At 33.1% G+C, this 121,602-nt stretch overlaps 12 protein-coding genes across 34 annotated transcripts; 6 read left to right on the top strand and 6 right to left on the bottom strand.

Moving 5' to 3' along the window:
* Positions 1 to 3,581: 3,581 nt before the first annotated feature.
* LOC118031411 (VIN3-like protein 2) lies at positions 3,582 to 6,887 on the bottom strand. 2 transcript variants are annotated; one of them, XM_035035821.2, is made up of 4 exons: positions 6,626 to 6,887; positions 4,953 to 5,619; positions 4,335 to 4,753; positions 3,582 to 4,165 (listed from the first exon to the last, which is right to left on the bottom strand). In XM_035035821.2, exons 1-4 carry the CDS (start codon positions 6,672 to 6,674, stop codon positions 3,732 to 3,734), a joined length of 1,569 nt encoding a protein of 522 aa, XP_034891712.1. In that variant the 5' UTR covers positions 6,675 to 6,887; the 3' UTR covers positions 3,582 to 3,731. The 2 variants fall into 2 exon arrangements, with proteins under 2 accessions (XP_034891712.1, XP_034891711.1); XM_035035820.2 differs by having other exon boundaries at positions 6,617 to 6,886.
* A 5,321-nt stretch (positions 6,888 to 12,208) lies between these two features.
* On the top strand, positions 12,209 to 15,777 carry LOC118031410 (receptor protein-tyrosine kinase CEPR1). Its single transcript, XM_035035819.2, has 2 exons — positions 12,209 to 14,871; positions 15,144 to 15,777. Exons 1-2 carry the CDS (start codon positions 12,390 to 12,392, stop codon positions 15,536 to 15,538), a joined length of 2,877 nt encoding a protein of 958 aa, XP_034891710.1. The 5' UTR covers positions 12,209 to 12,389; the 3' UTR covers positions 15,539 to 15,777.
* A 27,623-nt stretch (positions 15,778 to 43,400) lies between these two features.
* Positions 43,401 to 45,562, top strand: LOC118031408 (tubulin alpha chain). Of its 2 annotated transcripts, XM_073412730.1 has the most exons (5): positions 43,401 to 43,623; positions 43,944 to 44,178; positions 44,287 to 44,657; positions 44,766 to 45,224; positions 45,313 to 45,562. In XM_073412730.1, the coding sequence occupies exons 1-5, from the start codon at positions 43,531 to 43,533 to the stop codon at positions 45,466 to 45,468; spliced, it is 1,314 nt and encodes a 437-aa protein (XP_073268831.1). In that variant the 5' UTR covers positions 43,401 to 43,530; the 3' UTR covers positions 45,469 to 45,562. The 2 variants fall into 2 exon arrangements, with proteins under 2 accessions (XP_073268831.1, XP_034891700.1); XM_035035809.1 differs by having other exon boundaries at positions 43,402 to 43,623; positions 44,766 to 45,562.
* Positions 45,563 to 46,747: 1,185 nt separating this feature from the next.
* Positions 46,748 to 49,266, bottom strand: LOC118031409 (xylulose kinase 2-like). Of its 20 annotated transcripts, none has more exons than XM_073412436.1 (7): positions 49,200 to 49,266; positions 48,966 to 49,038; positions 48,617 to 48,667; positions 47,603 to 48,338; positions 47,320 to 47,388; positions 47,158 to 47,222; positions 46,748 to 47,041 (listed from the first exon to the last, which is right to left on the bottom strand). In XM_073412436.1, exons 4-7 carry the CDS (start codon positions 47,793 to 47,795, stop codon positions 47,027 to 47,029), a joined length of 342 nt encoding a protein of 113 aa, XP_073268537.1. In that variant the 5' UTR covers positions 47,796 to 48,338; positions 48,617 to 48,667; positions 48,966 to 49,038; positions 49,200 to 49,266; the 3' UTR covers positions 46,748 to 47,026. The 20 variants fall into 20 exon arrangements, 15 of the variants coding, with proteins under 15 accessions (XP_073268537.1, XP_073268536.1, XP_073268533.1 ...); XM_073412435.1 differs by lacking the exon at positions 49,200 to 49,266 and adding an exon at positions 49,114 to 49,170; XM_073412432.1 differs by having other exon boundaries at positions 47,603 to 48,667.
* Positions 49,267 to 55,164: 5,898 nt separating this feature from the next.
* On the top strand, positions 55,165 to 67,115 carry LOC118031407 (amino acid permease 6). Its single transcript, XM_035035808.2, has 7 exons — positions 55,165 to 55,421; positions 55,532 to 55,765; positions 55,863 to 55,956; positions 56,149 to 56,363; positions 56,517 to 56,659; positions 66,163 to 66,390; positions 66,483 to 67,115. The coding sequence occupies exons 1-7, from the start codon at positions 55,310 to 55,312 to the stop codon at positions 66,906 to 66,908; spliced, it is 1,452 nt and encodes a 483-aa protein (XP_034891699.1). The 5' UTR covers positions 55,165 to 55,309; the 3' UTR covers positions 66,909 to 67,115.
* Positions 67,116 to 69,099: 1,984 nt separating this feature from the next.
* Positions 69,100 to 74,066, bottom strand: LOC118031406 (RNA-binding KH domain-containing protein RCF3). Its single transcript, XM_035035806.2, has 9 exons — positions 73,911 to 74,066; positions 72,724 to 73,461; positions 71,640 to 72,062; positions 71,274 to 71,525; positions 70,494 to 70,817; positions 70,208 to 70,287; positions 69,995 to 70,106; positions 69,534 to 69,690; positions 69,100 to 69,398 (listed from the first exon to the last, which is right to left on the bottom strand). Exons 2-8 carry the CDS (start codon positions 73,429 to 73,431, stop codon positions 69,547 to 69,549), a joined length of 2,043 nt encoding a protein of 680 aa, XP_034891697.1. The 5' UTR covers positions 73,432 to 73,461; positions 73,911 to 74,066; the 3' UTR covers positions 69,100 to 69,398; positions 69,534 to 69,546.
* A 6,223-nt stretch (positions 74,067 to 80,289) lies between these two features.
* Positions 80,290 to 82,337, top strand: LOC118031404 (probable inactive poly [ADP-ribose] polymerase SRO3). The gene is made up of 4 exons (XM_035035804.2): positions 80,290 to 81,321; positions 81,443 to 81,684; positions 81,764 to 81,882; positions 81,974 to 82,337. The coding sequence occupies exons 1-4, from the start codon at positions 80,390 to 80,392 to the stop codon at positions 82,073 to 82,075; spliced, it is 1,395 nt and encodes a 464-aa protein (XP_034891695.1). The 5' UTR covers positions 80,290 to 80,389; the 3' UTR covers positions 82,076 to 82,337.
* Positions 82,338 to 87,203: 4,866 nt separating this feature from the next.
* LOC118031405 (large ribosomal subunit protein cL38) lies at positions 87,204 to 87,866 on the bottom strand. The gene has a single exon (XM_035035805.2). The coding sequence runs from the start codon at positions 87,705 to 87,707 to the stop codon at positions 87,342 to 87,344; it is 366 nt and encodes a 121-aa protein (XP_034891696.1). The 5' UTR covers positions 87,708 to 87,866; the 3' UTR covers positions 87,204 to 87,341.
* A 4,722-nt stretch (positions 87,867 to 92,588) lies between these two features.
* On the top strand, positions 92,589 to 94,916 carry LOC118031402 (uncharacterized). Its single transcript, XM_035035803.2, has 2 exons — positions 92,589 to 93,602; positions 93,902 to 94,916. Exons 1-2 carry the CDS (start codon positions 92,971 to 92,973, stop codon positions 94,605 to 94,607), a joined length of 1,338 nt encoding a protein of 445 aa, XP_034891694.1. The 5' UTR covers positions 92,589 to 92,970; the 3' UTR covers positions 94,608 to 94,916.
* Positions 94,917 to 101,493: 6,577 nt separating this feature from the next.
* Positions 101,494 to 104,507, top strand: LOC118031401 (ergosterol biosynthetic protein 28). The gene is made up of 3 exons (XM_035035802.2): positions 101,494 to 101,694; positions 103,009 to 103,215; positions 104,127 to 104,507. Exons 1-3 carry the CDS (start codon positions 101,580 to 101,582, stop codon positions 104,192 to 104,194), a joined length of 390 nt encoding a protein of 129 aa, XP_034891693.1. The 5' UTR covers positions 101,494 to 101,579; the 3' UTR covers positions 104,195 to 104,507.
* Positions 104,508 to 105,512: 1,005 nt separating this feature from the next.
* LOC118031400 (uncharacterized) lies at positions 105,513 to 107,972 on the bottom strand. 2 transcript variants are annotated; one of them, XM_035035799.2, is made up of 2 exons: positions 107,596 to 107,972; positions 105,513 to 106,822 (listed from the first exon to the last, which is right to left on the bottom strand). In XM_035035799.2, the coding sequence occupies exon 2, from the start codon at positions 106,760 to 106,762 to the stop codon at positions 105,911 to 105,913; it is 852 nt and encodes a 283-aa protein (XP_034891690.1). In that variant the 5' UTR covers positions 106,763 to 106,822; positions 107,596 to 107,972; the 3' UTR covers positions 105,513 to 105,910. The 2 variants fall into 2 exon arrangements, with proteins under 2 accessions (XP_034891690.1, XP_034891691.1); XM_035035800.2 differs by having other exon boundaries at positions 105,513 to 106,771.
* Positions 107,973 to 117,437: 9,465 nt separating this feature from the next.
* On the bottom strand, positions 117,438 to 120,372 carry LOC118031399 (EPIDERMAL PATTERNING FACTOR-like protein 2). Its single transcript, XM_035035798.2, has 4 exons — positions 119,595 to 120,372; positions 119,350 to 119,512; positions 119,182 to 119,219; positions 117,438 to 119,084 (listed from the first exon to the last, which is right to left on the bottom strand). Exons 2-4 carry the CDS (start codon positions 119,456 to 119,458, stop codon positions 118,827 to 118,829), a joined length of 405 nt encoding a protein of 134 aa, XP_034891689.1. The 5' UTR covers positions 119,459 to 119,512; positions 119,595 to 120,372; the 3' UTR covers positions 117,438 to 118,826.
* Positions 120,373 to 121,602: the final 1,230 nt, after the last annotated feature.

Here is a 121,602-nt window from a genome sequence, read left to right as displayed (position 1 = left end):
TGGTCAAGAACACTAGCATGCGTAATCTAACGGCCACCATGACCCAGAAAAAAGCTACAGATCGACAAAATTTGCTCTTCCAAAGTTACGATTAGAATTTAGAGCATGAGGAACCACTATTCCTTTGTACCGCATGAACTATGCAATTCATCCTTTTGTGTATTTATTCCAATAATCTCCAAGCAACCGCTCTATCTTGGAAAAACAGACGATGGGACCATTCATGAAGGGCTTGATCTGCGACGGTAGCTGTTGTTGCACATCACTGGAGATTATTGCCAATTATTAGATGGAGTAAAGGGGAGTATTTTCGGTTTTTATTTTAAAAAATAACTAAACTAATTATTTTTTTAGATTTAAAACCAAACTAAACTAGAAATTAATTTAAACCGACTAATTTTGATATGGTTCAGCTTGGTTTATTTTGTTATAAAATAACAAAACTGATTTCTTTTTTTATTGGGTTTTTTTTATAAGGTTTTAGGTTGATGTGAAAAAAAAACTATTTCAATTGCCTAATTTTTTGTCTTTCTTGTCTTTTAAAGGGTTTTTTTGTGTGGGGTTTTAAAAACTTTTTAATTGATGTAAAATGTCTATTTCAAGTGCCCAATTTATTTTTTTGGGCTGTTTTTTTTTTTTTTTTTTTTTTTTTAAGAGGTGTTATTCACAATAATATAATAATACATATCAATTTATCACCCATGAACAAGACAACATATGATAGGTCAAGCCAATCGAGCAGGCACTTTGCAAAGAACTGGCCTGAAGTAATATCCTGGTATACAAGGTCTCCCAAACAAGCTCTTCTATTTTGAAAATAAATTAAATAATTGTAACGACTCAATTTTAATTTTAATTATAATTATTTTAATTTTAAATTTTTATTCAAGATTCTTTTGTATAATTGAATTAATTTTTTCAATTTCATTTTTTAATATTTGATTGGTTAAGAATTGAGTTTTATGATTTTTTCAAATAAAATATTTCTATTCTAATGATTCAGGTTATATTTTTTAAAAGTTAATGCGGGTTAATATTATTTTTTTTATTTTTTTTTATCCTTTTTTATTTGATATAATCTTTATGAATTTCTTTATTTAATTTTTTATTAGGTTATTTTGATCTCATAATATAAGTTATGTGTTTGACAAGTTAACTTTAGTTGGCTCGATCTTTAATATTTAAATTATAAGTTTGCTATGCTAACTCAGATTGATTCAGATGAGTTTTTTTATTTTTTTTATTTAATTTCATTTTTTTATATTTAATGAGATACATTATTTTTTTCCTTGTGCGAATTCTTCTTTCTTATTTAAATGTACTTGCGGCACTTTAACATTATTTCTTACAAAAAAAAAAAAATCCACCTTCTCGAGACGTAGCATGGATTAACCACTAGTTTTGAGTATATTTAAAATGTTTTAAAAAATTCATTAAACAGTTATAGTTTTTGTTGAGCCGAAGGGTTTTTTTTCCCCTAATGCAGATCCATTAAAATTGAGATTTAGCTTCAATTATCAGAAACAGTAAAAACTTAATTTCAATAATCATATCAATGAGTTTTCATTATTAAATACTTAATACAGCTTCAATTATCAGAAACAGTAAAAACTTAATTTCAATAATCATATCAATGAGTTTTCATTATTAAATACTTAATACACACACATCTTTGCAAGTGGAGTGATGAACAACCAAAGCATGGTCAGTCTATGTAGCCCTTAAACATACAAGAAAAACTTGAAGGGTCTGTGCACAACCACCTTATATTCCTAGAGCTCTAAATCACACCGTTGAGCACCACTTTATGCTGGAGTCTTTACAACTATCTAAAAGAAAAAGTATGCGAATCATCCCCTCGTATGAAAATGAAGAATTAGAATCAGAAACAATATTATTTGTTTCATAAATATAAGGGTCATCAAAGATTTTTTTACCTTAAAAAAGGACATAATAAGGGTTTCCATCGTGACCAAAGGAGAGGAGACAGGAACAAACCATAAGGCATTGTCTGAAATTAATATGATATTAGGTGGGATATCCACCAGGAGAGGCTCTTGTAAGAAAAAATCATATGAAAAGTAGGTTCTGGTTACCTCTCATACTCCAAACTTATGGCATGAACCAGTTGTGTTTACTTCAGAAGATGGAGAAGCAGAAGGGTAACTTTCCTCTTTGAGGATGCCTTAGTAATCAGCACAATCCTCTTCAATCGTCAAGTACATAGGTTTCTGGTGGATTATAGCAATGCAATAAACATTCTCTTCAAATATGTTATAAAACCATATGGGAATAGTCAACTCTAGATTGATCCTGATTAAAATCAAATTGAGATTCTAGAAATACCGCTAACTATAGGTATTTATTCCATGTGCAAGATTCTAAAGCAAACCTTCAAAGTCATTTGGCCTGCAATTTTATAACTGGTAGACCCCTTATAAATGGGATCAATGCCTACATTAGCACTGTATATTTAAGCAGGAAATTCTCCATTGAAAAGGGGGTAGCTGCTATTAAGAGAAATCAAATGGCATCAAGAAGATACACCTCCATTTGTCTGGAAGGACAAAAGATTATGTTAGTACAGGATTAGGAGAGTCATGTGAAATAAAGAAAGGAAAGATGTACAGAAATGGCAGAAAGTTGTAGAAGTTCACCTTTTAGGCAAATAAATTAGTACAATCACCAGTATAGAGTTTTTATCACCTTGAACAGTAAAGAGCCCTCACATATCTCCTGAAGATCTATGGTGATAACTCCACCTTCGTACCTTCTAGCACTATAGGCATCAACCATGAGTAAGTTGCACGCATGTTGAATACAAGTCATTTCTTTTAACCCATACGTCAAAAAAGAAAAGAAAAGGGGGGGACTTCAAGAAGAGAGGTAGAAGTTAATATATAAGAAAATAAATAAACTTTTAGAGGTAGACGATTGACTTTGAGTTCCTAATTTCCCCAAGCTTGAACTCAGGTTATCACCAAATTCTCATACACCTTGAAGATGAAGAAAAAAAATCCTTGGTTACATATATAAGGATGCTTTACTACAAGGCCATGCCATTCAAGCTTAAAAACCTGGGAGCTACTTGCCACAAGACGACGGACCAAGTCTTTAAAGACCAGTTAGAAAGGAATATAAAGGCATATATGAATGATATACTTGGTAAAATGCATGAGTTTTGAAAAGCATCTCCAAAATCTCTTAACAAGTTTACCCAGTTCTTTGCTAGAATCAAAAGAAGTTGAAAGTTAAAACCCGTTAAGTGTGATTTCGCCATCGTGGATAAAAGATAATCAGTAAACAGGGAGTACAGCCAAACCCCAAAAAGATTTAAGCCATTTTATATGCACAAGACCTAGACAATCAGTAAGTGCAAGTAACACGAAGGACTTGCTAGAAGGGTAACAGCCCTCGATAGATTCATCTCTTGTCTAGGACAATGTTGTCTACTGTTCTCTTTGCAAAACATTCACGGAAAGCATTTTCCTGAGTATTAATAATCTCACGTGGAAATTCTTCTACGCCAGAGGAGTTTTGTTTAGGAGAGCATGTCGAAGCATGCGCAGGCAACAAGCATATGCACGTTAGTCTTCTATTCAATATTAATTGAATCTAGTAACAAAATTAAGCAGCTGGTGCACATTCAGCTTGCTTGACAGACAAAATCCTAGATGACTTGGATGAAACTCTAAATTTTCCACCTGGCTAAGAGTTCATGTTTTCAGTATTTAATGCCACAGCTTAGTGCAAAACCCGTGCCAAGGAACTGGTTTTTTATCGCAGCAGATCTTGTCCATGAAGGTGTCAATGAGCTGCTCAGCTAAGCTTCCCGGGTCATCGATCAAAGCATCCACAAAAACGTTGACCACCCTTCTATCCTGCAGTGTTGCTTTCAGGCTAAACCAAGTAAGGAATTTTACTCTGAAATCTTCAGCTATGTGCCCCCTAAGCTCTAACCATTTGACAACTCTCACAGAATATTCATAAGCACTCTCATCTACTCGCTTTTTGCAATCTAAGCCTGATACTTCCTGCATCCCATTGGAATTGCAAGGAGTGGGAGGAGAAAATGATCCAAGGTTCATCCCTTCATTCTTGTTCTCGTTGATGCCCTTCCCTGCTTGTAGCCTTGGGGAAGATTCTTCAAATTGGATCTGACAACCTGAAAACAAATTTTAACAGCTTAAGTAAACGGCTGGCCTCTCATATGGAAATACCATCATTTCAAAAGTAAAGATTGGACCTATGATATCATTTTAGTGGCCACAGCATAATATCCATAGCTGTTCTCTTTAGAATGATTGGAACTTGAATTGTGAGAATGAACTTACATGTTAGCTCTTTCTGTTCCAAATAACCACGATAATTGTCCGCAAACATTGAATCAAAGGCTTCCACAGCAGAAGCACACGGTTTCGGAACCTCAGCACATGCTGGCTCTTTCTTTTCCACATAACCATGATAACTGCCACCGCACATTGAATCAAAAGCTTCCACTGTAGAAGCACACAATTTCTGAACCTCAGCACCACAGGAGAGTCTGTTAACAATTCCTCGTGCCATCTTAGAACACACCAGATCCAGAGGTCCCAATTCATTCTTCAGCAATTGCAAGGCAGTTTCCATGCTCTTCTGCATTTCCTTGTATTGCTCGGTTCCTGTGAGCATCCTGTAACCCAAAAGGACTCGTTGACACAATACATCAACTCTTCTGGCCTCTTTGGCAACCAACAATTGCTTTCTCCAGTTCCTGTAAACACCAAATATGCAATTGGGCGTCATCAGTAAATCTACCAGCTGAGCAACCCTTGCTGGATCTTGGACCAGTTCGAGATTTGGCTTGTTGTTTGCACATATGAAGAAGTGCAGTCTTTTTAATGCTAAACAATAATTAAACATCACGTGTGTCTAGGGGCAAAAAAGAATGGAAGATTAAAAACACCTCTTACCTCATCAGCTCATTAACTTGTCTGCAAGAAGCACAGTAGAAACTTCCTTCTAGCTTTGAATGACAACCAGTCTTCATAATTCCAGTCCTTTCATCCTTCAAAGCACAGATTAGATGGCAAGTAAGTCCGCATGATCTCTTACCAAGAGAATCAGAACCACAGGTTAACCATAGACTGGGATCCTTGTTATCGTCATAGTAATGACAGATACAGCAAGAACATCTCTTGCAAAAAGCATCACCAGGAGATAAAGTAGCTCCGCAAGCAGCATTTTCACATATTTGCATTTTGATGTATTCTTCACTGTTATTCTTTGTAGAAACAAAATTCAAGTCAATTGATAAGTGAGCTTGAGATTCTTTCTTCCGTGGTCTTTTAAATCCAGCTTGAGGATTGGCAGGAGAAACAGCCATAATATTGCCTATACTGCTCCTCTTGGACGTCTTTGAAACCAACTTTAGGAGGTGCTTTATCATTTGAAACTTGGTATATCCTGAGTATTTCCTTTCTTTACCCATCTCTGCACAAATAATCTCAAGAAGCTCCCTACGGGTGAATGAACTAAGAACCTCAGGGGCATCTTTTGACCATTGGGCAATCTCACGAACAAGTTCTCTTCTCTCTCCCAAACTTAGCTGACTGCATTTTGAAGGGTCAAGCACAAAGCCTGCGACACAATAACCAAATAAACAATGCATAGAAGACAGACTACCACCACCCCAAAGCATATATATGCTGATAAGGTCAATCATCCCTAGTGTTCTGCCGATTAGAGAAGGAAAGAAGGGGCAATAATAGCAATGATCCTTCACTATGAAATGCGACCAAGTAGCACAAAAGGACTAAAAACAACAAAAGCAAATGCAGAATTACAGTGCCCATGTTCAAGCAAGCAAGCCATTATACCATCATGTGCTGGGAAGCAGGGACGTGATCTTAACAAGGGCAAGCATCTTTTTTTAAAAAAAAAATAATAATTTCTGTTAGCTCAACACTCTCTCTAATTAAGGCAGCTCAGCATCTAAATCATGTACCAGTATTAATTCTACACACTAAACTGTACTAAACGAGCTCTTGAAAATTAAAACGAATAATTTTATATAGTAAAAGGAGGTTTAACACTGGCTATGAAATTTCTTACTGTCTAATACAGAATAAGACTGTTTGTTCAAGTCTGCAATTCCAGTCAACAAAATGTATTAACTAGCACACATAGAAGGGCTCATAAGCTCATTCCTATAGAAACGTGATTAAAATTTGATCAATCACCGCTTAGAACAACCAGAAACCACATAAAAGTTCGTGCAAATATCTGGTGTCTTAACAGCTTATCTCTAGATGATGACAATATTCCAGCAAAACTTACATGCATTATATATATACTGTACAGAGTCTAAAATAGTCAAGGGAAAATCCAGGAAATTTCAACAATTACCCAGTATACATTGTAAAGATTCATCATGAGAGACAAAAAAGAAAGAAAAAGGTACCGTGACAAAAGGAAAGAATGAGAGAAGCAAAACCCAGATGCCAGGAAGTATAAAATGACAGGCATTGTCGAAGAGAACCCAAAAGGGAAGATAAAGCAACCACCTTTGATTTTTTTTTAGTACGCATCCACCAGAAAGGAAAAAATAACAAGAAACAAAAATGTGAGAAATGACCTGACAAACCTCCTGGTGTCATCATGTTCAATGGCTTCTCCTCCGCTGGTTTTCTCATAAAATAGACGGAAAACAAGATAAATGCAGTAGTTAACTTGTACAGTTAACGAGAGTGAGAGTGAGTCAGGGAGAGAGGAATTGCCCAAAAACAATTTACTCGTTACAACTGCTACGTTTCTTCTCTCTCTCCTTGTAGCTCGGGTACATCTCTCCTCGTCGTTGTGATATAAACGAGGAGGGACTCAGGTAGGGTAGGGAGGAGAGACGTGACTGGTGTGGGGACACAGGCTTTGTTACGAGACTATTCTATTATGTGCTCAGCTCCATTTTGGCTTTAGGCTGCCGCGGCTCTTTCCATCAACACCGTACCTTTTTTTAATTATTTTTTTTATGATGGGATATGTTAGGAACCTATGATGCATAGGCGTGCATTATTTGAAATTAGATGTAATTAATTATTTTTAATGTTAGTGGTTTTGTTTTTAAAATATATTTTATTTAAAAATATATTAAAATAATATTTTTTATTTTTTTAAAATTTATTTTTTATATTAAAATATCTGAAAATATTTAAAATTTCAATTTAAAATAAATAAATAAATAATATATGTTTTAAAAAATATAAATACAAAACAAATAAATTCATTGTATCGGCAAAATTTCAAATTCTAAATTAATTTATAATGCAAGCGAGAATATCAACGTTATATGCATATGTTTTTTGGTATTATAAAATTTATTAATTAAGAAATAAAAAAAATTATATTTACATTTAATATAATAAATTCAAAAAAATATGAATTAATAAATTATAAAAAAAATTATTAACTTTAACTAAACACCAGAATAAAAGGTTAATTTTTTTGATAAAAAAATACATATATAAATATTTTATACGTACAAGCTATAAAAAATCTTAGTACTTAATAGTAATATATATGTAATAAACCATGGACAGCTCAAACGAGCTTTGACCATTAAAAAAAGAAGTCAAGCTTAGGCATCCTAGAAGGTTTGGTCATGGAGCTTGATCTTTTTTTTAAAAAAAACCAATTAAGCATATGACATTCTATTTGCTAATTGTTTTTAAAATTTGAATGGACAACAAATTGATATTAAAATTAATTTTTTTTATGATTAAAATATGAATTATAAATTTTAAAGATTAATTTAAGTTTAAAATATTTGTTTGAGCAATCAATGTGGACCAAAATATTAAATTTACCATTTTGTCCTTAAAAGAAACTCACACTCATCTTTATTTAACCACCGTGGATTAGCATTTTTAAATTGATTAAGGTTACTGTAATCTTCTTACAAGCTTTTTGCATAGTTAAAAAAGACTTGATTTTAGAGGTTTATTTGTAATTTTATATTGGTTTTTTAGCTATAATCATTTGATATTTAAAACAATTTGGTTTTTTAAATTAATATAAATAATAATTAAAAAAAGTTAATGATCCGCGTGTTTCACGTGTCATCACGTATCAATTTTAGACATATAAAATCAGCTGATTAGATTTGTGTGGCCAATTTTAGGCCCTTAATATAGTTTAATTTGTTTATGTTTAAGATGGGTACATCGCCACCAAGCTCACGGAAGAAATGGTTGTCAATTTATCAGAAAGGCAACGCCATTGGCCAATAGGAAAAAGGTATCGGCAAAAGCAAGCAAAAGAGGATTTGCCAAGTCAGATTAGAGCAATTCCCCAATAGCCCAATCAAACACCGAGTGCTCTGGACTTTTCTATACTCTGCAGTCTGCTCCACAAAAGATTCCCATTAACAGTAACATGGGCTGGGCTTACCACGCAGTTTGGGCTCTCCATCCTACGACCCATTAGCCTCTAAAGGGCACCACTTCCTTAATATGCACATGACAACTGGCATGCTATGCTGTGGGGCGGATATAAAAGTGTTTGGAAATGTATCTCAACCTCTATTTTTATTTTTTTTTAAAATAAATATTTTGTAAAAATAATATTTTTTATATATTTTAAATCATTTTGATGCGCTAATCTTAAAAATAAATTTTTTTAAAATATCATTATAAATTTTTAATACATTTTAAAATACAAAACATTTTAAAAAATAAAAATAATAACATTTTTAAACAGACCATAAAAAGAAATATTAGACCACGGGAGGGGTTGGGAGCTGATAATAAAAAAAGAATTTGAGTATTATGGATATATTATTAAAATATAACTTTAATATTTTTTTATATTATATTATTTAAGAATAGATAAATAACAAGTATCTCATAAAATTTGGAGAAGAATATAATCAACTGATCTTAAGAAGTAGCAAAATCATTAATTAAATAAGAATGTTAAAATCATTCATTTTGATTCTTTCATCTTGTTGTATATATGTGTGTGTACATATGTATGTATGTATGTATATTCTCTCAATCATTAAAAAAAGTACGAATTCATATCTATCAAGTATTTATAAATACTAGATACACGTGCAAAAGTATTTTCAAAATATATTCGAGTATCCAAAAGCGTTTTATTTTTTATTAATTTAGGATTGACAGAAGTATCCGATACGAATCGACAAAAATCAAGTGAAATATAGAACTGTATACAGACGCAATATGGATACATAAAAGTTTTTAAAATATCCACCTTTTAATATAAGAGAGCTTCCATTTAACGTGGTGGGAATCGAGCTAAGACATAGAAGAAAATTAATAGTATATTAAAAGAAACCCAACAAAGCATTGTCGCTTACTGTTCATCCTTCTTGCTTTTAACGTGGACGATAGTGTTTAAGTTTTTTTTTTTTTTTTCAGTAATCTAACTTTTTTCTTTGCTATTCCACTCTCCGAAGTCATGTTAGCACCGTTGTATATGTTGAAATTTATTTTTCTTTGCATTTTACTGTTCTTGCAAAGTGTTTGAAAATATTTTGGTGTTGAATTAAAAATTAATATTACAAAATAGAATTTTAGATTATAATTAAAAGCAAACTAAAAGAACAAGAATTAAAATTAGTAATAAAAAATGAAAGACTGTTTTCATTTTAATTGTTAAAAAACATGGAAAACTTTAGTTTAGTCCATGAAATTTTAATTTTAGCATATTTAATCTTTATTATTTAGAATTTTATGTTTGGTCATAAACTTTATTTTCTTTACACTTAATTCTAGATGTTGAGGAATGAAAGAAAATGAATCACTTAAAAAAAAAAACATAAGGGGTTTGACCGGCCATATTCTGGCCATGAAAAAAATATTATTGATTTTTCATTTAAAACATATTAGAAAAAATAGATTAAGAATTGTGACTTTTTTTTATTTGGTTTGATTTCTTATTTTTTAAAAGTGATTATAGGGTATTTTATGATTAAAATAGATTTATTGAGGTTTCTATAAAATTTTATAGGTATTATTTTTGTGAAAACAAGCAAAATTTTGGGTTTTTGAAGTTAAAAACTTGAATCTTAACTTTTAATAACATATTGTTTGCCCAAACAACATTTTATATATATAAAAAACTTTTGGGATATCTTCCACCATTTTATTTAAATAAAGTTAGGCTCGCGAGCTAGGTTTTCTAGCCCAACGTGCCTTGACATTGTATATATTTTTAGAGCTAGGCATGTAAACCCATCCTTCCAGCCAAAGCTTCTAATATCTTTTTAAATGACCTGTTTTTAATTTAAAATTAAATTCATTATAAATAAAACTATTAAAATAATATTTAAAAAATCATTCAACTGTGATATAGTTTTCAAATAAGATTACAGGTTTTATATGGTAATATTAATGATTATTTTGTAAATTATTATACCTGAATCTAATATGTAAAATGTTTTAAGAAGCTTGTGGATGATTATTCAATAACTATAAAATAAATATTTAGCTGTTTTTTATCATAATTTGTTTACATAATTTTCCTAGATTAATCATTCTTTTATTTTTTTTCTATAATCAAGTAAAAATCATCAAATCAAGATTATTTTTATTGAAACTTTTTTTTCATAGCATAACGAGTTGTTATTTAAAAAAACAATGTTTCTAATAAGAAAAGGTTTTTTTTTTTTTTTTTCATAATGAAAAATAAATACATGAATAAGAAAAGAGAGTTTTAATTGAAAAGATATATTTTTTTCTCGTTAATTCAAATCAATAAAATTTTTATTTTAATTGTCTTTTTTTTAAAAGAAAAAACATGTTAATGATTAAAAAAATACAATTTTTTTTAAAAATAAATAAATAAATAAGAAAAATAAAATTTTCCTAACAAAAAATATTTTTTTTATAAAATTCAAATCGTTAATTGTTTTATAAATATTTATTTTAATTGGCATAAAATTAGATTTGAAAACTACCTCCCAGCATCACTGAACTGGTAGGTGATTCCTACACTGAAATACAAGTGCATGTCTCCCTGCCACCATATATAAGCCAGGATGGTGCTTGTTTGCTGTTATTATGCTTTTGTCTAGCGCAAGGTGCCTAGTCGCTTTTGGAAATGTGAAGTAAATGGTGTTATATAAAAATTTAGATTTTTTCTTGGTTTAAAATTATTATATTTTAAAATCGTTTTAATTATACTATATCAAAAATTATTTTAATATATTTTTAAATAAAAATGTATTTTAAAAAGCAACTAACACTATAAAATCAAACGCTACCTTGCAGACACTATCTCAAAATATGCCAGAGGAGAAATCTATTCTCTTTCAATAGCAAATGCCATTATTCCTCCACCAAAGAGAGGCTGGGAGAATACTCCTGCAGTCTTCTGGTTTGATAGAAGACAAAGTTTTGGCAATCATGATCCTACGTGGACAACACGGATGCAATCACAGAGTGGCAGAGTGCATTGCTGTGATCTTTCTGTGGCTTTCTTTACTTAATTTAACACAATCACTTAAACAATTGTTTTGGAATATGGTCCCTGCACTTGTAATGCAAATTCCCCAACACGATAATATTATTCCCACCTGTCCATCCATGGAGTTTTTTAATCGTATCCCTCATCCACCAAGAATCTTGAGAGAGAGAGAAATAATAGCGATGGAAGAAAAAACTCAACATGTAATTTTATACACGCATGGCACAGGTCAACCAAGATTCAAAGGTCATGCCTTGCCAAAAACCTCATGATTTCAGTGGTCGTTTTTAATGCTTGTTCAGAAGAAAACAACAATACTCTACGGGATGATTAATTAATTTATCCCGCAGACCAGGATATTGTAAGAACTGACAGAAACAAATTAATTTACGAGGCTTGGACAATGCAGAGCTCCCTGTGCATCGCGCGTAGAGAAGGAGAGCTGATGGTATAGCAGCATGGACATGCATGGATTCTGCAGATGGTGCTTGGTGGTCAAGATCTAATTAAACTTAGGCTGGCCATCCAATAGAAAAGTTGATTGATCACATCAAGAGGTCCTGATCACAGCAAAATAAGTTGATTAAGATGAGATGCAGTTTATTCAGAAAAAAAAAAAAAAAAACTTGCAATGATAAAGGAGCTGCACTTATGTTATTCTCTACGTGAGTTGGTGGGGTATAAACGTAAAGCCTCTTTATGGAAAGATATGTATGAGCACCTCTCTCTTTCTCAGTGCTACCACAGGAACCTGCTTTTCATCATCAAGACTATAACTGCTGCACCCAATGATCCCCTCAATCATGTCTTTTATTTACTTCTTCGCTTCCTCATCTCCTTCTCTGCAACGACCGACTTAACCACCTCCTCCATCTCTCCCTAGCTCTTTCTCTCTCTCCCCGCCACCCCCCCAACTCGATCAAATGGCTTTTCAATCTATTATTCTCCTTTTTGTGACACTGATTTCTCTAACCTATCCTTTACAAACTATCAGCAATAACCCATATCAGTTCTTCAATCTCATGAAAGCTTCCTTGTCAGGAAATGTCCTGTCTGATTGGGATGTCAAGGGAGGGAAACCATACTGCAATTTCACAGGAGTCAGCTGCAACAGTCGAGGATATGTTGAGATGATTGACGTTACTGGGTGGTCAATTTCTGGCCGTTTTCCGTCTGGAATATGCTCTTACTTTCCAGACTTGCGTGTTCTTCGTCTAGGCCACAACAGTCTCCACGGTGACTTCCTTCACAGCATCGTCAACTGCTCTTTCTTGGAAGAGTTGGACTTGAGCTTTTTGTTTGCTACCGGAACATATCCAGATTTCTCACCATTGAAATCCTTACGGATACTTGACGTGTCATACAACCACTTCACGGGTGAGTTTCCCATGTCAGTAACAAATCTTTCCAATCTTGAGGTGCTCAACTTCAATGAAAACGATGGCCTCAACTTATGGCAACTGCCGGAGAATATTTCTAGGCTGACAAAGCTCAAACGCATGATCTTGACAACCTGCGTGCTGCATGGTCCAATCCCAGCATCAATCGGAAACATGACATCCCTTGTTGATCTTGAGTTAAGCGGGAATTTCCTTTCTGGTCATATCCCTGCAGAGCTTGGATTGTTGAAGAACTTGCAGCAACTTGAGCTCTACTATAATTACCACCTTTCCGGCAATATACCCGAGGAATTTGGAAACTTGACAGAGCTTGTAGATTTGGACATCTCAGTCAATAAATTAACAGGAAAGATTCCAGAATCTGTATGCCGCCTTCCCAGGCTTGAGGTCCTGCAGCTTTACAACAACAGTCTCACAGGAGAAATCCCCAGTGCTATCGCAAGTTCAACAACCTTGCGCATACTCTCAGTTTATGATAACTTTCTGACAGGAGAAGTGCCGCAGGACCTGGGGCACTTATCATCTATGATCGTCGTAGACTTGTCAGAGAACCGCCTATCAGGGCCATTACCATCAGATGTTTGCAGGGGAGGTAAACTGCTCTACTTTCTTGTCCTGGATAACATGTTTTCTGGAGAGTTACCTGATAGCTATGCAAAATGCAAGACTCTTCTAAGGTTTCGACTGAGTCATAACCATCTGGAGGGCTCAATACCTGAAGGTATTCTAGGCCTTCCTCGTGTTTCAATTATTGATTTGAGTTATAATAATTTTAGTGGTCCAATTTCAAATACAATTGGAACTGCGAGAAACTTGTCAGAACTGTTCGTACAAAGCAACAAGATTTCAGGTGTTATACCTTCTGAAATTTCTAGGGCTGTCAATCTGGTAAAGATTGATCTCAGCAGTAATCTCCTGTATGGCCCCATACCTTCTGAAATTGGCTATCTAAAGAAGCTAAATTTACTGATCTTGCAAGGCAACAAGCTGAATTCTTCCATCCCCAAGTCGCTATCTTTGTTAAGATCTCTCAATGTTCTTGATCTTTCCAACAACCTCTTGACTGGAAGTATCCCTGAAAGTCTGAGCGAGTTGTTACCAAACTCCATCAACTTTTCAAACAATCTTCTCTCTGGTCCAATACCTCTCTCACTGATTAAAGGGGGACTGGTGGAGAGTCTTTCAGGCAACCCAGGTCTCTGTGTTCCAGTCTATGTTGATTCATCAGATCAAAGTTTTCCCATGTGTTCACACACCTACAATCGAAAGAGGCTAAATTCTATCTGGGCAATCGGAATATCAGTAGCTATCCTAACTGTTGGAGCTCTCCTGTTTCTAAAACGACAATTCAGTAAAGACAGAGCTGTCAAGCAACACGATGAGACCACGGCTTCATCATTCTTCTCCTACGATGTAAAGAGCTTCCACCGAATAAGTTTCGATCAACGTGAGATCCTCGAAGCTATGGTTGATAAGAACATAGTGGGCCATGGAGGATCTGGGACTGTGTACAGAATTGAACTGAGCAGTGGAGAGGTTGTTGCAGTGAAGAGGCTGTGGAGTAGGAAATCGAAAGATTCTGCTTCAGAGGATCAATTGCTTCCGGATAAGGCGTTGAAAACCGAGGTAGGGACTCTAGGAAGTATAAGGCACAAGAACATAGTCAAGTTGTACTGTTATTACTCGAGTTCGGATTGCAACCTGTTGATTTACGAGTATATGCCAAATGGGAACCTTTGGGACGCCCTTCACAAAGGGTGGATCCATCTGAATTGGCCCACCCGTCATCAAATAGCAGTTGAAGTTGCTCAGGGCTTGGCATATCTCCATCATGATCTCTTGCCACCAATCATTCACAGAGACATCAAGTCAACCAACATCCTGCTTGATGCTAACTTCCGGCCCAAAGTTGCAGATTTTGGCATAGCCAAGGTTTTGCAAGCTAGAGGAGGGAAAGACTCCACCACCACTGTCATTGCAGGGACCTACGGTTACTTGGCCCCGGGTAATGCATCTCTTTGTTAGCTCAGTAAAATGATTACTACACTAATCTTATAGTTTCACCTGTCAATACTCGTGAGCTTTCAATTGCATTAATTAACTACTTTTATAGGTATTGCGTACAGACACTTGTATATCAGCATAGCCACTATATTACTTGCAGTCACGCTGTGATGAATCGTTTTCTTCTTCAAATAATCCATCTGTTTATTTAACTCAGTTTCCATTTATTAACCCGTCAACTGATTTTATTCGATTCAATTTCCCTCGTGACAGAATATGCGTACTCATCTAAAGCAACAACCAAGTGTGATGTCTACAGTTTCGGGGTGGTGTTGATGGAACTAATAACTGGGAAGAAGCCAGTGGAGGCAGATTATGGAGAGAGCAAGAATATTATACATCTGGTTGCAACAAAAGTGGACACCAAGGAGGGAGTGATGGAGGTGCTGGACAAGAGGTTATCAGGGTCTTTCAGAGATGAGTTGATTCAGGTTCTCCGGATCGCCATCCGATGCACCTACAAGACCCCAGCCCTTCGACCCACCATGAATGAAGTTGTCCAGTTGCTGATCGAGGCAGGCCAGAACAGAGTCGATTCTTGCAGGTCATCAAATAAGAGCAAAGAGGCATCAGACGTCACTAAAATAAAGGACCAGTTTGAAATATGATTGCGATAGGAGTATGGTGGGGTTGTAGGTTAAGAGCAATATAGCAACTATATACAGTAGCATTGTCTCTAAAAACTTTTGAGAGACTTGTCATAAAGAGTAACTTAATCTTCTTTTCGTTTAACTAAAGTAGCTTTCAGATTAATCTCTTTTATTTTTCTTCTTCTCCATTTTGTTTTACTGCTCTTGTAAGTTATATGAGGAATTTTATCAATACAACTGCTTTATAGTAACGCACAGCATCTATCTTTCATCGACCCACAAACGAAATCATTCTCTAGCTTTCAAGAATTTTGTTTTTTTCCTCTTTATCCTTTCACAAGAGTGATCCAAAGAAAAGAGACTCAAAAAAGAAGTCCCCAAGTGGCTGAGGGTGGAAGGTTCTTATCAGTCCCGATTCTGATTATAAAATCCAAGCCATGATCTATGTATGAAGGGTCCACTTCAGCTGCCATGCTATATATGCCCTCTAAAAAGATCAGTGGAGCGGATCGATTGATTGGTTAGAATCTGTCTCCATCTAACTCAGGGAAAGAAGGCAAAGCAAGAGACTTTCAATTTATCCTGTTTCTCCCTTTGCCGAGTGAGTTGATTGATTTATCACTTTGTTGCAGTGGATGTGTAGGGAGGGTGGAAAAATGGAACCAAGCTTGTTTCACCTTAGATAGTGAGCCAAGTACCTCCACCCATTAAAGGTATTCTGAGTGAGACACGGGATTCTTCCATTTTTCTTATGGCTGAGTATCATATCGTTATGATGCTCTGATAACTGGCTGTTTCTACAGGCAGCATTGAGGTGCAGATTGTTCTACTCGTTCACCGAAACAAAAACTGCTACGATCCCTCAATTCCACCATGAAAGCAGCAGGGATTGAACAAAGAGAGAGGGCGTTTTCTCTGGTTGATTCAGCAGGTGTTCCGGTTGAAAAACTGGCAACAGGGAACAAGCACGAGCACATGACAGTGTGCACAGCTACACGTGCGGGCATGTTTCTTCAGCAATCAGGAGTTGCTTGCGGGGTCCTTAAAAGAAGAAGAATATGATTCATGGAGACAAGCATTTCTTGCTTTTTATCGTGGTGGAGAGTCCACAAAAGAGAAGTGCTACAACACTTTTATTGAAGGAATAGTTCTGGGATGACATGACAGGGTATCAACTATCTGGACATGCTTGGCTGCTATCATCGGAAGCTTTATAATCCAGGACAGACATGTCCTTTACAGGTGCACGGAGCCAAACATCAATAATTGCAGATTATTCTTTACATTTTAGATCACAAAAGTCATAAGCCACTGTTCTCACTCTCTCCATATTGCCACCCATAAACATAACAAAGCAATGATGAGACGATTAATTTTCTCTGAATCACACACCCACTGACATTTAAGTAATTGAGAGTTGCGAAAAATTACCTGTTGATTCGTACCACTTGGACGCTAATGCTAATGTCACTCCAAGCCTGTAAAAATAATTCAGTAGTTAATCCAACTATTGTGTGCTTGGCATTAAAAAAACAAATGTGATGATAATCATTGCTGGGTCGAATAAACACATAACATGGAGTCCGAGCAAGGAGAGAAAACCGAGTTCATGGCACCCTCCCTTTCTATAATGAACATCTCCATGTGATGGAGTGGAAGTGGTGCACTCCGATTAAAGAACATTTTATTCCACCATTAAGACACGTCTGAAGTGCGGTAACTGGATTCCGATGCACCATCGATTATGCGATTCGGAGCAGTGAGTGTGCATTTCAGGGTTTAGGCCAACCTGGTTTGCTGGAATGGAGTTAGGGCTGCGTTGAGGCAATTTGCAAAACACGTGATGTGCTAAACAGAGAGTTGCAACTACACCCAGAAGTGGGCAACGGGACTCTTTTCCTGCTTAACTAAGTGGGGTCCTCACCTCAAAATAATAGCCTCTTTGAGGCCGTTGACCAACGGCACAAACTCTCTCCTTGATGCATCTATGCTTATGATAAAGAAATAAGTTTCTGCAGTCCTGTATTTTTATTGGATCTAATCCCGTCCTGTTTCTTTACACCTTCTTTGGAACCGATTTATAAATATATTGAGAAAAATTCAAATTCAATTCATTTTATTTTTTATATTACCTTCACCACCTTATCTCATTTCTTCAAAAACCTCTAAAAACAATTAAGTAGATGTGCATCTTGAAAAAGCTGGTTTTAACATTAAGTTTTTACTATTTAAAATTATAAATCATAAGGGTTGATATATTTATTTTTATATAATTTTAACAAAAAATTCTGAACATGTTGATATTGCTATCTCATTAAACAATATACTAAAATGAAACAGTAAAACACCGTAGAGATGGAAATTTTGTAAATTTTGCAATTTTTTTATTATGGTGGTGGCATGATTGGAATTATTTATTTATTTATTTTCAATTTTTTAATATAGCTGTGGAAATTTGTAATTTTTTTTGTGAAAAAATAAATTGTTTTGTTTTTTTTTCTTTACACTAGACATGTTTATCAATTTACACTTGGCATGGTTATCATTGTTTTTTTTATTATTATTATTTTATAGTTTAAAAAAAAACATTTTTTCTTTTTTGTTTCTTCAACTTTTTTAAAAATAATATATTATTTTTTATTCACAAATATTTATCACTCTCCATTTACAATCTCATGTCCATGGATCCTTATTATTATTATTATTTTTCCTATGTTAATGGAAGATACAACATGTAATCTATCTCTTTTTAGAATGGATCTGGTGCACGGAACTAGCTTGACAAGTCTAACAGTGTCTAATTTTTTTTTCTAATATTTTTAATTGATATTTTTAAAAAGAATATTTTTCAAATAACTTTTTTATTTTATATTTAAATTAATATTCATTCTCTCTATTTTATAGATTGTTTATTTAGTTTTTTTTTCAAATAATTATTTAACCTGCAATGGGGCTTCACGAATATTTACTAACCATGAATGAAATAGTTGATTTATTATAAGAAATTTTCTAGTCAAAAGATGCTATGAAAAACTACATATTCTTTTTTTTCAGAACCTGTAACGAACCACGAATGAAATAGCTAGTATCTATATTATATTATATGGTAACTTGAAAAGGCAAAACCCATATAGCACCCGTGCCCAAACAATCGCCCGCAGCGAACTCCTCGAACCAGCAGTCCCGCCGGAATTTGGTGGAACCGAACGAGTGCCTGTGATAGCCAAGGTTCCTGGTCTTTTCGGTCTCTATATACCGCCACAATCAGAGTGGTAGATCGCTATGGTCATTTCGTTGAATAATAGGGTTAAGCACATGCTTGAACTAAAACTTCACCGTGATCAAGGTGGCCTCATATCAGAATTAAATACAGCCAGCTGATGCACGGATTAATTAATGCTCAAATCTACGCATTAACGCACTTACTATATATATATATATATAGTCCTCAAAATCAACCACGCCCAACATCTCGTATTGCGTGTCGTATTGCGGGATTGAGATTTTGAAATCTTTATCGTCATTTCCTTCCCATCGCCTTGACTCTGAAGTTCAAGATTTGACCGAGGACTCCAGAATGCAACGACCAGCAACCCAAGTAGAGATGCAATCCCTCCATGCCCTCTCCGATGAGACACCGCCTTTCTTAAATGTCTCGGCGACGTAAACAGACTATTTTTATATTCCTGTATAGATAAAGGATGCAATGCTCAAAACTACATCCAGCTAATAATATTTATAAAAACAGGATTTAAATAACTAAAAAAAACAAAATCGTGTGTATATATAGGTTTTGCTTATTCAAAAAAATTATGGAATTGTTGATGTCAAAATAAACATAAGAATCGTGTTATTTATTATTCAGTTGGGAACAAACAATTAGTTTGTTAAAAAGTGGACATGTGGTATGCTATGATGAAGGAAAATTAAGGTCGTGATTTGCAATGGAAATGCTGTTAGCGGCGATGTTTCGAGAAGAGCTGAATTCTAGGAATGTTTAAGCTATTTGAAAATGTGTGTGAAATAGTATTTTTTTTAAAAAAAATTGATTTTTTAAAAATTTAATTTTTATATTTGGTTTTTAGATTATTTTGATGTACTGATAATAAAAATATTTTTTAAAAAAAATATATATTATTTTAATATATTTTAAAAAAAAAAACACTATAAAAAACAAACATTATCGCATTCACAAACATCCTATAAGTAGACTAGGAAGACATCATAAGCAATTCATCTAGCAGGTTGCATATCAAGTGTTTAGTCTTTGCCAAAGGGTTTGGAATTCTTTTGTTACCAAGTTATTTGTTTCTTTACATAAATTATATTAATGTAGCTTTTCATTATTATCCTGAAATAAAAGAATTGAAGAAAGTGGAGATAGCTATTTTTTTTTCCTTGTATAAATTTATATTAATACAACATTCGGTTACTATCTCTAAATAAAAAATATAAAGATAATAGAAATAAAGAAACCATATCTTTCTATACCTTTTGTTTTGAAAATACAAAATTATTTCTTGATAGATTACATTCAATTCATGGAGGAATCAATATAGCTAACTTTAAAAAGATTTTTAGAAAAGATAACCAATTAACAAGAAAATACATTGCCTAGTTTTCTTGTTAGTATAAAGATGATGTTGTTAATCTCTTTATAAAACTGGGATTATTTGATTCATCATTGATCAAGTTATCTTTCATTAGTTTTCTATACTGCCATCTAAGTCCATCAATAAATAGAAAAAAATAAAGATTTATTTTCATGAGCATTTTAATAAAATTAAATCATAGATAACATTGCTTGATTGGCTAGGATAATCTAAGACTTAAGGAGTCCATATAAAACTATGTCCATAATTTTAAGACTTGAAAAAAAAAAAAAACATTAATTTAGCCATAATAGAGCAAGAATACATTAAATTAATCATGAAAAGGATGGGGTGGGATATAAAAAAAATGATTTGTAAGGATCAAGTATATAAAATATAAATATCTACACCCTTAGAGATGGTGCTACTCAATATGAAAAGATATTGTGCAATTGAGCATAAAAGAACTCAGGTTGGGGACATATTTAGTTGGCTAATTCAAACTCCGATAAAGAGTTTAGAGGCAATTGATAGTGGTCAAGGGACTTAAAGAGAGAAAACCATTTAAGATTACTACATTAAGAAGGCCTAAAAAATTCTAACAAACGTATTGGTAAAGTAATAAAAGTTACTAGAATGGTTGATAAAAATACAAATGTAACAGCCCTAATTTTCAAAACAAAATACATTTTTAATTATGAAATTACTAGGAAAATATATATATATATATATATATATATATATATGCATCCCTTTTAGCATGCACGATAACCTTTTAATTAGAATTACTAAGTACTATACCATGATTTCCACTGAAATCTCATAAAAGTTTCGTTTATAATATAAAATCTGAAGCTATCGACTTAACATGTTTTGCTTCCACTGTTAAACACAATTCTTCAATCCAAACATCTTGGTTCATAATCCACGTCAACCATATTCCAATAATTCCAGCTCATTCATTAAAACATATAATCAGTTATATAATGCATTAATTATAAAATATAATAGTTTATATAAAATCCAGCATACATGAATAAAAAATGGATAAATATTAAGAGACAAAAAATCATATTTCTACAACAACAATTGAGAATTAATATTTGCATTCTTAATCAATATACATTAATGAACTTTTTATACCTAGTCTATGTTAACAAAAGTGATAAATAAGTCTACTCATGCCGTGTATGGAATGGCCTTGAAAAATACAATAAATAAACATAAACAACTGATATAATTTAACTAATAATATTACATCATATATTGTCTCATGCTGATAAGTTTTTTTATTCCACTTACTTATCATTCTTTTATCTTTTTATGTCAATTTCTAATATTTAAAATCATATTATCATTTTTTACCCATAACCCGGGTCAACTAATCTATATCAATATTAATTTCAAATTGATATTATTATCCATCATCTTGAGAGTGGCCAATCAAAGGTATGTCAATATCAATTTACCTGGTAGCATTAACTTTCATCCCATTGAATAGATAATTAAAGTTTCTAGTGCATATCAATGCCAATGAATCCATTGATATAGTTAGTCTTTTTATTTTTTAAAAATAACTAATCAGGTTTATTTTCATAAATTCCTTCCATGTTCATACTAATATCAATGAACTCATTAACATCGTTAGCCTCTTTATTTTTTAGGAACAACTAATCAAGTCAGTTTCCATATATTCCTTTCATGTTCATGCCGATATCAATGAACCATTGACATTATTAGCTTTTTTATTTTTTAGGAACAACTAATCAAGTTAGTTTCTATATATTTTTTTCATGTTCATGCCGATATCATGGAACTTATTGACATCATTAGTCTTTTTATTTTCTATGAACAATTAATCAAGTCAATCCTCATATATTCCTTCCATATTCATGCCGATGTCAATGAATTCATTGACATCATTAATCTTTCTAATTTTTTAGTAACAACTAATGAAGTTTAATTCCATTTCTTTCACCCTTTATCTTTTCATTTATCAATCATTATAAGCAAATTTATAAAAATTACAAAATTAATAGGCAGTTGCGCGATAATTTGTGTGAGCAGTGGGTTCATGTTGGCATGAACTTGGGCTTGGATGATGGATTGTTCAAGCCAAGCAAAAATGCAACTAACCTGGTACTAATAGGACTTGTAGTTGGCCATGGAAGTTATAACGATGTTGTAGGTGACAATTATAGCAAAGTAATGGGTGGTGATGGTGTTTACAAGCATGACTAGTTAGAGAACATGGCTAGAACATGGGGGGATGCTGGACAGACATGAGGCATAGCCAAAAGTGATTTTGAAACTACTGAGTTCATGGAACACAAAGGTAAACCAATGCCTATTAACTTGTTGAAAATTGAGACCAATATGTTTACGGGAAAATAGGGTAAAATTGCCTAAATACTCATTGAAAATGGTACGACAGATTTTCTTTGTAACTTCTATGTATATGCTCAATATATTGGCTGGAAAATAAGTTGTGTAACATGTGATATGTGCACTGCACACATAAAAGAGCTTGTGTAATTTTTTTTGTTGAGTTAATAAAAGGTTGAGAAATTTTCTGTAATTGTTGTGTTTGTTCCGTGCAATATGCTCTAGTTTTACTCCCTCACAACTTGTGAGAGCAGAAAAAACTTCTTAAATGTGAGATATTTTTTTTTATTCACGTGGGATATCTAGGTTAGTTTGCGCGTATCTTGATTAATCTTCATAAATTCAGGAGTTAATGACCAGATAAGTTTCTATTAATATCAATATTAACAATCACAAAACTCAAACTTAAAATTACAGGGTTAATAAATCTGTTAATTAAATTTTTATCAATAAACCATCTACATGAATGATATAAAAAATACTCATAAACATGAGTAAAGACAAACTAAATCTAGTAGGAGATAGATTGTCATATATTTTAACGAACACTTTCCATCATTCAAATCCCTTCCATTCCATCAATTTTTTTTCCCTTTTCACTTTTTTTCTATTTTGACTAATTTTTTTTAAAAAGAGTTTTTTTAGAGAGAGAGAGAGAGAGGTTGTATTAACATTAATACGGTTCATATACCACAAGAGGTGAGAAGAACCGAAATACAAAACCACATCAATTAATAAATAAATAAATAAAGAATTACCTATACAACTTCATAAGTGGCTATATTATCCAATATTAATATTTTGTTTATATTTTTTATATCCCCTCGCATCTCACCAACATGGCCCTTCATGTTATTATTATTATTATTATTATTTTAAAGCTTCATATTGTAATCTCATTAGTTACAACTCTAAATTCAGCATAGATATCTATATATTCCCAAGGAAACTTACAAACCCAATTGACGTGCCTATCTTGATTTGTTTTGTCATCGCATTAATTGCATGTGTTAATATTTAAAAAATAATCAGCAAGAACTATTTTTCAAAACAAATGATAATTAATATATAATCTAATTTGATTAATACTGAGCCTTGTCTCAAGAAATTCATCAAACAAACTCCGTACAACATCATTTTTTATGTTTTGAGACTTCATAGCCACGTAACATTTATTCTATCAATTGATTGCTCCTCTAGATTCAAAGAACTTATCGACCCTCATGACATCTCGAAAGCATGACCTTTCATATTTTTTCACAGGAAAAAAAAAAATCAGTGTAATTTTATTAATTACAACAGTAAGGTCAGCATAGAATATTATATATAGCTAAAAGGAATCAGTGTTTTACTGTGGACTGCACTGTGCAATCCACAATAAAACACTGATCCCTATTTTTTTTTTTTTACTTTTGACTTTTTTTCAGGCCTTTTTTTCTACTTTGTTTTTTTAAGCTGTTTTTTTTTTTGAATTAATGTTTTTTTTTAATTTGTTTTGCTAATATTATTTTTTTTTCTATTTAGTTATCATGATACAGGTTTTGGGTTTGATGGGTTAACCCGGATTTTTTTTGTTTTTCTTTTTGATTAATTTTTTCAAGTGCAGTCCACAACGAAATGCTTAGCTGTCTTTTTTTTTTCTTTGTTTTTTAAGTTGTTTTTATTTTTTATATTTTTAAGCTGTTTTGTTTTCTTTGTTTTTTTTAATGAATTTTTTTTCTTTGTTAATGTTTAATTTTTTTTTATTTAGTTATCAAACTTTCATTACATGAGTTCCGGGTTTGACGCGTTGACCCGGATTTTTTTTTCTGGTTTTTCTTTTTAATTAATTTTTTCATTTAATTTAGTTTGTTAATGTTAAATTTTTTTCTATTTAGTTATCAAACTTTCATGACACGGATTCCGTGTTTGACGGGTTAACCCAGCGTTATTTCTGGGTTAACCCATAAATATTTTTTTTCCTATTCAGTTATCAAACTTTCATGACACGAATCCTAGATTTGACGGGTTAACCTGGTTTGAAAGGTTAACCCAGTTAATTCAGATTTTTTTTTCTTTTTTTTCATTAGTTTTTTTCTTCGTGAAGGCTTTTTTTTTAATTAATATTTTTTTTGTTTAGTATTTTTGTTTTGTTTTTTTGCTTTTTAATTATTTTTTAAAAATTTAGTTTGTTAATACTGAGTTTTTTTTTTATTTAGTTATCAAACTTTCATGACACGAATCCCAGGTTTGATGAATTAACCTGATTTGACGAGTTAACCCAGTTACTTCAGATTTTTTTTTTCTTTTTCTTCATTAGTTTTTTTTCTTCCTGTAGGTTTTTTTTCCTTTGTTTTTGTTCTTTTTAATTAATCTTTTTTTCGCTCATTTTAGTTTAGTAATGTTAATTGTTTTCTATTTAGTTATCACACTCTTATAACACGAATCTCAGGTTTGACGGGTTAACCTGATTTGGTGGGCTAACCCAGTTGATTCATATTTTTTTTCTTTTTTTTTTATTATTTTTTTTTTCAATTTCATCTTTAAATATTGTAATTAACTATAATTAAAAGACACCAATCTTTTTTCTTTCAATTTTATGACACGAATCCCAAGTTTGATGGGTTAAACCAATTGATTAAGATTTTTTTTTCTTTTTCTTAAGTAGCTTTTTTCTTTTGATTTCATCTTTTTAATATCGATTTGATCAAGAATTAAACTTTAAGATTTGTTTTGTATGCTGGTCATTAAATTATTGTGATCTCATGAGGGGATTTTACTATACCCCTCCTTGCAAAGCACTATTTATCAGAATAATGCTTTGTTTTATTGTTTTTTCATTCCAATTAATCTTTTTATTTTAATTTCATTATGTAATATTAAATTTTTTTTTCTTTTTAATTATCATATTTTTATAATAAAACCTTGCAACTAGACTCATATCAAAGGCTTCGGGTTTGATGTTGCAACAAAACTCACTTAAACTTGGGTCATGCAAGTTTAATATTATTATTAATATTATAAATATAACTTCTGGATCATGAATAACAGATAAACCCAATGCTTTTAGGTATAATTTTTATATAAAAACCTAACACTCTTAAATTTTAACTTTTTTTAAATATTTTTTATATAAAAAAATTGACCCGCAGCATAGCGCGGGCCACGTTTCTAGTTAATTTATAAGAAAGCTCATTGATGCGTCAAGCTCGAAGTTTGTTTCATCAAATTAAATGCATTTATTAACAATTAAATTCACATCTCAATTAATATTTTAAAATAAATAGCACTTGATAAAAAAGTCTACTTTGATAATACTGGCCTTTCTAATAAGAAACACATCACACAGGCCCCCCCTAAAACATCACCTCTCACATATAGAAACTATAAAAATATTTAACTACGTAATTTTATTAATCGCAACACCAAAGTGATATTAATTTCCAAGGAAAATTACATACCCGTTAATTCCATGCACCTAACTTGATTTTTTTCACCATATTAATTGTATTTATTAATATTTAACACATAAATTAACACCTAAAATTATTATTTTTTTCAAAATAAACGGCACTTAATATAGAGTATAATTTGATTAATACTAAGATAATGTTTAGTATTATGGTAAGGGTTGTTTTTTAAAGTATTTTTTGTTTGGAAAGGTATCAAAATAATATATTTTTTTATCTTTTAAAGTTTAATTTTGTTATCAACACATCAAAACAATCTAGAAACATAAAAAAAAAACCCAATTTTAAACAAAAATAATATCAAATTTTTACTGAATAGCATTTTAATCGCGTTCCCATACACTACCTAAGCTTTTGTCTCATTAAACTCTCCATAAAAACTCATTTATCCATTCAATACACCAAACTTGAATTTTGTTTCATTATATTAAATACATTTATTAACGATCGATTAACATCTACATCTAAATTAAATTAATCTTTCAAAATAAATAACACTTAATAAAAAATCTACTTTGATTATTAATAAGCTTTCTATTAAGAAACACATCACACGAATCCTCACAACATGACCTTTCACATCTTGAAACTGGAAAAATGATTATTGGGCACCTAATATTTATTTTATAAGTCGATTACAATTCTAGATATAAATAACCTGTCAACTGTCCATACAAATCTGATACATCAATTTAGAATTCAAAGAACTCTTTAGTGTTATATACTGTGCTAATACGTAATATTTTTAAATAAATGGTTGCCCTTAACAACAACTAAGATGGAAGAACTTTCAGCCCCTTTCATAGCCACGTTTTCCATTTTCATATCACTTATGGTGTAAATTATATTTCATAAAAATTAATTATATATATATATTGAATTTTTTTAATGTGTTGATTTTAAAAATAAAAAAATATTATTTTAATATATTTCAGCATAAAAAATATTTTAAAAAATAACCACAATCACATTATCAAATAAAATACAAATGTGATTCACAATTCCATAACGAGTGCCTTATATTAATGTTAAAATAGGTGTAATTTATGGGATAATGATATTAATGGTTTTTTAAAGTAATTATTTGAGAAATATATTAAAATAATATTTTTAAAATTTTATTTTTTATATATACATAAAAAAACACTACTTCACTAGCGTTTTCTAATGCTGCATGCATGGTCATTCTCACAACAAAATGGTTAAGGTTATGAAAAATACAAGATTTATGTTTTTTCTTTTCGCATCAAACAACCCGAGTGTTTAATTTTATATTTGGTATTGTAGTGGAAAAGTGCTTTTTAAAAAATTTAAATTTTTTATTTTATTTTTAAATTAATATGTTTTTGAGGTTTTCAAATATTTTGATGTAATGATCTCAAAAATAATTTTTAAAAAATAAAAATATATTATTAATATATTTTTTTAAATAAAAAATACTTTAAAAAACAACAACAACCATGTTATCAAACAGCCATTTGCACTGGAAACCCATCGTGTTGTCCTTAAATCTCGAGACCATTAATATACCAACAGTCAGGGAGACCAGGACAAAATAAAAACAAAGGAGGAGAGTTGCTGTCAGCTGACGCCTAATGGAAGGAAAGGTGCTGCAGATGAGTACAGTAATCGTCCAATCAAGCATTTAGGTGATATGTGAGATTGAATCTCAATTTATTTTTTATTAAAACTTGATTTATTTTTAAATTATTTTAATATACTAATTTTAAAAATAAATTTTAAAATATAAAAAAAATATTATTTTAATATATTTTCAAATAAAAAACACATTAAAAAAAACAATCATTTAATCTATATATCATACTCAACCCCTCCCCACAGCTCTTAAGATCCTCCGCCACAGATTTTTGTTAGAAGGAAGGGAAGTATTGGTGGAGGGTATTTTTGTCATGTGAAGTGCCCTTTGTCATTTCGGGTCCTCGCCGCTGGGGTTGCTATGAAGGGCCATCTTTTCTCTTGTTTCTTTTTTTGGTTTTGACAGCGAAAGCATCCCCTGTGATGTGGCTTCTTTTATTGTAACCCAGCCAGTGACGTTTAAGGCACAACAGCCTTTGTTTTGTAGGCCTCTTACCCTCTCCCTGTCAACATAGCAGAGCCCTTCGGGCGGCTACGTATTAAAGAAAATATTTACTCGTATTTAAAATTAATCAATCACGCCCATCTACCGATCCACGAAAGAAACCATAATTGTTTCTTTGAATGTGGCGTTGCTGTGTGAAGCTGGAGGCAAAACATCTTCTGCTGCTACAGCCAGGTTTGTCTGACAGGCACAAACCTGCTTTCTTCCTCGGAACAACAGTTCTCATCTGTGGGGTCTTCGTGCTCCTGCAGGCTCCGAGCGTTTTGGCCATCTCGCATTAATGAAGCTTTGTTTGCTAAACTCGGAGTTTTGGTTATTCGCTGGATGCCACCACCGGGATTCAAGATAATAAAGCCCATTAATGTTTTGTTGCGTGCAGGTAACCTGCACAGTAAGTATGGTGGTGTTCTTGGTTCTATTCGCTTAAATGTTCAACAGTTAACAATATCGACTGCCACGATTTTTTAGTTGGAACCGGACAGTAAAACAAATGTTACGGGCTTGCAGAAAATTGCCGACAACTTCATTGGAGGAAACCAGGTGCACCCGATTTATTGCTTCACTTTTTACCCGAGGGGGGTTTTTTACAGTGATGTGACTGCTGGATGTTTACTGTATAGAAGATTAGATTTAAAAAAAAAAGGAAAAACATTGTGTATAATTTCATTACAAAGTTATAAGAATCATCTGTTTCTCTTCTCTCCTTTTTCTTGGGTCTATCTGTAAATATTCAGTGGTTATAGAAAAAATCAAATGTAATAATGATTATAAAAATTTAACATTAAAATTCTTCGTATTTTTAAATCTTAGTTTTAAGAAGAAAAAAGAGATTGATGAAAATCTTAATTTTTCCAAAAAATATAAATATCAAATCCGTATGCATGGGTTAAAACAATTAGATGATATTTCTTCCTATTTTGCTTTTATATTTTTTTAGTTTTCAAACACAACCGTATGGGTTAAATTAATAAAAATCAATGATGGAAATCTGAAAGCGGGGGATATGGACTGGGATCACATAATGTTTAATGAGACTTTTGTTAAAAGAAAATTAAATTGGGCTGTCTCTATCTACGTCCCTTCCATCCTTCTTTTTTAAAGGGACAAGAAATTGACTTAAAAGTATTCTCAAGACAAAGACAAAAACCCATTATCATCTCCATCTCAGCAATTAAACATGTTTATATCCATTGTATTTTTATCTCTATATTTGTATTTTATTTTATTAATAGTGGGTAATACAATATAAAATATATATAAAAAATTATTTTATTATTAATATGTATTATTGTAAAACTTACATAAAAAATAAAAAAAAAACTTTTATTAAGTATTTAGATTAAAAATAGCATAATAATTTTAGTCATAGAACTCAAATCAGCTCAACAAATCAACTTAGATCTGAGTGACTCTCGGTATGTTTATCTCAAGAATTAAACCAATTTAATTGTTTTTGTTTAAATAAAAAAAGGATTTACCTTGTTAAAAATAAAAGTTGATATGCAATTCATTTATTCTAGTAAAATTTGGTAAAAAGCTTGTTGACTTGTTTTTTTTTAAAATAAAAACATGTTTGTTCAAAACAATGATATTTTGATCATTTTTTTTTTTAAATCTATTATGAGATTGACCCTCTTAATTCATAACTTGTCTTGTCCTGATTAGACTTTAAAATTATAATAATAATTATTATTTATTTCTATGCACCTTAGCTTTAGCTGAACAAGTTAAGAATTAAGAAATTTTTAAAAATATATATTTGGGATAAAATATTAAAAAATATATATTAAAAAACATGTTTTTTTATAACTTCTATTTTAAAAATATAAATTCACAGTGAAATTATCACATGGAAAATTTTATTATTATAACTCCAATTCTATTTATTCAACTAAATATGTTTTATCATTTAACAGTAACCAGCACTTTCATTTTTTTTTCTCTACAATAAATTGCACGCCACAATCTCAAGGGCATGCTACCATTCATTTTCCACCCAATACGAAGCGAATTACTCGAAATAACAAAAACGCTTAAAAGTAAACCACAAAAAGGATGTTCTTCTTCTCTGGAGCTAAAGGCATTTTCCCATCATAACTAGATCTGGATATCTAATATGATCACAAGAATGCCTTGTTTCTTGCACACGGCCCTTGAGATCTAGTAACATGCCAATGCAACTCTGATATTATAATTTTTAATCTGAATATAAAATACCACATGTATATATTTCAGCAATGAGAAGCGGTTTCAACAAAAAAAGAAAAACTTAATTAAAAAAACAAATAAAAAGGTCCGCACATTAATGCTTAGATCCTATTTTTTTTTTATTTTAAAAATATTTTGAAAAAATATGAATTTTTTTTAAAATTAATTTTTTTTTTTTAAAATTATTTTAATGTGTTAATATCAAAAATAATTTTTTAAAAATTAAAAAATATTATTTTAATATATTTTTAAATAAAATATATTTTAAAAAAACAACCAAAACACACTTCCCATCAGAAACGCAAGGACAAACTGGTAATCGAGAATGGAAAAGAAATAATACTAAAAAAACATACTGAAAAGAAATTAAGAAAAACTGAAAGGTACAATCTCCAATAACAAAATACACAAATGCAGAGAAATGATGCCGAGCGCAAGATGCCCTCTCCCTCTTTCCAATTCCAAATCCCATAATGCATACCCAGTCAGATCTTACGTCACTTTAAAGTCCAAAAAACACAGCTGTGATTGCAAGGTTACATGTCAACAAGCACCCTTCTCAGCCCCCTCCCTCTATTTTCACTGCTCATGCATTTGATTAAATATTATTTTGATTTATTTTTTAGCGATTATTTTAAAAATAAATACGGTGAAAATAAATATATTATTTACTAGTGAATACGTTGGATTCACTATATACCGAATCGGATAAAAAAATAAAACTGGTTAAATAAAGATATTATAATGTGGTCCTTTTCAACATCTCGAACGGATAGAGAGGGGGGGGGGGGGAGGAGAGAGAGGGAGGCGGAGACAAAACGGTGAGTGTTATAGGAGAGGGGGGAACAAAAAGAAGGTTGAAAATGGCTTTTCACCGACCTTCCTAACTATAAACCCAAAACCCAAAATTGCCCTGCTCTGCCAATCAAATTCCCTTTCTAGTTTAGACCCCAAACGAGCCATCTCTCTCCCTCCCTCTCTCTCTCTCTTCATTTCTTTAATTCCCTCCTTTATTACTACTCTCCTTCTCTCTCTCTAAAAACCCCCAAAACCAGACAAACCCAGAAGTAGAGCAGCTCTATGTGTTTGGTGGGCTTGGCTGGGCTGCACTGTTCTTCAATGGCCGCTGTTTTATTCAGTGACCAAGCTGCCCTTGGTTACCGCGGGCTCTCCTCTTACTCTGCCTTTGTTAATCAAAGGTCATTTTGGGGCATTCGTATATAGAGAGAGAAGAGTCCCGGTTACAATGTAGGGTGCTTAAAAGGCAGACAGGATGGAGCCAGGCAAAAATATATACGTAGTTTTTTCAATCTCAAAAAAACTCACACCCCTCTTTTGTTGTTGTTGCTGTTGTTTTTTTCTTTTGTTGCTGTTTTTTTTGTTCTTTTTTCTTTTTATTTAAAGGAAGACGAGAGGGAAGAAGAAAGAAGAAGCATATGATTCTTCTTCAACGATGGGTATTTGTTAACACACATCAAAATGCAGAGGAGACAGAAAAAGGAGCATTTTGATGCCTTTTCTTTAACATGTATGTAAGGCTGAAATGTCGTTGGTACTGATTTTAATATTTATTCGAAATGATCGGTATTGGTGATGATGTATGCTTTTAGTAATTTTCCATATATTTCTCAGTTGGTTCTACAAATTTCATGACGATGATATAGCTCTTCCTTTTTATATATATATATATATATATATATATATATTATTATTATTATTGGTGATTTTTATTTAATATTTGCAGTGGCTATGAAGGGGAATTGTTATTATGTGGGTGACTTCTTTTCATGCCTTCCTGTCCTTTCCTATTAAAGCAAATAAGGAATTTGTGGGTTCTGAGATGGGATCCTGGAAAAAACTTGACAGCAGAACAGTTTTTTATTGTATCTATGGCTTTTGAAATTGAGTTCTTGAGCCTTCAAGTTAATTTCTATATGGTTTGATATTCCTATGGGGGCTCACTCATCACTTGTCCCCTAGAGTTGTTATTTGATTAATTTATGTCGTTTTAATTGATGTATAGTTAGAATACAAGGTTTGGACGAATAGTAGTTCGATCCGTAAGGAACAAGATTTGAAGCCTTTCTGAATGCAATCATAGAGGATGTGCATCCATTAAGCCTTTAATAGCAGATCTCTAAGTATACAGTCCTACAAGGAATCTGTGTTTAGGTTACAAGTCTCACCTGTTTCTGGTCTTCATATGAGTTAATGCGAAGAAATATATTATGACTCGACTGTATTACTTACTTCCCGTTCATGTTGATGGAAGGCTAAGAAAACAATGCTTGCACATAGAGGTCATTTCTGCAAGTGAATCCTGATACTCTGCTTATGCCATTTTCTCTTCGTCTCCTGTACCTGAAACTGCAACCCTAAAACAATCCTATTTGCCGTTTCCTATTTAGCTGCTGATATAACTTATTGGATTTCTTCTTGCAAACCATGTTTCATTTTGCTTCAACTATTTCTTGCTGCTTCCTGTGCTCTTGTAACATTATCTTTGGTGGAAATAATACTTTTCGGATGGTTTTTATTGTTTATGTTTGCAATGATGGCTGACTTTGTCCACAACATACTCCAGTGCCCTCTTGTTTGCTTAGTTTATTGTAACCAAATCAACTGCCTCCAGTTCAAAGGCAAGGAACAGCTAGTACATTTCTCATTCACATCTTCGGGAACAACATCTCCATGCATGTGTGGAAATTTAATACTGGTTTTTTGTGTGGAATTATAATATGCATTGCCATATTTTCGACTGATATTGAATAACTTGCATTAGATGTGGCAAGGAATCTGTCACCACTCTTATTTGGGGTGAAAACATTTTGAAGATAGTTTTTACCTTGTCTGCCAAGGGACAAGGATATTACTATCTGATTCCCCTGGTATCTGTTTGCAAACTATGAAGTAGCTGTGATGTGCATAGGTTTTTTTTCTTATGCTGCTCAAGTAATTAGCTTCGTACCGTGCCATGATTTCTCTATACACCCTTTAAATCTCAACTTCGAACAATACATTGCTCTTATTTTATTTGCTTTGTCTTGTGATCCCCTTTTCTGTCTGAGCTCGATAAATGTTGAACTTCTTGCATCCTTTTTGTTGCTCGCAAAATGTTCATACGTGGTTAAAGCGAGACAACCACTTGGAAGTTTAAGTTGTTGGAGCGAAGATGTTTGTTAAGTGGAATCCCATGCTTCTTTGTCATAGTTTCAAGTTTTTGTGTGGATAGTGTATGGTTTGATGTGGAAGCACGAGCTACTGTTTCTAAACTACGTCGGACTTCAGCAGTGAGTGTAATTTTATAGGGCGAGCGGATCATTCTTTTACTTGTAGAATTGAGCATGAACCTTGCATCAGTTTTTATGAACTTTCTCTGTAAGCCCTTGAAACATTAAATTCCAGGACAGGAGATGATCTTTCATTTTTCGTTGTCCTCCATGTAGACAGTAGACCTACTCTTTTTGACAGAAGGCATAACGCCTGCTGGTTTATTATGACATCTGACGTAACATGATTTCTGTTCTCTGATATTTTGGATTGACTTGTTGGATATATTCATTATTATTGATTATCCTAACCCTTTTTGTAGATTTCTTTGGGGTCTACAGGCTCTGGTCTGTTGTTTATTGGGGGCAAATATTCCAGATACAATATTACTTTATTTTATCAAATGTTACATGCACTCCTGTTTGAGATGGCCATCATGCTTACTATATGGGAGGATATTTCTCTCTTGATGCTCCATGGTTGGGCAACAATGTCATGTGTAGGACATGCATGTCCTCCCAACAGGACGGCAAAAAATTAAGACAAGATGTGGATTGCTCGTATTCTGTCCTATATTTTGAGTGGTTTTCTCGGTTTTGGTGAAAGCGTGACCTCTCGTTAGCCTTAGGAAAATCAGAGATTGCTATAGGGATGCACACAAATGCCTGCCATCTCTATTGATAGATAGAGGCTTGGAATGGTCTCGACGGTCATCGAGTGCATGCTTGCGAATCCATGGAGATCTCGCTTTGATGGTAGTGGATGCTCCCATGATCTCGTAGTTTAGGCTAGTTTAGGACTGTTTGTTGGTTGAAAAATAAATTTTTTTTTTAAAAAATAAATTTTATAAAAGTAAAATTTAAGAAAATAAATTATTTTTTGATATTTGATATTGTTAATAGAAAATAAATTGAAAAATACTTTCTAGTGTTTGATTATGTACTGGAAAATAATTTATTAATATTTTATTTTATTCAAGTTTATTAAAATAATAAGGAACAAATCTTACAAATTAAAAATTTCAATGAGAATAAAATTGAAAAAAAATATAATTTCATAAATTATCTTAAATAAAATAAATAATAATCAAAATAATATAAATTAAATCTAAAAAATTAAAAAATTAAAAGATAGAGAAATTAAAATAATAATAATTAACATTTCATAAATTATTTTAAATAAAATAAGTAACAGTCAAAAGAATGAGATCAAATTTGATAGATAAAAAATTACAATAAAAAAATGATAAGAAAAAAGCAAATAATAATTATAAAAATAAAGACCAAAATTAGTATAAAAATTAAATTTCAAATGACGAAATTGAAAAATAAATATTCAAAACAAAATATAAATAATAATCAAAAGTTTGAGAATTAAATTTGATATAATCAGCAAATAATATGACATTTTTAATTTTTTCACAACTTTTAAAAAATATTTTCCACCCAAAATAAAAGGAAAACACTTTTCTGGAAACTAAACCGAATTTTTCTTTGACTAGAAAGTGTTTTTTATTGACCGAAAAATGTTTTTGATTAACCAATTTTTTTAATAAAAAATAAACACAAGAAAAATTAAAAAATAATTTTTTAAAAATTACTTTTCAAAAAATAAACACACCTTTAAATATGTAAGTGGCCCCTCTTTGTATGAGAAATTTTGTTGCAATTTACTCCTCCGTCCATCTACCATCTTAACATGCCGCCCTCATCCAACTGTGCCGTTAAGACTTGAATACGTGAGAGCTACCAGCACGTGTCTCAGTATGAGGTAGGGGGTTTTCCGCAAATCTCAAATGGTGTCCCTTGTCATTTGCAAATGGTCCACACGATTGACTTTTATTTTAATTTGATCCTTATGTTGCTTTTTCGTCCTTGTATTTTCTTGAAAATACAAATTAGTTCTTGTGAAAACATTTTCTTTTCAATTTGATCTTTAAAAATTCATTTCAATACTAAAATTTATTTTTATTATTTTTCAATACTTAATGAGTAAGAAGAGAGAGAAAATGACCCCAAACTAATCAAGAGAGAGAGAGAGAGAGAGAGAGAGAGAGAGAGTATTCATTTTCGGTACTAAAAAGTGTGTTGTCATGTGTTTCTAGCCATTGTTATTACACTCTTGCTTCTTTTCTTTGGTTGTTTCGGCAACGGAACAAACGAATATTTAAAATGCCCTCCGCGTTTGAGCTGGCTGAATGATGCCTGGTCTTGCGTTGCGTTAAGCTCAATTGGCACCTACTAGACGCGGCTAGTTTTCTTGGCCGCACCTCCCCCGCCCCCATCCTTTGCCCCTGCATTTTCAATGTTGTTAGCTGCTTGCTTCTGTGTTTTGCCACTGATGCATATGAATGAAGGTTTTTATTGTATTTCTCCATGTTTTCCCCCTCTTTGTTAACTTTTCTTGGCTTCCATATATGCACTTCTTATTCTTGAGGATATCACTTTTTACTTTATTTTTTTGCTAAAACACATGCATCTCATGTTTTACCGCGGCCGCTGTTGATTCTCACGGCAAGCATCTTTTTTGTTTTAAATTCTAGACTTTTAAAGAAAGCTTCGAATACGCCTTTGATTTTGCTTATTGTTTGCTTCAATTCGTGGCTTAATTTATTCTTCTTCAGCCATGTTGTCCTTGTGACTATTTTACCAGGCGATGCAAGATCGCTCCACGCTATGAAGGACTGCCCGCTGCAGCGCGCGAGAAGCATTCCTGGTAAGGAAACTAAAGATCTAGTCATTTTAGTGTGGCACAATTTACTATAGCAGTAGACCCAAATAATTGGGGGTCATTTTTTTTGTATGTTTTTTTTTTTACACTTGACCTTTTTCTTTTTTTTGTTTCTTTCATGTTGAGTTGATGCAATATTAGACGTGATAGTTTATTTTTGGCCAACTTGATGTTGGATTCTCGTGATGTCAGGGTAAAAATTCAGAGCTTAGTTGGTGTTTAGTTTAGCAAAATAAAATATATTTGATTTGACATAAATTAAAATTTAAAAAATTATATTTAAAATTAAAACACATGTTCAACATTTGTTTTTCAAGGTTTGGTCTTGAGTGGAGGATAGGTACTTGTGTGGGGAGGTTGTTGTCGTGATGTGGTGGTGTATGCAACTTCCTCTGTATCTAACAACGGCTTGTTTTGGTGTCTTTGAAATCATCTCGGTGGTGGCTTCCTTGTGAGGCAACGAGTTGCGTGGTGAGGGTTTGATGTAGTCGATCCCTTTTTTTTTTTTTTTTCATCTCCTCTCTTTTTTTCTCTTGATTTCCATGCCTGACCCTCTTCAAAATAGTAAAGTGGCCAGTAAGAGTTTTTTATTTTATTTTATTATTATTATTAATTTAATCTTTATTTTTTATTGTTATTTTTTTTTAATTTCATCATTCAACAATTGATTGATTGGGAGTTGAGTTTATAATTTTTTTTCAATTTTTTTTCTATGGGGTAATCTTAATCTCACAACTTGATTCATGAATTTAGTTGGTTAACATGGGTTAGCTCAAGTTGGGGTTTTTTTTTTTGTTATTTTAATTTTGTTTATCAATATTAGATTGGTTAGGAATGGATCTTTGCATTTTCTTTTATTTTCATGGAATTACCATGTTCTCGGATTTAACAAGTTGAATTGAGTCATTTTTTTAAATTGATTTTGGTTTTAGCCTTTAACATTGAACTGATTGAAACTTAAGTTTAAAATTTTGTTCTGGTTAGTCTTTCCTAAGATTATAGTGATATCATTATATGGTGTGAATTAAACAAAAGGAATATACATAAAGCATATTACAAAATCAAGCCCAAAACTACTTTTTAGATATGAAATCATACATTACTAGCCCAAGTCTCTACATATATATTCTTGTTGGTTATTGGGTTAGGCCTGGTCCGCCCATGATGGATGATGAGTCTGGTCTAAGTTATTAGAGAAGTTACTAAAGGAAGTAACCGTCTTCTCTAATCATATATAAAGGGACATAACCCATATGAAATGACAACTTTTCATTATTGAAATAACATAGTTCTTTCTTTCTCTTCTCCCATCTTGACTCTATGTATTAACCTGACAAGATTTACAAAGACGTGCGTATTATGAAATATCACTTTGGTTCTAGTAATTGAAGTGGCACTGAAGTAATTGATCAATGAATAAAAAAGCGAATTTTCACAATTGAGTTTTTCTTTCCATTCTATATTTGTATCAGAGCTACGGTTTTTAATATTGTTTTTTATACAGTATATCTATTATTACATGAAAGATAGATGTAAATTTTGTGTTAAAAGATTACTTCGATTGAGAATTTTGAATTTACAAAATTTTATGAAGTAATTTAGTTATGAATTTTTTTTTCTATAATTAATTAAAAAAAAATTTCTACATGGTAGTTGTATAATTTTATTATCAATTCAGAATTGATGATGGAAATGGGAGATTAAAAACTGTTATTTCCATTTTCAATTGACAGTAGCCAATTGGAATTTCATAGTTAATTAACTGTTACTGCCACTCAGTAGTTAATATTGTCATTGGCACTCGGTAGTCAATTGAGATTGCCAAATGGCAGTTAATTAACTGTCATTTGGCAGTTATTACATGAAAAAAAAAAAAACTGAATGAACATATCTTTTAAAAGACGTGTTCAAGATAAAGTTAAACACATCTTTTAAAAGATGTGGTAGTTAATATATATTAATAATTATTAATATTAAGAATAATATTAAGACAATTAATATTTTTTTATCATGCGAGGAGGGGCCAATTGCGTATTTATAAACTACAAGATCTAAAATTGACGAATTTCTCAAAGCACAAGAGCATCTGCTGCCGCTAAACTATAGAGATCTCTGTTTATTAGAATCCATGGCTACTCGTAAAATCTTGTTATTGTTCGCTTCTTCACTTCATCGGGATTTGAGAAACACACAGGTAGGGACTTGAAATACAAAAGTTCATAGCTGTTGTTTAACTTTTATATGTGTGTGTGACTGGGGAAACCATGACGGGATTTGAACGCCTGCATTGATACTCGATAGATTTTTTTCGTTTTTGACCGAAATATCGGGCTCGACGCCGTTGAAGTCCTTCCCGGTTGTTTCACATGGTGGGGAGGATCATTTTATTGTCAAAATGCCCCAACAATAAACCCTTTAAATCAATGTAAAATTCATTTATATTCGAACCGTGCGTGTGGATTCTTGCTTCTCCCTCCCCAGTATATTTGGTTGGTTGTGGTTTTTGTGGTAAAAAAATATTTTGAATAATTTTTGAATTTTTTTATTTTAAATTTATTTTTTTAATATTTTAATATTGATTTGATGTACTGATATTAAAAAAATATTATTTTAATATATTTTTAAATAAATAACATTTAAAAAAATAATCGCTATCTGGCTCTCAAATATTATCTTAATTATTTAATAAAAGTATATGTAATTTTTTTTTTGAAAGACAAATCATTGATGTCTTTTCTAAGAAATTTCTTTTAAGATGAGTAGAGTCATAATTATAGTTTTTAGTTTTTAAGAAAATAAATCATATTTAATTTTCCAGCTAAATTACCCTTTTCATATATTTAAAAAAATAAAATTAATTTATTATGCTATTATTTTCCTTTATTTTTTCTTAAATAACCTCTCATAATAAAAAATTTTAATATCTATTTTTTCTCAATTGTAAAATAGTTTACAATGGTATTTTCTTTTATATATATATATATATATATTAATATTATAGTGAATATTATTTATATTAGATAATAAAAAGGAGACATATAATTCTTCATATTTGCACATCTTGCTTCTAAAAATAAAAAGTTCAATCATCATTAACAAGTTCAACAAAATAAATTTGTCCGCAATATTTTTGCTTTTTTAATACCAAACTACACCACACATGGTGACTTAATTAATATTAACAAAAAAACTAAGTGGTGCGTCCATTTCATTGGAGCCAAGTTTGGTGTGTTTCCTTTTAAATTCAATATGGATTGGAGAAAGAAGTGATTTTTTTTTCTCTTTGATTTTGTTCTTCATTTAGAAAATTAGCGGTCAATTTTTTCTAATTTGTTATAGAAAGACGGGATTTAGAGAAAAAGGAACCGGAGCAACTAGGTGGCTCTTTAAAAATTAGCATGAAAAATTATTTTAGTTCTCATATTGTTCAATGGAAACATTTTCAATCCTTTTAGTTTTTTAACAATTCAAGTTTTGATCTGAAATTTTATTTTACTTACTTTTTAAATTATAAGTTTAAGAGATGGGAGACAGTTGCTCATATCAATTGAGAAAACAAAATATATTTGTTTGTGTTTAATGTTGATTCTAACCACTAAAATAATATATTTTGATGTGAACATGTTTATTTTTAAATAAAAAGAGTTCTAATAAAATGTCACTTAACCTTCATCTTCATTAGAATAGTAGATTTGGGCTCGTGAAGTGTTTTTTAATCTGGGCTGATTCTTGGTTTTTAAACTAATTTGTTGTCAATTTGAGCTTATATATAAGTTTATTTAAGTTATTATGATGTTTATTATTTGTTTTTGGGTAAAAATAATTTAATAATGAGTTTTTTAGGCAAAATTATTGTTGGTCTGACTTTTAGCCACTTGAGGTTGATAGTAATTTAATTAGAGGCTTAAATATTGTTTTTGGATTAAAACAATTAAATTGTGCATGTTAATTCAATTGAAATTACATTAAGAGTCATCTTGTATCTAGCATGAGTTTGGTATTATAGGGTAAATTACTTTTTAATTAAAAATATATTAAAATAATTTTTTTATGTTTTTATTTTTAATATTAGTACATTGAAATTATCCAAAAACATCTAAAAAAAACATTAATTTAATATATTTTTTTAACAAAAAAATTTTTTTTAAAAACATACTATAACACAAAAACAAACACTTACCTGTTTTTGGTGGTTGGTAACAAAATTGAGAGTGCTTTTGGTTTGCAGGGAAAATAATTTAGATTAAAAATATAATTTAAGAAACATACACATCAAAGTAGCAAATGATGATCAAAGCCTCAAAGTCTGGAAGATAGCAATGCTTCCAGCACGGTGGACTCGTTTTTCAAATCGAAAGCTGCTTCTTCTTCTTTGTTTTTTTTTTTTAATCTTTTTTTTCTAATTTCATAAAAACCAATCATTATTTCGCTTAAATTTTTTAGGCTAATTGGTCCAGAAACCTCCCGGAAGTCAAACACAACTAAACTGCTGGCCTTTTATTTGTTTATATTTTTTGAATTCTAGCTTATCGGAATATCTGGTCAAGATAATCCACCTCTCAGGCGAAGATTTCTTTGAGTGCCATCCATCATACCCTGTTAAGTTGCCAGTGACTGCACATGTTTGACCACCCTCCCTCCCCCCATTTTCATGGCGGACGGAAGCCTAAAAGACCTAACAAAGACGGTGCGTTCCCTTAATCAAATATACTTTGAAAGAGCGAGATCAGGAAATTAAGAAGTTAGAAATCTAATTGGGTTTCACAGAAAAATTCAGTCCATCTCGGCAGGCTAGTGATACCTGAGCTTTTTGTAAAAATAAATATTTTTTTTTCAGTTTAAAAACTTTATTTTTTCTATTAAGGGTTGTTTTGAATTGAGTTTCAACTTATTTTTTTTGTTAAAATTTAAATTTAGGTTTTTATTTATTAGTGTTTTTAGTGTTTTTTTTATTGTTTTGATATGTTTTTGTCTAAAATAATTTATTTTTTTAAAATACTATTTTTATATGTTTCCAAGCAAAAAAATATTTTATAAAACAACAATTATCACATTAACAAACAACCTCTAGTGTTATTAGGTTTTCTACTATTTTATTTAGGGAGAATATTTTTCTATTTTATTTTTTTTATTTAGTATCATTAAAGTTTTTCAAACTATAATAATATTATGACAATAAGATTTGAATGAATAAAAATTAAATATTTTAAGTGTATTTCTATAATTGCGATGTTTTTTGATTTTTTATAATTTTAACTTATAACAAACTTTCTTTCTTAGTTAAGTGTTTTTATTATTTTGGTTGAAAGTTATAGAAGATGTGTTCATGGTGAATGCCTGAATGGTGATTTCACTAAGAAGGTTTTGCCCCTGTAACATCATGGTGAAGTAGGATAGTTTTTGATTGGGTTTTAACTTGAGAACACGTTACTTCTAACATAATAAAACCGACGAAGATTTTTTTTGAAAAAAACAAATATTTATTTATTTGTTTTTGTTTCTTCTTGTCTAGTTTATAAATTTTATTCTTTCTTGTTTAATAATAGTGTTTTGTTTTAGTTTTGTATTTTTAAAAATAGTTTTCAACCTTTTTTAAAATATTTTTTTCTATTTCTATTTTTCTATTCAATATTATTATATAGTTTTCTTATTTTTATTTTTCTATTAAGTATTATTAGGTTTTTCTATTTTTTTTTAATTTAAAGGAAATAATTTTTTTTCTAATTTTTTCTATATAAAGGATTTAAAACTTGTAATAACATTTTGACAAGAAATTTAATGAATAGAAATATTCTAGATATCTCTCTTAACAGTTATGACATTCTTGATTTTTAAAGGTTTTAACTTATAATAAATAGCGTTGTCATTTGCTCTTTACTAAATTATCTATTTATTTATGATCTTGGAAAACACAAGTGCGTGTGAATTTGGGGAGGTGTGGGTTTAAAGCCTGCAATATAATCGAAGAAAAATTTTAATTTTTTTTTAATATTAGGCCATGTTTGTTTTTATATTTTAAAAATACTTTAAAAAAAATAATTTTTTTTTTTTTTTTTTTAAATTAATATATATATTTTTTATATTTTTAAATTATTTTGATGTGTTAATATTAAAAATAATTTTTTAAAAATAAAAAATATCATTTTAATATATTTTTAAATAAAAAATATTCTGAAAACTAACTATAACCATAACCATATCCATAACCATGAAGGAAGTAGCATGCCTTATAAATAGGCAGATGGGTGAAACTTAGAAACCAGGAATAAACATGAAACAAGGGATTCACACGAATTTGGAAATCCACGCTTGTAAGGAAAACCAAACCGCATAATTTGAAGAAACCACTCGAGAAGTGGTAGATCGGAGAAATCAGGGCGTCGCGGATGCGCTTCAGCAGTATTTTGATGGCAACTAGTCCAGACTCCAGAGTTAAAACTTAGACCTCCATGACTGAGCTGTGCCATATTTTTTTTGAATTTTAATATAAAAAAATTAACATAAATTTTAAATTTTTATTTTTGATATCAACACATTAAAATTATTAAAAAAAACATAATTCATACTAAAATTTTTAAAGCAGAATGAACGGTAAAACCAAACATGCGCTTATTTTCACTAATTCCAGTTGCCTGGACATGGTGGCGGACCGGCGGTGCCTCTTGATTTTTTCTAGTTGGGCCACATGAATACACTTCAAGGGATTTGAAACTAGGCCTAATCGATAGAAACGTAGAATCCACTCTCTAATTGAGAGGACGGCCCACCCTCCTGGGCGACGTGCCCTCTCATCCACCACCATCATGCCTTCTCTGCTCCCTCCCCACGCCTCCCAACAGAATGACATTATTACCCTCCACCCCAACCATAGACCAGCAGTGGCACAACTGCAATTTCATACAACCCAAGACGATCCCCAAAACTAAATTCAAAAATCAAAATGGAGCGGGCAACTAACCATGGTTAAATAACGAATTCGGCCAACCTGGCAAAACCAAGAATTAGGTGGCTTGGGAAACCGCATCATTGGCATGGCACCTAATTTGACCCGTGGTTAAATTAACCCTGGTTAGCTAAACCACACACTCCCTCCCTCCCCTAATTTCTCTCCTTGTGAAAGTATATAAACCCCATACTCACAGACCTAAAAGCTCACCCCTGCAATTTCATAGGCGTCTTGATAAACGCCACCCCACTCAGCATCAATTCCAATTCGCTTTGCTTTCGATTTTTCTCTCCTTTTAATATCTGTTTATCTTTGTGTTTTAAGAGAAAATGAGAGAGTGCATTTCGATTCACATTGGTCAAGCCGGTATTCAGGTCGGCAATGCTTGCTGGGAACTTTACTGCCTCGAGCACGGCATTCAGGTGTCTTTTTGTTTGCGTTAGAAAATCTATCAGATCTGGATCCAGTCTTTATCTGTTTTTTCTTCTTTTTTTGTGGATTTTCTTGTAGGCCTGTGTTGGTTACATCCGTAATTCTTAAGTTATTCTTTTTCTAGTTTTTACCAATTCCTTATGGAGATGTAGGGCTAATCGTTTCCATGTCTTGCTAGATCTAGTGCGTTTTTTTTTTTTTTTTATCACAGTATGAAGATTAGTGAGCAGTAACTGATATTCATTCATGTATCTTAATCAAATTATCGAACACGATGATCTATTATTAAATAATTGTTTTTGTGTTTCAGCCTGATGGCCAGATGCCAAGTGACAAAACTGTTGGCGGAGGTGATGATGCTTTCAACACCTTTTTCAGTGAAACTGGTGCGGGAAAGCACGTCCCTCGTGCTATCTTTGTTGATCTTGAGCCTACTGTTATTGATGAAGTCAGGACTGGAGCATACCGCCAGCTTTTCCACCCCGAGCAACTCATCAGTGGAAAGGAGGATGCTGCCAACAACTTTGCCCGTGGCCACTATACCAGTGAATATCTGAACTCTCTCTGAAATTCTGGTTTTTGTTTTCAAATCAGATTTTCATTTTGGGATTTTTATTTTTGCTTATAATTTTGTCTTGTTGTTTTTCTATCAGTTGGGAAAGAGATTGTTGATCTCTGTTTGGATCGTATCCGAAAGTTAGCTGATAACTGCACTGGCCTTCAAGGGTTTTTGGTGTTCAATGCTGTTGGAGGTGGTACTGGTTCTGGTCTTGGGTCACTTCTCTTGGAGAGGCTCTCTGTTGACTATGGCAAGAAATCAAAGCTTGGTTTCACTGTATATCCATCCCCGCAAGTTTCCACATCAGTTGTAGAGCCCTACAACAGCGTCCTGTCAACTCACTCTCTCCTTGAGCATACTGATGTTGCTGTGCTCCTTGACAATGAGGCCATCTATGACATTTGCAGGCGCTCTCTTGACATTGAGCGTCCCACTTACACCAATCTTAACCGCCTTGTTTCTCAGGTAATGTTTGTTATAAATGGGAAACTGCATTGCTGCTATATTGATTCATTGCATCCAATTGATGTCATTAATTTGAGATTTTAAGTTGTTTTTTTTTTTGTGTATCAGGTGATCTCATCTCTGACTGCCTCATTAAGGTTTGACGGAGCTCTTAATGTGGATGTTACTGAGTTCCAAACCAACTTGGTTCCATACCCCAGGATCCATTTCATGCTTTCTTCTTATGCCCCTGTCATATCTGCAGAGAAGGCATACCATGAGCAGCTCTCTGTGGCTGAGATAACCAACAGTGCTTTTGAGCCATCATCCATGATGGCCAAGTGTGACCCACGTCATGGCAAGTACATGGCTTGCTGCCTGATGTATAGAGGTGATGTTGTGCCCAAGGATGTGAATGCAGCTGTGGCTACCATCAAGACCAAGCGCACAATCCAGTTTGTTGACTGGTGCCCAACTGGGTTCAAGTGTGGCATCAACTACCAGCCACCAACTGTTGTTCCAGGAGGCGACCTTGCTAAGGTTCAGAGGGCTGTATGCATGATTTCCAATTCCACAAGTGTTGCAGAAGTCTTCTCTCGCATTGACCACAAGTTTGATCTCATGTATGCCAAGCGTGCGTTTGTGCACTGGTATGTTGGTGAGGGTATGGAGGAAGGAGAGTTCTCAGAGGCTCGTGAGGATCTTGCTGCCCTGGAGAAGGATTATGAGGAGGTTGGGGCTGAATCTCCTGATGGAGAGGATGGTGATGAAGGAGATGAGTACTGATAATAGGGAGTGTACTTCCTTTTGTGTTTTTGTTTGGCTGCTATGAGTTTGCTTAGACCATGTCTCTGTTGGTACGTGTGATCTTTGGTATTGTAATAAAAAAAATACAAGGATTGGAGGCCTATTACTAATTTTCTCTATTCCTTCTTGCTGCTATTGCAATAGTTGTGCATTTCTCATACTTGTTTTCATAGAATATTATGAGTGTGCTTGGAACTTGGGTGTAATGTGGAGGCAGCTTCACTTCTCGAAGAGCGTTATAATGAGATGGAAAGGATTCCAACAAGTTTGTCATTTCCTTTTCCTCCGATCCAGAGAATAATTTTTGAGAGGAAAAAGCTGGGAAGAAGTAACATAATTCTCTTCAATAAACCAATGAGCCGGTTGCTCAAAGGTTTTCGTCCGAAGACTTGGTGGTAGTTCAAAGGTTTTCTTCCAAAGTAATAATAGTGATATCTCTGATGTCCATAATAGAAATTATAATTGAAAGGGGTGAAAAAGTTCTACACTAAATTTGAAGTATTTAAGCCGCCCAACCACTGAAAGGCCAAATGTTTCAAGTCTCAACAATTTCAATTAGGGGTGTGCAAAAAAAAAAACCGAATAAACCGAGAAAACCGAGAAAAAATTAACGAAAAACCGAACCGAGAAAAAAAAAAAAAACCGATTAGAATAGTTAAAAAATCGGGTTAACCCGACCGAACCGAACCAAAAAAAAGCCACTATAAATAGAAAATTACCCCCTCTAACCCTAGCCGCAGCCCCTTTCACTCTCTCTCCAGCAGCCCCCTCTCCCTAAGAAGTGGTATGTCTGGTCGTGGTTTGAATTTTCAATCTAAAACAATGAATCTGGAGTCAGCAAGCGAGATGAAGTTAGCTTCAGCGTCTCTGAAATTCTTGAATGCAAAAAAGTATTGTTAAGCTCCACGTCTCCAGATGCAAAGTGTAGGTACTTGATGTGTGCAATTGTAACTTACAATGTGTTTTTCATCACTTGCGTACTCCATGCCAGGCTCGCAAGGATCACCAGAATGAACAAAGTGTCTATCACAGTTCCAACAGCAGTGGCTCCGCCAATCCCAGATACCAAGAAACATGATGTTTTGGCCCTCTACTTCGATGGTCTTAGCAGGAGGGGAAGCAGCAGTAATGGACAAAACCTTGGTGGCATAATCGAATCGAGAATTCACCCAGCAAGCATAAAGGGATAGAATCAGGGCAAGAACTATAGCCGGTTTGACTCGATTTCGGTTCGGTTTCGGGTTTTTTTTTTAAAAAAAAAGAGAACCGGTTTGGTTGTTTTTTTCAGTTCAAAACCGAACCGAACCGAAAATGCTCACCCCTATTTCAATGGAAGACATCTTGTAGAGACGGCAAATCAAGACCTGTCCATTCTATTGGCTCCATCGAATGCTTGACTCTTTATTTCCATTCTTTCTTCATCAATAAAGCATACCTGGAAACCAGCTGTTGATTCCCTCTGCACTAACTGAAAGCTTCAGCAGAGGGACGAATTCTCTAAGTTGTCCCCGTACAGGCTCGCAAATGGCCCTAAACTTCCATTTTCATTACACAGCCAACCATGATCAGCCCTAACGCAGCTCTCAGGGATGCAGAGCCTGTCAAGAAAGTACCAAAAGTTTTCACATCCATCAGGTGAGGAATCAAGTTCTGAAAAACCGCTATAAGAAAAACTTGTAAGAGCAAAAGCTGGAGACCAGGTTTTTGTACGCACATCGCCGCCAAATATTGAAGCTCTCGAGTTCAAAATGCTCTGATTAGCTGATGCTCCCCCAGTTGCTGTAATTCGTTGTGGAGGAGAAGGCATGCCAAATCTTTGAGAGGATCTGGCCTTAAATGTGACGGGAATAACAAAATTGAAAACCCAAGAGCCTACCTGGAAGGGAGGGAGGAAGAGTTTCACGGTCCTCGCAGTAGAAAACCATCTTCCCATCTATTGCAGAGACTGGAATGAGGAAACAATAAACAACTATCATCTAGAAAACAAGATTATCAAGTGCCTGTGGAAACCATTAAGAGGTGGTGTTTTCTGCAGAAACTTATTGAAGACTGCCCAGGATTTCTCAGCATACTTGGTACGCACATCTAAAGCAAGATTGTTGCCATATCAGGGACTGCTAAATGACATTTTGCTGGAATGAAAAGGAATGGATTGGCACCTTCTTGGGTTAGAGACCCATTTTCGTAGACTAGCAATACCATATAACCTTCTGCGTCCACAGGATCGGGGGAAATATGCCCTTCTAATCCAGGGTGAGGATCACTAGCTATCCCAAAAACCTGCATGAAAAGCATGAGAAGAGCCATCAATGGTTTGGTATAGAGGAAACTCGATCGACTTGAAGCACACATCTTCGACGATTTCAGAAACCATTGAAAATATGGAATATGAAGATTAATTATGGAAATTCAAATGCTACAGGAAAGATATGAAGTGTCCGAATTTCAGAGCCAGTAAATTGCAAGCGCATTGGTTGATGGGGATTCATAATGATATAACGTGTCCAAATTTAAATCCAATCCTGCAGATGCGTGCAGCAAGCTTCAAGAGGGATGTTTAAGCAGCCACCGAAAGCGATTTTGTGGAAGACTCGTGTTGAGTAGTCAGGATGGTCAGAACTTACAGTGCATAATTATCAAATTATAGCGCAGTATACACTTTTTAAGGGGTGTATTGTAGCTATATTACAACAACATTGTGATGTCTAGATACAAGCTCAATCAAGAGATCAAAAACGCCCTCACTGGAATGCAATTATCTTTACAATGTCTACAAAGAAAGTTGTCACTACAGGTTATAGCTCAATGCCAGAAAGGTGTGGTATGCGTTCTTGCTTACAGTGTCACTGGTGCCAACACTAATTGCCAGATCACCTGCAACGCTGAGAGCTAAACCTGCAGGTTCAAGTTGTTCTGTTAAGAAAATGAAATAAAAATCCGGAAAAGCAATAAAAATTGACAATTTCCAAAGTTTTGAAAATCAGAGAGGACTTATGCTAAAACTTGTGTTGAATTCGTTTAAGTTTAAAGATTTCAATCCAATCTGTTAAGAAAATGAATTAAAAATCTGGAAAAGCAACAAAAATTGACAATTTCCAATGTTTTGAAAAGCAGAGAGGACTTGTGCTAAAACTTGTGTTGAATTCGTTGAAGTTTAAAGATTTTTATAATACTTTATAGCCTTCCGTTGAAAGAGAAACGAAGTTTGCTGCATCACGAACGTACTGCATCAGAACAAAAGCATTATATGATATATGCTTTGAACAAATTCAGCAAAGAGTTTGGACGCAAATAATCAAGCGAGAAGAAGAAACCCATCATCTTAATTGGAGAAAAGAGGAAAACTTCTAGATGCTACCTCGGGATCGATTATGAACCCAAGCAATCAAGTTAGCAAGGATTTGGCCAAGAGCTAAACAGGATGGTAGAAATTACAAAAAATAAATAAAAAATCAACCTGCTAAACTATTGGAATTGTCTCCTGACCACTGAACAACCAGTCAGTTCTTTTTAAAATTATACCTGCATATAATTTTGAACAGCAACTAATTCAAGGAATCCAGTTCAAGAGCAACTATTTCTTGATCAAGTAGCCCTACACGAAAAAAATAAATTAAGAGGATCTTCAAGAACAAGAAGACCAACAACTTTTAATAATTATATTGTATACATTCAAGAGTTTTATTTTGATGTTGGACCTAAAGATGATCCAAATTTATTTTCACGAAAATCAAGTTTGGGATCTCATTCAATTACCAAAAGGATCTTATTTCGTTGGCTGTAAATAGATTTATAAAACCAAGAGATATTTTTGGTAATATAAATCAATATAAAACTAGGCTTGTAGTTAAAGGTTATACTAAAAAAAATATATATAAACTATCTAGAAACCTTATCTCTGGTTTCTAAAAAAAGATTGATTTCGAGTAATAATAACAATAATAACTTTAAAATATTATAATTAACCTCAGACAGTTTTGTTGAGAATATTTATTATTGATTTTTTTTTTTATTAACGTGGGTCTCCGGGCCAGCTTGCGCGCATCTTGACTAACCCCACGGGCCCTGAAATTAACGACCAAGTAAACCTCTAATAATCATCATATAAGCAATCTAGAATTTGAACCTAAAAACATAAAAAAAACAAATATTTATTATTGATCTTGATGCCACGAGTGGGGGCATCATTGACCGGGACACTTGGTGTGTTGTTCCTTATCGTTACTTTTGTTTTTTGTCAGGAGCAAGGCTTCTCCCGTCAACCTGGCCCCATAGATCCTTCCCCTTGACAAATATCATGAAGTGCAATGCCCAAACTAAGTAAATTTCTTGCCATTAAAATAAACCAGGAAAGCTTAAGACTTTTCTAAAGACACATATCGAGACTATTTGATCTACAATAACCAATAATAAGGAATCGTGCTAGGACTAAGATGGACTTGAGGACAAGAGATACGGAAGACAAAAAGAAGAAGACAAAACTAGGGTTAAGTGAGAAAATCTCTATGCCATGATAAATTTAAAAAACCTCGAGTAAAAAAAGTTAATTATATTAATAATTAGCCTACAACTACTATCATAACAAAGAAAAAGAGTGAGATATTTACAAATATACAAGTTTCTTGATAACTAATATCCTAGCAAATTTATTAACTGTAAAATTGATATGGAATTATCTTCTTCTTTTTCCAGCCGGGTTATTAAAATGATTATGTTCTTGCTGCCTGGTGACCAATTATGCTCTCAATTTCACCACTAACTTGTAATTTAATAATATAGATTTAGTGAGAAAATAAATTATATATTTTCTCTCAAGTACAAACATCACCAAAACATGAAAAGAAAGCGCATGATATGATGATACATTTTTCGCCAAAAAACAAAATAGCCCCACCACCACGCAGCATGTTTACTGATATATATGAAAATAAAGGATATGAATTTGATTATGTATTTTGACACCGTGATATAACATAATTTTTTTTAAAAAAAAAGTTAGTATGTTTGAAAGTGTAATTACGATTATTTTTTAAAGTGATTTTTATTTAAAAAAATATTAAAATAATATTTATTTTATTTTTTAAAATATATTTTAAATATTAGCACATTAAAATTATATATATCAACATAATTTTTACTTAGTGTGTTTACTTTTTTATTGTGGCTCCAGGTAAATTCGTGTGCGTGCGTACCTATTACAAAGAAAGGTCTAACCCCAAGAATCTTTGTCCATTTCTCTACACGGCCATAAAATACTAGGGATAATAAAATATGATTTTATTATTGTTATTGTTATTGTAATTATTTTATGATTGGTGTAAAAAACTTTTATTATTTTTTTATGAATGAATCAAAGTGACGTGAAAGATAAAAGTGATGTGATCATGTGAGAGATAATTTTTTTTTTTAAAAGAAACTTAATATTAATTTATATATAAATCCATCCCATGATATAAAATTATTGAAAATTCAAGGGAAAGGCTGGCTGCTTAGCACCGACTAAAATAGAATTGTTTTAGAATGATAATACTGATTGTTTTTTATTTAAAAATATGTTAAAATAATATTTTTTAAAATTTTATTTTTAATATTAATATATCAAAAAAATATAAAAATATTAAAAATAAATTAATTTACACTAAACAATTTAAAATTTTAAAAACACTTCGGTTAAAACAATTTCCCAAACACGCCCTTAAAGTTATTTATCATTTATATATTTGCCGACCATCTCCATCACTTGTTTCCATGGCTTCACACTCATTAATTTAACGTGGGGCTTGTCGTCCTTGGATAGTCGACATCTGAATAATTTGTAGATCTTTGAACAAAAGTCCAACCTTTACCGTAAAATACTTTAAAAATGATTAAAATAATATTTTTTTACTTTTAAAAAATTATTTTTAATAATATCTCATCAAAATAATTTAAAAATATCAAAAACTAATTAGTAATTTTAAATAAATAAAAATATTTTTAAAACACAAAAATAATTCATCTTTCGCTAATTCAAGTATGATGACGTGATATTATACCATGTTGTGATATAATTATCGGTACACCTCCAAATGCGAGGTAGTGAAAGATTCAGTCTCTTTTATATGTGGTCGCATGCCGTTCTTATTGTGGGATCTATAAATAATAAAAAATAACAATGAAAAAATTATTTAAGAAAAATAAAAATAAATCTTTAATTAACGAAGATGTGTTTTGTGATGATAATTTCCATATCCCTTCTTTCTTTTACAGGTTATTAAGAAATCCTAAAATATAGTTTTTCATATGATATTATTTTATTATTTATTATTCCATGTAAAATTGGTGGTTCTAACATGAGCTTAGTGTTTTAAAGTTTTTTAGTAAAACGTGGTGACCTAAAAATAACAGTCACGAGGATGATATGTGTCTATCTAACAAATATAACATCAATAATTCAATTAAAAAAATACAAATCAAAAATCAAAATCAAAATAAAAAAGGTTGAAGAAAATAAAAATACCAGATAAAAAAGCAGTGGTATTTAATTAAAAATTGTATAACTATAGGTACTGAATTTTTCACCACCTCCATCCTAATGCAAGCCAATAGAGTATTTATTTTATGAAAAATACATTTTTAAAAATTAATTTTCAATTTTTTTCATATTTTTTTTAACTTTCTTAACTCTGGAAAACACTTTTTGAATTTTTAACAAAATAAAATTAAAAAAAATGATCAAATTACTTTTAAAATTAAAATTTGTTAAATTGGAATTCAGGGACTTTTTGTATTTTTATATTTATTTTAAATGGTATCTTGATAAATATGAGTTTTGATTTAAAAATAAAAAAGTTGTCAGGGTGTGTAATGCTTTCTATATTTTTTTTTTATGTTCTTTTGATCATTTTTTTATTTTTTTAAATAATTTATAAATAAAATTTTTTTTCTCAATTTCAATTTCCTTCCACTTTTTTATTTGTCTAGTTTCATTCTTATTATTTTGATTGTTATTTTTTTATTCAAGATAATTTATAAAATTAGATTATTTTTTTTATTTCATTATCTTTTAACTTTTTTCATCCATTAGATTTAGTCCCTTGTTTTCTTGATAAATAAATAAAATTAAAACAAAAATAATTTATTTTTAGCTCATTTTTAATGATATAAACAAATACTTAAAAATCCTTGCCAACGCATTTTTTATCAAAATATATATAAATTATTTTAAAAAAAGAGCGCAAGTTTATCTTTGCATCTCTCGGAAAGATTGATGCAGTGTAGAGTTCAGACACTGTGTGCTGTATGGTTCCAAAACTGACACGTATATATGGGAGGCTTCAAATATTTTAAAGTTGAAACGATCTCTGGATAGTTTGCAAAAACGAGGGACTCAAATATAATAATAATAATTTTCTTGGAAATAGATGCATGATTCTGCCATTTTTCAAACTCTATTAAAGTTAGCAGGGTAGGGATGAAATTGAAAATGGCACCGAACGGCGCCGCGGCAACCCGTGAATGAACCTGCGTTGCCTATCCTGATCAAGCGAGTACTTGCAAGAGTGCCGAGTACTGTCGATGATTGACAGTTACCATATGATCTGCCGCACCAATATTGTTTCCGACCAGTCAATCTCAGACACAAAGCTATCAGTTGATTGATCAACAACATCGATCCATGCTGGCTGCTGGAGCTATGTGGAGGTCGAAAATTGGAGGCTGTCGATTTCTGGCCACTTCCACATCTCACGACCGCCTGGCGATTTTGCACCATGTCGTGGTCCAAATGGCAGATTTACATTGATATTTTAAGAAATTCCACTAACATCCTGTCCACATTCGTATTTAGGCTATGATGTGTAGTATGGTTTGTTTCTCATTATTTACAAATCTTGTCCTCTCGTGATGATCATGGAGAAATCAAGTTTCTTTACTGTATCTGGAGGCACTAGCAGACAATTTAGCGTCTTTAGTCTATGTTGTTAGTAGTAACCCAGAAGCCGAGCCTCGCGGGCCTGGCAAAAACTGTTTTAAGCTGTTGCCCACTCTATTTTTATTTTTATTTTTATTTTACACGGACGATGTGTAACCTGCTGTGGCCACCAATTTGTCATTCTCTACGTCATCTTCGGTTTTGAAATTTCAAAAACTTATTTCTCAATTTATTTTCACTTGACGTCAAAGAAACACCAGGGAAAACTTTAAAAACCTGTTGTCGAACCCAAAATATCTTCTAATCTCACTAAAAACAAAAACAAATGAATTAAAAGAGAAACTTTAAGAGCCATAATCTACCTTTTCCTACTTTTTTATAGAGAAAAACAAAATCTTTATTGAACTTTTTTTGAAAATATAAATTTATTCACCCAATATCATCCCTTTTTAATGCCCTGAATGTTGACATCTGATCACTCTTTATATAAGAGAAACCGGATATCAGAAGTCCAAGCACATCAAGGATGAGGAGGAGCTACATAAGATTCAAAATCACAATTGCACTTGCCATTCTTGCTATATAAAATTACAATAATGGTAAAATATCCTAATTTATCAAAATAAATGTAGTAACTGATTTTTGAGATAAATTGACTTATTAATTTTATTGTTATTATCATCAATGTGTGCAAGAATTTATTTTTAAAAAAATTGTGTGCTAGATATTGTGCCATTTTAAAGTAAAGTCAGGATTGTCAACAGAAGCCTAGAAAACCTACTGAATGTGAGTAGTGAACTTTGAAATCATAAAACAGGAAATGTAATCAAAGTCCAATTGTCATCCTTTCGGTCTGACTTCTATAATTTAAAAATATATTAATTTAAAATTAAAAAAAATAAAAAAATATTTAATTTTTTTTAAAAATATTTTTAAAATAGAGAAATAGGTTTTAAGAGTGGTGAAAGGGTATTTGCTGCAACGCCATTCCCTAAATCGCTATCTTAGGACCTACGACCTATACATGCGTAGAGGGAATATTTATTAGGAGATAGAAGCTGTCAATGAGACCAAGACAATTCGGTACGTGTTTATCACCATTGCGAGAACAAATTACACGAGATTGAGGGGCCAATAATGGTCGTATGGGGACAAAATAAAAACAAAATTGTTCCTTCTAAACCTCCTTTTTACATTTTTTAAGAGTTTTTTTTAAAATAATTTAATTTTTTATTTGTTTTAAATTAAATGTTTTTAATGTTTTTTTTTATTGTTTTAATAGATTGATGTCTAAAATTCAAATTATTTTTTTTTAAAAAAAGTAACTGTAACGAGATAGACTAAAACATTGCGTGTTACTTTCAAAGACACGAAGGGACGCTTTCTGGTTTTGAATTGATATTGATCAAAAGAAAACGCCAAAATGGAAGCGGTGAGAGAGACCACAGTATTGCATGCTGTGGCTGAGTCAGAGATTTCTTGTCTAAAATTTCACGATGGATGGTTACCATATGAGACTCTTTTTATGAATGGTCCAAACCCAAGTACCCAACAGAAGGTGGGACCATTTGGCTTTCGGAATACCACAAATCCACCACCACCATCGATGGTTCCCCGTTCCATCCTCTGGACCACCATGAATTCACGTGTTCGATAATACAGAAAAAAAAAAAAAAAATTATATATATATATATATATATATTATTATTTTCCATGTTTTTTTATATAATTTTAATATTTTCATTTGTGTTTTTTTTCGGGAAAAGAATATTTTGAAAAACATCCTAGCCACGTGTCCGACCTGTGTATGCATCGCAATAATTGACACACATATCATCTCTTATTGAATCTTCTTTTCTCTCAGAGTGTACCCTCCGAATTGAGTCTTGCTTCCTGATCTTGCCGTTTCAGTTTCAAAGGCAGTAGTAACTCATAGAGGGTGTGTTCGAGAGAGATGGATAGAGAAATGCAAAATAGCAGCCTGCACATAGCGCGTGGCCCGGAAGGATCTGAAAGCGGTGGAATGAGCAAGAATCTTGACGATGATGGTCGACCAAAAAGAACTGGTGCATATGCTTGAAGAACTCATTTTCCTATTCTTACATCCTTTTTTTCTCTTCAGCTTATATAGTTATTGGGTTTGTTTTGATGGGCGGTACGGTGGTTGTTTTTGAAGGAACATGGATAACTGCAAGTGCCCATATCATCACTGCTGTGATCGGATCTGGAGTTCTATCTCTGGCATGGGCTATAGCACAGCTAGGATGGGTGGTTGGGCCGCTTGTTCTCATGGTGTTCTCTTTCATCACTTTTTTCACGTCCACTCTTCTTGCCGATTCCTACAGGTCTCCCGACCCCATCACCGGCAACAGAAACTATACTTACATGGATGCTGTGAGAGCCCACTTAGGTGAGTTAATTATATTTTGACTACGAATATTCTATTACCACATATGCTAAAGACAATCAAATTTAACTGTAAGCGGTTCACCCTTCATCTGTATCAGGAGGCAGGAAAGTTCAGCTCTGTGGATTGGCACAGTACGTGAATCTGATAGGAATTACAGTTGGTTACACCATCACTGCATCTATTAGCATGGTGTAAGTAGGTTACAGTTAAAGACATATCATGTGATTCCTCCAAGGAAAAAAAAACATGTCATGTGGAATATTCTTCTTGATTTTTTATCTATATATATAAAAAACTGAGCCAGTATTTAGCATGGCATGGTGGCTAATTAGGAAAGAAAAAGACAGCTAAAATTTATTTAAACGCGTCTTAAAAATTCTCAGGGCTGTTAGGAGGTCAAATTGTTTCCACAAACATGGGCATGCTGTGAAGTGCCAGACGTCAAATAATCCATACATGATAATCTTTGCGTGCATCCAAATCATGCTTAGCCAGATACCAAACTTCCACAAGCTCTCATGGCTGTCGATTCTTGCAGCAGTGATGTCTTTTGCTTATTCTTCCATTGGCCTTGGACTATCCTTAGCAAAAGTAATCGGTAATAATACCATACCTAATAATACTTGAATTAAAAAGCATTAAATATCACTCCCAATTCAGTACTTTTCGTGTCGTGCCCTAATTAAATCTAATATCTGTGTCTTAATTTTGATTGATTTGTTTTGAATGGAATATATATAAATATATGAAGGCGGCGCGCATGCAAGGACAAGCTTAACAGGAGTAACAGTTGGGGTGGACGTGTCAGCAGAACAGAAAGTCTGGAGGACCTTCCAAGCCCTCGGGGACATTGCCTTTGCGTATGCTTACTCTACTGTGCTCATCGAGATACAGGCAAGCCAATACTGCTATTCTCTAAACTGCTTAAACTTTCATATGTCCAATCCATTATACACCATTCTACATACTAGAGGACTAGCTAGCACCTCGACCCAACATGATGATTGATTATTTGATGCATTTAGTAGGAGACTTGAAATGTGTGCCAGATTAAACGTGGGTACTAGGGCTTGCTGCTGCTAAAAAATACGAATATTTCTGTCTGTCGGATGTTGGCTTCGAACAGAATTAACTTTCACAAGCCGTGTTCAAAAAAACAAACAAAATAAAGAAAGTTTCACAGGCTAGTAAAAGATTACATCTGATAATACTTGTCAGAACGATCACAAATCTTAACACGAAGTGAAACATGGGGTAGTCTATAGTAGCATTATCAGAAGCATATTCAAATATCCGGCCATTCGGGTCCCCTGCGGTGGGGTCCTCGGTTCCGGGGGTCCCATCGAGCAAGTGATTCAATTAGCAAGATGCATGCGTCTCCAAGTTCATTTGGAGTCCTCTGATTTTCTAGAGGGAGAATGCATTCCTGTAATCAACTTGTCTGTACTGTATACTGTCTTGATGAGGACCTTGAGTAGCCGTAGATGCCAAGTCCCCACCCTCAAGAATACCTGCTTGGGAGATGGGACGTATTATCTCATGTTTAACTTCTTTCTTCGCTAAAAATTTAGGTACTGCGTTTTTTATGGGTTGCAAAAAGGTTTCAAAGATTCCTCAAGGACTGTTATGGTGATTGAGGACCATATTTTTAAAACTTTGTGCCCTAGATATTTGGCCATTCGGGAGAGAACTATAGGCCAACGTTGTCCTCTTATGGCCATTCGGGAGAGAACTATAGGCCCACGTTGTCCTCTTAGATGTTATCTTGTAATCCACCCATAGTTTTAAAATCCGGCTGGCGACATGAGGCCAGGTTTAAGAAACAAATAGAAGAACGCAAAAATTCAGGTTGATTTTATGATCCTTAGCAAAACCCGATTAAAAATTTAGTTATAATCTCTTAATTATTTATTTTTTAGCAAAAAAATGTATTATTTTATTTTATACAAAAATTAGAAGTCAACCCAAAATAATTCGATAATCTAGTAAAAACTCATAATCGGAGTCTTGGATTGATCACCCACTATGATGTGTTTAAAAACTAGGAATCCAAGTGATCTGAGGTTGCTTTATTAATTGGGTGCCTTGCATATAGCAAGTACTAGTCTAACAAATATGGACAATTTAACATAGATAGATACTAGATTAGCAGCGCTTGTTATTTCGTATATTTCATAAGCTACGCCAAACCTTTTTTCTTTGCATGTAAAAAATATATTTATACAATCATAGCATTTTTAAATAAATAGGAGAAATTCTAGAGTTGGGTTAAGCATTAATTAATTTGATAATATTATATAAAAAAAATAAACAACAACAAAAAAAATAATATTGGATCGGGTCAAGTTAGGTTAACAAATGAAACTCATGACCCAACACATGAGGTCGGGATAATCTCATAAAAGGATAGAATCATAAAAAATCTATTGTAAAAAAATATCTAAAAACATTTAAGCGAATCTAGTCAAATCTTTCAAACTCATAACTTGAAATGTTAACAAAATCCCGATAAATAAAATATTAAAAAATAAAATCAAAACGAAAAGTTCCAATAAAAAAGGATTGTAAACAAAATAAATATTAATAAAAAAAATAAAGATTATATTTGACATAAAATAAAATGAACTAAGATATTGAGTTATACAATTCACAAAATAAATTCAATTATGATAATTATTAAAAAAAAACTTAACAATAAAAAATTAAAGAGTAAATCTGAACGCTAAAAAATATTAAATAAGGGTTAAATTAAAAGGAAAATTTTAATTCTATAGATTATTTAAAATAAAAAAAATAAAAAAAATAGACTAAAACTTATAAAAAAATTAAAGAGCTGCTTTGAAAAGGTGGAAAAGATGCAGGGGAAGGCTCAGAAATAGATAAGGAGAGCGGAAAGAAAAAAGGAAACAGGCTACTAAAGCAAAATTTGATATTTTTTCGGTACACACACTGCTCATTAAGAAAGGCGAGACCATGAGGAATAAAACAGGGGCCGTTGAACATTAATAACCATATAAACAAAATAATTTCTTAAATCTTTTATAATCATAACAAAACTAAATGTAACATCCTATGAAATTACATGCATTAGAATCATCATTTCACATGATGTTCGTGAAAACAGGGGGCCACTGAACATTATATAAACTTTTAAAAATCAGCTATCCATTCATTATTTAAAATTGCTAATCCTTTTAATTTTAAATAAAATTTTGCAGAGTTTTCCCGACACAAGACTGTAAATCAGTAAAGAAGAGATTGAATTCAATGCAGTGATCTTTCATTGATACTGTATCGCATATTTATACAAGGCTATTGCTTTACAATAGGAAAGTAGAACTCTGCAGATCTCCTATTCTAAGTAGGAAACATAATTACAGTAGGAAACATAATTACAATAGGAAAGCTAATATCTACGAATCTTCTATTCTAAGTAGGAGACTATGATCTTTGATCTCTCAACACTTCCCCTCAAGTTGGAGAGTGAATATCCTGCACTCCTAACTTGCGAACCATAGGCATAAAGATTTCTTTTCCGAGAGGCTTGGTCAAGATGTCTGCTAGCTGATGTGCAGAGTCCACATGTCTTGTAGTTATGGACCCATCTTGGATTTTATCTCTAATGAAATGGCAATCCATTTCAACATGTCTAGTTCTTTCGTGAAAAACTGGATTAGCTGCAATGTGTAAGGCAACTTTATTATCACAATACAATAAAGCTGATTCTTGATGTGAAATTCCCAAATCCCTCAATAGATGGCAAAGCCATGTCAATTCACAACAAGCTCCTGTCATTGCACGGTATTCTGCTTCAGCTGAGGAGAGTGAGACTGTTTTCTGTCGCTTTGATCTCTAAGATATCAACGATGATCCAAGAAAAACACAATAACCCGTTGTGGATCTCCTAGTGAGTGGGCATCCTGCCCAATCTGAATCACAATAAGCCCTTAACCTGAAGTCACTATTTGAAAAGAAGAATAATCCTTGGCCGGGTGCCTTTTTTAGATAACGAACAACCCGAAGAGCCGCCTCCATATGAAGTTTCTGAGGTTGATGCATAAATCTACTCAAGACATGTACTGCATAAGTCATGTCTGGCCTTGAAACAGTTAAGTAAATTAATCTGCCAATCAATCTTCTGTACCGGTTTGGTTCTTTGAGCAAGGTGCCTTCGTCTGATAATTTCAACCCTCATTCCATAGGAGTATGAATTGGGGCAGCACCCAGTAAGCCTGCATCTGCAATGATCTCTAGTGCATACTTACGCTGGGAAATAAAAATCCCTTTCTTGGAAGCCGAAACCTCAATTCCAAGAAAATATTTCAAAATGCCAAGGTCTTTGAGATGAAAATGGTTATGCAGAAACTGTTTGGTTGCAGTAATTCTAGCTGGATCATTACTAGTGATGAAAATATCATCAACATATATCAGAAGAGCAGTAAAGGACTCACCCTGTTTGCTGGTGAACAAGGAATAATCAGCACGAGATTGTATATATCCAGCAGAGCAAATTGCTTCTGAAAACTTTGCAAACCATTGGCAAGATGCCTGTTTCAGCCCGTATAATGACTTATGAAGGCAATAAACAAGATGGTTCTCCCCCTGTCGCCGAAGACCTGGCGGTGGTGACATGTATATTTCTTCGGCTAAGTCACCATGGAGGAAAGCATTGTGGACGTCCATTTGGTGGAGAGACCAACCAGAAGAAGCAGCCAAGGCAAGTAAGCAGCGGACAGAGATGATTTTAGCCGTGGGAGAGAAGGTATCGTGAAAGTCCACACCTTCCAGTTGTGTGAACCCTTTGGCGACTAGGCGTGCTTTGTAGCGCTCGATAGAACCATCAGAACGGTGTTTAATTTTACACACCCATCTACAACCAATTGGTGTCTTGCTAGCCGGGAGTGGTGTGAGGGACCAAGTACCATTTTCCTGAAGAGCCTGCAATTCATTATGCATGGCTTCCTGCCATGCAGGGTGAGCAACAGCTTTGGAATAGGATTTGGGTTCTATGACAATATGGAGTTGAGCAACAAAAGATTGATTTGCAGGTGTATAGCGGTGATAAGAAACAAAATTAGCCAGTGGATAACGTGTACCTTTAGTCGGACCTGGTAGTGAGGAGGCCGATTGGTGGGAGTAAATATTGGAACAGAAGTAATCGTTAAGCTTGGCTGGTGGCATAGTGTGTCTGCTGGAGCGACGAAGCAGAGTGGTGTCAGAGGTGGGTTGGGGAGGATGATCGGTTAGGGAAGGGTGGGGTTGTAAGGGAGGCTGATCAGGTGGTAGTGAAGGAGGAGCAAAGAAGGTGAGTTGGGATGGGTCTTGATGATCGGTAACTGGCACATATGGGGCAAGAGGTTTAGGGCGGCGGGTGTAGGTTTGTAAAGTGGACATGGGTTGTGGGGATGGTGGATCGGTGGCAGGTGTGGTGGGAGCTGAATCAGTGGGAACATGGGATAATGGTGTAGGTGAAGGGGAAACTGGAGGTGGAATGGGAGGGGAATTGAAAGAACCAAAATCAAAGGAATTTATATCATGGGATATAAGGGGAATAGGACCAAAAGGTGTGTGTGGAGGAGAGATGGTGGATTTGGGTTGGACAGAAGCATATGGAAAAATATTTTCATGGAATCGCACATCACAACTGGTGAAAATCTTTTTAGTTGACAAATCGAATAATTTATATGCTTTTTGATCGATGGGATATCCAATAAAAATTGAGGGTATGGAACGATTGTCAAATTTGTGAGAAGGGTGAACGTTGGTAGCATAGGCTAAACAACCAAAGACACGAATATAGGAAAAAAAGGGTGATTTGGAGTAGAGAAGTTCGAAAGGAGTTTTGAAAGAAAGGGTGGAAGATGGGAGTCGATTGATGATGTGTACTGCAGTAAGTGCACATTCGCCCCAAAATTGGACGGGAAGGTGAGCATGAATTTTTAGAGCTCGGGCTACCTGTAAGATGTGACGATGTTTGCGTTCCACAACCCCATTTTGTTGGGGCGTGTAAACACAAGAATGTTGAAAGATGACACCGGTGTCTTGAAAAAAAAGAACGGAGTGAGAGAAATTCAAAATCTTAATATGAGAGTCAAATTGAGTATGAACGTAGCTAAAAAACTGCTTTAAGAGTGATTGTGTTTCATTTTTGTGTCGTATTAAGAAAATCCATGTAAAACGTGTATAATCATCAACGACAGTAAGGAAATAATAAGCACCAGAAATAGAAGGGTGTCGATAACGACCCCAAATATCACAATGAATTTTTTCAAAAGGTTTTGTGGAAGAAATAACACTAGGACTGAAAGGTAAGCAACTTTGCTTAGCCAATGGACAGACAAGGCACACATCATGAAATTGTGCGGAAAAATTTAAAAAATTCTTGGCAATTAAATTGAGGCGATGAGGTGATATGTGATCGAGGCGATTATGCCACAAATTGGTTGATGAGATGGTGGTATTGCAGGCTGGTAGGGTTTTTTTTGGTGAGGTGGAGTTGATCGTAGATGTCTTCGTTGTTAATGCCACCAAGTAGTATAATCCGTCACGTTGTTTACCCAAATTAATCGTCCTCCTCATAGCCAGATCCTGCAAAATACACCAATAAGGAAAAAAAGGTTATTGAGCAATTCAATCCTTTGGTCAAACAACTTACTGACATTAAATCAACTTTGAATGTGGGTACACAAAGCACATTATGGAGATAATAAACAGAATTCAGAGGCAGTGATCCTTTGGTAACGATTTTGGCCTTTTGACCGCTAGGCAACAAAACAGAAGGCAAAGAACAATTTTTATCTGTATGCAAAAGAGATTTTGACGAAGAGGAAATATGATTTGTCGCCCCGCTGTCAATAATCCAATTGCGAGAAGCGATTTTAGGCAAACCTGGCTTTGTTACGGCATGTGCTTGGGAGCTAGGTCCTTCATTTTTATTAAGAAGTGATAATAGTTGCTTTAATTGAGTTTCTGAGATGCCAACCACTGATTTTCCATCTTCTTTAGAAAAATCCTCTGACACATGATTAGCTACAGATCTGTTGTTGTTGCCAAAACGCTTTGAGCCTGAATTATTCCTCGCTTTGGGATGGCCAGCTGGATATCCATTCAGCTCATAACATGTTTGAACCCAGTGGCCTGGTTCTCCACAGTGGGAACAAAAAGGACGTCCTTTTCTAGAGCCAAAACGACGTTTGTCTTGGTCATGTCTACGTGCGAAAGTCTCTAGTTGCGATCGAAAGTCATGCATCCCATATGATTGATAAGAACGTTCAGATCTTCATGTACCTATTAATGAGGTGGTCTTGCCACTGTTGCTGCGGACGGCCATGGCAGTACTGTCAACAGAGTCATTTACAGTGTGCATTGAGCTTAAGAGACGTTGCTTCTCTTCTTGAGAGACAGAGGAATAGGCTTGACGAACAGATGGGAGTGGATTAATTAGGAGAATTTGTCCACGAATAGCACTATAAGAGTCATTCAACCCCATCAGAAACTGCATTAACCTTTGTTGATCTTGTTGTGCTCCATGGACTGTGTCATTGTAGGAGGCTAATTCATCCCACAGGCCCTTCAATTTTGTATAATAGGCTGAGATAGAAAGTTGGTCCTGTCGAAGACAAGCAATATCTCGTTGAATCTCAAAGATACGAGGTGCATTGCTCTGAGAGAATCGATCATGAAGATCTTCCCAAACTTCTTGAGCTGTAGAGTAGTAAATCACACTGTCTGAGATCTCCGGAATGACAGTGTTGATGATCCATGAGTGAACCATATCGTTACATCTAGACCATACAGCATAACCTTCAGTATCAGTCTCCTCTGAAGGGATTCTAATTGAGCCATTGACAAAACACAATTTGTTCTTGGAATTTAAAGCTAGAGTCATAGCCCTTTTCCAAGTTGAATAATTATCCCCATTCAGGGGTTTAGAAATCAAGACCAGACCTGGATGATCTGAATGATGAGTGAAGTATGGATTTGAGAGATTTGTTTTTAGAAGTTCTGCAGGAATTTCTGGGTTTGTAGAGAAGCGAGGATCGGTAATTTTCTTGCCAATGATAGAACTTTCTTGGTTGGCCATGATAACTGAATTAGAAAGGGTGCTACACGAGAGATTAGGGGCGTAGAGAAGCTGCAGGGTTCTAGTCCAGCTCTGATACCATGTAAATCAGTAAAGAAAAGATTGAATTCAATGCAGTGATCTTTCATTGATACTGTATCGCATATTTATACAAGGCTATTGCTTTACAATAGAAAAGTAGAACTTTGCAGATCTCCTATTCTAAGTAGGAAACATAATTACAGTAGGAAACGTAATTACAATAGGAAAGCTAATATCTACGAATCTTCTATTCTAAGTAGGAGACTATGATCTTTGATCTCTCAACAAAGACTCTATCCAAGAATTTTTTCGTAGCATCTTACATAAAAACATATTCTAATAACATTAACGATGCCTCGGATGTACTACCGATTCATTTGTTAAACCATTAGATCTTCTTGTAGTTCATTGGCAATCAATTATAACAATTTCATTTTTCTTCCATCAATGTTCTATGATTTCGACTTAAATGATTGCATGGATGGTTATAACACTATAGAGTGTGATTACATAATATTTCAAATAAAGTTCATAATCAAACACATTCCAGAATAAAATTATTTCAATAACATAACTATTTACGTTACATATGGTATACTTAACAAAATATAAACTAGTGAACTAAGTCAATGTAGTCCTACGAACTTTTCAAAAATACAGCATTTAAAATTATGATTAGTTATCAGTATAATATTCCATACATGTATTTCCCAAACTAAAATAATCAGCTTAATATTTATAATGATTCAAAGTTTTTTACCACCATATCAGAATTTTTTAATCCATACATATAAAAATAAGTCACTATACCAAAGTAACCAAATTAAAATTCACTTAAGTTTCTCCTTAGTTGTCATCAATATGAACAACTAAGTACCATATTTGTTTCAACTTATTCACCATCTACATAATGCACTAATTATCAAAATTCATCTCTTTAGTTATAGTCAATATGGTCAACTAATATCGAGAATATATTCTTAGTTAACATCAACACAATTAACTAAATATTTTAATATTTACTATGTTTTTTCAACACGTTTAATTAGTATAAATAAGAAATAATTTTCACTTATATTCAAACATCTCTTCTACAATTTATTTATATATTCTCATTTCAATCAAGTCATACATGATAACCTTTAATCTTGATATTTTTTATAATTTCACTCATTTCCAATTTAATTATATTCACATCATCACCAAGGACCATATACATATCATATAGAATCCTTAATTATGCTTTCAAACGTTAAACTATGATATTGTGTTAATCATTTAGTCTTCGTCCGAGATGGCAGATTATTCAATTCTATATAATTACGTATTATAACAGCTCTCGCTCCTGCGTCTAGCTTTTCCAATTCTATATAATTATTGTTCCTGCTCCTGGGGTCGGCTTATCATAAATACATAGCAATATCTCCTGCTCTTGCGACCAGCTTGACATCTTTACCATGCTATTTATTTATTTCTTTTCCTTTTCACTATTGAAATCTATTTGATAAATGTGGTTTTAAAAGATTAATCCGATTCTATAAAATTACCGCCCCCGCTCCTGCAACCGACTTATCATAAATATATAGCAATAGCTCCCACTCTTCCGATCAGCTTAATATCTTTTTTTTTAAGTGTTCTACTATTATGGACAATTATATTTTATGCATAATTATTATATCATTACAAACACTTTTTATTTATGTAATGATTACCGTCGTTACAATCAATTTCAATTTACATAATGGTTGCCTCTATTGTGAACAATTATCATATATAACTTAGGATTTTAAATGCCCCAGTTTTCTAAGATCATGGCCATAGTTATTCAATCATGCAAAACTCTCCATTTCTCTCCAATCACGATACTTTAGCTATTATAACATCAATTAATATAAAATTTATATAAAAAAACTAAGTTTTAAAATCTTTCATCTTCACCATTGAAATTCTAGGCCATATAAGTGAGAATTCAAGGCAATCAAATTTCCAAGTTTTCAAATACAATTCCAATTAAATTTGACTGTAATTTCATCTAACTTACATACTCTACTCGGTTTAATTTTATTCACAATCATCATCAACATGTTTTTTTATCATTTAGGATAATTTTATTTGGTTCCATACATATCTCCGCATTAAGGCATTAAGGTAGGTTTCAAAATTTCAACACCTACACCTTCCCACACTATCTCAACTATATAACACACTATAAAACTTGTTATGGAAACCCGTCACCGTAAATTCAAAAATATTATGATGCTCATGGAGGCGAAATATCTCGTATGAAATGCAGGACACACTGAAATCAAGTCCCCCAGAGAACAAAGCTATGAAGAGAGCAAGCTTTGTTGGCATCCTGACAACAACCACGTTCTACATTCTCTGTGGTTGTCTTGGTTATGCAGCTTTTGGAAATGATGCACCGGGCAATTTCCTTACTGGTTTTGGATTCTACGAGCCTTTCTGGCTAATTGACCTCGCAAATGCATGCATAGCTATCCACCTTATTGGTGCCTACCAGGTAAAGCCTTGCCACTCAAGATGTCCATCAAAGTTGTGCAATTTATAATATACTTTTGGCTAGTCATGCTCTAAAATGATCTGCATAAACAGGTATTCTGCCAGCCAATCTTCAGTTTTGTGGAGAGCAGATGCCACAGAAGATGGCCTGATAGCAAGTTCATAACAAGAGAGCACGCCATTAACATTCCATTTTATGGTGTGTATTACCTCAACTTATTCAGGCTAGTGTGGAGAACTTTATACGTTATAGTGACAGCAGTTCTGGCCATGATCCTTCCGTTCTTCAACGACTTCTTGGCTCTTCTTGGGGCGATCTCTTTCTGGCCGTTGACAGTTTATTTTCCCATAGAGATGTATATGGCGAGGTCAAAAATGCCTAAATTCTCTTTCAGGTGGACCTCCCTGAAGATGTTGAGTTGGGCCTGCCTGGCAGTATCGCTTGTTTCTGCTGCCGGATCAGTTGAAGGCCTGATCCAAGCTCTCAAGACATATAAGCCCTTCAAAGCCCAGCAATGATTCTGTTCCATGATCATATTTTCACTCGGCTCAAACCAGAAAGTCAGAGAATCAGTCTGTACTTTACTCATGATGCTGAGCAATATTAATCACCTACCTGTATTCTGTCAATTATAAGTAAAACTCACATGATCATGTCAGAGAGAAACTGCATTAACACTTATTCTATCAGTCAGAAGCAATGAGGTTTTTGTTTGGTACCTAAAACTCGTATTTCTTTCTCCCTTGTCTTTCAGGAAACCCAAAACAGAGCATCAATGTTAAAGGTTCTGTCTGGTATCCAAGATGGTCTTGAAAGATAAAACGTGTACTGAAAGCTCTTTTACACCAGAACTCCAAAACTGTTCAAGTACTTTTCCTTTAAATTCATCCATGGTTCATCAACCATAAACCCAAGTAACAAGAAATACTGCTTGAGCGTCTGAATCATTCAATCATTAACTTGTATCCATGAGTCCACTCTGTGTATGTCTATTTGTTCTCAGCTAGAAAATACACTTCTCTACCTACCTATCTCCTCAAGTTTTTCGATATCCTAACTTCAGGTCTTTTTAGGTCTTTTAATGGTTCCAAACCCCAATAACGTTAAGAAACTGATGGCTACATATATGGGATATGGAAGTCCAAAAACAGAATGAACTAACACCTAAGGGTTTAAAACAAGGAAATTACTTCAATTTATGTAACAAGATTAGAATGAGAACAAAGAGGAGAAATTCTAAACAAGAACCATGAGGACAAGAGATAGAAGAGCCTTCATATGAATCATGTAGAAGGGAAGATTAAAGCATAAAAAACAGTGAAAACGCCCTCCAGGGCAGCATTTGAAAAGCTAAAAATGATCTTAACCTATCAAACCATCAACCAAAGGACAGCACTGAATCCATGAACATTGAACCATCAGAGACAACAAATTCAGTTACATATTGAATAGAAAGTCAATGTTCTACCAAACTCTTCTGTTTTCTTGATCCAATTTGACATTTTCCAGCAAGAAGAAAGAAAAATCCGATCAAAATATTTGAAGTTATATATATCAGTCGTTCAGTACAAGAGACTGGAAACTTCAAAAGTAAATGACCAACATTCATGGAATCAATCTGAAAACATTAACCTTTTTTATATAATACAAATCTGATTATATTCTCGGATTGTTAGTTATACAACTTTTCACAGGAGATGTGTCTGACTTCACGAGTCAAATAATTTCATTATTACTCTTGCTGTTGGTCAGATCCATAAACCTGAGCATATACTTTAGAACATCTCTGCATGTTCTCCATCAAATTTGGCATCTGAAATAGTTAAGAACCTGTTTGGCTAAGAAGGGCTTTTGCCTTTTTTTTCACTTTTTGGGGCTTCCCCCCCAAAAGCCAATGAAAAAGAAGTTTTGGTAAAATTCAGAATGCTCTTTTGAAAGCCATTTGAAATCCAAAAGTCAGAAGCTATATAATGGAAGTTTTTGCTTTTGAAACTCGTCTAACATAAAAGCATGTTAACAGCAAACAGTTTTACAACCACTGCCACGGCAGCCAGAACTGACCGTGGTCACAACTACAATAGCCACAACTAAAAGCCCAACCAAAAACCATAGGAAATTCCACAGCTAAAAGCCACAAATATACCAAACAGACCCTAAGAGAATAGATAAGGGCACTGCCATGGATTGTAGCCCTTATAAGAAGGGATGGCATCATGATTCATGAGAAATAAAATAGACATGTCTTAGGAAGAAAATGCATTCCTCATATTCCCACATCCAAAATGAATGTCGAAATAATATGCTATAACACTCTAGGCAAAAATAGCAGCCCAAGTAATATTAAAAATATATTCATTAATATGTTGTGTAATCGCTTGCAATTATGAGGTGAGGCTAAAGGATATTTGTAGACAACAGATGCATTTCCTCTTCTCTCAAACAGAAAACCATTGCTATCTAGATATGTGGTGGGTTTAATGGTAAAAAGGGATGACTGTTGCATGTAATACAGGCTGGCAGTGAAAAAGTGTGTCCTTCAGAAAACTAACACTACCAAAGTGCTGCTACACGAACAGAATCTTCTCATTTTAAGGAATATCAGTCAGCTAGGACACAGTGTAACATGTGAAAAAAAATTCTTGAGTGAGTTTAATATAGTGAAAAGGTTCTGAGGAGAACAGAAAACAGACAAATAGGACCAGTCAGCACTACTCAAAGATTGCTTTCCATTTAATATAAGTTCATCATCACCAACTTTCATGGATGTTTAAGGTACAATTTCATCATTATATAGCACTTCATATGACATTCAACAGACATGCAATCCAAGAAGGAGCTAATCAATCTGCAAAGTATGATATCCGTTCATAGGTAAGTTCAGGTGGGTTTTACTGTACTCGCAAAACTGCCAATTTTGATCTATGGAGATCTTCAATCTTCATGATCTTCAGTGCCACCGGAGATATCAAGTCTCAGTTGCATTTAAATGAGTTAGTTCTTTTTTCAAGCTGTGAAATAAATGAGTGCAGGTCATTAGACACATCATATTTGGCACCTATTGAGTATGTGGCCTATTGACACTAGTCATATTCCATGATGCTCAATTTCAATTGTCAGTCAGGGGGGGTGGTTAGAAATATTACCTAATCAATAAGTTCAGGAAGACTCCCTTTCACTCATAACAAATGCTTGAATAAGACTCTGTGCTGCATGGGTCTGTTCAGGTGTCCCAGATATTATAATCACTGTTTCAGAAGCTCCTGGCTTTGGCTCATTAATGGTAATTTTTGCATCAGAGATCTGAAACAGAACCAGTAATAATGAAATTCTCCGTGTATCAAGGTTTCTTTAATAAGAGAAACTGTTGAAATAAACATTAATGAAGAGTCTCCAGGATGGAAAATTTAAATGAATAAAAACCCCAGCCCTGACTTGTTGCATAATAATATTGATATGAAAGCATACTCTAAATTCTCTTTCCAAAAATTACAGGTAAGCCCATTCCTGGATTTATTTTTTTATTTTTTTTGTGGGTATTAAGGTTAATTAGAATATTAGTTTACATGCATGACAAATAAATGGATGAATAAATCGTAGGATATACCTGACGAATTTGTTTCAAACATGCACCATCTTCTCCATAAATTACAGGAACAACGGTACGAGGAACAATAACTTCTATAGTAGTACTTGTAATAATAGCTGGATGGCTCACCCTGCATACATAATTAATGGAAGCAAAAATAGATGAACAATTTTAAACCTGCAGTTTACAAGGGTGAGAAAGGGATTGGGGAGAAATAATAGGATATCATACCCTCCAAAACCTGAAATTCTTCTTTGTGGAGGTCCTGCAAAGTCTGGCAAGCCCATTGGGCCACCACCTTCAGCAAGTCCCTGCAAACCAATCCAGGAAACAATTTACCAATTATAATTGATGGTTATTTTTTTCAGAGTTCAATATTAGAATTTCCAGCTCTTCCTTGTAATGTCAGAAATGGTAAAAGGTTAATCAAGAGGGAAACCATCATATTGCCGGGGAACACCAGTCAAGCTTGAGAGAAGCTCAAACAGAGCATAAGGGAAAGGAGACAATTCACTACCTGAGGACCCCATGGTTTTCTTTCAGCCATATGTGGGGGCATCCCTGGTCTATGAATATTGTGCATGAAAGGATGATGATCATCATGGGGAGGGAAACTGACATGTGGAGGTGCACCAACCATTCCATCAAAATTGGGAAATGAATGGAATGGAGGAGAGAGTTCCTTCCTTCCCATATATGGAGGAAATGGAGGTACTTGATCCAAAAATGCAGGATTTGAAAGATGGTCCATGGAAGGAAATAGGTTTTGGAAGAAATGATGCCTTAACCTAGTGGTTATCTGCAAAAGAGCCTCTTTAACTACTTCAAACTCTCCGTTTATCTGTCCAAAAAGAAACAACACAAGAGACAAACACAGTAAAAACGAAGTTCATCAGAAGTAACTGAGTGAAGAAATATCTTTACTATGTAAACATTGCACATCAACTTGCATATTCATCATAGGATGGCAAACCATCAACTAAGTTCATCAGAAGTAACAGTGAGAAGAAATGTCTTTGCTATGTAAACATTGCACATCAACTCGCATATTCATCATAGGATGGCAAACCATCAACTAAGTTCATCAGAAGTAACACTGTGAAGAAATGTCTTTGCTATGTAAACATTGTACATCAACTTGCATATTCATCATAGGATGGCAAACCTGTAGTGTATAAAACTATCAATGCTATTTAAGACATCAAATGAAAACATTCTCAAAGTGATGTAAATTGGTGGATTTAAAATTCCCTATCACATCAACCTAAAAGATATTATTGTGAAGAAAAAAAGTTACCTGAACCACTCCTTCACTTTCTGAAGCACAATTTGGAATCTGGTCCTTCCCTAGTATACGAATATAGGCGCCAGATGACTTCCTCATTTCAGACATGATGGCGCCACCCTTGCCAAGGAGACAACCAATTTGATTAGAGGAAACAAGAAGCCTTGCTATTATAACCTTCTCTTTGTTGGATATAGCCATAGCTATCCTGGTCTGCACACGAATAACTGCATCTTGAGGAGCTGATATCCTATCATCTGGGTGCTGCAATGATTGACTTGTTGTCAGGCGAAATGCATTACATAAATGAATGACCAAGAGAATCACTAAAACTTAACAGTCATAACATGCAAGCAGGAAACGATAGACAAACCATACCGCCAGACCAGAGATGACAATTACTCGGTCCTCCGAATCAGAAACTCCTTCCATAACTTTAATATCACAGCCAGTTTCTTGCTTAAGAATCTTTATTATCGTACCTCCCTTTCCAATGACACCTCCTACTCTCTCATTGTGACACAATAAGCGGAAGGTTAGTACATCAGGCACAGGCTTCATTTGATCCTGGATAACATTTTCATGACGATCCCGGGGTCTAACAGCATAAGGTTTTCCACGACCAGAAAAAGAATGGCGTTGCAGGTAAGCTTCTGGCCTGGGATGAGAATGGCCGGATGAATGTGATGAAGTCCCAGAAGGATTGGCAGGGAAAGAATCATGATCCCTGGGTGGATTCTCCAAAAGCTGTTTAGAAACTGATTGGAGAGCTTTCCTAACTGCATCAATCTCTCCTGTTATCTGCAGCGACATCATTGAATATGTTGAGAATATATGAATTTATGTATCCAAAACATAAAATTCAGATGTGAAGACCATTTGTCCAAATCAGCATTCATAACAATTACTGTCAAGGTTTCACTCTTACTGTTAGGAACCTGGTCATTTGTACAAAGTAAAAAATCCAGACAAATGAAGAAAGATGTAATCAAGCCAAGTTTGCAGGCTAACCATGCATTGTAAGACAATCCAGGGGTCATAAGTAATTATAACAGTAAAAAACATTATCAAAACTACAATTTAGAGATCTGGACAATTAAACAGACAGCTTTAATGCATTTCAGCAAGATTAAATTTTGCAATTAGGTTGAATGGTTTGGTTTTATCAAGATTATGGGATCATGCTATGTTACACGTGACACATAGAGTAATAGATGTAATGGTTCTAGAACAAACTCCTTGTTCCATAGCAACCTTTGCAAGCTATGCTTGAACCTATCCCCCTCATTCCATGCTTTTTGCACATCCTTTTTGCACGCGTTCTTATCTTTCTAGACGAACACTATCGGTTGCTCGTAGTAAATATAATTGATAGCATTCGAGGGCATGGTGAATAAAAATGCACAATAATTTCTATAATCAGTGACAATATGGCAGGACAAAAAAAGTAATATTCAATTACCTCAACTAGCTCATCAGAAACTGAGGAACATATGGGAAGTCTATCCCTAGGAGAGATCCTAATCTGTGCCCCACTTTCAGCTGACATTTGTTTGATTACATTGCCACCCTTTCCTAAAAGGCAGCCAACTTGACTGGAAAGGACAAGTAACCTCAAAATAAAAGTAGAAGGCTTGTTATTTTCCTCATCCCCTCCATCTGTCACCGGATCTGCTTCAAACATTTTTTCCGAAACAAGCAATAACGCTTTCTGCATTGATGAAGTTTCTTTTACAGTCCCTGAGCCTTCTACAGGAACACCTTCCTTCTCTTCTTCCTTCTCATTGCCATCATTTTTATTATCGCTCTCTTCAGCCACGTTAGCCTCTTCATCACCATCCTTTTTGCTCTGTTCAATACTGACTTCAGTCTTTTCATCAGAACCAGTGATAACAATTATCTGCTCATCACACCCAGGTATATTTTCCTCCACGATAACCTTTGCACCAGTTTCTTGACGAATTTGTGAAATAACAGCACCACCTTCCCCGGTGACAGTGCCAATTTTTGGAGCAGGACACAATATACGGAAAACTACAGCAGCCGGAGAGGATTTCAAGGATTGATTGGGGGAATTGGTGCCAACTGTGTTTTGCCGCTTTCCTTTCCCATTGGTCTCCGTGGACTTACTATCATGCAGTCTCTTTGAAGGCGTCAATGCAGTAGACATGCCCACGGATAACTGGCAAAATTTATTTCACTGCAGTTTGCACATCAAGACAGCAAAAGAATCCCGATTAAATCAGAAAATAGAAGATTGCGGAATGTTTGAAGCCTACAAATAATTCCGCGAATATATATATATATATATATATAACTGTTCTATTTTCACCGGTGAATAGAAACAAGAACCCTAAATCTGAGAATGCTATGAATAAAATCTGAATCTTGAAACTCATAATTTTTGTGTTTCCAAGAGAACATTCCAATGACTTAAAAGTGAAGCTGACTCTTCGATTTTTCGAAGCCAAGATAACATGAGCTAATACATTCAAAGAGAGAAAAGAAAACAAAGGGAAAGAAAGCGTTCTCTTTTGTTTCTTCTTGCTTTCTCTCGGCATCCAAACCAGATGGTGAATTTCCATTCAAAAGAGAGAATAATGGAGACCTAAAACAATATTTATGTGATTTGAGATCTATGATACTTACAGAGTTTCGAAGAAGCTAGTTGAATTGATGGTCTTTCTGGAGGCCTTGGCGCTCAATTTTGAGGAAGAAACGAAGATACGATGAGTGTGCTCAAACTAGGTTTTTATAAATGGATGCTAAAATATGTCGGACTGAAAAACAAAAGTGAAACAAAAAAAAAAAAGGAAGGTAGCCGCAATTTTATCCGAAACCTTTATAATCATTCTGGGTTGCGTTTGTATACCAGATCTATATATTTTATCAATTAAGTCCCAAATCTTTCCAGCGTTCTTGATTGGGTCCTTTCATTGATATTTTAATATGCATATTTCATGCACTAGAATGGGGTCCATTTGCAGAAAATTTGATTAAAAATAAAGTTAATTAATATTAACATTTTTATCTGATGTGCATGTTTTATGCACTGAAATGGCATCGATTTGAAATAAATTTAATCAAAAATTTGATAAATATTAATATAAAATCCTCTTCGAGAATTTTCTTAAAAAAAAATAATCGGATCAAAATGATAAAAATTACATGTTTGATATTTTATTAAAATTAAGCATACAAGTCACAGCTTAAATAGAGTTTTTCTCTGAAACAAAAACAGTGTATTGATTCAATTATTTTTTAAGAATTTATATATGTTAGCGATGCATTCTATAATATTTTTTAGAAAAAAATTTAATTGAAAATATATTAAGATAATATTTTTTATATTAACACTTTGAAAATAGCAAATAATATCTAAAAATTTATTAATTTAGTACTTTTTAAATAAAAAATAATTTAAAAAGTAGATTGAAACATGAAAATAAATATTCTGATACTATCAACCAATTAGCCTGCTCCATTGATGTGCTCACAAATGTATATTTTGTGTTGTCATTTTACCTTATGCGATTTATTATTGTAAAGTTTTAATTTGCTCCGTTTATGGGATGTCTTGATTCACATCGGGATTTTGTCTTGTTAAAGTACTCTTCGTGTGCCTGGGGTGCACGTGAATTCCGAGTCCATTCCTGCGCATGATACAAGGCAGTTTTTTAAAGTAAATTTTTTTCTTGTTAAATTTTAAAAAAAAAAAAATAGTATTTTTTTATTATTTTAATATGCTGTATCAAAAATAAATTTTAAAAAAATAAAAAATATATTTTTTAATATTTTTTTCAATTAAAAAATACTTTCAAGATCAACTATTATCACATTAATGGTACTTGTAATCTTGTAACAGCATCTTGATGTGTTCTAGAATCAGATGTTCATCCCTCCCAGCCATTAACCACATGCATAAAATTCATGTCTTGGTTACAAACTCACATTTATGGCAACTCTACATTTTTTTTGGAATCTTCATTTTTTATTATTATTATAAACATAGATATTCAGTTTAGTTTATGAATACTTTAATTAATCACATGAATCTTAAAATTAACAATCATATAAGCTTCAAAGTGAATATAAGATTTGTAAAACTCGAACTAATAACCTTTTAAGAGTTAAGTTAGACATCTTATGATTTTTTTGTTTCTTTTCTTAACCTCTATAGAAATGTCATTTACTGCTCATAGACAACCCTATATATATATATATATATATATATATATATATATATATATATATATATATATATATATATATATATAATTTTAATTATATATAATTAATTAAGGTCACAGTTTAAATGGATCCCCGTAAAATTAAAAGATCATCAAAGCCTTTACCTGGATAACACATTCAAACAGAGAAATAAAATAACATCATTAGAGAGCAAATAAGGATCACGAAGGGGGGAAAGGTAAAAAGAATACTGAAAATGAAGATAAAGGGAAAGAAACCTGGGAAAAAGAAAGAAAAAAACAATAACAGAGAAAAAATAAATAAATAAATAAAGGCAAATCATCGCGCACTAATAGATGGACTAGAGAAATATAGATTAAATAAATAAGAATAGTAAAGAAAAGACACACGTGGGATTAATCATAAAAAAACAATAAAAACATGAAGAGAAATGCACACAACACATCAATCATCACGTGAGGAACAAATAAAAAAATACAAAAAGAGTACACGCAAAGGGAAAAATCAATGATGGTTGCTAGGGATAATAAGGATAATGAAAGCTAGGAAAAATCATCAGAAACGAATCAAGACACATAAAATATATCATAAACCGAATGATTTTTGCAAGAAAAAACCATTGCCTCGTCCACTCTCAAAGAAACCTGAACAACTAGAAGATTGTTCTTCAACAAAGCTAGTTAAAAAAAGGAAGAACAGCGGAAACGAGTGGCGGAAGAAAAAATGCCAGGAAAGTTACCAGCGGGCATTTAACGCTCCACATCAAAAAATCAAAACACCCTCCCAGACAAACACATCATCCTTCAGCCACCCCTAATGCAAAAAACGTAACCAAAATAAAAAAATATCTCTATGGAATTGTAATGATAGTTATAATTTAAAGTATTTTTTTATTTAGAAATACATTAAAATAACATGTTTTATTTTTAAAAAATATTTTTAAGATTAACACATAAAAGAATTAAAAATTTTAAAAAATTAAAAATTTTAAAAAAACACGATTAGAATTATATTTTAATACATATCATAAACAGTCAATTGATGAAAAAAAACATGAAACCCTCCCTCAGGCCTGCTATACATGGAAAAAGGTAGAAAAAAAAGCCTTATAATAATGACCAAAAAAGCCCAACCCAACATCCCACTAAGGAAGCCACAGTCAATATTCTTCAAACAGTGTCGTTTATAGTGAATTGTGGGACAAGAAATAGTTTAGCACGGTAAAAAAAAACAGTTATGTTTTAGTTTTTTTTATTAATAATATCCATTTGTTGGTGATAAGCATATGTGAACACATAACAATTATGCAAATAAGTTAAAAGTTGCTTTTTAATCTTATAGGTGTATAAACTTAATGTTTTATGTATATCTTTGAGTCTCGAGCACTCCATCATTTTCACCCTTTCCACGGGTTATTACACATGCAAACAACCATCTTCGGCTTCCTTCATCCAAGTTGAATTGATTCAAGCACAGTAGTATCTCCAGTTATCCAATACAACTTATAATCTATTTAAAAACATGATTAAAATTATTTTTTAAAATATTTTTTATTTAAAAATATATTAAAAATTAAAAAAAAATCATTTTTAATATCAGTATATCAAACTAACCTAAAAACACCATAAAAATATTAGTTTAAAGTAAAGAAAAAACAAAAAATTTTATTTTTTTTAAATATTTTTAAAATACAAAAACAAATAAAAACTTATTTTATAGATTTTTTTTATCCCACAACACCACCATAGTAGAAACTTCAATCCAGCTTAATCTACAACCTCGCAGGTTAGCAATAAAAACCAAATACAACATGAATAAGCATCGATGACAAAACAAAAACAACAACATGCTTTGCTCAATATATGCATTCATAGTCGAGATTTGATATACGATATGAGCATTGACAATTCCAAGTCTAGAAAGATGTTGGGATGTGTTAAATTTTTTTTTTTTAATGAAAACAATCATAATTTTTTATTTAATGATGGACTGTTTTATAATTTTTTAACCAGAGCTTTCCACCTACCTGTTCTGTACAGGGTTGACTGATAATCGGCTAAGATATGGAATATGTCTAGATTAGATTAAGAAGACGTTGTTCAGAATTTTTTTATTTGTCAAGTTATTGTTTTATTTATTTCCTAGCTAGGTTTTAAGATTTTAGTTTGATTTAGTTTTAATTTTAATAGTTAAGTCTAGCCTTTTTGTAAGTTATTTTTGAAAAAAAAAACAGTAAAGATTATATTTGTAAATTTTTTAGAGAAAAATATGTGTAATTGAATTATACATATATATATATGTATGTATGTATGTATGTATATTTGCATTAATGCTGCTATTGTTCTATTGTTAGAAAGAATCACACGAAATTGTCAATGGAAGAACGTAATTGAGCTCTTTAGGCTGACAATCAACTTACACGGCATTGAATTTTAAAGAAACAACCTCTCACGCAATTGTCAAGTATTATGTTAAACTCTAAACCGTCTGTGATTTATACCGTGTGTGCACCGAGTACCAAGATATATTCTAGCGTGGACTTGCATGGCAGAATTTCTCAGCTCTGAAGGCTTGGGATAGGGTATTGATATCTTTTTTTATTAGTTTATTTGTTATTTTCAAGGATAATAGAGGGTGGTGTAGTAATTTTACATTGATTTTAACAATACAGTTATTCTATCAACCTTGAGAAATAAATAGTTATAACCTTTGGTCCGAGGCACTATAGTCATTTTGTTTCTCATTGAATAATATAACTACTACATTACCTTTAATATCTATTTTTTAAGCCTCGGTTTTAGGGGTTTGGATGTAATTTCAATCTAATTTTTTTGTTATTGTTATTTAGTTCTAAGAACATTTTTTATTTTGTATGGAAAAACGATAAAATTATTAATGCATGCCTCACACGAGTGCGACTAACTTCAATAGTGTTGATCGTGTTTTCGCTGTATTATTTGATCTATCCCGACATCTTTTTTTTCTCTAGATTGTGTGTGCATGGTGGTTTGGTCGAGAATAACGTCGATTTGCTTTTTTTGTTTTCCATTTATTTTTCGAGTTGTGTGCCGGCCATGTAAAAAATTAATTAAACTAGCCATTCAATTTCCTTTTTCTTTTGATTCAGTTAATCTTTTCTTAATTTTAATTATTCCAATTGAATTTTATTTTTAATTTCATTCATGGCCATATGATTTCTTTATTTTTTTTATCAAACTTGATCCCTGCCTTTTTAATTGCTATTTATTTTGTATTGAGTCATTTTTTAATTATGATTTTTTATTCATTTTCTTAATTGAACAATTTCATCCCTAAACATTTAATTTCATATAATTTTTATGTTGAATTTAGTCATGATTCTTTTAATTGCTATTTTTTCATTGTTTTTTTTTTTTATTCACTTAGCTTAATATGTATTTTTTATTTTTATTATCTTTTATTAATTTTAATAAAAAAATTCAGTTGACAGAAGTGAATAAATATCTTATCTTGCGAGATCAAATATCTTGATCTTTGCCCATCTTCTCATTTTTCCACTTTATGTTTTAGTTAATACTAACAAAAAAAAATATATTTACATGGATAATTATTAGATGTTTGGGTAGATCTTTTGATTTACACTTATAATTTTTATCATGTAAAAAAAAATATCAAAATAGCATTTGTACTCGAGTTTTTTTCTAAAAAAAAAAATTATGGCCCGCTGTAAAATGCAAGTCATGTCAAATTTTTTTTTATTTTTCCTTTGATAAATTGTTTCCCCGCCTTCATTTTATTTGGGATGCTTTCTATAATTGATTTTTTTTCATGATTCTAACTTTTAATATTTGATTTGTTGCATATTCAGTCTTGTAAGATTTTACCATCATGGTTCTTCTTTTTTAACATTGGTTTTGTGATTATATATTTTTGAGTTTTTTTATACGAGTTTGTCTCGGTCTTACATGCTATTCTTTAATATAAGTTTTTTTTATAGAATTTTTTTGTATGTGCTTGATTTTTTAAGATATTATTTTAATTCATTTATTTTTTCTGGTATTATACAAATGAAATTTATTTTTCAAAATAAAAAATATTTCATTTTTAAATAATATTGTTGATGTATTCGATCTTGCATAATTGGGTGCGAGTTTATTAAGTCAGTTTTATTCTGTATTTATTTTTTAGGTCATGGATTTTCTAAAGTGTAAATTTATCTTTTATTGATTCAAGTGAAATTTCGAGTTCAATAAATGAACATAATTGGATGAATATCTCATATTGTATGATTGAATGTCTTATTCTATATTTATCTTTTATTTTTTTTTAATTTTTATTTTGGCTGTTATTAATTTTTTTTTATATATAAATGATTATAATTTATTTAACTAGATATTATATAAATTCTTAATTTATCCTTTATTTTTTTATTAAAAAACATATTAAAACAAATATTTTTTTTAAAAAAAGCCTCCAACAAAGTAAAAGTCAAATATACAGTATAAACTATAAAAGAAGAACCACGAAGCTAAAGTCAAATCCACAAGGCTGTCTAGAAATTCCACTTTTCCTTTGGGCCAAAGAAAACGAAAGCATAAAAAAACACCTCATTGTCGAGGTGGCAGTCATTAAACCATTTTCTCTAACTTAACTCGCAAGTCACCGCGCCCACATTCATCCACTGAGCGAACGTTACCCATACCTACCCTCAATGGCCACCCCACCCGCTCCCAAAAATACCCTTACAAAACAAAAAAAGTTACGCCGTTGCTGCCTTTATAAAAAAAAAATCAGCGGGGATATTTTAGTCAAGAAGATCCCGTCCACTAGATTAGAGATTGCTATAAAAATCCCGGGTTGACACAACGATGAGTTCTTGATCCTGCCATGCTCTCGTTGATTTCACAATCAACACCGGGAAAAAGCGAAAAGAGCCAATGGCAGAATCCATTAGGGTTAGCGTTCCACCACAATCACCATCACCTAACCCTAAAATCTGCTGCAATAGCGCAACAAATTGTTGCCCGACGCCATTAATTCTCGCAAATCTTGCCAATTTCACCAAGAGTGCAGCGCCGGCTAGGTTCATATACTTCAATCACGATGGATTGTGGATTGATTTTGAAAACGAGGTTTTGGAGTCTCTCAAGCCTGCTTTCTTGGACGGCAAGGCGGTGATTGAAATGTCGTTTCGTGAGTCAAGGTATCTGTTTGATTTTACGCGTATGTTGCAAATTGATTTTGATTCAGGGATTCAAAGATCAATCGCGTGGATTGATGTGAACGGGAAATGCTTTTTTCCTAAAATGTTTGTGCGTGAAGATTTTGGGGATAATCTAGAGGAGGAGAGATTGAGTAATCGTAAAATTGAAATCGAAGTCAATATCGATGGAAATTCAATTAAGCGAAAAAGAGAGGAATTTCGTGACAAAGAAGAGCCCGAGGTTACTTCGTCGAAGAAAGAAGAGGGTGGATTAAAACGGCAGCGTTTGGGGATGCGTGATGTGGGAAATTGTAGGTGGCTGGATACGAGGGTATTTAAAGAAGAAGAGAAGAGTTATTCACCTGTGAAGAATTATTTTTTGTCCGGTATGAAGAAAATTGATCCTGATGTTGTGATCACGGCAATCCATCAATGCACGCGTAAGGATCTTTCGGGGGAGGCTCGTCAAGAGGTCTTTTTAAAGCAGATTGAGATTACAAAGGCAGCCAGGGGTGTTTCTAATACAGTGTATGCTTGGTATGGCGCGCCTGCAAAGGAAGTCGAAAGTATCCTGGCTCATGGTTTTGGTGGACCTCGTAAGGTTTCTGCTAGTGAAACTTATGGTGTTGGTGTATATTTGTCTCCTTTTGGATTGTCTCATATGAGGTAATGCACTAATTGTGTTTTGTTGGAGTTCTTTCGTAGTCTTAGTAGATTTATTAGGTTTTCTGTTCCTTTTTTCCTTATGCCCTTTGATGATTTGAGTTTGTATGGGTTTTGTTTTCAGTGCCAAGTTTGCAGAGGCAGATGATAACGGCGAAAAACATATTATACTGTGTAGAGTTATATTAGGCAATGTTGAGAGAGTAGCGGCAGGGTCTCAACAGTATTATCCTTCTAGTATTGATTTTGATACTGGCACTGATGATCCCAAGAATCCCAAGTGGTATGTTGTTTGGTCGAGTGTTATGAACAGACATATTATCCCTGAGTGTGTTGTGAGCTTCAAATCTTCTATTAACGTGGCAGGTATATTCTGGTTTCCATAGGTGGTTCATTTTAGCGGTCAATTTTGTATAGTAATTTTATTGAAGCTGTTTTTTCTTAGGTCAAGTGGGAGGATCGACTCATACAAAGTATTCCCTTGAGAAATTGTTTTCAAAATTAAGGTGTTGGCTTCCTCCTGACAAAATTAAGGAAGTGGCCAAACTGTATGATGTGTATAGGGTAAGTAGGCTGATAGCAATTTTTATTGCATTATTGTCTAGTGTTTCCTAAGTGCTGGAGTCTAATTTTATACTGGTTTATTGTTTTCCAGGCTGGCAAGTTGACCAAAAATATTTTCATACGGCATTTGCGAGGTGTGGCGGGGGATTATGTTCTGTTATCTGCTATTCGGGAGATTCGTAGTTCAGAATAAGGTTTTCTGGGGTTTTGTGTTGTTTGGATATATTATTAGTGCTACTTTTAGAAAGGTGTATCAAAATGATAGAGCCACCTGCATTGTCATCTCACAGGATTACCGTAGTATCAGTGTTGAAAGATTATCATGTGAAACAACAAGAATTACTTGCAGTTTTTTTCTTTTTTCCAATATAAAGCAGCAACTTTGTTTTGGTTAAATGGTAAATATGCTTGCAATTTTTTTTGGATTATTTCAATACAACACTGATTTTTTTTTTTGTGGTCAGACATATTGAAACCTAGCGAATTGCATAAAGCTGCTATTATAATGTTGACATTGAGTAGTGTGTTGTAATTTTTATTGTATGCTAATGCATGCAAAGTAAGTTTCTGAGGGGAAATATCCACTTTCTGTTGCAAGAATAGTGTTGTTCCAGAATGCCTGGATGCATCTCTCTATTCTATATCGCACTATGATTTTATTTTTGGCATGGAATAATGTGGGAGTTCCTTTGACATGTTATATAATTTCATTTAAGAATTTCCAATACAACTACGATGAATTTGAATTTAAACATAACCACCCTTGTTTATATGTATTGGGATCTTTATTTTATTGAAGAAATATCTTCCATTTTGGATATTATTTGTCACTGTAACAAAAACATTAAAGGGAAAAATCTATTCCAGATGTCCTTGTCATATATCTTGTTAGTGGGCCAACAGTAAGTTATTTGCCTTATATTATTATCACCCCTACTTCAGAGGACCTTCATTAAAGATTACATGAAGTTTGTGGGCTCCCTTCTCCATAATCACTTGCATTTATATGTTGGTGCTTTTCCTTCCATAATATATGGGAAGAAATGAGATATGAAATACTGATTGTGTATTTGTCAGTGAATTACAGCCTGCTATTATCTTCGCTCAGCGTATGAAGATTCAGATGAACTGTGCATTTGGTTCCGTGAGTCTTTTGTTAAGAAGGTGAGATGCTCTGAAGCATAAAGTGTTTATGCAAGTGAGTTAATTGTTGTGGAATTGTGGATAGTGGACTCTCTCATTGTTTAAAGATAAATTATCTGCATTAAGGAATGTTGATTTTGGTGTCTAGAAACTAAAGTGGGAAGTTTTCATTTTAAGAGAGCAAGCTTATGCATGCTGTTTGAGATATATCCAGTGCATTATTTGCTTAGCAAGTTGGCATAAGTGATTCCAGAACTAGATTTCTCAGACACACAAGGAGTCCTAGTTTTTGCTCTTTCAGGTTTGCATATTCTTGCTCCTGCTTGCGAAGGAAATATTGGATCTTGCACAGGTAATTGAAATTTTCATAATAGTACACCTTGTAATCTAGTATTCTTTTTCATCAGTTTGTTTCTCGGGAATGTTATCAGTCTAATAAAATGAGATGAATAGTCAAATTTCTTTTTATTGTGTTCAGATCATGAGAAAGGCCAGGATGGATTGTCCAGTTTTGCCTGTCTTTGATTCATGTATCAGTGTTCCTGTTTTGTTCTGGTAGCTAGATTCTTATTCATCCATAGCTACCGGTTGATAATGGTTTTAACTGTATTTTCATGCTCTGCATGTGATAAATGCTTCCTTTTATATATGAGCATTTCTTCATTTTCTCCAAAGTTTCATATATTGGAGATGTTGTGCATAATGTTTAAAGTTTAGTGTGTTTCCAGAGAATCAGATAACTTCAAAGCAGGAATTGCTGCTAATGACACTTATTGTGGTTTATGCTTCTAGTTAGGCTACCAATGAAAAAATCACAGCTGGTTGCTGGGATGAAATGTTTCTTTTACACATTAATGCAACTCTGCTGACCTTAAAGAGTTTCTTTCAGTTTTTTGTTTTATTAGGTAGCATTTAGGACTACAGGATATGATTCATACAAACATATTTTGCATTTTTTAATTAACTGGAGATAGCAAGGATTAGGTGGTGTCCGTACGAATCAAGAGGAATTAATCTCAGTTGTTTCTTGCATCTTGTACTGCTGTTTGTTGTGCTATCGTGTTCCACTTCTATGAGATTTTATTATCTCATTGGCAATACTTATACACTCTTCTTATATCTAGTTGTCTTTTATTCTTCTACTGGAACTAGGAGAAATGAAATGATTTCTTGTCTATTTACCTGTGGTAGTCTTAGAGGAAGTTAGGAAAACTTTGCGAACATGATACAATTAAGAGACTTTATTAAGTGTTATGTATGAGGTAACATTACTGCATGATCTGTTTTTCAATATCTATAAAATCCCAAGTGCATACACAACTTCAACTCCGTAAAATTTGTTTCACAAGCTGTACTGTATTTCATATATTTTATCCCTGTTTCCGTTTTTTGTATATGCCAGCTATTCATCTTGACATTAAAGGGTCTCAATTGTATTCTAAGGGATGGACTCCATCTTCTGTTATATATGTTTTCTGTAGTTTCAAGAACTGGACCAGTAGGAACACTAAATCATTTACCAATTTTCCATAGTTGCATCGACTATGCCCTGTGTTAGGTGATTACTGATGTATCTAGGTGGATTGGTGATAAATTACCTGGAATGGTAAAGTTAGGTGTGGTTTTCTTTTTCCATCCCTTCATTATCCCTATCTCTACATATTCTGCTTTTGCCTCTCGCTGTGACAAGAATGCTCTGGCTCTTTCTCAATGAGCATTCAGATGCACTCCATGATAGGAACTCACATATATGATGGACAAGCATGTGTGTCCTCTGTATCCAAACATTGGATGTAGGTTTCATGCTGCATGGTTTGTGCAGGAGAGAAGCCTTGACCCATCTTCCACGAGTGTTCATTGGATAAAATATGTCACATGGTTTGTATCATCAAGGTTCATTGTTGGGAACTGACACATATACATTCTCCTGGTTACTTCAGAAACTTGACCTCCACTTGTTCTTCTGGTGTCAACCATGGTATATAGCTGTACTTCATGTAGGTTCTTATGTTAGTTTGATGATCTTAGGCACCAGCTTCCCCTGCTTTTGCTATTGCTTTCTTTGTTCTAGGGGGTGTTGTGTTTAAAGTTTATATTGTTGGGAGACCATGAAGGTGGTGAGGCGTTTCTCATTACCTATGAGCTTTTGAACATTGCTGGCATGTTCCGGTTTCCACTTGTTTCTTGCACTGCCACTTCTGCAGAAAATGCTAATTTGAACCCTGGTGTTGCTGGTAAGTTGTCATTCATGACTTCTTTTTGTTAACTTCTGCAAGGCTTTTCTTATCAGCTTGTGAAGCTACTTACAAGCATAGATTTGCAATTTGTTGTTGATACTGAGAGCAAATAAATCATATTATTGGGTGGTTTTGATGGAATGATCATTAAAGCGATGCCTTATTTCCTGTCACATTAAGTTTCTTTGGTACCTCGTGCAGTAGATGATTCCCCAGGATAATTTCTAGATCCAAAGCTAGTGGGAGAGTTGAATGCCGTTGTTTCTCCTCTTTAAACCTTAACTGTGAAAAAGATGGATTTGTTCCCGTCATCATTGGTGCCATTGAACTGTATTCAGCAATTGAGAGCCTGCAATAAGGCCTTTAGCATAATATTCTGGCAATTTCCTGTAATATATTCCTAACGTCCTGCAGAGCTTCCTCCATGACCATTGCTTGAAAAACTCGCAAGGGAACGTCATCTTTGACCAGTAACCTTCTTCGTATTTTCCTTCTTTTTTCATCAGTACAAATGTTATTATCTCCGGCTTGTTTTTACTTTGTTAAATACATGGAGGGTCTCCGGCTGTTCAATCTTGATATTATCCGAGAGCATTGGACCGGTGATCTGTCGTCAGCATTAACTACTTCCCCGGCAAGACAGCATTTTATTTTCTTTTCCATCCAAATTTGTTTTCAATCACTCTTTGAACGGTGTTTAACATTTTCAAAAATCTAAAATGCACTTTTTTCTTCTGAGGCCTTCTGCTCCTTAGTGTTATACTTGTGTTTTATTGCTATATCTTGAAAATGTGCCCCACGGTTTCTTTTATTGTATATCTTAACATGGAAACTTGGCAGGTTACGGGAAAATGCCATAGCATGAGCATATAATTACAGACTGCGTTCCGAGCCTTGTACAGAATCAATACAAGAAAAAATCCACCTAGAAACTGTTTGAAGCATGATTTACTTGACATAAAAGTTGTCTCAAAAGCATCATGTTGTCTGAGAAAGTATGTGCAGGGGACTTGCTAAGTTCCTTGAATAGCATAATTAATGCCTGCTAGCAGCTGGAGGATACAAGTAATCCCAACCTTCAACTTGTCTGGCTGGCAGGATGCTTGTCTGCTGCGCAACAATCGATGGCTATCAGCTCCCTTGGATTCAGCTGGCTTTGTTCAACTCGTTATGTTATCTCGCCATTATCTTGTGTTGTTCAAAGGTGCCATGCGCAGCTGGTGAAGAGCAACCTCGTGATGTGTAGAGTCATTTCTCTTGGGATAGTATCCCGCTTGACTAGTCGAGCAGTTCATAGAACAGTGTTGCCTTGTCTTTGACAAATAAATTCCGTTGCGTATAGAGAGTTATCGATTCTTAGGGATTTTTCATTAAATAAAAATAAAAGGTTAAACACTGAAGGATATGCTATCGTCACGTGTGGTTCAGAGTTTCATTCGACACAATCATATCTGCTTGCGGGCGTGCACCGACCACCGAGCGATGCACTCCCAGTTTCCCACAGAAACGACCGAGTTACCTTGTGAATTTACGATGGCACAAGCTAGCATTTGTCTTACTGGAAATGACTTGGCACTGCAGAATGTGTTTTATGCCTTGACAACATCAGCAAGAAAGAAAAATGTTTTCCATTTTCAATATATCAACCAAACCCTTACAGCTCATCTTTTGGCGAGCAAGATTGAGGATTCCCCGTGATTATACCTGTATCAGATTCGTGTTTGACGTCAGTTCTCACAGATTTCTGGCTACAAAAGGGTCAAACCTTGAGACCTTACAGGGGAAGAGGAGGCATGGAGGGCAGTTGAGGCTTTGAGTTACATGTTAATTGGCTAAAGACACGATTTTGAATGCTCAAAAGAGTCTCCGGGAGAAGGTAGCTTCGGGCTACTACTCACTTCGTCAAAATAATCAAATTACTAATTCAGAGAGACAATAAAATTATTAGTAGTAATAATTGCATTTCATTCTTTGGTTATTAAGACTCGGAAACACAATTAAAATTACATAAAAGCCGAAGCACCCATCACGAAATCTCCAATAACAACAGAACACGAGATAAAAACCACAAAGAAACAACTACCCACTTGTAACCGGTGCCTCTACTGCAGTAGTAGAAGGCAAATCAGCTCCGTCACCGTCACCGTCACCGTCACCAGAAGAAGAAACAAGAGTCCAATCAGGAGGTAGGGGAGGTAAAGGAGCATAAACAGTGCGCTTGCGCTTTATGTCCCATGGTTGACTCTTTCTTGGCCTTGTTTTCCTGTGATGTGCAGTTGCCTTCTTCTGTGGCCTTGAAGAACACTCTATCGACATCCCACCATGACCAAAACCAGTGCCTATTGGGACCGTTTTGAACTCGCCATTGACAGGCTTGAAAGACGGTGTAGTCGAGGGTTTGGGTGCCAACAGAATTGGAGAGCCAGATATGGAAGAGACTGACATTTTATTTTATTCCTCTGGGTATTTTCGTTCTCTTCTTCTTTCGCTATACGTAACAGAAAGGTGAGTGAGCAATGGCTGTGGCGGAGGCCTTGTCGTCCGCTCAAAACAAAAGCAGCGGAGCTCTCTGGACCCTTCAATTCAGATTGGGATATCATTTTCTGACTTCTCTACCATCCTTATCATTCTCTTTTCGGGCCTATATTTGGGCCTTCTCGAGCTACCACTTGATAAGGATATGGAAATACGATATTTAAAAATAAAAAAAATCTAAAGTGAGTGAAGTATACTTTAGTTTTTTTTAATATTATATATATATGAGATAAGAATTTTGTATACAGAAGAATAATGTAGATATTTTAGATTATTGCAAATAGTTGTTAAATCAACATGATTTTTTGCAAATCATGCAAGTTCACTAGTCTGATTCCCCCTCCCCTCCCTCCTCTTTCTTTCCATAACTTTCAATTTCAATCTATTTATTTTAAGAAAAAAGGAAATCAAACTGTTCATTTTTTTTATTTTATATTCAAATAATTCAATTTTATATTGTCTATTGATTATTTTAATTATCTGTCAACCTTTTGGTTAGAAGTTCTTTGAAAACAAAACATGTTTTATATTCTAGTAGTCTCATGAATTGTCTGGGCTCTTCTTAATTCCATCAATATTTTGAAATTTGAAAGATTGAATTTTTTGTTTCTTGATTCTTCTAAATCACACTCCTTGGTTTATGTTAGAAATTTCGTTACATTTTGATTATTTGACTCAGAGATACTTTTTTCTTTCTATATAATCAAGAGATGCTTGGCAGGAGGTTAAAAATTCAAAGATAAAATGTTAAGAGAATAAGATTTGATGATTAATTGTGGGGAGGGAGTAAAAACACTATATATTAAAAGATAAAATGCTAATGAATTTTGGTAGAAATTAAAAAAAAAATGACTTGATTTTCTAATAAGACACATTTGGGATCGATTTAATACCGAAGTTTAGAAAAACCAATGTCATATTTTTTACTTGAAATTAAAATTAATTTTTTTTTTATATATTTTGAATTATTTTCGATACATTGATTTTAAAAATAATTTTTAAAAAATAAAAAAAATATTATCTTAATATATTTCATCACAAAAAATATTTTAAAAAACAATTATAACTACATTTCAAAACAATCTCTTGAGTAGATCATTTCTATCACAAAGTTTTTCTGAACTTTGGTAATTGATGTCATTACCACCAATACGACAGCATTGACTTTGTAAAATTTCTAAAGATTTAACTTTCTAAAATTTATCGAGATCATGACAGTCACCTTTTTTTACTGCGAAGAATTGCTAGGCTTATGTCAGTTTGGCACGTTGACGCAGCAGCTAGAAGGGCTACATCTTTTTCCTCACTTTTGTATAAAAAATAATTGGAGTCACTTATTAATTTCCATCAGGCTTTTGTATTAATGTTTTTATAGTTGAGTTTGATGATATGCTCCAACAGCATGTATTATTTCTCCATGTATAATTATATAAAATCCTGCATCATGCAGTGAAAATAATGAACCTTGTTTTAAAATGAACAAAGCCTGACAATTGCTTTTAATCTTAGAAGATGTTAATTTTTACATTATCGTTCGTTAATGTTCTTTGCAGATGTCTATAATGTGGTGCGAACAATCTACCAGGTAATTTAACCAAACAAGTACGTAGACCAATGTTTTCAATTTGTATTTTACACTGTGAAATTATTATTTTACCCCTATTCAACATAACTGAGAGAAGAATAGTTCGGTAATTTTATAAGGATTTGAATGTCAACGTCAAGTTCACAAGGGTCACCATGATAATTTTATAATTTAATGTTATTGTTCAGTTACTTAATTGTCATTGAAAGTTATTGTCGTTTAATTTTTTAAGGGGTATTCTCGGTTTTTTACATTTTTTAGATACTCAAATTGTTAAATCAACCCTGAAATCAATTTTTATAAGCTTTGCAATAAGGGGTGTTTTTGTCGTTTCATGTATGGTTTTATGTTATCGTTAAGTTGGATTGGGGGTAACTTTTTTTTTTAATTTAAAAAATATAATGAAAAAAAGAAGTTGTGAGTGTCTACCACGCACGCGCCAACGTGTTGGCCAACTCTATGTTATTTAAGCAACGCGTGAGCTACCTTCTAGTGGAAGAACACCAGCTCCTGCCACGATGTTTGAAGCTACACAACGCCTTTTACCATCAGGGACGAAGCATGTGGTATTTTGAAGGACGACTAGGCTCCTAGAATCCCTTTCTTTTTGTTTCCTCTTGTCTCTCTCGTCTACATTAAATTACGTGTTGGCCATTAAAAAAATCAATTTTATCCTTTTATTTTATGACATTTCATATTTGATCCTCAATGTTTTGATTTATAAATTTGATTATTAGCTCTTTCATCAGATTTTAATATATTTTCAATTTTATCCTTGGATATATAATCCTGGTTTTTAATTTATTCAAGTCTGGTCCCTGTTCTCTTGATTTTTTTTTTGTTTTGGATTCTTTTATGGATTTAATCTTTCTTTTCAATTTTATTTGTAAATTATGATTTTGGTGATATTTAAAGTTAGATCCTCAGTATTTTGATTTCAAATTTTGATTATCCACCGTTTTATAAAAATAGATTTTACAATTTCACCTTTGAATCCATAATCTTGAATCCGTTCTTTTTATATTTTTATTTTGGATTCTTTTGTTAATTTCAATTTTCTTTTTAATTTTACCATTCAATTCAAGGTTTTGTGACATTCAAGGTTAGGCCCTCGGTGTTTTGATTTAAAATTATGATTCTTAACCTTTTTATCAAATTTTATTTTAATTTATTTTTTTTAATCTCGTAAAAAAAACAGGGATAACATCATTTTGAAAAAAATAATGGAAAATAGTCAATGATTTATGATTCGGTGTTGACCAAGCTTGCCACGGGATGACTATGTCACAAGTTAACCTATGTTTTTGATCATTCACAATGAGTCAATTTTCTTCAAATTTATTATGAAACTTGAGCCGCTCTAAGTTCCGGGTTCACTCATTGTTTTATTTTCTATTAGATTATCATGTTCACGTGATTTTTCTTGCAAGTTTTGACAATCTCGTGTAGATTTGCTGATGCTATATGTTCTTGGACTTATTTTTGTCAACTAATTTTCTTTTATGATTCCATCCTTATACGTTTGAATTATTTATTGGGGGTTGGAAATCATTTTTAATTTTTTTTATAGTGTAAGGTCATGGATTTCCTCTCTTCTTTAAAATACATTAATAACGCTTGATTATCACTTTTTCATGTTATAGAAAATTTAATCCGGTCTACAATGAAACATGAACCACTTATCTAGTTTATAGCTAAAACAAATGACAAGATATTATAAAAATAAAAGAAAGTATAATTATCTTAATTACATAGATAAAAAAAAATCCACTTTAATTAAAATCAAACTTCAATTGAAGTATATTCTCACACAAAGATAAATTTAATAATATATTTTAATATTTTATTTCAAATATAACAATCATAACAAGTTTGGAATTAAATTCAACTCTACAATCTTACTCATGTCGCAAAGCAATCACACACATACACACACAAACTTAAAATCGAAGCAATGATAGATTTATGAGGTGTCGATGGCATTGTAACGTCCTAGCACCACAGGCACAGACAAACAGAAAAAAAAAAAAAAAAAGATAAATAAATGAATTGACATCTATGTTCTGTCGTTGTACTGTTCTAGATTCATAACAATAATTTGGCCACCTTTACCCCTCCCTCATTTTTCAACCAATCCCCAAATTGAGCATCTGCTGCCCCCTTTTCTTCCATGTTTCAACTATTTCCTGCTTTAACAATTCATCACCAATGACACAACTATGACATGATACGGGTCGTCCAACAACACCTCTCATGGCCGGATCATGCCTGTCACCGTGACTCCGTGGCCCAACCCCTCTCAAAGTCACAGGTGGCATATCCATCCCCCTCCTGCCACGTGTCCTCGTTTCATGTCTCGTCACCGTCACCCCACGCCCCATCACCACCACTCCCATCCACCTAACAAGACACATCCAACGGTCTCAGATAGAAGTAGGACCCACTCGACTCTCTCCTCAGGTTAATAAATTACCTCATCCCTCACTGTACAGGCCCCACGTGTGGAAGCGAGACCCACATAGTATCCCGCTGGAGTATAGTATCAGGCCTTCAAAGTCTCCTCATCGAGGTAGGAGTATACCTATTTATTTTTATGTTTTAAAAATATTTTAATTTTATATTTTAAATTAATATATTTTAAAATTATTTTGATATATTAATATTAAAAGTAATTTTTTAAAAATAAAAAAAAATATTATTTTAATATAACAATTTAAAAAATAACCACAATTTTACCCATGCTATCACATCTGATCCCTAGGCGTTGATTATTCCTACATACAATCCCGGTAATTGTTTTCTTTCTTTGTACTAATACTATCTTTAAATTAGCAATTTTAATATAGATAATTTTATGTTTTTTTAAAAAAAATTTAATTTTTTTTTATATGATAATATTAAAAATAAAATTTTAAAAATAAAAAATTATTTTAATAAACTTATAATTAAAAAATACTTTGAATTCTAACCCCCGGCAATAACAAGAGGCATTTCGGTCATTAAAACAGAAACTTTAAATTAAAAAAAAGAATGGAGCCTACATCGTAGTTGGTCATGTCAGGTTATAGATGGGGGAGGGAGAGGGGGAGAGAGAGAGAGAGAGAGAGAGAGAGAGAAAGTCACTCCAATTGATAGATAGATAGCGTCAGCTTCGATCTGACTGGCAATAATCGCCAGCCTGTACACAGCTGTCTTCCTCCACAGCACACTTCTCAACCAATATCTTCTCCCTACTAGTCTCTCTCTAAATATTTTTCTTCTCTATCTACTACTGCCCCTAGAAAGAGAAACTACTAGCGATAGAAAGAGAGCTGCTTGGTTCTCCCTGCTAGAACCATTAACAGAAGGAATTATCGACAGTGCAACCAGTGATGTATGCGCATTGCGCACCCTCTCTCTTCAGTCTGCGCATACCCCCATTTATTCCAGCCTGTTTCTGTTAGCCACTAATCTCCTCTTCATCATTTCTCTCAAGTTCTCCTCCGCAGACTTTAAAGCCTAAAACCTAAGCCTCTTACTAACACGCCCAAAGGCACAAAAGTTTCTATTTCTTTACAGAGCTGAAAGGGCTGAAGAACCGTAAAAATAATGGATCCCTGCCCTTTCGTGCGCATAACTGTAGGAAATCTCGCTCTTAAAATCCCCGTCGCTTCGAAACCTGCACGCTCTGTCGTTCACCCTTCATCCTCGCCCTGCTTTTGCAAAATCAAACTCAAGAACTTCCCTCTTCAAACGGCCGTCATTCCCTACATTCCACCAGACAACACCCAATTTCCTGAAGGCCAGCACCAAACTCTAGCTGCCACTTTCCACCTATGCAAGTCCGATCTCGACCGGCTCGTTACCAAATCTATTTTCACTAACAAGCTCCACGTCAAAATCTCTATCTACACTGGCCGCCGCGGCAACACTTGTGGAGTGAACTCAGGGAGGTTGTTAGGGAAAGTCTCAGTACCTCTGGATCTTGCGGGAACGGAATCTAGAGGGGTTGTGTTTCATAATGGATGGATTTCTGTTGGAAAAGAGTGTCTTAAAGGTTCCTCCGCTCAATTTCATTTGAATGTCAGAGCTGAGCCTGATCCAAGGTTCGTGTTTCAATTTGATGGAGAACCTGAGTGCAGTCCCCAAGTGTTTCAGATCCAAGGCAATATTAGGCAGCCAGTTTTTACTTGTAAATTCAGCTTAAGAACCACCACCGGTGACCGCAATCAGAGATCCAGGTTAGTCAGTTTCAAATGTTAAAAAAGTTATTTTTAGTGATTCTTCATGTTTTATTCTTGCCCTCGGAAGCTTCTAGTAAAACCAATTAATGTAGTAATGTGATAACTTTCGAGAAGAGTAAAGTGATTTGCTAATCTTTTAATCCAAGTTATAACACAACCAGAAGCTGCTCAAAGTAAAAGCGCGCGAGATCTTTTTTATTTTATTTTATTTTAAATTGATTACATATCTTCAATTTATCATCTTTTTGTAGATTCTCCTTTGCTTGTTTAGTTGATTAAATTCATGTCTTTCTCAGATCATTGCAAGGGGAGCCCAACAGCTCAAGGAGCTGGCTAAGCTCTTTTGGGAGCGAAAGAGAGAGACCTCTAAAAGAACGAAAAGGCTGGTCAATAACAGTCCACGACTTATCTGGCTCACCAGTAGCCGCAGCTTCAATGGTTACTCCATTTGTCCCCTCACCCGGTTCGGACAGGGTTAGCCGCTCCAACCCTGGCTCGTGGCTCATCCTCCGCCCCGGAGACGGTACCTGGAAACCCTGGGGTCGGCTCGAGGCTTGGCGCGAGCGAGGGTCGTCTGATGGGCTTGGCTACCGTTTTGAACTAATCCCTGATACAAAGGGTAGCATGAGCGCAGCCAGTATTGTATTAGCAGAGAGCACACTAAGTTCGCACAAAGGAGGCAAGTTTGTAATTGATTTAGGAGCTGGCTCAAACGGACGAGCCACGTCCCCTGTGGGCAGCCCAAGGGGTAGTGGCGATTACGGCCATGGATTGTGGCCTTATTGCATGTACAGAGGGTTTGTTATGTCAGCTAGCGTGGACGGAGAAGGAAAGTGCAGCAAACCTGGCGTGGAAGTGAGTGTGCAGCACGTGAACTGTACTGAAGATGCAGCTGCTTTCGTGGCATTATCAGCAGCCGTTGATCTGAGTATGGATGCTTGTCAGCTTTTCTCACAACGGCTAAGAAAGGAGCTGTGTCAAGATCAGGATTTGCTTGGCTGACATCGACGCTGATTCTGGGGTTCTTTGAGCTTTTTGGGGGCCTTTTACGTCGTCGTTTTGTGAATTTTTTTTTTCCTGGGCGGATGGATATTTTAATATTTTCCATCGCGCTGAGGGGAGGTTTTTACCGCGACTAACAAACAATGAACAGACGTTGTACAGGGGAGAGATTAGACAGGCACGCTTTGTTTTTTTTATTCGTGTGGCTTTTTCCGGTTATTTTCCTCTTTTTTTTTTTGTTTTCTTCTTTCAATTTTTTAAACTAGATGTAACAATTTATCGAAATGTCAATTGTTTTGTTGGCAACCAGCTGAGTGTAAGTTAAGATCGAAAAGCGGGAGGTTGTTGGGGTTTGGGCAAGGGAGGGAAGTGCTATGCGTGCACGTAATGACAGAGTACTGTTATTTAATTCAGTACGAAAGAAAGGATTAAAAAAGAAAAATCGTGGATGATAGCTGTAATGCGCTTCCGAATTTTAATATTTGGCGAGGCATCATTGAGAATCATGTTTGGTATTTGACTTAATATGTGGCTCTGCCTGCTCTCGCTCTTAATTATTACGGTAATTATCTGGCTTGTGCGAGGAGGCATGTTTTCTCAAGCCCAAGTTTCCCATGTAGAAAAAACCGAATCCTATGGTCGCACGAGCCGTCTCGACTATTACTATACATTAAATAAACTTGGAAAGTGCGTGGTAGGGGCGGTGAGAGAGGACATGACTTCATGGCGCGTGCATGCTTTGCCCCAGTTGAACTTCGGTCGTGGCAAGTGTTGTTTCCAGGGGGACCATTCATAGCCTTTCCGACACTGGCAGGCAGGAAAAACAAAAAAAATTGTGGTAAAAACATGTTCCTGCGGCAAGTGGGCAGGCAGCGGTGGTGCCGAACAGGCTAGGATCAAGCCAAGTGATGGAATTGCAGAGCTCATTTTTTGGACTAGGCCCATTGCAGGACTTCTCTTTTTGGGCGTGGGACTCGAAAATTAGGCGTCACGTTCACGTCTTTGGGGTTTTTAATAAGTAGAAACTGTCGTGGCTTTTGCTGGGAATTCAAGTGCGAGAATGCGGAGGGAAAACATTGTTAGGCTGGCCTGAGGTGCCTAACTGTGACACATGACTTGCTAGGAGGATGTAGAGGGGGACCGAAAATTAAATATTGCTATTTGCTAGTGTAAGAAATCAAAGACTCGGAGTTCGTGCCCATCAGTATATTGCTATTGGCACTCCTCTAGTTGCTAATGGAACACTCGTTAATTTGCTAATTCGTTATTTAATAACAAGAATAACAACATCATATATTCCACCGCTAGATCAACGGCCATTTGCTGATCTCAATGCTCCATTTATTTATTTATTTCATGCAATACCCATGATGTATTTTACAATAAGATATACATTCCCCAAAAAGGGTGAAATGCATGATTACAAAAAAAATATTATACATTAAAAAGTGCATTCCTTTCGATGATTAAAAAAAATAATTCTAACATCAAGGAATGTAGCTTAACTAATCAAATCCTAATTTACTTTTTAGAAATCACCGGTTCGAGTTTTATAAATCTCAGAATCAATAGAAGCTTACATGGTCGTTAATTTTAGAACTTGTAAAATTAGTTAAAATACACACAAGCTAGTCCGAACATCCATATTAATAAAATAAAATATAATAATAATTCCTCTCAATATCCACTCCATGTTTGTAGATGAAGCACTCCGATTAAAAAATTAATGTAAATATCTTGCACTGACAATATAGCAATGCTTTATTTGTACACCTTCGCACAGAAAAATGGAGGTGATAATTATACTAGGAATGTAATTTATTTTTTTCTTATTCTCGATAGTCAAGGGTTATTGTATTTTGCTGCACGTATTTTTGTCAAATCTGAAGTATATTATGTATAGTACAATAGACCATGGTATCTCCTGTAGATAGATAAATGTAGTATTAAGTTGAACAAATATCTTACGAGTTATAAATATTATATTAAATAAATATATTACAAGGATGAACAAGTAGCTTGCAGTCTGATAAGGAAGTACCTGGTGTTTTTTTTATTTAAGATTAAGAGTTCGATTGATGTAAGATATTAAATTATTTATAAAGGATAATATGTGATTTTAGGTTTTTTTTTTTATTATTTTTTAAAATTGTTTTTATATTCTGATGATAAAAATAAAATTTTAAAAATAATAAAAATATTATTTTGATTGATTTTTAGGTAGAAAATATTTTTTAAGAATTATTTTTACAAGTTCATAAAGAATTTGTTTTTATTTTTCTCACAAATTTGGTAGCCTGGCGGCCATGACCGGTGGGATAAGGCACCAGGTCAAGGGCACGAGAGAAATGCACAATCTTTCATTTTGCTGGTGGCTTCCAGTGCTTGTGGAAATCCAAGCTTTTGACCGGTGAACTTCTTACTGGCCAGTTGAAGAAATAGAATGTGATTTTTTATATGAGACTAGTCAGTGCACTTTATTATACCGCGAGTATAATTTTATGTTAATTTGCAACTCAAAAGAAAAGGAAAAAAAAACCATTGGCATTGTGGATACCTTTTTTTATATATTAACTTTTTTTTTTAATTACATATTCAAAAGATGATATTTTGTATTTGATAAAATAATTAATAAATATATATCAGTAAATAATAAAAAATACATTTTTTTCTTAAAAAATAATTCTCAGTAAATCATCAAATATTGTTCACTGATCAATGAAATATTGGTCTAACGGTTAAAACATTACTATACTCCTATAAATATGAGAATACAAATTTGATTTTCGAGAAATGGACTTATTAGAAGGGACAATCATAAACCCGAATAAGACTAGTTTTCATCTTTTAAAAGAATATAAAGATACCCAGGTAATAATCAAAAAAATAAAAAAGTCATCCTCTGATTTTTATATTTTAACAACAATGTGTTTTTCTTCTAAAATTACTACTAACATTATAATATTTATACAATTTATTATTTAAAGGTGTCCTTGTTTCGACGAAATCCAAGTGCACGAAAGATATTTAGTTCTTTAATGAGAACTAAATTTCTTATCAAAGACTAGAATGGCATTAAAGACACCACTTCCACGAAGTTCTGGTGGGAGCTTCATTTAAATGATCTAAAAAATGGATTGCGATTTATTTTAAATTTATAGCGTGTTTTTGTTAAAAGATATACTTGGAGGAAAAGTTTGATGTGCTTTTCATGTCTTAGATATTCTTGTTTATAATACTTCAATCTAATATTTTAAGGGAGTGAAAGGGATAAGTACGCTTCTAAACATCTCCTTTCATGCTCTTTATAGCATTTATATCCAAACATATCTTCTAGTATTTAATTACTTCTAGTTATTCTACCGAATTGGAATATTTTTTTAGTAAAAAATATATATATATATATATATATATATATATATATATATATATAGACTTGTCCTACACGTTCTTTGATAGCAAAGATATATAAAAAATAAAGAAAAAAAATTAAAAATTAAAATATCAAATTTAAAAAATCTAAAATAATTAAAATTAATATACCAAACCCTCGAATCGAGTCATAAATCTGATTGGTTTTAATAATTTTTTATTTTTAAAATTATTTTTTATTTAATTATACACCAATAAGGTGCATCAAACATTTAAAAAAACATTCAAGGGGTTAAAAATACATAAAAAAATTAAAAAAACAAATAGGGCATATTTAATCAAATAATATTCTATAAAAAAACACCATGAAAAATTGTTGATTTTTTTTAAAGAATTCCAGCAATTTTTTTTATATAAAAAACTAAAATTGTAGGATGGAATTAGAAGGAAGAAAACTAAAATGATAAAAAAATAATAATTCAATGGTCAAAGAAAAAAAACCCAGGCATGTGAGCCTGGTCTCGGTTGCCCGTCACGCCTGAGCTGGCTTGATTTTTTCTCCTTTTAAAGGGTAGATGACAAGTTGGTTGTCATTTAAAAAAAATAAAAAAAATAAACCAGCTACCTGTAAACCATCCCTCTTCAAATCCCGGCCACATAATTTTACTTGAATACTGTGTCATAAATTTTGAAAACACCACCATATTCTTTACATTTTTCATTTTGATCTTCTATTTTTTAGTTTTTAATTTGTTTAACAATTTTAGCTTATCTAGTCTTTAATTAGGTCCTTAAAGGGCAAAATTAAAAAAAAGGATGAAAAGAAAACTTATAGGCATAGTGAATCCACAATATTTCTATATATCCAAAAGAGTATTGTTAATAGTGTGAATTTAAATTTATACTGAAAAAAAATATGAATTTTATTGAAAAAATATTCCGTATCATTAAGGCAGCTGCCGCCAATGAAAGAAATTGAATGAGATTACAGGTGTTAACGGGCTGGTCTTGGCTCAGGCTTGATTTTTTTTTAAGTCCGGGCCCATATAGGCCTGGCTACTCAAATAGAAGCTATGCCCGAGCCAAGCCCAAAATGACCCGTGGGCCTTAAAAAATATTAATAAACAATCATTATTATTATTTTTTATTGAAAGTTTGTTTTGCTTAAGTTCTGATTTAAAAACCTTTCCTTTAATAAAAGAAAATATTTTTTTTGTCAAGATAAAAAAAAAGGATATGAATGACGAGGATAAGTCTTCTAAGAAATGCATTTTTTTTTTAAATCATTTTTTATATATAAATTCTTATTTTAGTCACTTTAAATTGTTTATTCAAGTACATGACTCAGTTCGTGCGCTTGCAGAATTGAAACACTGCGGAAAACCTAGAATTTGGTTTCCATCTCGCTCGCAACAGTTAAGCCATACCTTCCAAGAAATGTAGCAGCACCAGACTACTTTAGGTTACTTTAGTCACTTTTATTTTTTTTTAATTTTTTTATATATGATAATGTTAAAAATAAATTTTAAAAACATTGTTATAATACATTTCAAACTATAATTATTTTAGAAAATAAACATTACTATATTTTTAAATACTCCTGAATTCTCTACCTGTTTGAAGAATATGATTGTGGTTATTTTTTAAAGTAGTTTTCACTCATAAACATATCAAAATAATATTTTTTTATTTTAAAAAAATTATGTTTGATATCAACGCATTAAAATGATAAAAAAACACCAAAAATATATTAATAAAAAATATATAAAAAATTAAATTTATTCAAAAAAATTTTTAAAACACAAAAACAAACAATAACGGTAACTTTCCATACATAACTCAACGCAAATTATTGGCCTGCTTTCCTTATAGAATTTCGAACCACCACACCACAAGATGTATTAAACTCATACAAGATGCTATCAATCAAATCCATCCCATTTTGATGAAAACAACAACAACACCAACAAACGGTCCTCAAAGTGCTTTTATCCATAGTAGCAGAGGGAACCTTTGGTGGCGGAGACAGTAGAGAGTGTGGATTGTTTTGGCGAGAGAAGGATATGTGGAGATCTCAATCTGATGATCTTGTAATTGTTTTGAGAAAGGGACAATGAAAGTTAAAAAGTGAAGAGTGAAGTCGAATCAAAGGAGTGGATGTTATATAAGTCGACCCTGTATTTGCGTTTCATAAAAAAATAATAAAAAAAAAACTAATAAATTTTTTATTAACAGTTAAGCAAAAAAATAAAATAAAAATCAAAGAACAATAATCAAATTTAAAAAATACATGAAAAATTAAAATTAAAGAACTAAAAAAAAAAATTACACTTACTCAAGAGGACAAGGTACCTAAAAAAAAATGTAATAAGAAAGGACGAGCATTTTCATCACAAGGAATAGATTGAAAAGAAAAATAACCCCAATAAAAAATAAAATAAAAAAAGAAATTAAGGATCAAATTAAAAACAATAAATTTGGACTGGAGGGTGAAATTGTAAAAATCAACTTTTATAAAAAGATCAAGTAAAAAAAAAAAATCAAAAATCAAAAGAATAAAAATCAAATTGAAAAAGTATAATATATCACAAAATGAGATTAATGACTAAATTGAAAGGAAATAAACCTCCAATTAAAAAATTAAGGACAAAATTAAGAAATAAAAAAAGAACCAAAGCACAAGTACCAAAAACAAAGAAGACCTATTTGTATTTTTTCTGGGAGGAAAAAAAAATAATAATAAGAAAAAGTCTGCTTATGATAAATTACCAAATCGTTGAATAGACACGCTGCACCAAATAAAAGTTGACATAGCAACACGTCTAACTACATAGTGGCTGGGTAGCTTGAACTACTGAGAGCATTCACACATGCTGCCTAGAGTGTAGTCGTGTCGCTCATGTGGTGACACATGTAAATCATGTACCAATAATTTTTTAAAATTTATTATTATTTTATCATGGTTAGATACAACAATACTTTTGACAAAAAGAGTAAAATAACAAAAAAATCAACTTGAAAATACATTCATAACCCTTGACCGAAAGCTTCAGTTTTTTGATTTAAGAGACATTTTAGTAATTTAACTTGTACACTAAAATTTAAAAAAACCTATAACAACCCTAAACTAAAAGCTTATAATTTTTGGTTCCAGATTCATTTAAATATTTTTAATGTTCATAAAAAGATAAAAAAAAAATCCTAATACCCTCCTAAGCAAGAGAAAAAATATATATTTTACTAATGTAATCAACAATAAAACAACTATTCCTATCCCCTTGCATTTTAGTATATTATAGTTACAAGTAAGATTTTTTACAATAAATTTTTATTTAAATATATTTTTTAAAATTATTTTTAATAACAACAGGTTTGAAATCATGTTTTTTTTTTAAAATAATTTTTTAATATACTTTTAGATACTTTTAATATGTTTGTATTAATTTTTTTAAAATAAAAAAAATATTTTAAAAATCAACTCCTCCTAACTGATACTAAGAAGCTCCTCGTTAGCAAAGTAGTCATCGTAGAAACCCCCCCCCCCCCTCGCAACTCGACAAACAACAAAACAAACACCAAATCAATCGCTGGTAGCAAAAGATGAAAGCATTAGGATGGTGGCTGATGCTGGTGGGCTCGCTTCGATTAGCATCTGTTTGGTTCGGTTTCTTCGACATTTGGGCTCTCAGGCTGGCTGTTTTCTCCGATACAACCAGTAAGCTTCTTTCTTTTCAATCACTCAACATCTTCTCCAAAAGCCAAACCCCTCCTCTTTTTGCTTAAAATCCTGGGTTCTAACGGTTTATGTGTTTTAATGCCTAATGTCGAATTGCATCATGCAAAATTTGGATCCTGATTATTCAAGGGGATCAAAACCCAATTAAGATTTGATCCAATGTTTTATTTGTTATAGAGCAGCAGCGAGTGGGGTAAATTTAAATCTGGTGTCCAAGAAAGATAATTTCAGTTCATTGTTAAGCAAAGCATAGAATATTAAAATGATTTTGATTAGTTCTATGGGGATTTGTCCCCAAGATCTGGGATGTGGTTTTTTGGGGCTGCATACATGAGTATGGGCAATTGTGTACCTGAAATGGAGGATTATATTAAGGGAGCAAGGCAGGATGGTTCCTAGAGTTTGAAGTTTTATCAATGTACTCAAATAGTTGCTTCCTGCGTACTTTTAACCCAGAGGGACTTTAAGAGTCCGATTGAAGAATGTGTTGGTAAAATTTTTATTACATGAAGCCACTAGCGGTAATAAACTATTTGGTTAGAAGAAAAGAACTACATCACAGGTTTCACTAATCTGAACGACAGAAAACCCAAACATTCATGCATTGTAAATCAAGTACATCTTACCTGATCTACTTCCTCTGATCCCTTTTCTGTTCTCTCATTTCCCACCATTGTTCTTTACTATACTACGAGGAATTTTTTTTGTAGCTTCACATAAGTTCGCGGTAGTTCTGGATGGATGGTTAAGATGAGAGAGCATAGCTTTTGATCTGACATGACCACTAGAAGTGTGTTTTCTGATACTCCGATGATTGGTGATTAAATGTCCGACGCTAAACTGGTAGTTGCTGTTTAAGTATTAATTGGATACCAAATTGAACCCGTTAGGCCTGTCTTTTCTAATACTTAATTGATTGGTGATTAAACTCTCCTAGTTAACATGCATTTGCTGGCAGAAAAAATTTAGCCAGCAATGACAATAATAGAAACTTCCTCATTTCTTGGGTTTGAATACCAAGATCAACGGTTATGTTTCATGTAAGTGTATTTTGTTCCTTTGATTTTGAATCCAGAAAAATAACATCACAATCTCAAAGAAAAAGCAAAACACTCTCATAAAAACAAAGGTATGCAACAATTCCAAACCCAGAAGATGCATCTATTTCTTTATGGTTGAAGTTTTGTTTGTAACATCTTTTTGATTGGTTTCAGTGGTAGAGAGTTCTCTCTCGTTCATGGTAATTGATCATGGTCTGATTTTTCCCTCCCTCTTTAATTAACTGTTATGCAGTGACTGAAGTTCATGGAAGAACATTTGGAGTTTGGACACTATTGACTTGCACTCTTTGCTTTCTTTGTGCATTCAATCTTGATAACAAGCCACTTTATTTGGCCACCTTTTTATCGTTCATCTATGCCTTTGGGCATTTCTTGACTGAATACCTCATATATCAGACGATGGCCATTGCAAACTTGACTACCGTGAGCATCTTTGCAGGTATGCTTTTTTCTTAGCAGACCTGAAATGTTTGATTTTTCTGTCCTTGTATCACTTATCTACCAATATTTTTCATGCCCAACCAGCGGCAGAACTAGAAAATTTTAACTGGGGGTGCCATCATAAAAACTATTAGGCTGGGGAGCAAATATTTTATTCTTAGAGGGGCTAAATGAATAATTTTTATAAAAAAATGAAAATTTAAGGACTAAAATTAAATTTTTATAAACTTCGAAGACAAAATTTATATTTATAGTGCTATAAATTTGGTAAACAGCGGCAAACAGTTGATGATGGCCCATGCGTTGCATCTTCATGAACTTGGACCACCTATAATGCACCTAGCTAGTTTCCATGGTTAGAGTTAGAGAATGTTTCAAGGGAGTAAATAAAACATCCTCTTCTTTTAATGCAATGGAAGTTAACTAATGAGGGTTAATGTTTCATGGTAAAAAATTGCAGGCCTAGTTTATTATGCATAGATGATACCTACAGCAAGCTTGGGGGTGCCAAGCACCCCCCAAAGCTTGCCGTAGGTCTGCCCCTTTGCCCAACCCAATTTGGTTCTAGCACCACCCAAATCTTGCCGTAGGTCTGCCCCTTTGCCCAACCCAATTTGGTTCTAGCACCACCCAAATCTTGCCGCAGGTCCGCCCCTTTGCCCAACCCATTTTGGTTCTAGGTTTACTTCTGGTTGGTTGTGCATACTGTGGAATACTGGGATACAAGTTTTTTGGTTTTCCACTAAATCCTAAGGTAAAGGTAGATCTGCGTGAGCTTACGGTTTATATTTCCAGCCAAATTGGGCATTTTCACAATTTTATTTGTTCTCTTGACAGAGGATCATCATGCAACTTAGGAAAAATTTCTTTCTTTGGTCTCCATTTAATTCATCTGTTCCTTTCAATCAGGTACATCAATAGTGTGGATGCTTATTCAGTGGAACGCGCACCAAAAGAGCCATCCAAAGCATTCATGAAACTGGGATGTTATTTTGCCTTTGACGCGCAGGTCTTTCTTGCTGATCTTGAGGGAGGTTTTGCTTCTCGTTTCCAGCTTCTAATTTGGATTTCTGACACCGCATGCCAAGGCTTACAGCTAGCATTGCTTGTTAGACATATTATTAACTGGACCGCTGTTTTAATGATGTTCTTATTTTCAGCTTTGAATGCTTCAACTATGTCAAAATTTTTGGAAAGCACGCGAAAGTTTACTGGCTTCCTGCATGCTGTAATTGTCAGAATTTATTGAGCGTCAAAACTTCAATTAATCCCTGTTCAAGGCTTTTGTTATTCCTGCAGTCACATTATATTTTTGGATTATTTTTCAAATGATCAAGTTTATCTTGCTGTTACAGTCAAAGATAAACCATTTTTTTTTATTAATTATTAAAGCTGATAAATAAATTATTAATTGAGTTAGAATACTTTTTTTTTTACTCTAGCAAATTAAACTTGATATAACGTATTCATAAAGAATGAACTTGCTTTTAAGGTTCATAATTGAATTATTTTTAACCAAATAAAAACGTTTATATTTACTTAAAAGTATCCTTTTATTGCTCGAATACAATAAATATTGGAGGAAACTTTTCCTAAAAAAAACCTCGAAGTTGAAGTTAATCGGTAAAAGTCAAATCGCCGTCGGAAACTTGATGGATGGACGAGGTTATTTGGCAGTTTGAGAAAGTCAATATGTTGAATGGAAAAAAATAAATAAATTATATACTCTATTGGGAAAATTTAAAACTCACATGTCCTAATATTGCAAATATTTCTTGTGTTGATGTTTGTCTAATCCAGCTACTACCATGTTATAGAATTAAATAATATTTTTAATAATATTTTTTTAAAATAGTAATTATTTTTTAAAATATTTTTAAATATATTAAAATAATATCTATTTATTTTTTAAAAAATATTTTTTATATCAGTATACATTAAATTTTAATGCTTACCTACCTCCAAGGTGCCCTCCAAGCCCACGACGGGGCATTGCATTGGCAATCTAGGATTATTGAATGCTATTCTTTTCTGCAAGTACATTCAGAGCCCGTGCTGGTTCTGGCTATACAAGGAGAGACGACCTCTCTCTCTACTGTCCCCTTCTATTTCCAGAGGACAAATACCTTTTCTTCCTATACTTAGCCTACTTGGGGTGTGCCCCTCCTTGCCCTCTCTTTACACAGAGATTGAAGGAGATGGACTCATCTTTCTCTCTTCTAATCACTCATGCAGATTGTTGGATCATCCAACTGCACTTATCATGTTCAATTTTAGTAAGTTCATCGAGGCATATAAGGGAATTTAGAGACATAAATAAAGAGAAACATTTATGTACAATTGCTCACCCTAGGCTACAGTTTACAGGTACACCGATTGTCTAGGACTTCAAATCACCCGCTTCCAGAGGGTGGATATTTTAACCACACCAAATAACTTGCTTCCTGTCCCGCTATGTAGCGACGGCAGGCTGATCCTCAGCAACTTAGGCGGAATCAGAAGGAAAGAACACCTACATCCTCACTAGCAGTCACTAACTAATGCAGAGCTTTTTCTCTGCATTCTCTCTCTGATGGTTCATACAAGTATATATCCTAAATGCTCCTGCTTATTTATCATTATTCTAGCTCATGGCTTGTAGGATCAGACTCCGAGCTTCCCTGCAGCATTTGCATCAAGCTTCATGACCCGTTCTAGTATTTAATAGAAAGAGAGGCCGTGGCTTTCCCTAAAACTCCTCCTCCATCAATATGATCATCAATCAATGAACGGGAATCCAAGCCGATATCTTTTGCATCATTTCCGTATGGACGTGACCTGATTGGGTGAAAAACAACCTCCTCATCGCCATGGCTTTTATACCCTTGCTCTAATTTTATGTGTTCTGCATTATCCATCTCGTTTTCCTTAATCTTTCTCAGACCTCCAATCCCAAGTTGTGTGATTATTGATTGGGAGTTTTGCATCACAGAGCTAGATGCATCATCTCCCCTGTAATGTTCTTCTCTTAACTGTTGTAAATTCCTTTCGCCTTCATTTTGGGTTTGATCATCTAGTGAACTTGCATCCTCAAGTTGATCGCCCTTCTCTTCAATTTCCTGATCTTCATTTGTTTCTTCCCTTTCCTTATCGTCTACATCAATGAGATCCTCTACTTCCTCAGTTTCTTCCTCTTCTGTTCTTACTTGATCATGTCCATCTATTTCTTCATCCCCACCACTTCCTTCATCCTCATTTTCTCCAGGTTTAATTTCTTCGATTTCTTCTTCCAATTCTGCTTTACTCTCATGATTTTCAATCTCTAAATCTGTTTCCCTTACCCGAGGATGGAGGCCTTTCCTCCCAAGTTTTACAACTTCATAATCGCCTCGAACCTCTTCTGAGATCTTTCCAGTACTGTCCTCATATGCTGCCTTCTTATGGTAAGAGTGCTTGAGCTGGTTGACCAACCAGACGCCAGTGGCAAGCAACAGAAATACCTGAATGAAATGCTTTACCTTAAAGCCTTTGGACCTCAGGTTTCTACTGGATGACTGCTTCAACATGTTAAAGTCCTGAAACGAGTGTGTATCCTTCAATTGTCAGCAGGAACTGGCAATTCCAATCTGTGAGTGGAAACAATGATCAAAACAGAACAACCAGTATTTAAAGTCTCCATAACAAACAACCCTAAACCTTCTAATTTATTTTTTGAAAATCCTAAATTACAATATGTTCAGGCCAAGATGATGAACACAATGGATGGACATTGCACAAGGACAACTTACCCCGAAACATTCTATGACAAAAAAAAAATTTACCCCAAAAATGCCTAAGTAATTGTATCAGTCCTAATTGAACAAAATGTGTACGCTTGAGTAAGACAAACTGCCAGATAATAATCCGGGATATAAATTTTTTTCTTCGGCTATGAAACAAACATGAACAAGAACTGAAAACTAAACTTCATCTCTACTGTGTTGCTCATAGACATATAATCATATTAAAGACATTTGAAAGCTAAATGAACAATAGAATCGATAAATGAATGAAGAAATTGAGCTGGCACTGACAAGGAATGACAGAGCCACAATCTTTTTAAGCACAAAAATAATAGCAATTTCTAGCAGAACAGGATATTCTTCCCAAACAATATCGAATATGGACAGATGAAAACAGACGAAATGCAATCAGACAAAGATATCCGTAGCTGTCTACAACACACCCAGCTAAAAATCAATAACTTCATAAAAAAATTTAGTAGAAAAACAAGAACTCCAGGCACATAAAGTCCAAGACACCATTCAAACAAAGCATGTGTGTATAATATATGATATAAGAACCTGACATAACTTAACGCAAGTGGAAAAAAACAGAAGCTAGGGACACAAAAGGGTACCTGTAAGAACACTGAGCAGGAGATCCCAGAAGAAAAAAGTGGAAGCTTCGCGATTGGCAGTGAAGTGTATTTGTATGTATAGGAGACCAGTAAAGGTAGCTTTTTTCACAGTAAAAAGGTTGGTTTGTTATGTTGTTCTAAAGAGAAATGAGTTATAAGTGGGAATAGAAAAACCATAGCACCTGGCTCATAAAAGAATAGAAGGGAAGGGGACAGTTAATGGTTAAAGAGGGCGAACATTGCTTCTCTCTCTCTTTTAACTCAACAGAGTATGAACAAGAGAGTAGAGGCCCCAAAAAGGTCCACCACCACAAGGGGTGTGACACTGTATACGTGTGACCCAGAAATGTCGGCAATTCTTTCTGTTTGGTAAACTGGCATCAATTCACTGGCCATTTTGTTTGTCTCCTTTTTAAACCGACTAGGTTTCACGGTTTTCAAATCTCTTCCGGTTCTGTTTCTTTTTTACTTGGAAACTGTACATTTCACCTCCTCGGTATTTTGGTATGCAGTTTTGAAGTTATACACTGTTAATATAATATTATTCAAAGTATTAATTTAATATACATAATTTTAACTTAAATATAAACAAAAATTAACTTGAAATTATACCATTTAAATATAATGTCAGGTATTAAAAAATAATTTTAAAATTTAAACATTTATATTTAATAATTACTAAATTGTTAGCTTGTGTTAGGTTGTGCGTCATATTATTTTTTTCTGTAAAGTAAAAGAAAACATTCCGGCATAACTAATATTTTTCTAGCAGGAAAAAAAATTTAATTGTTTGAGAGTTGATCCGATATTATCCAATTGATTTGATCATTAGTAAAAAATTAGTTTAACTAAAAACAATTCAAGACAACGTGCTTTTTAAAAAAAATATTGAGACGACAGTATATTAGATTGACATGAATCAATTTGAGTTAACCTTTCAAAACCACAAACGAGTCATGAAGACCTTGATAACCTCATATAAAGTAAATCAAAATAAATTATGAAGCTCAATTTTAAATCAATTCAATATTTGAAAGATAAAATTAAAAAAAATAATTATTAAAAAAGGAACAAAAAATGACCCAAGAACCCCACAAAAAAGTAAATTGAAATAAATTATGAAGCTTAATTTTCAATCAACACAATATTGAATGATGAGATTGAAAAAAAAAATTATTTTAAAAAAAAGGACACGAAAAAAGACCCGAGTCAATCTTAACTTAACCCTCTAAATCCATGATCCGAATCATGAAACCAGAATAACCTCTTAAAAAAAAAACCTAAGTTAGCCTACCAAGCTTGTGACATGTGTTATTAGATTGAAATAACTTTATGAAAAGCAAATTATACAAATTATAAAACTCGATTATCAATAAACCCATTATTAAATGATAAAATTAAAAAAAAATTCAATATAAAAAGAATGTAAAAAAAATCAACCTAAATATATTCAGGTTAACTCGCAAAACTCATGACCAAGTTATAAAACCATGATAACTTTATAGAAAACAAATCGAAACAACTGACAAAATCTAATTCATAATTAACCAAATATTGGAGATGATAAATGATGAAACCTAAAAAAAAAATTCAATTAAAAAAATAAAAAAAAAAAATTTGAGTTAACTCATCAAACTTATGACATGGATCATGAGACTGAGATAACCACAAGAAAACAAATCACAACAAATTATAAAAGTTCAATATCTAATAAATCAAGCATTGAAGGATGAAATTAAAGAAATAATATAGATTTAAAAAAAAAGTCAAAAAACACATATTATTGCATGGAATGAAATAGACGAGATGAAATTGAAACATCTCGATTGAAATTTAGTCTAAAAATCAGGAATGAATCAAGATTTAAAGAAAAGTAAAATTTGTTTTGATTAATTCTGTTTTTTTTTTTAAATAAAACAAAATTAATAACCTCTTGGTTATTAATTTTGTTTTTTCCCCTTTCCCTTCCTTTCTTTTCCTCTCAGCTTACCATACCAAATCTAGCCAAATAACCACGATTCCTTCTTGCTTTAGAAGTAGTTTTCTTCTTTTTTTCGCGTAATATTTAGTTTCCATGCAATACAAACCACAATCAAAGCTCCCCCCCGCTTGAAATTGTGTAGCATAAGATTTTCTAGATATCCAGGCCTTGTTTAATTTCCACAAGAAGAGACCCCTCTGTTAAAAAGAAAACCCCTTTATAAAAAAAAGAGAAACAAGAAATCCAATATATTCTTGGCTGCTTGCAAAAGACGAGTCCTTTTTATATCATTTTTCTCCCATCCCGTCACGTATATTTAATTATCTCTATTATCATTTTATTAATATTTTATAACCATCATAATTAAAAACCATCATCTCTCTATTATTATTCCAAAAACTATCATCGTCTCCACCGGTAAGCATCGCCATCACCCTATCACCATTATATTTAAAGTAAATGTACGATTTTTTGCAAACACAGAAAAATATGTTGATGTAAAATATGTACGATTTTTTTTGCAAAAAAACACGGAAAAATATGCTAATGTAATTGTACGATTTTTCAAATATGATAATAAGTAGAAAAAAAAGAGTTAAATTAGCATAAATTTTAATGCCATTTGCACCCTATTTGTTTTTATGTTTAAAAAAATTTTTTTTTTTTTAATGTTTTTCTTTACTTTAAAATAATATGTTTTTGGTATTTTAAACCATTTTAACATACTAATATCAAAAATAATTTTTTAAAATATATATATATATATATATATATTTAATACATTTTTTTGATAAAAATAGCTTTGAAAAGTAACTGCATAATAAGCATCACCACAAGATTTACTCTATGTAAGTGACAAGTGTAATCTTGTATGTATGATAATAATTATAATGACATTTCTATAAACATCACAATGAGATATAGTTGAAATAACACTTATAAATATTTTGTTAGATAGCTTAAATATCAAACTTGTATGTTAAGAAAGTATCATAATTAATAGATAATTCATTATATATTTATGTACGTCACAATAGTATGGCTGAAATGATCATTATAAGTATATCTAAAGACAATTTAAATGTCATGATTGCAATGTTAAATAATGTTATGAATTTGATGCTATTTAATTTTAATGAAAATTTATAAATTGTATCTTTTTTTTTTAAAATTATTTGAATGTAATGATTTTATATTTGACAATAAAAAATTAAACAAACATAATTAACATTAACAAAAATAATTCTACATCAGTTTAAATGTTAAAACACTACTTCCAAACACAATCATGCACAAATAAGTTTTAAAACTAGAAACTCAATACTATTAGAACAAAACTAAAAATCAATTTTCTTGGCAATCATTTTTTCAAAACAGCATTGATATCCAATCCAAGCATGTCACCTATATAAAAAAAAAATTGTGAGAGAGTTTAAAAATGCATAACAAAATATGAAGATTTTAAAATATAATTTTCATGGATTAAGTACAATATAATTGTTTAACCATTATCATAATTTTTAGATTTACTGAGAAAATTTTTTATTGATATTTATTCTATCATTTTATTAGTAATTAATTTATCAATAAAATCATTAATAAAAATGTTTTATTGATAAATTTTTTATCAGTATTTATTGATTTTTTGAGAGTGAATAAATCTAGGAAGAAGATGTTGAAAACTTGTTTGTATAACAATAAACCGAAACTTTTTGTATGTGAAAAAGTGAGGCTACTCGAAAGAAACAATAATGACTTCAAATCATGTTTTTTTTTTCTCGAAATAATTCTCAAGTTCATTTAGAAAAATAAAAATGAAAAGGGGATCGTCAAATCAAACAGGGATGATGAAGAAAAAGCAGGTAGATAAAAACGCATTGCAAGGCCCAATGAAATTATTAACGAGCAGAGAGGGATCGTGCATGGTTTATGATCAGAGCATAAATTGCTTGTTAATTAGATTCTGATAACAAATTAATCTCAAGAACAGAAAATGAAGAGATTATGACCAAAATAATTCATAAAAGCCAATGGTGAAACAAACCTATAATATATAACGACATGCCTTGATCTCGAGGTGGTGGGCATTTCCCATGAAGTCGTACCTGTGAACTCCCGTGACTTTCTACAATCACCTACCTGATCTTTGTGTAGGTGTGGCGTAGCAGCTAGAGAAAGGAGTGGCTGGAATTATTTGTGAAAAAAAGAAGAAGGGAGTAATTAAATCTTAGATAAGGATATAATCTTGAATTATTTGTCTCTAACGAAAATGGTTTGAGAAAGTGTAAAAGGGAAGAGGAAAGCAAATAAATAAAATATATAGCCAGTGGAAAACTCAATTAGAGAATCTACCGTGAATTGTAATAATAGTCTTTTTTCATGTGATCCATTTATTATTTTCATTTTGCTTGGATATACAAAGGTTGTTTTTTTCCTTTTTAGAATAGTAAAATATTTTTATTGTTTTTAAAAGCAAAAAAATCAGATAATTGACTTCTATAGGCTTTTTTGAGATTTCATATTTTTAAACATGATTAATTTACTAAAATAATCCTTAGTTTAAGCTTTTTTTTAGGGCATTTTTATATTTTCATGTGGGTTTTCTTTGTTATAATAAGGTTTTTGGAGGGGTAAATCAGTCTTTTGCAATAATTAAAAAAAATATAAAAAAACCCTATCAAACGCGTGGGAAGACGCCGCGGCACTTTGACTGCGCATGCACCATCCTCTGATGGTTAATTTTATTTTCTCACCATGTTATTGAATTCCTCATGGCGTTCTCTTTCTTTTCATATGGTGCGTATTGAGTATTGTTAGATGGATTGTCGTTGTAACAATTTTTTTCTCTCTCCTCCCTTGAACTTGTGTCTGGCATTTAAAATTTCAAGGTGATCCTTGTAGTTGAGTATATTTGAGTATTAATCCTTATTTTTTTTTATTTTTTAATTTTTATCCTTGACCTTTTTGTAAGTTTTTTTTTCAATTGTATCCTTCAATCTAAATTTTTTATTTTTTGATATTTCAAATTTGACCCTAATTCTTCCTTTCCCCCCCTTCATTTTCTCTTGCCTCTTTTGTAAACTCTCAATTTTTTTTAATTTCATCATTTAATAAAAAATTTAATTTTTTAAAATTTGGTCTTCATTCCCTTGATGGTTTCCTCTTTAATTCTTTTGTGAAATTGACATTTCTTTTCAATTTAGTACTTGAATCCAAAATTATTCATCTTCTAATTTCTTTTTCCTTTGCAAATCCGATCCTTATTATTTTAATTATTATCTCTTCTTTCAAAAAAAAATTTGGCAATTAATTTTTTTTATTTCATATTTGACAAGTCATGTTTATAACCTTAATCATATTTTTTTTAAAAAACATATTTTCATGTTTATGTTTTACAAAAACAAAAAAATAATAGTACCCGGCTACAGGTTTATTTGAGTTTTGATAGCGATTACAGTTTAAAGTGTTTTTTACTTGGAAATGCATCAAAATGATATTTTTTTTATTTTTTAAAAATCAATTTTGAGATTAGCACATCAAAATGATATGAAAATAATAAAAAAAAATTAATAAAAAAAATTTAAATTTAAAAAAACACGGTTTTAATCGCGTTCCCAACAAAACCGACTTCTAATTAACTAGTAAACTTAATAGTCAACATGTATTCTCAAACAATCAAATTCAAAAATGAGTAATTAACAAAGTTGCAAGGGGCGTATGTGTCATGATGTGGTCGAGGTCTCCATGTAGCTCGACAAAATGAGGGGAGCCATGCAATTTCAGGTCCCTTTCCTTGCCGTGAGACAGTTCAGCCAAAATGGGAAAGTTGATTCCATTGAAAAGCTAAAAGCTAGAATTTTATGGTTGACCCAATGCGATACAAGTGGTAAGTTTAAAATCGAAAATATCACACCGATCTCTTCAGTGGCTGGGGCAACAGATCCTCTGATATTGTTGCTTGCTAAAATAGCGAATCTGCTTTCTCCCGACACGTATAATTTACTTCAATACTAACACAGTAAAGTTTTTTTTTTTTTTTAATTCAATTTCTTTTACACTCATATTTGTTTTTAAATAATTATTCATGTTAATTTTTAACCAGTAAAATTAACTAAATCACGACGTGATAGTTTTTACACGGTTTAATTTTAAATTTAAATTAAATAAAAAATTAACTAAATAAGTTTTTTAAATCAATTTTATCTTTTTTTTTTATTTCATCATTCTTTCCTCAATTTCACCCCATACTTTTTTTGGTCTTGAAAATGACTCAGTGATCAGGTTTTTTTTTGTTTATCATTCTTTGTTAGGTTTTTTTTTTTTTTTTTTTTTTGTTTTATACAATATACACATCTTCTTAAATATCTTTAATATTTATAAGATACTTATATAAAATATATTAAAACTTAGATATTTTAAGAAAATCTATATTAACAGAGCTCAAGAGCCAAGAGCTCATCTTTATAGACTTCAGGTCTCTAGACAAATACAAGATTTAACACAAGTTTAATACAAAACTTAAAGAAGGCGTAAGAAACATTTAAGCCTAGAGAATACACTCATTCTTCCCGTTACTTGTACAAACACTATACTAATTAAGTATCATAATGTTTTTCTTGGAGGTATCGCTGGGCCTACCAAATCCTATAGGTCCTATTTTATCAGCCTATAGAAAGCACCCCTAGCCTTTCTCTTGAGGATTTTTTTCAGCTTTATTATTGGCATTGTTTATGAAAACTGAACAAAAAAACAATTCATTCTTGTTTCTCAAAAACTTTTTTCATGATTGACAAGACTCCAATGTAGCGGTGGATATGCTAGCGACTATACCTAAGGTCACACCATCGATTACATCTACGACTACACCCGTTGACTATACTCCAAGGCTATGCCCAAAAACAACTTTAATGATAGCATGTGCGTCAAAAAGATAACATAACTCATTGTAAGTATTTCCTTCCCCACTCTTTCTAGATCAAGTCTTCCAAATATATTTGTTTGCAAGACTTGGGGGCTTTGATGATATATGAATAAACTACACAATAATATTAATTCTTGGATCGAGTCCAATTAAGCCTACATGATGTTTTGTACAATGTACTCATCTCCATAAATATCTTTATAAATATTTAGAATATTTATACTAAATATCTTATTACTTATATATTTATATGAGATATTTATGTAAAATATATTATAACTTAGATATTTGTTAAGATATATATATATATATATATATATATATATATATATATATATAGACAAACCTTATATCTCAAAAGCTCATTTCTCTAAACTTTAGCTCTTTTGACAAACACAAAACTCAACACAAGCTTAACACAATATAAGATTTGGGAAATATTTAAGCCCGAAAAATATAATTTACTCTCTGTATTACTTGTACAGACACTATATTAAGTTAAGCATCAAAGTATTTTTCTTACATATATCACTAGACCCACCAAATAGGTCTTATTTTATCAACCCGTAAAAAATGTCCGCAATCTTTCTCCTAATAATTTTTTACAGCCTCATCAATTAAAAAGCCTATCATCAAAATCTCCTCCAAGTCAACTACAGGGTGGATGCTATGTTTTCCGAACTCGTGAGGCGAAAACCACAGTATATAATGAATAATTCGGCACTCATCAATAATTGGATTTAGAAAATTGAATTAACCCTAACTTATTGGCTTTAAGTGAGATGGTGCCATATGGTAACATTTCTCGATGTTGCATAAAAAAAACCACCGGTTGGCTGGCATTGGCTGCATCATATATACCATTTCCCTCCGGTCTTTTGAACTTTAGATCGGTAATATTAACAAGAAATGATATGAATTTTTATGTTACCGTGTACCTACTAGTATATTTTCTCACACTTCATAGTAGGCTGAATCATTTTTTTTTTAATAAAAAAAAAATTAAAAGTATAAAAAAATTTATGATAAATTATTAAACTTGGCTAAATTGATCAATATTTAAATCTCTCAACTTAACTTGAGTTTCCAATTAAATCGTATTGAAACTAGCCTAACTTAAATCAATCGATTTCATTCTGTCTAAATGAAACCTTGATGATACGTAAAAAAATGGCTTAAGTTTTTTTTTTAAAAAAATTCAAGACAATTTGTTTAAAAAAAATATTGAAACAATGGTAGATTGGATCGACCTCCACGCGACTCGAGCCATTAACTCTATCGAGTTTAATAACTTTTTTATATAAATTATTTTTATTCAATTATATGATAAAAATAGATGCTCATAAAATTAAACACCAACCTAAAAATAAATACTTATTTGAGATAGTGATAACCCATTAGAAAGAAAACAAAAATAAATCATGTAATCTATTTTCCAGCTAATCTAATATTGAAGGACAAAATAAAATAAAATAAAAATAAAAAATTAAATGACCAAAAACAAAAAAAGCATATGTTATTGGTGGATAAACTTGTCAAACCTGTAAAATGAGTTATGAATTCCATTGGGGTTATAATTTGTTTTTTATCTAAATTATTTTTTATTTAATTATATAATACAAAAATAATCGCAAAATTAAACATTAACCCAATACCGGGATTTTTTTGAGATTGTGATAACCTCGTAAAATGCAAAATGAAACCAATTATGAGATTGAATTCCAAATTAACCCAATATCTAATGATAAATAAAAAAAACTAATCAAAAAAGGAAAAAAAAAAAAGAAGCTAAACTCGTCAGATGTACAAACCAAGTCAATTAGTCAAACTTGTAAACAAATCCATGGACTTTATAAAGTTTAATAACATATCTTTTCTCTAAATTTTTTTTAAGTATATAAGAGAAAAATAAATTATAAAAAAGCTCAAGTTTAATTTAAAAAAAAAACATCCCTTGAAACCCGTAAACCGAAGCAACCTTGGTTACCCTAACAAACCCGCAAACCAGAGTAACCTTGGTTATCCTAACAAACTCGCAAACCATGTTAACCCTATAGAAATGCAAAATAAAAAGAAAAAAAAATATATTCTCGATTATTTCAATATTAAAAGACAAAAAAAAAACAAATTTGAAAAAAAATCATAATAAAATTCAATATCTAAAAGGATAAAAAAAAGAAGTAAAACATTGTAATCCACACTGCAAAGGGTGTAGTTGAACGATGATTTCCCCACACCCTTTAGTTTTTGTTATTTTATAAAATTTAATGATATGACTTTTCTTTAAAACTTATTTTTTTAACTATAGAAAGAAAAATAAATATAAAGAAACAAATTACAAAATCAAATTTTCAACCAACCCAATATTAAAAGATAAAATCAATAAAAACAAATTATAAAAAAAATTAATAAAAAAAAATAAGAAAAAAGAAGCAAAAAACTATGAATTACTATTATAATTCACGATATAAATAAGTGTGGGTGAACAATAATTTTCTCACACCCTTTAGTTCATGTTAATAGTTTATAATTTGTTTTTCTATTTGTAATTTGATCTTTTTAACCCTATTCATTTTTTTTTTTCATTTTTTTTGTTTTAAGAAATAGAAAACAAAAAAATACATGTAAGGATTGATGAGGAAATAAGATATTCTGTGAAAACCAAATACTAAATGAAGCATGATAACACTAGTCAAGGGATTAATTAGTCATTCTAAAACAAAAGGGACTATTTAGTTTATTTTAAGAGACCAAAGGGACTAGTTTATAATTTAATCTTTTTTTTTCTTACGCAAACCTCATATAAGGCAAAGAACTACGTTTTTTTTTTTTTTTTTGTAAAATACAAGCATATCTTAGGCTAGAATAGCCACTTTCTCGATGTAATGCTTTTCAGTTGCCACTCAAAATCTGAAAATCTAGTATTACAAACCTTCAAAAATATTTTCAGCCGTAGTTGCTTCTACGTACCACCATAAAAGGCCCCATCATTTCAGCATCAAGAGGAAGAGGTAGAAGGAGAAGGGACACAGGGGAGCGAGCGGCTCCAAACAACCACATTAATTACGATGACGAGGGTGAGCCCCGGTCCCGTATCTTTTCAGAGCCATAATAAATACCTGCATCAAACCAGTCCAGGTTCCTTACTTTATGTGAGAGGAAACAAAGCGCCATCATATACACTGTGTAGCCTGTTATCTCCCAGAAGCCTGAAACAATGAAATTTCTAATTTGGACCCTTCCGTATAAGGGTACTGCCTGGTGCAACTGTTATATAGACCCACAACTTCTTTTTCTGGTTTACTAAGAGATAAATGTTATGGAATTGAACAAGTGTATGAAAGCCCTCAACTTTACAAGGGCCGATGTCTACCATGCTCAATCAACAAGCGTGTTGTTGACGATGGAAGCAGAGCAGAGGACAGAGAGTTGAAACGTTTTCATCCAACATGCCTAAAGACTAGACCTCACAATAATAGCTTCCATAGCTTAAGTACGAGTTAACATTAAAGGTCTTGGACTTTAATCCATGTTGCTTGAATGATGAGGCTGCTAACAAGTTTAGGTTTTTTTCTGACAGCTAAGCAAAGAGCATGCAGGGGGTTTGCAGCTAATTCATCCAAAATCTTGCTATAATGAATGACATGAATCAAACACCAACGCATAAGTTAACAAACCAACAGGTGAAAGGGAAATATGAGGATGACATGGGCACGATTTGGTTATATGTAGTGTGATGTTGTTTAAGCCTTCGAGGTGGGCAGGCTTTTTGGTGCACAAATCTTGTAAGATACGAAAGCAGAGCTTTCTGACATACTTGATATGCTCCCATCTTTATCATATTTGAACAACACATCTCATGTCGTCACTCCCCGACTCCATCCATATTAACATTCCAAAAATATAATCAAGAAAAATTAAGGCACTAAATCCTAGGTTACATTCTATATATATAAATATATTTTCTCGGTCTAGATTTCAGAAAAAATAAAAAAACAAAAACAAAAACCAACTGATCATAGAGAAGTGAGAGACGGATAGGCAAAATTTAGTTATCTTGGATAGTCAATACTATGTTCTTGACAATGAAAGAAATGCCACTGCAAGATCAACAATTTAAAGGATAACACTTGCAGAATAAGAAGGATTTGTGGAATGAGGAGAAGGGTAATTACAAGAGTAGCAAAAGAAGAAAGATTTTTTTAGCACTCTACATATGAAGGGGGAGTCAACTGGAAGAAGTTAGACGAGATAGACGGGGGTTGAAGTCGGATATCCACATTTGACAAAAGCGATCTTCTTCACCAAAACATATCGCATCTCTTTCAATCATGGATTGAAAATTAAGTTGCCACACTTGCATTTCCAACTCATTGGCTTGTAATTGGAGATGCCATCACCTCTAGAGTACGCGATGTTGGAAATTGCAGCAGAGAATCGACTTCTCTTACGGCTATGCGCCTGTGTTGTTATTGGTACTTGAACTGCTTCACAGTGCTCACAAGAGGTGCACCTTTTGTCGCATCTTGGTGGCCTTGACCCTATTGTCTGAGCTCTCACCGCTATTTTCTCCTCTTCTACACCCTTCTGTTTATGTCAAAGATAATTGTTATTGCTAAAGCTTAAAATGTAAAATCAAACACGAGAAACCAGTAAGTTTGGCAAGAGCCAGAATATCTCTTACCTCTGGAGCCGCCTCCAGCAGCTTGGTAGTTGCCCTACCTGCAGAGAAATGAAACTGACCAGTGTTAAATTCAAGAACGTGTTAAATTTATATTTTTTTCATTTTTGCAAAATAAGAATTTGGATCTCTTATGAGCTAGTTTCTTGCAATGAACTTGGATCGACTTACCTTCAGCCGTGAATCTCACAAGGGTCGAGCTTGAAACCAAGATAAATAGCAAGGAAATGATTAGTTGTCTGTTTCTGTGACAACTGAAGCCAATTTTAGCACTGCCCATTTCCTCAGAGAGATGCAGAGAGATAGAGAGGAAGGGTGTGGTTGAAAGTAGAACCTTGAGAAATAGAAGGTATAAGAGAGTGAGAGCAGAGTAAATTAATAGAAAGGAGGATGAAAATGAATGACAGTGGCAGTACAGGAAGGTAACTGAATATGAATCTGAATCCTGAAAAGTGTACGAAGAGAGGTTCAGTGCTTCATTGCCACCTCAACAAACCAAAAAGATGAGTCTGTTTTTATCTAAATTCTAAACAAGATTGAATGTCTAAGCCAAAAAGAGGATATTCCATTCCAGCCAGCCTTCAAGAAAAATGGGTGAGGTCCGTGAGGACCTCAAAACGAAAAGGGAAGGACCTCGATCTCGACCTCGTTTCATGAGCCACCAGAAAACCCAAGGTATCCCCACATCTGCGCATAAAAGAAACTCCAGTGGTACTATACTCAGAGCCAGAGGCAGAGCAAGGAAAGGCAAGGCGGAGGAAGAGAAATGAATTGGTGAATCAATCCAAGTAGAAAGACAAAAATATAAACCCCTCACTTACACCAAATGATAGATGTGAGATTTCTTAATCTACTGAAAAGACATGTGTCTATGATTTATCACAGGCGGTATTGATAGAATGACATAATGGGTTCCTTTCGTTTCTCTGCTTTCATTTGTCTTCCTTCACGTTCGTATTGCTTACTTAAGAAGGGTTGGGATTTGATCAGTTGTTGGCAGTCTCGACACGCCAAGTCATTTTCTTTCTTGTCTTGGAAAGAGTATGAGAATATATTTCCCAAGGCGGATACTGTTCGAGGGTATGCTTCTAGGGAGTAGGAGCATGATCTATCGAGTTTGCTTGAGAACCCCATATTTGGGGAACTGCAATTGAGTATGGAAGGTATGGTTTTTGCCTGCAAGCTATCACGCTGATTCGAGATAGCGTTTGATTCGTACCATGTGCTTGTGACTTGTTGCATCGAACTACGACAGCTCCTCCTCGAGCTTTAAAGGGAAAATTAAAAAAATAACACCAACACATTAGATCTCCCAAGTCCTAACACCATGCTGTTATTGAACAGGTTACCATTTGTGATGGAAATCGTGAGTTTTATACGTACCAAAAATGTATTTACCACAGGATCAGGTCTTATCCTCCCTCGTTCCGCAGTAGCTTTAGCTTAACATGTGCAAATACAAATGGTTTGCGAACACAGTGAGTGTTGTCTTTTAAGTGTAATGTTATTGATTTCTACAAAGCGTGGCAAATTTCACTCGAGAATTTCCCAAGACTCTAGATCTTTCATTCTAATTAAGGACAGTAGTCCCCGTGTCGTTGAAGTTCACGAATAAAATCATTATAAATTCTGATTTTCCGGCTCCTAATCAGTTTTCAATGAGTAAGAGCTTCTGCGGACTAGATAACCTATAGCAGCACGAAAGATTCGTGTACCTTCATGTCGCCGAACCTTGGTTTTTGATCTTCGGAAGGAAGTCATGAACGAGCTAGCTGAGGCTTCAATAACATGGGGCTGCGCTGTTCCTAACTGAGCTACAAAAGAAAATATTTTACACCCAGGGAAAGTTCTTCTGGGCTTAAAAAATTATCTCATTGGAGCCACACACCTTCAACCCTGCAAAACGTGAAAATGTAAATTGGTGGAGGTGGTGCGGCGGTTTAGAGTGTGTTGGTACTGCGATAATTATTGTAGTTATGATTTGAAAAAAATTATTTTTATAAAAAATATTTTTAGTTAAGATTAATTTGAAAAAATATATATTTAGTTAAAACTATGATTGAAATTGAAATTGAACAAAAAATAATTTAATGTGTTTGTTTAAGATTGCTTTTGAAATTGAGGTTATAAAATAATTTTAAAAAATATATATTAATATTGATGGTTTTTAATTTAAATATTGTAGATTTAACTATTACTATTATATCATGAAATAAATAATACTTTATATAAAATATTTTTTTAACGCTAGTTTTTAGAATAAAAAACAATAAAAAATAAAAAATATATATTTTTTATTTTGTTAGGTTAGACCCGATTCAATGAATTTTAGTTTTGAACCGGACCGGTCCGGCTATAACAGTGAAGCATGCTCCACCATTCATAGAAAAAAACCCATGAACATTGCTCCACTATTCAGGAAAA

Source organism: Populus alba, chromosome 11 (genome assembly GCF_005239225.2).
Source record: "Populus alba chromosome 11, ASM523922v2, whole genome shotgun sequence".
NCBI classification, from domain to species: Eukaryota; Viridiplantae; Streptophyta; class Magnoliopsida; order Malpighiales; family Salicaceae; genus Populus; species Populus alba.
This window is presented reverse-complemented; position numbering and strand designations above follow the sequence as displayed.

Excerpts from the sequence above, each read along its gene's own strand:
- LOC118031405 (XM_035035805.2), bottom strand. The coding sequence starts at position 87,707 with ATGTCAGTCTCTTCCATATCTGGCTCTCCAATTCTGTTGGCACCCAAA.
- LOC118031410 (XM_035035819.2), top strand. The coding sequence starts at position 12,390 with ATGGCTTTTCAATCTATTATTCTCCTTTTTGTGACACTGATTTCTCTA. Across the intron at positions 14,872-15,143 it reads CTACGGTTACTTGGCCCCGG|AATATGCGTACTCATCTAAA; the intron begins GTAATGCATCTC and ends CCCTCGTGACAG.
- LOC118031401 (XM_035035802.2), top strand. The coding sequence starts at position 101,580 with ATGAAAGCATTAGGATGGTGGCTGATGCTGGTGGGCTCGCTTCGATTA. Across the intron at positions 101,695-103,008 it reads TGTTTTCTCCGATACAACCA|TGACTGAAGTTCATGGAAGA; the intron begins GTAAGCTTCTTT and ends ACTGTTATGCAG. Across the intron at positions 103,216-104,126 it reads TACCGTGAGCATCTTTGCAG|GTACATCAATAGTGTGGATG; the intron begins GTATGCTTTTTT and ends CCTTTCAATCAG.
- LOC118031411 (XM_035035820.2), bottom strand. The coding sequence starts at position 6,674 with ATGAGAAAACCAGCGGAGGAGAAGCCATTGAACATGATGACACCAGGA. Across the intron at positions 5,620-6,616 it reads GACACCAGGAGGTTTGTCAG|GCTTTGTGCTTGACCCTTCA; the intron begins GTCATTTCTCAC and ends ATTGTGTCGCAG. Across the intron at positions 4,754-4,952 it reads CAAGTTAATGAGCTGATGAG|GAACTGGAGAAAGCAATTGT; the intron begins GTAAGAGGTGTT and ends TGGTGTTTACAG.
- LOC118031402 (XM_035035803.2), top strand. The coding sequence starts at position 92,971 with ATGGATCCCTGCCCTTTCGTGCGCATAACTGTAGGAAATCTCGCTCTT. Across the intron at positions 93,603-93,901 it reads GACCGCAATCAGAGATCCAG|ATCATTGCAAGGGGAGCCCA; the intron begins GTTAGTCAGTTT and ends TGTCTTTCTCAG.
- LOC118031406 (XM_035035806.2), bottom strand. The coding sequence starts at position 73,431 with ATGTCTACTGCATTGACGCCTTCAAAGAGACTGCATGATAGTAAGTCC. Across the intron at positions 72,063-72,723 it reads TTTCTGATGAGCTAGTTGAG|ATAACAGGAGAGATTGATGC; the intron begins GTAATTGAATAT and ends ATGTCGCTGCAG. Across the intron at positions 70,107-70,207 it reads AGAATTTCAGGTTTTGGAGG|GGTGAGCCATCCAGCTATTA; the intron begins GTATGATATCCT and ends TTATGTATGCAG.
- LOC118031409 (XM_073412432.1), bottom strand. The coding sequence starts at position 47,795 with ATGTGTGCTTCAAGTCGATCGAGTTTCCTCTATACCAAACCATTGATG. Across the intron at positions 47,389-47,602 it reads TGGGTCTCTAACCCAAGAAG|TCTCTGCAATAGATGGGAAG; the intron begins GTGCCAATCCAT and ends TCCTCATTCCAG. Across the intron at positions 47,223-47,319 it reads TCTTCCTCCCTCCCTTCCAG|CAACTGGGGGAGCATCAGCT; the intron begins GTAGGCTCTTGG and ends AACGAATTACAG.
- LOC118031404 (XM_035035804.2), top strand. The coding sequence starts at position 80,390 with ATGGCAGAATCCATTAGGGTTAGCGTTCCACCACAATCACCATCACCT. Across the intron at positions 81,322-81,442 it reads TTTGGATTGTCTCATATGAG|TGCCAAGTTTGCAGAGGCAG; the intron begins GTAATGCACTAA and ends TTTTGTTTTCAG. Across the intron at positions 81,685-81,763 it reads ATCTTCTATTAACGTGGCAG|GTCAAGTGGGAGGATCGACT; the intron begins GTATATTCTGGT and ends GTTTTTTCTTAG.
- LOC118031399 (XM_035035798.2), bottom strand. The coding sequence starts at position 119,458 with ATGGGCAGTGCTAAAATTGGCTTCAGTTGTCACAGAAACAGACAACTA. Across the intron at positions 119,220-119,349 it reads TGTGAGATTCACGGCTGAAG|GTAGGGCAACTACCAAGCTG; the intron begins GTAAGTCGATCC and ends ATTTCTCTGCAG. Across the intron at positions 119,085-119,181 it reads TGCTGGAGGCGGCTCCAGAG|AAGGGTGTAGAAGAGGAGAA; the intron begins GTAAGAGATATT and ends TGACATAAACAG.
- LOC118031407 (XM_035035808.2), top strand. The coding sequence starts at position 55,310 with ATGGATAGAGAAATGCAAAATAGCAGCCTGCACATAGCGCGTGGCCCG. Across the intron at positions 56,660-66,162 it reads CTGTGCTCATCGAGATACAG|GACACACTGAAATCAAGTCC; the intron begins GCAAGCCAATAC and ends TATGAAATGCAG. Across the intron at positions 66,391-66,482 it reads ACCTTATTGGTGCCTACCAG|GTATTCTGCCAGCCAATCTT; the intron begins GTAAAGCCTTGC and ends CTGCATAAACAG.
- LOC118031400 (XM_035035799.2), bottom strand. The coding sequence starts at position 106,762 with ATGTTGAAGCAGTCATCCAGTAGAAACCTGAGGTCCAAAGGCTTTAAG.
- LOC118031408 (XM_035035809.1), top strand. The coding sequence starts at position 43,531 with ATGAGAGAGTGCATTTCGATTCACATTGGTCAAGCCGGTATTCAGGTC. Across the intron at positions 43,624-43,943 it reads GCCTCGAGCACGGCATTCAG|CCTGATGGCCAGATGCCAAG; the intron begins GTGTCTTTTTGT and ends TTTGTGTTTCAG. Across the intron at positions 44,658-44,765 it reads TTAACCGCCTTGTTTCTCAG|GTGATCTCATCTCTGACTGC; the intron begins GTAATGTTTGTT and ends TTTGTGTATCAG.